Raw genomic sequence first — 143990 nt, 5'->3', positions numbered from 1 at the left:
AAATTAGAGGTAGTACCACAATTGCATTAGATGCTCTTAATCAAATTATACTGCGCACAACAATTGCGCTGGATGTTTCTTGCAACAACCAATTTAAAATAAGAAAACAAAAATAATCAACTTTCTGGTGGCTATTATTAGAAAGAAGGTGGGGCTTAGGAGTAAACACTGCTTTGTCAGCTAATTAGACAAGCAATATCTAAACTTTGACGCTATTTCCTCTCAAGAAATTATAAATTTAAAAAATAAATAAATAAAAACTTCCACATCACATTTAGTTAGGAATTTAGCATTGCATCATTATTCTTTGTAAAATCTTGCAAGTTGTAAATGATCATTTAAAGCCAACACTTCAATCAAAAATATAATCTGAATTCAGAACTACTTAGGTTGTATGCCACTTAGAACTCTTCATGCTACACAAATTGTGGTAGCTAAATGGATATATTCTCTCCGTCTTAAAATATTTACGTAATACTTAAAAATAAATTACGACATACATATGGCTATAATGTTATGCACAAGTATATGACTATGAGTTCTAAATACTAAGAATATCGTGGTACAACAAATTTAAACGAATCACATTCAACGTACCACCACATCAGCAATGTTACAACGGCAATGAAAACCATAATAGCCACACAAAAGAAGGGTAGATGTACGTTACACACATTAACACCTGCATAACTCAAAAAAATATATATATATCCACGTGTTGAATGTTCGAAATGAACTGCATCACACTCCACATACTTTCCCTGATATCAAGTCTCATACCCCACATTTCTCTAACTCAAAATATATAGGAAAGAAATAAAGAATCCAAAGGCAATTCTTCAATAATTATAATTTCTTATTAAACTTTAGAACAAATTAAATCAAAATAAAATAAAATAAGATAAAATTAGTGAATATCCTTAGAATACCACCAACTTGCACACCCTTCATTCTTAACTCAATATATATATACTCCTCATAACACCAACAACAAACTCTTAAACTTACCATATCAATATATATTATACATATACTCTTATATTCTCTGATACACATATATTTTCCGATATCTTATGGAAAATAGTAAATCTAGTTGCGAGCTATGCAGTTCGCCGGCAACAACGTACTGCGAGTCGGACCGAGCAAGATTATGCTGGCACTGCGACGGCAAGGTACACAAGGCCAACTTCTTGGTTAGTAAACATTGTAGAACATTATTATGTCATCTTTGTAACAAACCAACTCCGTGGACCGCTTCCGGTCCTATGCTCCCTCCTTCGCTATCCTTCTGCGTTGCGTGTGCTTCCACAACTTCTTCTAGACACGCCGCGGCTGTGATGACGCCGGTGCAATCGGCGCATCTGCCGCTGGCTCACGACGAAAACGATGGGGAGTATGAGAGTTACGACGATGATGAGGATGAGGACGAGGATGAGGATGAGGATACTGATGAGGATGAGGATGAGGATGAGGAAGGTTATTCGAGGTACACGGGTGGTGATGACTTGGATGGGGATGAAGAGGATGATGATAACCAAGTGGTACCATTGACAACGTCGTCGTCTTCTTCTTCGTCCATTGTTACATCTAATAATGTTATAACTCGAGGATTAAACAATGTTTCTTGCTCGAGTAGCAATGAAGCAGAGGACGAGGATGAGAATGAGGAGGATAATGAAGGTGATGATGGTCGCATTTCATCAATGATGTTACCATCATCTTTGAAGCGTAAGCGGCAGTTTTATATGCTTTCATGATTAATTAATTAATTACATGGGAAAAATAATAATAATAATTCTCGATCTAGTACTGATTATTAATTTATTTGAATTAATATTATTGTACTTGTGATATTAATTAACTTTAGCTCTTACACAAATAACATAGATATATAGTACGAGTATGTAGTTAGTTTAATTATAGTATATAGTATAAGTAGATTTATTGTTCTAATTTGTACTAACGGTTTGAATTCCTAGCTTAGGTCTTTTTACAATATAATAATCTTCGTTTGTTTTGTTGTGAGATACATATTTATATAGTTATTGAATGATAAAATGTGTATGTAATAATTAAATTTTTTAAATATGTAGCTAGCAAGTACTACTATGATTTTTAAAGGTTGTATTATAGTAGTAGCCTATATTCAAATAAGATTATAAATCCATTAGCCTCTTTTTTATTGCATATTGCACATGAAATTCAATCCCATTTTAAGTACCATTGCTTAAAACTTTAATTAATTTATTCTTTTTAGAAATATTTATTAATTAATTGCAATCGACTCCTTCCAAAAACAAAAGGTCTATTTGAATGTAAATGTTTAAGAATATTCTCGTTGATTAAGTACTGATGAAAACAAAAATACATTTGTTTATATTAATTAGTTCTAAAATTATATCACAAGAAAAGGGATAATCGCGTTGATCTAAAACTTTATACAGGCGCACGTCTCTCAAAAAGGAGGATGAATAAGAAAATCTTCACCTTAAATTAAATCAAAGTATTTTTAGTGCATGGATTTTGATTTTATTAGTCCAAGTATTACTTCATATAAAAATGATTTGTATACATATTTGCTACATACGTAACATAACTACTCTAAAGTATTATTTTACACAAATATTTTAAAAATAATTTTTGGGTCTTTTTTTTATTTTTATTTTTATTTTTTATTTTTTTTTTGCCTCCCATTATTATTGTGCATTTGTGCCTCTAGGTTCAAGTAATGGGAGTACGGGAGTCCTTGACAGACGTGGATTGCAGGATTGATTGTTTTCAAAGCTAGGTGGTACGTCAACTACCAACTATTAAGTCTTATTTTTTGGGCCCTAAATAATATGACTAATATTTATGGTCTCTTTTGGCTATAATTTACTCCATTACCAATAGTCTCAATCAATTCATGTCAACAAGAATTCGATTGGTAACACTACTTGAAGAACTAACTCGATTTGTTAGACTGTCACAATTAACAAGTCATGTTAGAAATTGATGATATAAAAGATCACTATACCACATATATGTCCAAATTTGTGTCCATTCAATCGAAGTAAGCAATACTTGGTAATAATAGAGCACATGTGAGTATGTGACTTATATTGTTTATCTATTTGGCTTAAAGAAACTTAAATGACCCACCATTGAATACCAATGGTGGTGGTAAGAGTAGGGATAGAGCTCAAATATTAATGGGCAACATTTCATGTTAAAAAAAGGGCTCGCTTTTGGCATCTTTAGTGGTTGACAGGGATAAAACTTCTCAAAGACGACAAGAAGAAGTGTGAGAGATTTGAGATGATAGTGAAAGACAGATTCCATAAAACACGATAATTTATAGTTGGGTATACTTTTATTTCCCTCAAATATTATTTTATAAAGATATTTTCCTTAAAATTTAAATAGAATATTAGTTAGCTTGTCTTTTTAAAAAAAAAAAAAAAAACAAAACAAAAAAAAAAAAAAAAAAAAAAAAAACCAACCTAGCTAGCTAGACAACTATGGGAGATAAGGTTAATTATTGTTTTATCTTCGCTCTTCAATTCCAATTATATCAAATCCCGTGTATGGAAATTTTACTTATTATATTTATATAGAGGTAACATTTGATTGATTCATCACAATCGAATTGAGATAATCTATGTAAAGAAAACTAGGTTGAGAATCCTTTCATTGGCATTTCACAAAGAAATAGCAAAATAAACACTTAAAACAATGCACACTATGTTTTTCTTATAATATGTTTCCATGATATCCTTAAGGAGTTTTATTGAGTCTTTCATAATTCTAAAATCACATAGTCACATTTGTCATATACGGATCGGATTCACCATTAGAAAGTTCCTTTTTTGTTGGAACATAGAGCTTTTTCATAACATATAAGAAATAAGAAAAAAAAAATGCTCAAGGCTTAACTATTAACTTAATCTTAAATCCTTAATACTCCATTTTCTTAAATTAAGTTTCCTACATACCAATATGTCAAATCATAAATTCACAAAGACGGTTGACATTCGAATCTTACAAATGGTGTCATCTTAGAACTGTTCTCACTGTCAAAAGCTAAACGATACACCTTTTGTTTATACTGGACCAAAAGTTGCATCCACTACTTATCCAACTCAATCCACGTAAATTGTGTGATGACAAACATTTTCAAACCAAACAATTTTTAAAAAAAAATTAAAATCTTTCAAAATTTGGGGGAATAATTTCTTAAAAATTGTAATTAGAAAACCTAATCTATTTATTGGTATCCATTTTGACACAAAAGGGTTTATCCCCACATGATATGGATCACTAGAATGGCAATAATGTATTTCTATTTTAGGTACAAAAAATTGGAGAAAGATAAAAGATTTCAAGTACAATAAGGGCACATTCAAATATTCTAAGTGGGCCCCCAATTGAATGTGATATTTCATTATGTGGCCCACTGCCAACTTGGTAAACTTGACAATGAAGCTTCTACTCCATAAAACACATTCCACGAATACACAATTTTTTTCACGCAAATCCATAAAAACAACTTCATTTGCTTTGATATTTTGCTTTGCCCATCCCATGCACCGATACATCCAAGCTAAAGTCTGGTGGAGCAGAGCTTTAATTTATCTACATTCAATTTCGTATTTTTAATTGATGAAAATATTTATACCAAGTATTATACTTGTATATTTAATTATTTATGTTGGTTTGCACCAAAAAAAATATTTTTATTGGTTGATTCGTTTTACTTTTTTATTGATTTTGAGTGGGTTGAAACTTTAGGTTACATTGAATTTTATTTCATTTTGTTTCAATAAATTTATCCATTTATTGAAAATATCTTTGAAGAGTAATATTTTTAGGAAGGGCTGAAAGAACCGGAGCTTAGCTCCAAGGCCTCCAACTACATATGGATCCATTCTGTGTCACATACCTGATTAAATTCAAAATATCTTATAATACTATATTGTCTATATTTAATACGAAGTATATAGAGAAATTATTGTTAGAATTCATTTCTAGCAATGTTTAATGTATAAGATCTCACTCATGAAACTCTTAAAGAAATATATTCTTTTACTAATACTTTACAATGAATAGTGTATGGTTGGTTGTTTTTTGGTTTTCCTTTGACTTGGGGCATGTTCTCATTTACTGAATTGAATTTGAACTGAACTAAACTGAGTTGAACTGAATGGTTTATAAGAGAAAAAAATTCTAAACTGAACTAAACTAAACTGAATTGAGCTGAACTAAATTAAAATGAAGTTGAAGAGAACATGCTCTTATTGTATTTTGCCTTTCATTTAACTAACTTCTTTTTTTTATTTTATTATTATTATTATTATTATTATTATTATTATTATTATTATTATTATTATTATTATTATTATTATTATTATTATTTTAAAAAGGTTTACCATGAATAACTATATAAGCTAATGGTGTTATTATATCAAGTTAGATCAAGTTGTTGAAACTCAACCACTATGATGTTTTTTTTTTTTTTTTGACAAGAACCACTATGATGTTTAAATGCAACTCATTTACATTAATATCTACTCCGTACCTCATAGTAGTCATATATAAGTTCTCATTTAAATTAAAAAGAAAATAAAATGGATGGACATGAGTTTAGCTGAGATTTCTAGGTTGCATTTTTCTTTGTTTGGATATCCACAAACCATAAAACGAAAATAAATTTAAATTATACTTCGTAGATCTTTTAAATAAAAGTTTCCCAACTTGACAAGTTATAAACATGCGGTAGACATGTCACATGTATATTATTAGTAAATGATTTAAATGAGTGAACAAATTAGCTAAAACAAGACCATAAATGGTTCATTTGGTGGTAATTGGAGGGACAACTAGACAAAAGAAGGAAGGAAGGAAATTGAAAAGAATAATAAGGTCAAACAATTAGAGTGAAATTTAATTAGATAGTTGATGGGAGCACCTAACAAGCAACATTAAAGAGGCCAATTTTTAATTCTTTGGTAGGGTTGGATGGTACCTACATTGTCAATGTTATATTGTTTTCCTAAGTGGGGTTGTGTGGTTCTTGTGAAATACCAATTTTTTGAATCTAGTTTTGGCCACTAGATATTTTAACAGAGATTGTCAATATTTCAGGAGATTTGAAGTCATTGATTTTGGCTTATAGTCTTCATTTGTGTGGTCATTAATTGATAACACATATTTGTGTACTTCATGAATCTTCACAAACAAACTCTTGAAAGAGTTATTGGTGAATTTAAAATTAGAAAAAAGTACTGTTCCTATACAATTTTGTTTAGTGTTTTATGTCCTTTCACTTTCTTTCAATTCATTAATTTAAGAAGATTCTTACACGATGTAATTTGTTTATTTAGCGAGGAAGAAATTTTCACATCCACATTTTATTTTTGAACTTTTAAGAAAAATTAGAAGAAATTGATTGGGCTGAACAAATAGTAAAATTTGGCAAGCTAGATTTTAAGATTTTGAACACTATCCAAACATTTTTATATTTAGAGTCTCAAAGAACAAATGATATATATGAGCCTGTTCCGATTGACTGAATTGAGCTGAACTAAACTTATTAGAGTTGAACTGAACTGAATATTTTATAAGAGAAAGAAATTAGGAACTGAAATGAATTGAACTTATTAGAGCTGAACTGAACTGAAAACAATCGTATGAGAACGGGCCCATAATATCCCTCAAAACTTTAACCAATCGTAACCAAACTCTAAAAAAGCAATAACCACCTCTAATTTCAATTAGTGTGAACTCTTATACACGCAAGTTGACGTGTGTTGTGGTTATTGCTCCGTTATAATGGTTGTCTTCAAAATATAACCATCATAAAATCTTTTCTTTGCTGCATTGCTAAGAAATGTCCCATTATACATTTATACTAACAGAATTCCAAGACGATCCTCCCATCACTACTCTTATAATCAATGCTCAAAGAAACAAAGTTATGAACTCTGATTTGCTCTACTTACAACAAAATTTTAATTTTCATTTTCAAAATTAGATCATCATCCAATCTTTACTGTCATCTTAGTCTTAATTGTCGCTCAGATTAAAGAGATACAGTAGCTTAGTAGAGCTTATCATAACCCCTTTGATCAGACAAATGCATCAACTAATTAGTCAGTCAATAAGGATCACCCCATTTAAACACAGACCCAGGTACCCGAAATAAAAGATGGACAACGCAGCAGATATAGTCATACATCCTTTCCGTAATGTTCCTATGTCATGGCCAAGAATCCATGGTCACCTGCAGTTGAGAATGCTAATGAATCCCGCACTGCAATCAATCTGGTGTACTCTGTGAACGCAAATTGATGGTCTGCTGGTTAGGACTTACCGAAACTAGCAACTAGAACAAGCCTTCGCCAATGGTCGGCAAGCCTAGTCATGTATCTCTGGCTAGTATACTCTCTTAGTAATGAGTACACAGAAAAGTCTTGACATATAAGATATACACCATAGCCCACCAGTTACAGATTTATAGTACCTACCCGTCTGTTGTTGAGGCAAACAAGAGGTACCTTAAGAAATGTACTGAGCTAAAAATTGGAGTATATTTAAATTTGTAATCAGAATGTTTTGCAACACTCGTTACTTTAAGCATCAATCTAGTGACACAATCGAAAAGCATGACAGTTAAACAATCTTATGGAATATTAATCCTTAAGCTCATTAGTCATTACTACTATTACTGGATTCCAGTATTTCACTACACCAGTAGTACCAAGTCAAAAACAGTTAAAAGATGACCATACCCAACAAAAACAGCAACCAAGTATCATTGCACGGTTATCTTGTATCAGCTCTCTGCACGCTTAACACGCATGGCCTTCACATTTTTCGTGGTCTACACTTAACAGATATCGCCTTCACATTATTCGTGGTCTCAGAGCTTGGTTTGTAGCAGTCCTAAGGAATTTGTTCGAAATGTCAGAGATGTAATCTTAATTATCTTATTATAACCTTTCTAAAGAGAATGGGTTCCAATAAGAGACAAGTCCTCTCCCCAATCTATCCAACCAATTGGCCCTCTATCTGTCTTACGAGTCAGAATCAAGCAACCACAAGGGTCCACAACCTCAATCTCTAATACTTACCAACAGTCCCATAATACACCCTTTCCTGCCTACACTCCTCTTCCCCCACCCCTCTGAAGCCCTTGACATGTAAAAGCACAGCTGTATAGCCTGTAATGAGGCAATCTTTTACAAAAATTGTAACAGGCACAAACTATTTGGGTGATAAGAATCTAACATTAAAACTTGGGATGTGAAATTTATTCTTAAACATTTACTACTGCATACTGTATAACATTGGAGTTTATAAAACAGAATATAAAGGAATTAATCCAACAAATGGTGCCATATAAAAGCATAAAAGGAATGAAAAGTATCCACAATGCCAAAGCAATTTCAGATCTCAAAGATAGCCTATTCTTTTATCAGCATTAAGGCAGCAGCAAAATGTTATACAAGGAGCAAGGCAGGTTCTAAAACAGCTAAACCAGAAATTCACAGCTAATAAATACACATTTAAAAAAAAAAAAAAAAAAAGGAAATGAAGAAAACAATTCAGAAGGTTGTAAAATCCAGGAAAGTAAAAAAAGATGGCACCAAGACTCCACACAAAAGCCAACATGCTTCAGCTCATGTTGATAAATCCCGATACCAGCAAAGCAATTTCTACACAGCAAAATACACAAGTGAAGAGTGAATTTCCTTGTTCTTGGGATAAGAATCCGACACATTAGTAGCAATAGCAGTATGTCAGAAACATAAAGCCTAAAGGCAGAAGATAATGCAATAAGCAAACACTAATAAAGAACACGTTTTCTTCTTCTTCTTTAGTTGAGACTCGCGAGTATAGCAACAAGCAACGATCATAAAGACGTCAGGTCAGATTTTTGTACCTGCTACTGAATAATCACACCATATCCCAGTATCAGGGTCTTCAGGCTGTTGCTGCACAATAAACAACATTAGCACACAAGAGTGAATGGTTATACTACAGAATAATGGAACACTGAATTATCATTGAACTTCAACATTTTTCCAAGGGAAAGACAGGAAACATAAACATACCCAGATGATTGATTGGGTGGGAGATAAGCTCATTGGTCTTACTATATAATATCGCCAAAAAAATAAGGGCAGGTTGAAATGATTCCTAATTTCCATGATGAAAACTTAGGTAACCTTAATTAGAAGAAGAAAAAAGGAAGGGAAAAAAAAAACTAGCAAAATTTCTATCAATTTTTATGTCCAAACCCTGACGGGATAGCTTGGAGGGGTTTGGAAAATCAGCCCCATAACTTCTGCTTCATGTGCAAATCAGCCCCCAACTTTTAATTACTGAAATTCAGCTCCACAACTCTATTTACAGTGTAATCAACTCCAATCACTAATTTGCAGGCAAACTTTCATTAAAACAAGAGCATTATACAATCCCAAATATAAAGACAATATAAAATCTAATATACGTGTCAAAATCCGCCCAAATGAATCACTTTAAATCCTTTTCCTTTTGCTGCAGGCCTGTAGCCTGCAAGATCTATTCTCCAGGATAGGATTATACATTTTGTCTTCTAGCAACTGTACAGCATTTGGGAGATGGAGCTTTGGTTTTAGCAGAAAGTAAAAGTTTATACAGTGGGAATCATATAGTTTGTTTTCTGCAACTTTACTTCTAAAACCAAATAAAAGAGGAAGAGGGAAGGGGAAATGAAAGAAATTTCATTTACAAGAAATTGGAGGTAAATAGAAGATGGTGAATTGAGAGAATCCACTGAGGTTACCAGACTGTTGTGTGAAAGAAGACCTAAAGCTAAATGCAAACGAATAACAAAAAAAGATATGCGTGAATTTACTGGGGTAATATAATCATGTCTGTTTTTGGCAATGATTATGCTTACGGTGGAATTTAGCCAGAAATTGACAAACTGAAGTTAATTGCACATTGTGCAATAGTTGCAGGGGCTCATTAGCCCCTTTTCCTACTACTAGGGAAAACCCTACCTTAACAAGGATCCACAAAACTAATAAGAAATTGGATACGCTACAACTTCAAGCAATTTTAAACTGTGGTACAGCAATACACAAAATAAGAACAAGCATTTCATTTTCATTGTGGAGCTTAAATATTGTAAGAGGTGATATTTATCAGAGATCAAGGCTACATTAATTATCACAGTTTAACGGGCAATCTATATCCAAGTAGTTGTACATCTTCAACCTCTTTAAATACTATGCCAAGGGAAATCAAATAAATTTCAACCCCTAGTCAAAGTGATGCTTTTGTTTTTCTGTAAGAATCCAAAGCATACAATTTTACAATCCTCATTTAAGGCTACAGTGTAAAAACCAACAATGAAGCATCTTAAAACAAAGCTTCTCGATTGCAAAGGAAATTCCAGCTGCAGTCCTTAAATTGACAGCTCTAGCCTCTAAATATAAAGAGAAAGTCCAGCCCACTTAAAGCCCTCCAATGACTCATTTATGACACTGTGAAACATACTCTTGGTTTTGAAGGGCGCACCAAGGAGCAAAAGTCTTTAAAGCCTAAGCGCAAGGCAAAGAAGCGCGCCTTTTGTAGGTGAGGAGCACTTCATATACATAGGAAAACATATTGATTTCTATCAAATACATCTAAAAAGGGAATTCTGAGAAAAAGGTGAAAGGTCTCTGTGACCAATAGCTAGGCCTCTTCTTATAGCATTGTGGATATGAGGTTTCTATTTCCTCTAGAAAAAAAGTAGATCTGACCGTCACAAAGCCCCCTGAATATTTTCCAAATTATCTTATACATTACCGATTGATGCCTTACAACATAGGGTGCAAAGGCACAAGAAGCAGCCTAGAAAAAAACGCACAGGCACGTGCTTTCTGTAGGTCTTTGAGCCTTAGGTCTTGTGCTTTGCGCCTAGACGCGCTTTTTATAACTAAAAACATACTAAACATATACATTACACAGAGTTGGAAAGGTCTACTGTAGGCATAATTCCAAGGGACAGACATGGCTGCTGAAGTGTTTGTCACCTTATTTTGGAGTGTTGTACCGCACACTCCAATCTCCACAAGGTAACACAATTCTTGGATAAAAATCGGTCACAAAGAAATCAATATAATATTCACATTCGCCCAAGGATCTTGAAAAAACAATGACCTAGTGACACTTTTTAAGATTAAAATTATGAAACCCTAGTAGAGCACAACTACAAAAGATGATTGGGCACAGCTAGAATTGAGTAGGGTATCCCAATGATGATAGGATCAGGGTCAAGCTTAAAGGGCTTTTAATGGATAGGGCTTTTAATGGACAGAGCCTTTAACGGACGGGGCCCTTATTAGGTAGGGTCAATATAGGGCCAAAATGTTTTTCCAATTTAATAGACAAACAAAATAGATAATGTAAAAAAAAAATTACATAGATAAATTTGTATTCATATATACTTAATAATGGCTTTGTTCAATATTATTTTAAATGATATTTTGTTGGTTCACTCATTATCGACCCGATGTTGACTCGCGACCTGCATTGGCCCGGCCCGCTATTGGCTTTATTAAATGTGACCCTCTTTGACCCAATCCACAATTGAGTCGCACCGACCCTAACCCGACCCACCCAATAACCAGTTCTAGGCCCAACCAACCATTTAAGACAATTTTAAAATATAAAATGAGGGAAATTGCAACTTATCAAATACCCAAGCATATAACATACTTCCTTCATTCTTAATTAATTTGAAACAATGCAACTTTGGGAAGTTTCACAATTGCTGCAATAATTCTATTTTAAAATGAGTTCACACTAGGAGGGTTTTTCTAGTTCCCTCTAGGGTTTTTCTAGCCTCCATTACTAGATTTTTTCTGTTTTTTAAAAGTTTTCCTTCACTCTTTTCCTTTTTTTCTCTTTCTCTTTTCTTCTAGTCTCTTTTGTGAATCTTTGTAGGGGCTTCCATTGGTATTTTTACTGGTGGTAAGCCCCCAAAAAACTTTAATTGCTTTCAATAAATGGATCCCATCTTTGAGATGGTTTTATTCTATTAGAGTTAATTTCTTTTTTGATTTGTCTACAGAAAATTGAAGATTTAGGCTTTCATAATCTCCGAGAAAACCTAGAAGACCATATGAGTATTTTCACTTAAACAACTATTCATGAGTGGATCTCAAGACGAATTAGTGCCAACTCACATATTGCATTGCTTTGGATGAAGTTTTTTATTAAGGCGATCGTTGATCGAATCTGGGATGTATCTTATTTTAAGGTGATTTGAACTTGTGTTAGAATTCTAAATTTCCTAGGAATTGTTAGTAACTTGTAGCTTATGAAATCCTTTTTCTTGTTGGAAGAAGAAGAAGAAAAAGAAAAGAACGAGTTCACACTATAAGCTACAAGTTTACACTTGCTTCCCTATATATAACTCTCTTCTTTATATAATCATATAGGGGTCAATTGGTCGAAATTTCCCCCTTTTACTTTTTCTTCAAACTCGGGCTAATTCATCCACTTGCTATTGTAGCAAGAATAGAAGAAGGAAAAAAGTAGAAGATCACAATGCCATACTAAATAGTTGAATTAATCTACAAAGAGAAGTGATTTATTTCAGCACAGCTGAAATGCAAATAGCATATTCGTTAGCAAATGCTCCTTGTCCAGACTAGATGCCATCTTGGCAATACTTTAGAACCTTCATTCCTTCAAGATCTTCCTACATAGTTAAAGAAGATTATTCATGAAGATTTTGTGGGAGTGACTTTGCCACACCTAATTCATATATTTTTGATAAAATAATGTTCCCCGTGTTTACGAACATAAAGAACTTCAAATTTTAACTTCTGAAAAAGAGCACCATTATAGTGTTGCATGCATTCAACTTTTAAAGGCTTTTCTTTACAGATTACTCTTTTTTTTTTTTACATGAAAAGGTTATGGGATGTATATAAAACCACACATCAGCCTTGGAAATATAATTCATGCTACATAATACAAGCAAGCGCATTCAAATGACCTTCATAGAGAATCAAGATTTTCGATAGAGTAAACAAAAAAGATATCAATTCTACTTAATCCCCACCCATGCTAATAAAAATTAAACAGTGTCAGAAAACATGAACCCTAAGTACCAGATGAAAAACAATACGCAGTACACATAATCAACATTCAACCACACAACACCACATAATTGACATGTAGATGATATGATAATCAATAAAACACCTAAATCAATCATTTCAGTCAATAAGGTAAATCACTTACCCTTGCGTTCATCTGATGCATCATGGTACTCTTCATCCTCCTCGATTGCCCTCACTTCATCTGCCTCAGCCACAGGAACCATTTCATCATCTCCATCATTTCCCTCCTTTTCATCAGGATAACGCACAACCACTACAGGGCAGACACAGTGGCGCACACAATAATCACTGACACTCCCAAGCCTACCATTGCTTCCTCTCTTAGATGCACCAAAACCACGACTTCCCATGATTACAGCATTGAAACCCAACCTCTCTACCTCCAAACATAGTCTTTCCTTCATGTCATGGTCTTTAACAATATGAATTTTGTATGGCACCTAAAACAGTAATGGAAATTAATCAACATCAGCACTACTGTCAATGCTTAACAAAATCTTAAACTAGAAATACTAATACCAATAAAGTAAATTTGAACCAATATTGGGCAGAAAACAAAGTACTCTAATTTTGGAATTTGAATTACCCTGAGAAATCACGAAAGTCAGTGGAAGGAATTATGTATTACTCAACAACCCCCTGATTATGAAAATTCATCTTCTCTCGGTCAGAAACCCAAAGTGATTGATCATTTCATACAGCATAAACTACTACCAAGCAGAAAAAAAGACAAAGATTCAATCATTTTCTAGGCGAACTCACTAGGAAATAGGCAAATGCAAGACCTTAGTGACCCTGTCACCATGAGTTGCATGAATGACTTTTAAATTAGAAATGAAAAAAACACTTAACCAATTACTACAAGGGTAAAGTCAATACTTCTACAAGGTCAACAGACTCAATACACAACACCACCATAACATTTTAATGAGAAGATAGAAAAATCAAAAAGTCCAACCCAACAAAGTAAACATGACATCCCCAGAATTGACAACTTCATCACCTTTCAACAATTGGTTTTTATTAAAGTTAATTGCACCCACCACCCAGGCACCCACCACAAAATATAATCTGCACTCATCCATAATTCATTAAATGCATAATCAGTATGTTATGACCTTGTTATATTTCCCAAGCCTTCAAAAATCCCACCAAACCCATCACTTAGGTTCAAATTTTGCAAATGTACAATCAAAATAATTACCAGTGTCTGATAAATTTCAACAAAAACACGACAAAGATTACAGCTTAATCATCACAATTCAACAAGAGTCAAACTAATGCTGATCATCAAAATGACAGTAATCAGCAAATCTCTACAAATCCCAAGTAAAAAAAAAAAAACCTCTAAATTCACCTAGAAACAATCAAAAACCGTGAAAATAACAGGGTTAGAGGATCGAATTGGACATCACTGTACATTTCTACAAAACCCCAGATTACTAAACCCCTAAAATTTCAACATGCCAAGTTAGGGATTAGATTTTGCAGAACCCAAATATTTCACAAGTACAAAAATAGAAACATTGGAAAAAAAAAAACAGGTCTTTTAAAATCAAACAAATAACAAAACCCCAGATGACAAAAGCCCCCCAAACATCCAAGATTAGGTCATTTACGCAAAATTAGAATTGGGTATTCACATAATCAAAAACCCCAACAAAACCCTAATAAAAACAATTACCAATTCTTCAACAAAATCAAAAATCAAACCTGAGCTTGAATAAGGGGTTGAGCAAGATCAGCAGCCTTAGAACTAGTAAAAGCGTCGAAATCATCTTCAAGCTTCTGATGGGACTCTTCATTATCATTACCCTCAGCATTATCAGAAGCAGAAAAATCGACGCAACCCCAATCAGCGCCATAAAGTACAGAAGTAGGACGAACATGAAGAAGAACAACAGCATCACCAGGACGAAGGTAATGGTCAACAGCCCATTTAACAGCAAAAGCACTTTCGTCGCTCAGATCCACAGCAATCGCAATCTTCCTCGCCGCACCAGCCGTCGGAGTCTCGGCGGCGGCGCCAGTTGCGGTGGCTGTTGGGGTTGAAACAGTCACTCTTGGCGAAGATGATGTTGTTGATGCTGGTGGTTTTACACGAATTGGTGGCATTTCTGGGTATGATTGATTTTGTTGATCTGAAAATGGGTTTTGTTGATTACTTGCCATTTTTGATTTTTTTGGGTTTTTTTCGATTGATTTCTAGGGATTAATTTGGGTTGAATTTTGGGGGTTTTGGTTTTCTATGTTGTTGTTTGTCAAATGAAATGAATTATGTTATGTTATGGTCTTATTATGAGGAAATTATTTACTAATTTAATTTATTTTTTATGTACCTAATTTGAAGGGGTGATGGTTTTTGGGCTAATTAATGTGAAGGAGTGTTGATTGGGTTAAGGTGAGTTGTAACTTGGAAGGGATAAAAGTTTGGTTGGGCTAAACCTAACTTTGTCTACATTTTGTCTTATAGTTTCAAGTTTGATTTTGTTGTTAAGAGTTGACTTAGGGCTTGTTCTCTTCCGTTGAAATTCAGTTCAGTTTAGTTCAGTTCAGTTCATTTCAGTTCAGTTCATTTCAGTTCAGTTCAGCTCTTAATTTACGTCTAATGATATTGCTAATGATATAAAGCCAAATTTCATTCTTTTAAGCTCTTATTACAACGACAACAACAACAACAACAATAATAACAACAACAACAACAACAACAACAACAACAACAACAACAACAACAACAACAACAACAACAACAACAACAACAACAACAACAACAACAACAACAACAACAACAACAACAACAACAACAACAACAACAACAATAATAATAATAATAATAATAATAATAATAATAATATTAACAATAATATTAACAATAATAATAATAATAATAATAATAATAATAATCAATAAGTAATAAATAATAATAATAATCATCAATAAATAATAATAATAATAATAATAATAATAACAATAATAATTGAAATAATAATACTAATAATAATAATCAATAAATAATAATAATAATCATCAATAAATAATAATAATAATAATAATAATAATAATCAATAAATAATAATAATAATAACAATAATAATTGAAATAATAATACTAATAATAATAATCAATAAATAACAATAATAATAACAACAACAACAACAACAACAACAACAACAACAACAACAACAACAACAACAACAACAACAACAACAACAACAACAACAACAATAATAATAATAATAATCAATAAATAATAATAATTATAATTATCAATAATTAATAATAATAATAATAATAATAATAATATTAATATGTACATTTGTATATACACATATGTATAGTAATAAATAGTCAATAAATAATCAAAGATCACTAATCCGTAGTTAAAAATCACTAATTAATAAGTTCAGTTCAGTTCAGTTCAGTTCAGTTCAGTCAATCGGAACAAGCCCTCAGTAGTTGATTCCATTACTCAAAAAAATCAAATACAAGTACTCCGTACAAAAGAAGAGATAAATAAAAAGGTATTATTAGGCAAAGTTTCGCTTACTTAATAAGACTCTTATCTTAAATTCTAAAGATATGAGTTTCGAATTCTAACTTGAAAGTGGCGTGGGGATCCATTTACTTCACCTCATACTATCAAGTAAAACCCACATATTGGACCAAAAATACCGTTACAATTTGAGATTAGAATGAAAGAATAAGGTTAGAGTGAGCTTGCTACATTGTTTGATCAATTTCTTTGGTTAGCAAGTTGGATAAAGTAAAACCCAGCCAACTCGACCAGTTCATCTACTTAGGGCATGTTCTCATACGTTTATTTTTCAGTTCAATTCATCTCCTAATTTCCTTCTCTTATAAAATATTCATTTCAGTTCAGTTCAATTCAGTCTATGAGAGTGAGAGTGAGGGATCCCCACCCTCAAAGTGTATGTAGTGGGTATTGAACCCCCAACCTCAAGGTTGGAAGGTGACAATCTTACTATTAGACCAAGCTTAGCTTGGTACTCAGACTAGTAAATTGAGTATACTTAATTACAACTTATACAACTAATACAATACAAGTATATGTTGTGCAAAGGAATATCCTTGAATAAACTTAAATAAAATGATGGGCTCAACTATTCTGAGAGTGAACTGAGTTTGTAATAGACCTAATAAGGCCCAAGTCAGAAAGGTTGTACATGTGTATATATACCACTCAACCAAGTTTCTTTCTTAAAGTTATGTTTTTTCCTTTTTTTTTTTTTTTTTTTCCTATGGATAAAAACTCTAAAGTCACACAAAAATGTCCTAAAAAATTGAATATAAAAGTACATTGCAATTCAAATCAAAGTATAATTTCCTCTCCACAAAGCTATGATAATCTTTGCATATTAAACATACATTTTTAATAGGAAAAATTGCCCGCAATAATCCGACCTTTTGGCCGTCCGCTGAAATTAATCCCACCTATGGATTATTTTTAAATAATCCCACCTTTATACCCACTCCGCTATAAATGGTCTCAACCGGTCATGTAACCTGTTATAACAAGTTACTTGACACGTGTCGCCATGCTATTTGTCAAAAAAATAAAATTAAAATAAAATAAATTTTAAAAAAAGTTAATGTTTTTTTAAGAAAAACTAAATAAAATTAATAAATAATTAATAACTACCACCAGCCCCAACCACCCCTGACACCTCATCCCGGTGGCTCCGGTCAACCAGACCCCCAACGCCCTGAACCCCCTCCCCTGAACACCGCGCTTCCCTCCATCACATAACCACCGTCTCCTTCCCTCACGACAGCCCCAACCTCCGTCACGAAAGCACCAGCCCCAACCCCATCTCCAGCGTCAGCGCCGTCGGCCACCAACAACTCTGACCACCCTCTCCCTCCACCTAAACCGCCGACTCGGGGTCCCCTCACCCTGAAACCACCAACCACTCAACCACCCTCGAAAACCCCTTCCCCCGTCTCGATCCCAGTCCCCCTTCCCTGCCCCGTCCAAATTCCGGTCGTTCCCCCCCGTCCCGATTCCAGCCCCCCTTTCCCGATTTCGGCACTCTCTCCTTCAGGCGATTCCGGCCTCTCTCTTTCCTTCCTCCGTCGCGATTTCAGCCTCTCTCTCCTTCCCCTTCCCCGATCAGCGCGGTGGTGGGTGGGATGGCGGTTCTAGGGTTTAGGTTAGGTGGTGGTGGGTAGGGTGGTGGCTGAATTGGTGTGGCTTAGGGGGTGGTAGTGATTTTTTACTATTTTTTTATTTTTATTTTTTAGACTAATCAAGAAGTGACACGTGTAAATTCTACATTAAAAAAAAAAAAAAATTACCTGCTCAACCGGTTCCAAGTAAAATGGGACCATTTATAGCGGAGTGGGTATAAAGGTGGGATTATTTAAAAATAATCCATAGGTGGGATTATTTTCGGCGGACGGCCAAAAGGTCGGATTATTGCGGGCAATTTTTCCTTTTTAATATTGTTATAATTTGTAACTCTTTCTAATGAGGAGGTTTTTAAATCTGTTATATTCGTAAAGATGATTTTAATCTGATTTTACATTGTTTTTTATTCTAAAAAAAATCTTTATCAAAGAAAATGTTAAAACCGTCATTGAAGAAAATGTTTGGACTATAATAAACTCAAACAACTTTTTAAATTTTGGTAATAATATGAAATAGGCTTGGGCAACCCAAAAAAATGAGGAGAAAAGTTTGGTCCACAAATAAGGCTTATGAGATTCCATACTAAAACCTATTTGCAATAGTAGGAGTAACTCTTCTACCTTATATAATGAAACCATCTCTCTTCTTTGTCCAACGTGAGACACTTAAACGTGGGCTACAATGGGTTTCAACACAACTCAACCAGGATCAATCTCACCACAAGGGTCAATGGGAACCATACTTAACCACTCACAAATTTAATTCCAACATTGTGCTATTTTAAAAGTCAATAGGGAAGAGGTTAATCAAGCTCACCTTCACTCACCTTCTTGATAACCAGTGTTGGCTCCTTCGCTCCTTGTTTTTATCTTCTTTTACCTTCTAGCGCATGTTCATATTTACTGAACTGATCTGAGTTGAACTGAACTAATTGGAGCTGATCTGATCTAAACTAAAGTGAACTAAAATGAATATTTTATGAGAGAAGAAAATTAAGAGATGAACTAAACTGAATGAATTGATTGGAGCTGAACTGAATTGAAATTAAGCTGAAGTGATCAACATGCCCTTAGTATTTTTTATTTTATTTTATTCTTGTGTTCTTCTACTGTAGTAAAAATAAATAAATAAATAAATAATTCCATGTTAAGTACAAAGACATAACCCATGAAAATCCTATAAACTTGATATGTTGTTTTACGTCCATATTAGCATGTGTATTCTTAACGTATGTGTCAATTTTAAATCCAAGTTCTTTGCTAGTTGACGACTTGATGGTGGTTTGGGCTTTTCTAAAAGTAGTGCACAATACATAGTAAATTCATGAATGTTATAACAACACTAGATCAAAGATTTTCCTCAAAAGTAGTGCACAATATATACTCCGTAGTAAATTCATGAATGGTATGTATAACAACACTAGATCAAAGATTTTCCTCAACTTAACCTTTATGACTCTAAATTATACTTCATACTTGGTTATAACATGGTTACATTTGTGTTACATTTTTCATATACTTGATACTTGAATTACGGCTTGGATGACTTTGCGTGCATATCTTATATTTTGTTACTTCAAAACAATAGATCTGCTCTTTTGAAGTTTTCAGCAGCTGGATTGCTCCTGCTCACTTGTTGGTTATGAAAAGCTCGACATAACCTCTTTTTTTTTTTTTATATATTATTATTATTATTATTATTATTATTATTATTATTATTATTATTATTATTATTATTATTATTATTATTATTATTATTATTATTATTATTATTATTATTATTATTATTATTATTATTTTGTATTGTGTATTTTGTGTTTATTTGTTAGAGCTTCTTGTAAAATAAATAAATAACTCCATATAAAGATATTAAAATTGATAGAAAGTGGTTTGAAGTTTACTTGTTTTGTTTTATTATGTTAAAAGAGCATGTAATACCATTGCTCATCTTGTAATGAGGTAGAATACGAATATACGAGTGTGAACTTGGAATATGTACGTTTGCATTCCTTCCTCCAAAGCATTATGAGTACTTTGTATATGCTCTGCTTTCCTGCAGTTATATTTTTAGTTTACTCATTTTTTTCTTACAAAAGTTTACATTCTGACATAATTTGTTGATATACAATGTATATTTGTCGTCCTGCACACTAGTGAGAAGATAAGTATATAAAGTAAACAAAATTATCAACAAAAGTGGACGTGCCGGAGTGGTTATCGGGCATGACTAGAAATCATGTGGGCTTTGCCCGCGCAGGTTCGAATCCTGCCGTCCACGCTTTTTGTTATTTTTCCTTACAATTTTTTTATTTTATTTTTCTTTGCTACAGTATGTTGACAAAAAAAAAAAAAAAAACCTATAATTGAGTAAAACAAATTAAAATATGAATTTAGGTATGATTTAATATTGTTTAGTATACATAAGTCTTGTTTGATTATGCCGTCCACGCTTTTTGTTATTTTTCCTTACAATTTTTTTATTTTATTTTTCTTTGCTACAGTATGTTGACAAAAAAAAAAAAAAAAACCTATAATTGAGTAAAACAAATTAAAATATGAATTTAGGTATGATTTAATATTGTTTAGTATACATAAGTCTTGTTTGATTATACTCCATTCTCTCAACGTGCATATTCACCTAATCAAAATTTGATCGTGTTTTTACTCTTATGTATAACAAATTAAAAACATTATATTCCTTTAATCCGATCTCTAAGTAAAATTCGATTTACTTCAAAAAAGTTCATTAATTGTGAAACTCCGAAATAAACAAATATAATGCATTTAATTAGGGCTTGTTCACATTTATCGAACCGAGCTAAACTGATTGGAGCTAAAATGAGCGGAACTGAATATTTTACGAGAGAGAGAAATTAGGAGGTAAACTGAAATGAACTGAACTGATTGGAGCTGAAATGAACTGAAATTAAGTAAATGTGAACTGACTTTTATTTTTGAAAGCTTTACCTAATAGCTTATGTAGATTACATGTTAGTCGTACACTTTTAATTCCTTAGCACATTAAACATTTGAACTACACTTGTACAGAAATTGATTACACAATACATTCCGATTACCGAGTATGTACAAATAACAATCTAAGGTTTTAAGTCTCTATTTTGAAGGAAATTAGACCACCTTATATGGAATTTTGAACACTACTAGTATGATTTTTGGTAAAATGTTGTACTTAAAGTATGTACTACAACAACGGTAATGTCAGATCAGTGATCAAGTACATAAAAACAATGTACTCGGTAGTGTAGTAGCCAACAAACAACATTTATATCTAAATCTAAACTTAGTATTTAAAAACTATAACCAAGATATTAAGAAATTAAAGACACATGCCCCCATCCATTCTATTACACTTCTCTAACCATAGTGCCACGTGTCATCTTACACTATTAATTTTTTATTACACCATTTTTTTAAAATTCTTTCATTAGACTTATACTTTATCTTTCATACACGCTTCATCTCTCCCCTTTAATTTTAGCTCTTCCACCTTCTATTTAAGCCTCTTTTTCGATTAAAGTTCGGCTAGTTTTTTAATGAAATAAGATACAAAAAGACTAGCTAGTCGTAAATTTTGAGTTTTTCAGCCAATCAAAAAAGAAGAAAATTCAATGAATTGGTAAAAATAGATAATCACTACTAGAAAACAGCTGAATTCCGACGGAACATTTCCGTCGGAAACACCCCGTTTTCCGTCGGAAAACCCGTTTCCGACGGAATTCCGTCGGAAGCGGTTGTCGGAATATGGTTTGTCGGAAAAATGACCTATTCCGACGGAATTTCCGTCGTAAAAGGGTTTTCCGACGGAATTTCCGACGGAATTATTTCTGTCGGACGGCATATTCTGACCCGGGCAAGTCCGTCGGAAATTCTCGACGGATATGATTCCGCCGGAAAATTACGACGGAAATTCCGTCGGAATATTCTATTAAAAAAACAAAAAAAAAAAACTGCACCCCCACCAGCCTCCACCCAGAACTACCACCCCCACCCGAGAACCACCGCACACCGACCCCAACCACAAACCCACCCTTATCCCACCACCACCGACACAAACCTAGTAAATTAAACACCACCACCACAAACTCAGAAAATTAAACACCACACACCACCACCACAAACCCATTAAATTAAACACCAAAAAACGAAAATTAAACCCATAAACGCGAAAATCAAACCCCAACAAAACGAAAATCACCCAAAATCGAAAATTAACACCAAAAAACAAAAATTAGCCCATAAATCTAAAAATTAACAACAAAATCGAAAAATTCCACACAAAATAAATCAAAACCTGTAGATCTACATATTTAAACAGAATTTCGTTTAAAAAAAACATTAATTTTATTAATGGAAATATATAAATATACAATTATCTAATAAAATTCATAAATTTACATAACAATTACAAAAAAGTAACTAGATCTACAATCTAACCTAAATTAAAACTAGATCGATCTACAAAACAAAAACCTTGAGAGTGGGTGGCTCGAGACGGTGGTTGTCTTGTTGCGTCGTTGTTGAGGGTTGATGTTGTGGCGGTCGTCGTTGTTGTTGAGGGTTGATGTTGTGGCGGTCGTCGGTGGTTGATGTTGCGGATATACACAAGAGGAAGATAAGAGGAAAGGAAAGGGAAGAGGAGAGAAGAGGAAATGGAAGAGGAGAGGCGAAAGAGATTGAAAGAGGGGAGGGGCAGAGCCACAGAGGGAAAAGAGAAATGAGAAGAGGAGAGGAGAGAGAAAGAGAATGAGAAGGAAAAGAGGAAAGTGAAAAAAGAGGCGGAGAGATGAAAAGGGGAAAAGGGGCGTCTCTAGCTTTAGGGTTTTATTTTTGAAATGTTAAATTTTTTTTTTTAAAATAGGACTTCCGACGGAAATTCCGTCGTAAATTTCCGACGGATACAAATTCCGTCGGAAAATTAAATTTCCGACGAAATAATCCGTCGGAAAAATTTTCCGTCGGAAAATTCTGACGGATTTCCGACGGAATTTTTTAATTCGTCGGAAATATACGACGGAATATAATTCCGTCGTAATTTTTGGTTTTTCCGACGGAATTTTAGGTCCGTCGGAACCTTTCCGTCGGAATTCGACCTGATTCTTGTAGTGAATTTTGCTATTTGTAAGAGTAAGTAAGGGTCTGTTCTGATTTACAAGAACTGAACTAAACTGATTGGAGCTGAACTGAACTGGATTATTTATGAAATATTAGGGAAGGAAATCAAGAATTGAAATGAACTGATTGGAGCTGAACTGCAATGAACTGAACTGAGATTAAGTTGAAGAGAACAGATCCTAAAGTCGGCAGATTAACCGATTAGCTTAGACATACTATCAGTCTGCTCTCTGCTGCCCCTCTTACATTTACCATTCTTATGCTTCATAATTCTAACTTTGCTTTTATGTTTGTTTGTCCTCTTTTTTTTTGGGGTATTTTCATGTATTATTCACATTATAATAATGTAAATATGATACTCGTATTTGATATGTTCTTCACGGGTTTTTATGCATTACCTAAAATAAGATACAGTGAATTCTGTAAGTAGAACTAAAAAAAAAAACAGAAGCCTATTATACTATTCCTCTATTTGTTTGAACTTTCAAGAATCTGCTGTTAAAGAGACACATACAGAGAGATTTGGTAGCTAGTCTAAGGGTGTTGTTTCTAGATATGTAGATATGTAGCCAGTGCTATATTTAAGGCTTCAACTTTGGTACTAGAATTCACCATTTTGGGATTTGAGAATATTTGAAATTATCCTTAGAAAAAATCACTTGCTACATAAGCGTAATAAATAAAGTACATTATCTTAAATAAAATGAAATTATCTAAGTAATAAAAGTTGGAAAAGGGTGTCAATAATTAACATTTTTTTTACAAGAAATAATCAATGGAGTATTCGTATTTATTAAAGACACTATTAGTACGGGATAAAGTGATGATGGAAAAGAGACAAATATATCAGCAAATTCGTAGAATATCTTTGATTACCATGTACGACTGTACAAGTATTTAGGACGTGTTATAAAGGTTGAGACGACATGACTAGCAAATAGGAGTTTTGTACATCTATACAGTAATACGAAGTAGACATTTGATTACGATGTTGTCGTAGCTAGCCTGTTCAACCCGACCCTTAAATTAAAAACATTATTACCCCATATCTCATGAAGATTTCATATAGCTCATACATTAATAGAGTGCATGCCCTAGATCAAGCCAAAGCTATTTGTGACATATAACCACTAGCATAGATATAGCTAGCTAGCTAAAGACTCCAAATTAATGAGGACATTAACACTTAAATGAAAAGGCACCCTCCTCAACCCTAACCCTTATCCCTATAATAATATTCCTTGGGATCTGAAAAACTCCTTGATCTGCTGCTTCATTCATAGGGGCATATGGAATTTTAGATCCCTAGAGAAATATTGTTGATAATATTATCTGCTGGCATGATAGTAACCTAACCTTTAAACTTCTCTCCTTACTCCGGAGTCCTGATATATACTCCCTTCGCTTCAAAATATAAAAGAATTCGTGCTTTTACCGATTAATTTTACCAATATATTATTGGTTTAAAATCCATTGGAACAAATATGTGCAAAACAAAGTTAACTCATGCCTTGAGATCACAAAGCTAGATAGGGAGAAGTTTTAGCTTATTTGCAACTACCAATCTGGCAATATCAAGAACTTTTGTGTACTAGCTCCTGTCTACTATACTTGTGCAAAAAGGCACAATTTAACTGAAGTTTATACTCAGAGAACTCATCGAGTACCATTGATTTGACATTTTTCATCATTTGGTCAATCTCACTTTACAAATAATGTTGTTCATCATCAACATATAATTGGCTGACAAGCTACCAATTTTAATGTGGAAATGTAATGATAATTGGATAAAGTCTTGTATGAATGTATGATCGAGTCATATTAAATAGGGCCTAAAGGATGAATGGTCGAGACTATTTCACACTAATTCATTCATTAATAACCTCAATATTGTTAGTTACCTTGATCACAATAAATTATACTCGTAGTTTGATCATATCATACGAGTATATACATTAACCCGCCCTAGTGGTATAATTAATCCTTGGTCAAAAATGTGGGATTGCTTTATTTTTTAACTTTAATTTATGAAGTTTAACATATATGGACAATTAAAGTTCAGCCCTTGTCCCATACACTTTATTAACGTAAAAAAACATAATTTAGAGACGGGCGGAGTAGAAACATACTACAAGTACTAACGATCATGTCATAACTTTAAAGCAATGCTTAATTTGTGTGTTAGATTAACAAAACAGCAAATAAGTGCTGAACATCAAAAACTTTGTCAAAGTACAATCACACTAACTGCATTGGCCATCTAAAAACTGAATCATAGATCCTGACCACTTTAATTAATGTTGCATTGCTAAAACAAAATACAAGTAAATTAAAATTAAAATCATGCATATTTATTTATGAATCTTAAATTATAGAAGTATATACTGTACATACCCAATCAATAAATGTCTAGGCTTTATATTTATCATTATTATCATAAATAACATAAGATTCACTCATTTAATAATCACACCCAAGAAAGATACTACAATACCCAATATAAAAACATACTTGTACTATATTATAAATTGATAATTAATGTCATACTACAGTTTTGGTAGCAGAACAAGAACAGACTTACTGCAAGAAAAGGAGTAAGCAAAAGAAGCAAAATTTAATCAGTACTTTTTAGGTTTAGGTCTGATCATTTCACTAAATTATGTAAAATAACAGAAAGTTAATTTCTCATCCCCACCAAAAAAAAAAAACAAAAAAAAAAAACCATTAATTGATTAATAATTACAACTTCAAATTAAGATCAGATTTTAGTAAGAAAAAAAAAAAAAGTAGTAATTAATTTTTAGTAATTAGAAAGCTTTAAGGACAAGTCAACAGAAGAGTTGGAAGTAGTTGTAGTTGATGTTGTGAGAGAAGATAAGGATGATGATGAAGAGGGAGATGGAGAAGGTGATGAAGAATCTGAAATAAATCCCATTTTTAGGTTTAAATCTTCCATTTTGTTGTAGTAATTGTCGATGTTGTTATCATTGTCGTCGCGGTCGAGTTTGATCATGTTTTCTTCTGATTTTCCTGGGAAAAATCCATACTCCATCATTACATTTCCTGATCCACTCCATTTTCTGTGAATTGCTACCACCTGAAATATATTTTGTTCATCATTTTCTCATTATTATTTGACCAATTTATATTAGAAAATAGAGTTAAAAACATACCCAACAATTTTCATCAACAAATTTATAAAACTAAAATTTGAAATTATAAAATATCTGTTATCCTTTATATTTTAACATACTTAGAATTTACAAAATATTATAAACTTTGAGAATTTAATTATAAATTTTATGCTAGCATTTCCTTTACCAAAAAAAAAAAAAAAAAAAAAAAAAAGGTGGTGATTAAAAATCAACAAATATACTCAGCTCCATAACATTCTTTGAATAATTCTATAAATTACATAAATTAAAAAATGAAAAATTAAATATTGAAATTTCTGTAAATTGGTACTCTTGATCATATTGTATAAACTTTGAGAAATTAGTAATTTATGTTAATGTTTTTTATTTTTTTTAAAAAAAAGGTGATGAAAAACAAACAAATTCAATATGAATACCTCACTGCCACTGGTAGTAGTAGGAAGAACAGAAAATCCTCCATTGTTAAATGCCAAGAATTGATTATAATTGTCTCCATTTTTCAGATCAAAGCCACCAAAATGACCATTATACCCTTTTGAAAACCCTATTGTTTCCTCACCAATTACCCTCTTCTTCTGCAACATCAAATCCAAACCAAATTTCAGTTATTAACTATTATTTTAAATACAGATATATAATCATTTATCCACTTATAATAATAATAATCACCCAACAACCCCTAAAAAAATGGGTTTAAATTATTTTAAATTAAAAAAATCAATGGAACAGTAAAAATAATTAACAGTAAAAAAAAATAAGCAAACCTTGAAAGAAGTAAGAATTGAGTGATCAAGTGAAGAAGGGTTTGGCATTGAAGGAAGCTCTGGATAGTAAGGAGCTGAAGCTGACTCAGGAATGCTGACCCGGTGAGTCAACCTCGGGTCAGAAACGGGTTGACCCGGTAAACAGTAACGAATCAACGGTACACCGGAAATCGGGTTATTCGAATGATGAAAAGACGGGCTAACCCGATGATCAGAACAAGGCGAAGGCAAAGGGGAGGAGTGTTGTTCATCAAGAAGGCGAAGGCGTTCGAGCTCAGCCATTCCAACACCCCTTTGAGGAGTCTTGTTTTTAGGACCATTTTGGGACTTGTTGCCGCTCTTTCGGCCTCGAGGTTTGGGGTTCGATACCGGCTTAAGGATGGGGTAGTGATGGTTTGTGGGTTGTGGTGGGTTGATGATGGACCATTGGTTGGTGTTGGTGTTTGAGGAGGTTGTGTTTGGGTCATTATTGTTTGAGGTGATGAAATGAAGAGGAGTTGCCATTTTTTAGGGTAGAGAGAGAAAGTTAGAGAGAGAAAGTGAAGGAGTGGAGTGAAGGTAGAAAAGAAGAAGAAGATGAAGTGTGGTGTGGTGTGGTATAAAAAGGGTGAACTAAATAACATGAATTTCAGTCAGAAAGAAATTTGGTCTTTTGGATGTTGTCCTTTTCATTGCTACTCTCTCTTTTTGTTTTCGTTTTTGTTTTTTTGATGTGAGTAAGGAAATGCTCAAATGCTAATAACATGAAATATAATGTGGCTAGTGTATAATAATGACCAATGATATACAAAGTATAGAATTTATTATTTTAAAAAAATGATAATTGATAACTATTAAGATGATTCTAATAAATTAAATATTCGCATGGGATACGACTACTCCGTGAATCTGTGTATTGAATCGTATGTACTCCGTATGAGTTATAGTACAAACGAAGGTCAATGTAGTGTATGTTGGTAGTGCAAAAGTCAAATTTTGAAATGGATTATAAGTATGAAGTATGTGATTATTATTTTCGGACATATGTATGAATGAAGTATGTTTGATTTGTATTCGGCTTGTAACACTAAGATAGGAGAACGTATTTCTCATTATTATTTCTTTAATTAATTTCTCCATCTATCCCTTTTTGTATTTTGTGTAAGTTAAAGTTGTAATCATGATTTTCAGTGGATGATAAATTTGTTCTAAGCAATAATTCTCTAAAATAGATATCCTAGTAGATTTTCCCAAATTAATGTACTTCGGAGTATATAAATAAATTAAACATGAATGAATTCAAAATGTCCACCCTTGACCTAAGTCTTCGGTCTACCAATTGAATAAATCTTCATTTTAATAGCCGTTTCAAATGGCAAGGGATATGTAAAAGAAATTATCCAAGAAATAAAATTTTCTCAAATTTGGAGAAATTTATTCTATGTAGCAAGCTAAGCAGATAAGGGTATGATTAGGGGTGACAATTCGAATTAGCAGGTCGGTTCGGGTAAGATTCTGGGTCGGTTTCAGGTTATGCTAATTAGAAACTATCAAAAATAGTGTAAAACTTAATATTATTATGAAATATGAAATTTGGGTGAAATCGGGTTGAATTCGGTTTGTTTGGATTCGGGTCGGGTCGGGTCGTGTTTCTCTCAGTAACTTCAGGTCGGGTTAGGGATTGCCGGCCCTAGGGTATGATATATCTTTGTTTCAACAAGGATATAATATCTTTGTTGTTTATTAAGTTGGTACAATGTATTAGGACATGATAATTTTGTTTCAAGCATTTTTTACCCTAACTTGTCTAAAATGAGTAATGTGAATAAAACCATTATATCAAACCAACAATCCCTATCAACTTGCACATCATCATCATCAAAATAAAAGTAGAAAACTCAAAACATGCTAATTAGTATGAAACGATGATAATACTTCTATTTGACAAAGGAAGTCATCTTTGGGAAATGACTTTGATACAAATAAGATACACTTCATAACATATACGTAACAAGATATTCTAAATATACAGATTATAAATTATATTGGCCTAAATTTCACGGTAATTGACTACTACGTATGTATGTATCCATAAAGTTGTAAAGATTATCTGTTTATGGATATATTTGTGTAAAAATAATTCCATTCGCATTAGAGTTAGTTGAATAAACATATATCTCGATCAATAGAAATGCTCAACTCAAGCGAAATTACACAAAAACACAATTCTACATATTAACACCCTTGAACTTATTCATGGATCATAATGTAGACGTTCCTTAGAATCAATTTGGAACTAAGTGGTACTACTAACAAAATTTTGAGATATATAGTTTCATTTGGTGGATCATAGATGAGCTGAGATAGTTTGCAATAAAATAAAAAGAACTATTAATAAAATAAAAAAATAAAAAAATTCTTGATCAAGGTAATCAGTGAATAATGACTTTAACATTGTGGAACGGATGGAGTATAGAGCATGTTAATTCTAGATTAACACTAAGGTCTGTTGATATTTACTGAATTGAGCTAAACTGAACTGATTGGAGCTGAACTGAACTGGACTAAGCTAAAATGAATAATTTATGAGAGAGTGAAATTAGGAGCTGAACTGAACTGATTGGAACTAAATTGAACTGATTGAAGCTGAACTGAACTGAACTTAAGTAAATGTGAACAGGCCCTGGGGAGAAAACTCGGGTTAATTGTAATGATTAATCGTAAGACATTGTGAAGAGCAATGCAAGTTGATTGGTCATAATTAATACTATTAACTAAAGGGATCAATCGATATGCTAAGTATAGTTATGGTATAAGTTTAGAGCTCAAGCAAAGGAAGCTATTTATATTATTGCAACTTTCTTAGCATTAAATAATGTGGTACAACGTGCATGTATAATCAAGTGAGTTAGAAGAATAAAAAAGATTATACACAATCAAGAAATTAAATGAATCGACCCTCAAAGTTCAATTTCTTCTACGCTTCCCATTGTTTGATTTCAAGGAGGTAAATAAGGATATGATGCTAATTTATCACAAACAAATCACACAATATGGATATGGTAAAATTAACATGATTAATGCTAAATTATAGTGGAATTGGTTTTTGTCACATTACAATTTCATTTCATGTTGTTATATAATAAGTAAGTTAATTAGTGAAGATGGAGATTTTTCAGGCCTTTTTAAACATAAAATTATTAAACAAAAAAAAATGAGAAATTGTATAGGACAAGTAGAAAAAAATAAAGGTGAGAATACTAATAAATAAAAATAAAATAATTAAAAAAAAAATGTGATGATGAAAATGAATTTTATGGTGATCTTACTACTAGAAGCAGTTAAAAGTGGTCCCTAAAAAAAGGGAGAAAGGGGGAGGCGGAAAATGCAGGAGTGGTCGGGACCAAAAGAGGGGTTGGGTGATGGTCGAGTACCAAAACAAGCAGGTGGCTCATGGTTAACGCACCTTCTGTCACCCTTCCTTCTTTTGGTAACTTCATCATTACCCTTTCCCTTTTTTTTTTCTTCATTTTCACCTTCTTTTTTTCAAATAAATAAATTAATAAAAAATAATTTGTATTTATCCCACAACACTTCATAGATTAGCTATTATTTTTAATACAGAAATTAACTCTACGATAATTTGGGTTCGACCTTGTAACCTCAACTCTAGGTTACAACGTAAATCATCAAACAACTACATTAAGTGTGATATTCGGATTATAACCTGCCAACATGGAAATTGATAATGAAAACATCAATGTGGAACTTAAAACACCAACGCCACCAAGCCAACCCCTAGGTGGCACGTGCTTCTTGTTATATTATAAACGGACTTTACTATTAGATCGAGCGGAAATTCTTAAACAAATTAAACCATGAAGGTAATTGACATGTATGTATTGATTGTATTGTACACAGGTATCAGATGACTAGAGAGATATACCAACCCTAATCACAAGTTCCCTAATCTATACCCGTAGTAGTAGTTATATAAATCATTGTCCATAATAGTAGTAAATCATTGTGGGTTGTACGTACTTAGGTAACATATGCTTGATTTATGGATTCTATGGGGTATTTATTGAGTACTTAATTCACAAAAGACAAAATTGTATGATAGTCAAGTTTTCATTTTATACCATGTAGCTACACATATATAGCACGACTGTATGTTCATAATACTTGGAACACTTAACTAATAAATGTAATGCGAAGCTTTTGTTATTACCTGTTTTCGAACATTTCAAAATAATACGGAGTAACACATTATCATTGTCACTTTAACTCATACGGAGTACTCGTAACATTTTACACAATATCGAACTACCTTGATTTATCTTAAATACGTAGTACAATCGATCATTTTCAAGGTTTTCGGGTATGCTATGTCGCATTCCCACGGTCATTAAATGGATGCAAGCTACGGAGTACAATATTTGAAAAAAAATTCCAAATCACTGAATTTGCAAGCAATAATGTGTATGTATAGAAAGATTGAGTAATGAATAAATTGATACGGGTGTGATGAAGGGCAGTACGAGTAGATAATAGGCGTATAGGGTTTGGGAGCAGCAGCATGTAATTCAATTGTGGAAATGGTATCAAAAAGCTGCCCCATGTGCTTCCTTTTTCTTTTTAACTGGGGTTATGTTAGACCTTGTCCACCCTTCTATTTTACAGTATACCTCTTTTTTTTTAGACCACTATATGAAAATGATGTCCAATTATCTCACCCATCATTATTTTATTTAATTGACCATACAAAAAAAAAATGATTTTTTAAAAAATTGGTAATCGAGTTGATATTAATTTTATAATGTAAGACAAAAAACATGCATTGATCGATAATGTACTAGTGTTTGATTTAAGTCAGTATTTTCACTTAATTCTAATGTACTCCCTCTTTTCACAAATAATCTTTCTATGTTCTTATTTAAATGTTTCATAAAAATCTCCTGCTCACTTAATTTGAAAATTCTCATTTAACCTATGTATGTAAATTAAAGTGGACCCTATCATGACTCTGCTAACATCTTCTTCTTTCACACGGTCATACCCTCACTCCACCCTAATAAACGCCTTAGTACATTATACATATCTAATAAGTCTGATAGGATGAGGACGGAGGGAGTATATCAAATTCATATTAAATAGCTTAATTCTTCAAATAATTTAATATTATTCCTCTCATGACTCTCATCACCAATGTAAATATAAGTGTAGGAGTAGATCGATCTTTTCCCAAGTAATGGTGATTTTCTTATCCACCGTTGCTTCCCATACATAAGGCAATGTTTCCATATATAATTTGAAAATAAGAGGTTTCAGTTCCCACCTTAGCTAGAAGCTAGAATTTGCTAGGTTATGATTATTATTATCAACCATCAATGATGTTTGTACCAAAAATAGAAAAGAAAATAAAGCTGAAAAAAGAGTTGCTTTGTACTAGAATTTCATAAACAATATTTATATATTTCATGAATAATATTATTGCTTAATAGTAAAATACGGAGTACTACCATGACTTGCTTCATCCGAAATTAATAGTCACGTACTCACGTTAATTTATTGCGCATTTTTATAGAAGTTGTAGTAAACTAAAAAGTGTCTTTGGAAGGCTTTTCTTATAATCAAAAGGGGGAACGAAGTGTTTCTTTTTTGTTATAATAAGGAGAATAATTTATATAGTCTCTTTTTGTATCTTTATTTTTGATCTAAAAGAGGTGTCTTCAATTTAGAAGTTTTATGTGCAACAGTTTAAGGAAACAAAAGATTTACCCTATTGCTTCTAAAAACTTTGTATTTGTTGATTAGAACTTGTTCTCATTGACTGAATAGAGCTAAACTGAACTTATTAGAGCTAAACTGAACTTATTAGAGCTAAACTGAACTTATTAAAGCTGAACTAAAGTGAAAATAATATAATAAGAACAGGGCCTAGCTCTTTGTCAATGCATGAGTGTCACATTACACGTATTATATTAAGAGTACTCATGCACAAATGCTTTTTTTTTTTTTTTTTTTTTTTTGGTAAAGCTTATCTTTAAAACAGGATTCTAAGAGATAAGTTAAAGTGATATCTTACGAGTTATGGAACTTATGATACGTACTACACATCATAATACTTGCATACAAGTAAGGTTGTATTTTATTCACCAATATTTCACTTATCTCCATGATTAACACTCGATTATAAATGACAATAATATGGTAAATCAACAATTTCATTACTATGTCAAACTTTACAGATAATTACTTAAATTTTTTTTATACAAAAATTAAGAGAGAGATGCTTTTTAATTGTCAAAAAAAAAAATATCCTCTTTGTTTTTCTGAATTCTAAGGCCTTGTACGGCCACCTATATATCTTACATCTTACACATGTCTAGAATCATCCCTTAAACATCTAAACATCTATTCATCTAAATATTATAAGAAGTCTAAGAACATACAATTGAAATTTAAATTATGAATTTAAATTAATTGTGCAGTACTCTATTCACATAAATTATGAATTTACTTATCCGAACTTATCCAAACATCTTATTAAAAACTCCATGATCATTGAAGATCACTTGATTTTATGCCACACTGTTAGGTCAAAGAATTCTGTGGTCCCCACATACAGATGGTGGGTCCAAGAATTGGGATACTATGCCAAATTGAAGTACTAGGTTGGATGAGCTACTCCCTACCTAAGAACTGGAGTCATTCGAATAACGGCTGTAAGGGACTTGTGAAAGAGACTATGTGACACGTGTGATGCTACCATTTGGCACGTGTAAACTATTTAGGAGCTGTTTCCTTAAGTTATAAAATTAATAACTTTTAATAATGCAAAGTTTTTTTTTTTTTTTTTTTTTTTTTTTTTTTTTTTTTTTTTGTTTTTTTTTATCCTATCATTTTATGTGCAAACATAGGTGGATTCTCTATTCTGTAAAAGTGGATATTTGCTTATTAGAATTAATGATTGATTGCGATTCCAAACAGAGTCTTAAACTCATAAAATGGGGACCGTTTCTCACGTGTGAAACCAATAGGACATGGATTATGAATGTTGCAATTTAGGTTATTAATGTGAGTGCACTTCTCTTCATGTATGTTCAATCTAATTTTCTACTCAAGGGAGAAATACTACGTATATTTTTTATTTTATTTTAGTTATATGAAGAATCTAACAATCTTTGTGATACAAGCAAATCCAAAGAGATTCAAGGATATGTATATCATTAAAGGGACATGAATAATGTTGCTCGAGATTGAAAATGAATTTTTTTTTTTTTTTTTTTCCCGTAGTTTCATTGGTCATCCATGTTCATTTCTCATTCCTCAATTAATATAAAAAACATACAATGATACAGTTGAAGAAAATGATCGTTAATTCATTTGCAGAATTTATATGGATATCGACAAATTGAAGGGAGGCGAATCTATGTCACGTGTTTCTCTATAATTTAGCAAGATCAGTATAAAATTTTGTCAAGTATGAAGTATTGCAATAAGATAACACAACATTTGGTTATAGGGCTTTTTTGTGACATTTGAGTGTTCAAAATCATAGCAACTTCAACTTCCATTTAACCTTGTTTCAAATTCTTTTTCCATTGCTTAGTTGGCATATCAACACGAGTTATGCATGACAAAAAACGTGTAACACAAAAACGCATCACCAGAACAAATCTCGAATGCATCATTTTATATAGAGTGTCTCCGAATTATCAGTTTAAATTGCTACAAAACCCTAGCATCTATTTAGCCATATATAAAGTCTTCATAGAATTAAATTAATACAATATATTGTTGTACTAATAAGAGTAGTTAATAAGGGATGCATGAAGATGAGTAGGTGAGATAGAAATAATGTATGTATGTGTTCCCTATTGGATTGTCACAAAATAAGGTAACTGTTAGTTCCAACTTTACACAATATGTGTCAAAGCACATCTCATTTTTTTAGCAAAAAAAAGCAACAAAATCCCCCTTTACTCCTTCCTTATTAATTTGTCTTCAAACACTTTATATTTATTTGGCAACATAACCAACAGATCCAACCTTCTCCTGCACTTTGTCTTCTTCCTAAATTGTCTAAAGATTTCAGATCTGAACTGAGATATGCTATGCTCCTCATTTCAAAATTACCATTTTACCCTTCTGCAGTAAAACTCTGATTGCAGTCTTTTCTTTTTTTTTTTTAATAAAATTTAATTTTTTTTACAAAAAATTGATTTGATAATAAAAGACAGAAAATGGAAATGGGGTCCACAGAAGGGGTTTTTTGTACTGTAGAATTTATGGGGTGGCAGGATCAAAGGGTCAGTAAAAAAGGATGAATCCTGGCCGTTCAAATGCAGTGACAAATCTGTATGCTAAATATTCGATGTCTAAAATAAAATTCTGTAATTTTCTAAGGATTGGAATTTTGAAGTTATTTTTTTATGAAGTACCCCTTTCCATTGGGTCCACTATACTTGAAGCAGTAAAAAACAGTCACTTTCAGAACTCACAAGGGATGTGATCATATGTTGGTTGCATTTTACCTGTAGTTTGATAAATTCTTGTATTGGGTTTTGTAAGTGGGGTGTAGGATTTTGCTGATTTAGACCTCACAATTGTTGGTCCGAAATCTCTCCTAAGTCAACCTAGCCCGGATTATCCGACAAGACACTTTGAGAGTAGGGGAAAAAGTTAAAGGAATCCTCATCTTCAAAGTTCTCCTAGTGGAAATTAACCTCTAACCTTAATGCTCCGTTTGGTTTGATGTAAAACATTTTCAATGAAAATTTAATTTTCACGGAAAACATATTTTCAAGGAAGAGCACAATTACAAATTAGTTTTCTTTTGTTTGGTTGCATACAAGAAAAGTTCAAGAAATATCAAAAATATGAGTGGGAATGTGAGGGAAGTAATGAGGTAAGGAGGATGGAGTAAAATGTGATTTCCCTTGTTTTGTAAAGGAGAATGTTTTCCATCATTAAAAATGCAATTTACCACTATGGGAAAACTATTTTCCACACCTTCACAAACCAAACAAAGGAAAATGGGAAAATCATTTTACATGAAAACAATTTACATCAAACCAAATAAGGCCTAAGGTTGGAAGGATTTTTCCTTACCATTAAGCCAACAATTGGTTTTTCACTCAAACATTTAGGTTGTATAATATAGAGTATGAACTCGTTACAAAAGTAAAAGTCATACCACAATCTTACAATAGGTTACTATAAGTTCGCCTCATATAAGAATTCACTCAAGCAATCCTAGAAGAGGGAGAAACAGGGATTGATTTGGGAGCTTAACATGTTCTTAAGAAGACACATTTCTATTGATGTTCATGCTCATAGAAATAGCTCGAGCTGATTAGGTGCACCAAAAAATGTGGGCTCTTAGATATCATACTGACAATTAATGGTTAAGTATTGTTTTCTTTTAAGGCAATGCCATAATGTGGGAAATTAATATGCTCAAAATAGCCATAGAAAAAACAAAAGACCATTTATGTTGTACTAGCACTTAATAAATTGGTCGGTCTGGTTTGTTTTGGATTTGATTAAAAAAGGTAAAAGAGTAAGTATGATTTTGAAGAAAAATAACCAAAGAGAAAGGCTAATAGAAGCATACAACTAAATGCAACTAATTAAGGGTTATATAGCATGGAGCAAAATTGACCTATAATAACCTATAATCAGCTTTGGATAAATATTATTTACAATCTACATTGGACTTACTAAAAGCTACCTTCTCAGGAAGTACAAAAGAGGCACACAGCATCCATTTTCCTGGTGCAACAGCACGAACACGACGCATTTCAACAGCGACAGCAGCCTCTTCTAGCGCGACTCTTATCCGCTGCATTGTCATGTTAAGAGGCATTTTCTTTTAAGAAATAACTATGAATAATAAAAGGGTTAAGGATGAAAGCCACTCAACCAGTGAAGCTGAAAACAATGGCAACATATATATATAAGGTGCATTTATAGATACTGGAGACAAGAAATTACAGTAACAATTACAAGTGATAGAGACAAACCTCATGGAAATCAAATTCCGGATCTTCAGCCTTTGAGAATCCGTAAACATGGATCATCGGCAAAGTCAGTTTTCTCTCTCTGGTTCTGTTACTAAAAATTCCACGAAAGGCATCTGTAAAATGAAAAGGACGAGAATAACATTATTGCAGAAGCTACATTACATACGATAAAGTGTAAAGTGCAGGTGCATGTGTGTGTGCCATGATGAAATAAAAAAAATTGAGCAGGAAAGGGGGAAAAAAAACCTACACCCTACAGAACAGCATCGTGCTTTCAAGTTAACCAGCTTGAGTAATTTAAGTGGATTCCGTCCTTAAAAATTTCACAAAACAGAAGTTCCACTTCCAAACATAACAATCTGAACTTCACCAATGCCAGATTTTACAGGGCCAAATTTTACAAGTAACTTGTCCATTAAGTTGTATGACATTCATAAGCACAACACTAATTGAATTGATTCCTCATTTACAACTTCCATATCACTTAGATCATTGCAACAATCTTTTCCTGTATGTATGCATGTTTATCACTCCCGTAAGTCTCGTTCATAAAGATTGGATCACATGATAGCCCCATCCCAAGTATCTGCACGTTTATCACTTCTCTTCATACTTTCCCTATTCTTTGTGCCCTTGATTCCTTATTTTTCTTCACCTTTTCAGGGGTGAGGGATGGGGGGTTTCCAGCACTACACAAAGAACTCAGAACCTACGTAACTTTGATACCCTGCTGTACATCGAGTGTCGCGTGTTGGATCCTCCAACGCTCTTGACACGAAACGACATGCCACCCAAATATATAGTGGCCTTATAAAAAAAAATTATAAAATCTCGAGCATAAGAGGATCAAACACCGTGTCAGACACGACACCCAAAATCCAAGTCTGAGTGTGCTCAGAACTATGAGCTAATAAGTGCACCAAGTCTCAGCCCTATGAGCTATGATAAGATGCTGTAGTGGCCAGTTTTCTTGGGATATTTTATCATTACCAGCACATAATTTTGAAAAACTAAGATACTGCAGCGAAATACATACCTAGAAACTCCACTGCATTATTTGGCAAATTCATGACAACTTGTGTGACGGGATGGGTCTCACTCGAGAATATAGCCTCAATAAATCTTCTCCCGTCCATGTTAAATACCTAAGCACAGAAATAAAAGTGAGAAAAGGTTTCCTCCAAGTGTACCTTTGAAGTATAGACCTGAAGCACCATGCTCTTCAGGTAAAAGAAAATAATACATACTACAGAAGAATGGCATAATTAAAGAAAATTATATATACGGCTAAAGACCACAGTGGATATAAAATATGAACAAGGATAAGAAACAATCATCACATCAGAATATTAGGGCCCTGTTTGGGAGAAAGCTGAAAGCTGAAGCTGATTGAGTTAGCTGATTTTGACTAGCTGATTTTATTAACTGATTTGACTAACTTATTGTATTAACTGGTTATATAAAAGTGTTTGGTAAATAGCTGATAGCTTAAAGGTGATTGAGTATGTGAAATGACCAATAAGCTAATTGTGGGGTAGGTAGTTTAGATAGGATTTTAAATTAAATGAGGTTATAAGTGTCATTTCACAATAATTAATGAATAAGCTAATTGAAAAAGCTCCTAAAATGAGCTTTTTCAAAAAGAGCTTATTTAGTGGAATAAGCTCTTTCAATAAGCTTTCTACCAAACACTTATATTAGCTTGTTTGACTAGTCAATCAGCTAAAGTTAGTCAAATAAGCTAATATACCCCCAATAAGCTTACTACCAAACAAGGCCTAGATAGAAGAATAGCCAACTGTTGAGAATTTCAGAAGGCAAATTTCAATATCATATACTAATACTATGAGCCGCAATAAATTTGAACAACTTCAAAACCAAAGCCAGTCACCGACTATAACAGCAAACATTAAGGTTTAAATTCTTTAAGCCATTTATATGACTTTGAAGCTCTGCAATTTAACATTAAACTCTTGCTCTGATTGGTGAGTTACGTTACTTCGACACTTCATTCTCTTACATACTTGTACCAGACACTCAAAACTCTGACAAGGGTATAAAGTCCTCATTACCTAACACTCAATTCTCATCCAAACATCTCAAACAAAGAAAAAGTTACGTGAGAAATGCTCACAAATGGGCTACAGATCATAATTATGACAAGAACTACCAAACAAGTCAACCCATAATACGTGCAAATGTATTTGTAAGTTGTAACGAAGCAAATGCAAAATTTTTTAATCAGGACTATGTTAGATAATTGCTGTTCCCCCGGCCTCCCTGCACTTGTGTCCAATTTTGGAAGTGCCCCCACGTCTGAAATTCAGAGACTTGACATGTGACACTTCCAAATACCCGAACCATAGCTGGTGAGTTGCTTGTCATGTACTAGCATTCACCAATACGGGGAAGCTGTGGAGCTCTAGATGCAAGTGCCCATAGGGTGACAGGTTTGCATGTCCAATTAGTAAGCCATGCTTTTCCCAAATGGTCGACATACTCGACAAGACAGGCTCATCCCAGAGAAAATGACAATCAAACTTACAAGTTATTTTATTTATAGAGGTGTGAATTAATATCCCGAATCCTGGGTCAATTCTAAAACAGACTTTTGTGAATAATCATGAAAAGTGGCAAAGGGGAGAGTAAAAAGGGGAAAAGAAGGGAAGAATATGCCTAGAGTTTCAGTGCTTTACCTTAATTTTCCTCTCAAGCTTATTGAGGACAGTGTTTCTTTCAAGATAATCAACTGCATAAGGATTCAGATCATTTGCATATACACGTTTTACTTTCTTTGCTGCAGATATAGCTATCGGACCAACCCCAGAGAAAACATCGCCTGTAAATCGGAAAGTAAAATATGATTCTTCAGTGTAAACAGATTTTTAAAAAAACTATGTACGACAGTATTAGCTGCAATGAAAAAGTAAGAGTATTAATGAACAGCTACTGAAATGGAAATCATGAAAAGCTTATATTTACCCTAAGCATCTAATGCATTCATTTTCCTTTACACTTGTGAAACTTCATTTCATGATGATGCGAAACACAGCAAAATACTTCAAATGAAAAACTAAGATTGGATGAAAGAGCTTCATTGATCAGACTTAGCCTATAAATGCACTTAACATACATTAAGGTACTCATAACAGATAAATTTTTGAAACATAATGGGTACAATCAATGATGAAAAAGATGACGCTTTGCAGAGAATATGTGATATTTTGCCCATTAGACAGTAAACAATTATAAAGAATACAAATATAATAATAACAATAATTGATTGCAATAAAAACTCATAAAATTCATACAACTACCACTGTGAAGTGAACATACATAAGACATCATCACTCGTAAAGCAACTTATGAGCCTCTGTCTTTCAGTTGATAGCCTGGAATTCCAGTAGCTGCATTGTATCAAACAAGGTATCACTTCTATGAACATGTCAACCCACCTCTCTGAATAGGAATATGTCAATTCTAGTTAGCCTCAATATTAAAAAATAAATAAACAAGAAAGAATAAGCAAGCTGCATAAATTTTGACGGTAAATTCGAGTTAGCATAACAGGACTCCATGAGTGACTAAAAAGTACAGTTCAGTTCACAATAGCAGAATGATTAATTTGACCACACATTTATACAGGCCACACCACATTGACTTGATTTTGTATCATTTATTTTACAGCAAGATCTCCATGAGTGACTAAAAAGTACAGTTCAGTTCACAATAGCAGAATGATTAATTTGACCACACATTTATACAGGCCACACCACATTGACTTGATTTTGTATCATTTATTTTACAGCAAGATCTACTTCCAACTAGCTTGTTCCACTTCTGGTCTCCTGCTATAAAACATGGCAATCTAATCCCATTGATTTTACAGTAGTGATTCTATGCCTGCCTGAGAACTGCCTCAAAATCAATAATAATACTTCATTCCAAGGTGATAAATCTCTTTGGGATGGGAATGAAAGAATACTTTGAAAGAGAAAGACAGACAATCTAATACCACACATTGTATCAATATAGAGGCCAAGTGTTAGAATCCAACCTCTTTATTATGTATTCTTCTTTATTTTCCTTGTAATTTCCCCTTTGTAATGTCTCTTTAGTCCTTCTTTTTATTTTCTAGGCTCTAGGGAGAATTATTGTGTTACTGTCATTTCATTGTTCACTTGTAATTCTCTACTAATGCAATATAAAGCTCTTTAGGGAGCGCATGGTTATTCAATCTACGCTCTCTACCCCTTTGCTATTGCTTTAAGACTTGTGTGTTGTTTAAGCCTTTATAGATATTGTGCTTACCTTGTTTTAAAGCATCCCCTCCAAACCAAGAGACCCTCAAAAGACGCCCTCATCTAGTCGGTTTCGCTTGTGCCCGCTTCGAAGTATCGGCCGTCACAAGCCCCGACCTAGCACCCGTTGTTGACGAGTGCTTTCTTAAGATACCTTGGTCCGTGTTGCTGAGTGCTTACGAAACTCCCTCACTTTAGGCTTGCGTCCTTGTCGCTAATAGACAAGCGCGCGCCGCACGATCCGGTGTCAAAACTCTCGGACCGTGACAGTTGGTATCAGAGCCAAGTTGCTCGAAAATGTTGCTCGACGAGACGCCAGAATACTCATGGGAAGAACGACTTGCATGGCTTGAAGGCAAGTCGGAAGAGTGGGCTGTATTGGGAGAAAGGTTGCCCAAGCTCGAAGATATTGTGATAAAACAAGCCGAGCAAATAGAGAGGCTTACTTCGGCAATCGATGGGTTGACGGAGCAGCTTAACTTTGTGCAAGGCGTAGCTGACGAGGCACAAGATAAATGTGCAACCTTGATGCATGCTCAAAGAGGGCTCGGGGGAACCGGAGGTGCTAGAATAAAACCTCCCAAACCTCGAACCTTCAATGGCACGAGAGATTCGAAGGAAGTGGATAACTTCATCTTTGACATGGAGCAGTACTTCCGTATCTGTCAGTTGGAGGACGGACTAAAAGTAGATACTGCCACGATGTATTTAGTGGACGACGCCAAACTCTGGTGGCGCACAAAGTACGCCGACATCCAAGCTAAGAGGACGTCGGTAGACACGTGGGAAGATCTAAAGAAAGAATTGATGGCTCAATTCTACCCGGAAAACACTGAGTTCATTGCTCGCACCAAGCTTGCGACTCTGCAACACAAAACCTCCATTCGTGAATATGTAAAAGAATATTCGGCTTGCATGTTGGAGATCCATGACATGTCGAAGAAAGACCGTCTATTCAACTTTGTGCGAGGTCTAAAAGATTAGGCCCAAAGAGAGATATGGCGCCAGAAAATTGATACCTTGTCAGGTGCTATAGCTGCAGCTGAAAGGTTGATGGATTATTCATCAGAGAGGGTGCCTAACCAAAAGAAGGGGAACATGGGGTCAACTTCAAGTACTCCGAAGAGCACTAGTGGTAACTCTCAAACCAGCTCGAACAGTGTTGGGAACAGATATAGGAGTGGGGGAGAGGACTCACGGAAGGGCGGAGTCGCGGCATCCACAAACAGAGGTGGGCCCGCCGGCTCATCATCATCATGGAACAAACCCCTCACTTGCATACTCTGTCGCGGACCGCATAAATGGTTCGAGTGCCAGCACAAGGCGGAAATAGACAACCTCCAGAAGAAGTTGTCCTCGATGTCCTCAGAACCCACTAAGGGAGATGACAAAGAGGAGGACGTTGTCAGCGAAGAAGAACCCTCTAAGTTAGGGGCAGTGTATTATATGTGTGCAATGGAAAAAGAGACATCCGGGAACAAGAGCCGAGCCACCAGCTTGATGTACGTTGATGTCGTGATAAATGGGAAGAAAGCCCGGGCAATGGTTGATACGGGAGCTACCCACAACTTTGTCACCAAGCGGGAGGCAAGCAGATTAGGCCTGAAGGCCGTGCATAGTGGAGGTCGAATGAAGACCGTTAACTCTGAAGCTCAGCCAACTTGTGGGGTGGCAAGGAACGTGCACACGAAGATTGGGGAGTGGAATGGGACTCTGGATTTCACTGTGGCCACAATGGATGATTTTGAGCTGGTTCTCGGGATGGACTTCCTACACTCCAGTAAGGCTGTCCCGATGCCCCACCTAGGGTCCTTACTTGTGACCAGCCGCCAACCATGCCTCTTGCGGACACACACCCAAGCAGAAGAAGGGAAAGAATTGAAAGGCCCCCTCCTCTCGACAATGCAACTCAAGAAGGGGATTAGGAGGAATGAGCCTACGTTCCTTGCTACTCTCTCAATGAAGGAGGAAGAGGAGGAGGGGGACATTCCCGAGGTCATTAGTGAGTTACTGGGGGAATATTCTGACATCCTCCCCAAGGAGCTCCCGAAATCTCTTCCCCCTCGAAGGGCCATAGATCACAGCATTGAGCTGGTGCCCGGTGCCAGACCACCCGCGAGAAGTCCCTATCGGATGGCCCCTCCGGAGCTCGCAGAGTTACGAAAACAATTAGATGGGCTGTTGGAAGCCAGATTTATCCGTCCTTCTAGAGCTCCCTATGGTGCGCCGGTCCTTTTCCAGAAGAAGCAGGATGGGAATTTGAGATTGTGCATCGACTACAGAGCCTTAAACAAGCTTACGGTGAGGAACCACTATCCAATTCCTTTGGTGGCTGATTTGTTCGACCAGCTAGGAGATGCAGCACCAAGCTCGACCTAAGGTCTGGATACCATCGGGTTCGAATTGCACAAGGAGATGAACCAAAGACGGCCTGTGTCACCAGGTACGGGGCGTTCGAGTGGTTGGTCATGCCATTCGGGTTAACAAATGCTCCTGCAACATTCTGTACGTTGATGAATCAAGTTTTCCACGAATATCTGGACAAGTTTGTGGTGGTCTACTTGGACGACATCGTAATCTTCAGCAACACCCTTGAAGATCACTTAGAACACTTGAAGAAAGTGTTTGAGAAATTGAGACAACATCACCTGTTCGTGAAGCGAGAGAAATGTGCCTTTGCGAAAAAGGAAGTAAGCTTTCTGGGTCATTTCGTAGGAGGTGGCCGCATAAGGATGGATCCGAAGAAAATCCAAGCCATTAGTGATTGGCAAGCACCAAGGAACGTCTCGGAGCTAAGGTCGTTCTTGGGGTTAGCTAATTACTACCGACGCTTCATTCAAGGATACTCTGAGATAGCGAGCCCTTTGACGGAGTTACTAAAGAAAGACAACAAGTGGGATTGGTCAGAGAAACAACAGGGGGCTTTCCTCAAGCTCAAAGAAGCAGTAATGAAGGAGCCGGTCCTAGCGCTCCCCAACATCAACAAGCCGTTTGAGGTTGAGACAGATGCATCTGATTATGCTTTGGGCGGGGTCTTACTCCAAGAAGGACACCCAATCGCTTACGAGAGCCGGAAGTTCAGTGATGCAGAAAGGAGATATGCAGCACAAGAAAAAGAGCTCTTAGCGATTGTTCACTGCTTGAAGGGGTGGAGACACTACTTGTTGGGCTCGAAATTCATTGTCCGCACCGATAACACGGCGGCTAGCTACTTCCTCACCCAACCAAAATTAACGGGAAAGCAGGCTCGTTGGCAGGAGGCCCTTGCCGATTTTAATGTGGAGTTCACTTACAGGCCGGGAGCAAGCAACAGAGTCGCCGACGCCCTGAGTAGGCGTGCGGATCTTGCCGCAACATACAAGCTTGCCCCCATGACTTCAAGCAGCATTGCCACGACAGTTAGGGATCAAGTTCGAGCTTATCTACCAGATGACCCGATGACAACTACCTTAACGAAGATGATTGAAGAAGGGAAGACCAGACGTTTTTGGATGGAAGATGGTCTCATCTTCACCAAAGGTACAAAACTTTTCATCCCTAAAGCAGGAGGATTAAGGAAGATGTTGTTGAAAGAATGCCACGATACTCTGTGGGCGGGACATCCAGGTTGGCAAAGGACGTTAAGCTTACTCTCCATGGGGTATTATTGGCCCGGGATGAAGGAAGACGTTATGCACTACACCCGAACTTGCTTGGTTTGTCAACAAGACAAGGTAGATCGTCAGAAACCTGGAGGCCTCCTAGATCCCCTCCCTGTTCCGTCACGTCCGTGGGAAAGCATCTCGATGGACTTTATCAGTGGTCTCCCCAAAGTAGAGCAGTATTCAGCTGTGATGGTGGTGATCGACAGATTCTTAAAATATGCCACCTTTGTTCCCTTGCAGAAGGCCTGCGGTGCTGAGGAGACGACGTCATTATTCTTCAAACACATTGTGAAGTATTGGGGGTTGCCGCAAAGCATCGTCAGCGACCGAGACACGAGATTCACGAGCATATTCTGAACGGAATTGTTTAAGTTAATGGGGTCCGACTTGAATATGTCTTCGAGCCACCACCCTCAATCTGATGGGCAAACTGAGAGATTCAACGGTCTCTTAGAGGAATACTTGAGACATTTTGTCAGCGCCAATCAGAAGGATTGGGTGAAACTCCTCGATGTTGCTCAACTGTGTTTTAACGCCCAGAAGAGCATAACATCCAACAGAAGCCCTTTTGAACTGGTGATGGGCCAGCAACCCCTCCTGCCTCACACAATAGCAACCTCCGAAGAGGGGAGAAGCCGTGAAGCACGAGAGTTCAAGCGAGAATGGCAGCAAAACATGGAAGTTGCCCGTGCTTACCTAGAGCGAGCATCGAAGAGAATGAAGAAGTGGGCAGACCAGAACAGAAGGCCGTTGGAATTTAGTGTGGGGGACATGGTGATGGTGAAAGTCCTGCCAGAGCAACTCAAGTTTCTTCGAGGAAGAGATCGTCGACTGCTCAGAAAATATGAAGGCCCCATACGCATCACCAAACGGATTGGGAAGAGTGCGTACAAAGTTGAACCGCCAACGTGGATGAGACCCAGTCTTCCACGTTAGTCGCCTCAAACCATATCATCCAGATGCAGAAGACGATAGCCGCAACAACAGCTCCCGCGCCAACATCAGAACCAGGACGAGAACCTCCCCAACAATCGAAGGATGAAGCTGCTATTTCTTTTTCTTTTGTGTGTAAGTTTGTTTGTGAGTCGACGAGGTCGTCGACGGCTTAAGTAGGGGAGGATGTTAGAATCCAACCTCTTTATTATGTATTCTTCTTTATTTTCCTTGTAATTTCCCCTTTGTAATGTCTCTTTAGTCCTTCTTTTTATTTTCTAGGCTCTAGGGAGAATTATTGTGTTACTGTCATTTCAATGTTCACTTGTAATTCTCTACTAATGCAATATAAAGCTCTTTAGGGAGCGCATGGTTATTCAATCTACGCTCTCTACCCCTTTGCTATTGCTTTAAGACTTGTGTGTTGTTTAAGCCTTTATAGATATTGTGCTTACCTTGTTTTAAAGCATCCCCTTCAAACCAAGAGACCCTCAAAAGACGCCCTCATCTAGTCGGTTCCGCTTGTGCCCGCTTCGAAGTATCGGCCGTCACAAGCCCCGACCTAGCACCCGTTGTTGACGAGTGCTTTCTTAAGATACCTTGGTCCGTGTTGCTGAGTGCTTACGAACCTCCCTCACTTTAGGCTTGCGTCCTTGTCGCTAATAGACAAGCGCGCGCCGCACGATCCGGTGTCAAAACTCTCGGACCGTGACACCAAGGGAGTATAATATCTAATACTAATCAACAGCCAATCTGGACAGAATAACATCCAACCAATAGTCTTTAACTAGCAATAGATTGTACTTCACCCTCAACCAATAAGCTAAATTTATGATCTTGCATTACTGTAGCTGATTATCATGACTGCAAGACTATCTGTCATAATTCAATAGATATATTAGTGAACACCCGTCGGAAAGCTCATCAAAATAATTCTTTAATCATGTGCAACAGATCCAAACTAAACTTTCTCTATCGATAAATATTTTAAATTGGTAGCAAATAAAAGCTATCAGCTAGAGGCTGTTGCTGAGGGTAAAGAATATCATGGAACAAAATTAGCTGCTTATCAGAATTAGAACTGGTATATGCAAAAATTCCATTGAAGTAGGTTGTGTGACAATTATATATGAAACAGAAAAATGCTACAGAAACATATAGTCGTAAAAACTTAAGCTAAGCTGGGATGGATACAAAAAAAACATGATACAGAAAGCTGTATTAATTATAACAAGATGATTTCTGAAATTGCACATTAGGGAACGATGCATCTAAAATTGACCATGTTGATATGAAGGGCATGAGAAGAATGCATACACTTTCGCTAAGTCGATTTGGAAACGCAACCCATTCTCACTTAGAATCGTAACAAGGGAATGATTACCAGCTAGTACCTCCAGCTCCATCGTTCTGAAGTCATTACTGATGGCTTCAATTTTATTTACAACTGTTTGAATCTTTGGTTTATTTTTGTCCAGAACTACCTGAAGCCAAAAACTATCTATTACACAGCAGAAAGCAAACACGCAAAAAACCAAAATAAGTTTACATCTCCAGTAATCACCTTTGCAATAACCTTCTTGTATGGTAAATGTTCTTCTTTTAAGTTCAGGTGTGCAATATGCCCAACAGTTTCAAAAGCAGAGGGAATAATCATATCCTTTGGCAACAAAGCCTCTAACACCTGCAGTAGAGAATCTTATTACTTACATGCCATAACTAACAGACATCAAACATATAAGCCCAGCTAAAATCTAATTGACATTGTCAGAGAAAGGACAGGCTTCTCACGATGTAACATGAAAAACAGCTTTGAAGCCATGTTAAATGTCATTCACAGAGGCACATATATACATAATTATAGGAAAATTTGTGAACAACTACCTATTATGACACAATATTTTGTAAATAACTAACTTATGTTATACAATTTTTGGCAGCACTACCGAAAAGGTGAAAATAACGAATTCTGTCAAAGTTATTTTGTAAAAAACTAACTTATGTTGTAAACTCAACATATCAATATCAACCTATTAATTGGCTACCTTTAATAGGTTAAGGATACACCTACTCGCAATTTATCCAACAGCTGTTCTTTATCTTACTTGCACATCTTACGATCTCATTTTATCAGGAGTTGTTGAAGGTTCTATTGATTGATATTACATCTTCCATAATATTTTATTGATTCAAAGCAGTGATATTGAGATTCAAGAAGATGCAAGCTGATTTGAAAAAGTGATTCATGGAAAGAGAACGAAAGAAGATGATGCATAGGAGAGAATAATGGAAAATTGTTGAAGAAAGGTTGTGTTTGGTCCTACGGACGGGTTGGATATCGGCAGTATAATTATTTCAGGCAGAGAAAGGAAGAAAAAAGGTTGGATATGAGCCCTACAGACAGCAACTTGGACGGAAAACGTGTTTTGATAGTGCTACTAAAAAATGTAATTTATTAGGTAGTTATTTGTTATTTACAAAACACAGATATTTAAGTAGTTGAATAACACACATGCGCGCGCGCGCGCACACACACACATATATTAAGTAGTTGAACACAAAAACCATGTCATAGTAGGTAAGTTGTTAACAAATGTTCCTGAATTAATAAAAACTTACCAAAAGTAAATATTACGATGCTGAAAAACAAGAGTTAAAAAAATTTCTTCTATCAAAAGGCTAACACTTCAGAACTAAACAAGCTTAACAAGTTCAGTTCACCAGGACACCAGGAATAGGATACTTCCAGTCTTCCAGACAATATAAAGGAAAGAAAATAAAGAAAGAAAGAGCAAGAGCAGATAATGCCAATCCAACTTGATTGGTTAGCAAAGAGCAGTATAGTACGAATACAACTATTCTAACCACAAAAATTTAGACAGATACAAAAGAAAAACTTAGAAAGATCAAACTTAATATTTTTTGGAGAATTTAGATATTATAGCATGCTTGAAACAGCCAATCAGGCCAAGTACATTTGCCACAGCCCACAGTCAAAGTTGCAATCCTAAATTGTTATATGAAGAAATATCAGAAAGAAGCAAGTCAAGTGTCTATCAGCTAGTATCGCCCAAAACTTACCATGTAGAGAGCACTAAAGAAACATAATCTTCTACTATAGAGAAACCATAGAGCTTAGGAACTGAATAGGCCTAAGTCACAGTTGGTTATCTCAACATTATTGTTGTCTCCACACTCCTCTTTTGCACGCGGCAACAAGTTATAGTGGTCGCTCATGGTGGATTTTTCTAGATTAATTTTTACAATGCCTGCTAAATTATACTGTTAAGGGAATCCAAGAGAGATTATCTTAGGAGAATAATTATTAATTCTCAAAATCCCCCCTCAATAATTATCCTTGAACTTTTGTTATAACCCGAAGTTCTCTTTACACCATATGCAATATAATCCAACTTATTTTTTTATTTTTGTTCCTCCATATCTCCCAAAGGTACACAATTTCCGTCTCCTATAATCTCTTTGAAGATGGAGACCGAATCGCAGATCCTTCTTCATGTTTATCACCTTCATGGCTTCACCATCAACCTTAATTATTTCTTCCACTTGGCTCTACATCAGTACATCTCTACTACTTTTGCAGTAGGTATGGTCTCCTCATCACCAATAATTTTCCAAATAGCTTCTCCTTTTAATAGGAACTATACACACATCCTCAACCTTGTATAGTAATCTCCATTCAACTAATCCATCTAGCTAGGAAAAAGGCCCAAAACTTTCAACATCCATCACCTTGATTACAAGAGTAATCATTGTGTTAGTAGCACACTCCTCCTAACAAACACTAAGACTAGTGACACATGCCAATATGGTACTCAATTCTGTATCTTAGTCCAAAAACAATACCCTTAACAAAGTAAATCTCCAGGTAGCCAAGGTTATCTCAGCACCATGACACTAAGCCACACATTGCACGCTCTAATGGTGGGCACAATTCAAACCTCACTTAGTTAACATCACCTTAGTACCTATCCCAACTCGTTTCTTACGATCAAAGTATCAAACTCACTTTAATAACAAATGCTAAGTGTTGAGAATAGAAAATTATTCTCCTGCGAATAATTCTCTAGTAATCTTTGACATTATAATTTGGCAGCATGGTAAAAATAATCTTGAAACTTCCACCATTTATAAGCATTTTACCATGTGCAATAGAGAAATGTGAACAGCTCCTTGAAAAGGAAACGATAGACTTTTATTGATTGAGAAAAGCATATGATGCTTGTGTAGTTGTGTAGGATATATCTAGCGACAAGATAATTCTAAACTATAAGTAGCAGCGTTTTATATTAACATGTAGGATTGTTGTAAAGACCCACCGTAATGTAGTCCGCATAGTAACCTTATTCATAATACCAAAGTCTTAATCTCAACAGTCAAATGGATATTTCAACTAAATGAACCGAGAATCTATCCCCTATCAACAAAGATCTTTTTTTCCACTTCTATCCAACATTATACATTTAAAGCCCAATTTCCTCATATCATTATTAACCCCTCACCCCCACACACACACCAATCCAAGTCATTTTACCATCAAGACTTCTAATATCCCCAGAATTCAAACTTTCCACTTCCTTACTGATGCATCTACATGACACATGCTGGAGTTGGTTTTCCTTACCTTATCCTCAATAACTACAACTCTTACCTTACTTTGTATTATTGTATATTCTCATTTCGAGTTCTATCCCTTAAAGTTTTCCCAAGAACCCATCCCAAGCATAAAAATCTTTGCTACGCTTGCCTCCTCCACCGGCAAATATAAGTCAAGTTGTCTTTATTTTTTGATCCGTTGTGATCACTCCAGGAGCACAAACACTCATAACATAATTCCCTATTGAAATTTTCCCAACCATGAATAATCACTTTTATAAGCATGGAGATTGCATCACGGTCTTTGTCTTAATGTTTATCTCTTTCACAGTAAACCTTAAGTAAGTTTTCTAATTCTAGTTGTTTTAGCCTTTTAGATCGCAAGTGAGTTGTTACCTATGCCATTGTTATTAGTATAGGAAAGTATGTTAGTTTCCTAATATATATGTTGTATTCTAAACCTAAGAAGAGTCTAGAATTATTTCCTCCTCGGGGTGAAGGTAGAATTACAACCTCTATCTAAGGGGGCTTGGGATCATTGTTTCGTAGGCTTAATTTGCGTGAGAGAACACTCTTAGTAAGAATTGTTACTGTTCTTGAGAGAAAATAAAGTGTATTTACGGTGTGTAGGAAAGTTAATTACTACGTATATTTGTTGAATTGATTAGTAATACTGGTTGGTTATCCCAATATCTCCTGCTTGTTGCTTTGTTAGTGAGGAGTATATTCCAACTACATTGTTCGTAATTGTCTTCATCTTTGCATCCTTGCTTGTTGGTTTTGATCCCACTATAGCTTACACATATAAGCTTTCAGTTTCATTAACATTAACGGAATGCACCCTTTTAAAAGGAACTACAATGCACAATTTCCCACAATTTAAGATAAAAGCTTTAACCCTTGAGTCCCAACAAGCATCTAATTTCCAGGTTCTCATTCTCTGCAGAACCACCAATTAATGCTATTATTTGAATCTTCCCAAGGAGTCACATGACTAGTTGAAATCCCATTATAAAGCAAGTGACAAATACAATGCATACCTCAAACAAAAGATATAGGCATAAAAAATATATATTATGATGACATAGTGTAAAACTTTGAATACTTATGTACCTCATCATTTGACCAGTAATCATACGACAAGGTCAAATTGCACCTCACTAGCTCACAACTTGACTTTGTAGCCTCGCTTGAACCTTCCATAAAAGCTGCCTGATAAACAGATTAGAAATGTTAACAAAACTGAATGTCAGATAGTTTGATACTTGAGATGCATATAATATTATGTAAGAATGATAAGTAAATATAACAAGGATCAATGGTTCACTTAAGCTCATTATGAAGCACTACGATTCAAGAATTGCAATGACAACCAAAAGGGTGCATAATTATCACCTTAACAGCTTCAGGAAGCTCATCAAATTTCTTCCCAGCATATGTTTCATCCAAAAGCAACAACCTAGTAGACCCCCTCCACTTCCTCCCCTTAAACTCTTCCCCTAACAACCCACTCAAATCACCACCAACATTTTCGCCCTCGCCCTCACTCTCCTCGACAACCTCCACCATTACACTCCTCCTCCTCCCCTTCCACTTCTCCCCCTCCTCGCCGCAACTCTCCTTATCACTTTGCCCCTCCTTTCGCCTCTTCTTCTTCCTATTAGGCCTTGAAATCTTAGCCAAATTCCGAAACTTCACAAACCCCCTTGCATTAAACTCCTTAGCAAGCTTATCCCTATACAAAACCCCACTCAATTCCTCCCCATCCCCTTCAGCTTTCCCATAAATCCTCCGACTCACCGCCTTTTCAACCTCATTTTCCTCCCCTACCCCTAACCCCTTATCCTCCATTAACAACCCTTGAACTTCCTCATCAATCTCATCCCCAGGAACCCTAGCAATGTTCGAAACACGAGGCCAATTAAGCAAATGCCCTCGAATCCTACCCTCTAACTCAAAACACCGCTCCGAGGGAACCCGAATTGCAGCAATCTCAAACACCCGGGTAAAATGGTCTTCCTCAAATGGGATTTCATCGCCATTTTCGGGAGTTTGAGCTTGTTGGGGTGGATTAATGGCGGAATTCAAAATGGGGTTTTGATGGGGTTTTAAGGGAAGAGTACCCTTTTGAAGAGAAGGGCCATAGGAGGTGGAGGAGAGAGAATGAGATGAGATTACAGCGGCGGAACATGCGGTGGTGATGCGGCGAAAGGAGAGAGGAGAGGTGGAGGAGAGAAGAAGTTTGGGAAAGAAGTTGGGAGGAGTCAGAAAATGGGAGTGAAATCGCAGAAGCATCAGTTTCTTGGTGAACATTACTACACTCTACTTCACAGTGGTAGAGTTGCCTGGAAAACCAATATTTGATCGTTTAACTCAACGGATAAGAGGTTGGGCGCCCGACCGCCCGTCACTATTACTCGACATTTAGCTACTCTCTCCGAGTCAGAATAATTTTGTCACAATTATGACTTGTGTGTATAGGATTATAGATGATTTTCAAGATTAAGTTGTAAAACAATTAAGATTATGCAATTGTATAGTATAGAGTATTTATGAACTATGTCGTATGAGGTTTAGAATTACATTAGCAATTGTGTTAAAAAAATAAAAATAAAAATAAAAACTCTGATATAAATTAATATGTTTGTCTCTATGTATTTTAAAAAAATATATAAAATAAATAAACATATCTTAATAAGAAAAAGAACAAGAAGTTGTCTCCCTCCTAATGTATATGAAAGAATTTAAAGGCAAAATTGGTCTCGAACACTCTGAACTATAGTTTGGGTGCACCCAACACCCTATACTTTACTTAGTGGCCAAAATATCACAAACTAATGAATTGGGTGCAAATCGCACCTTTAGTAAGTTTTCCAGCCACCATTCTCACCGGAGCCCGTGAATTTTTTCGATTTACGTGCCAAAAAATCTCCCGTAAAGGTTTTAGGGGTTATTTTAATCCTTAAAATCCAAATTGAGCTCAAAACAAGCAAAAAAAAAATAACGTACATGATTCTTTAGCATGTTATAAAATATCTCGATTGGCGTGTCATTGTTTTTTTAAGCTAAATTGAGTCATTTACGCTATATTTTTTGCTTGTTTTGAGCTCAATATGACCCCTGAAATCTTTACTGGACATTTTTCAGCACGTAAATCGAAAAAATTCACCGACTCCGGTGAAAATGGTGGCCGGAATACTCATTAAAGGTGCGCTTTGCACCCAAGCCATTAATCTGCGGTGTCTTGGCCACTGAGTAAAGTATAGGGTGCGCCCAGGCCATAGTTCAGAATATCAAGGCCAATTTTGACCTTAAACGTGAAACGAACATAAATTTGTTTAAAGATAAAGTACAAAGTAATTTAAATTCATTCACGAGATTACTTTTTATTTCAAATTCAAGGTTAGTAATGTTTAATTTGTTGATAAAGTTAAATAATATCTCTAATTTTGTTTAATTGTTACTCAAATATTTGGTGAAAATTGTGGGTTCAATTTATGGTTGAAAATTACATAAATAATACTCTGTTTCTATAATAATCAGAGAGAGAATACAAATGAGAGAAACAACGAGTTTTTTTTTTTTTTTTTGTGTGTGTGTGTGTGTGTGTGTGTGTGTGTGTGGTGAAAGAGAGGGGCAAGCCCCGAGACATAACAAAAAGAAAACAAACAACAAAGCAAAACAAAAAATAAAAGCAAATAAACAACTAGGCCTAAGGCTTGCTCGAAGGAACCAACCGCCCACACAAGTCCTCCAATAAAATGGCCCGAAGATCCAATGGGGCCGCCTCAAAGATGGCCATCTTCCGATCAGCATGAACACCATAGTTGGCTAACCAATCAGTTGTTCGATTAGCCTCCCTATAGCAGTGACTAATAGTCAATTTCCACTTTGGTCGAGAGATGAGAGCCTTGCACTTCTTTTTTTAAATTTTTTTTTAATTATTTTTTTATTTTTTAAAACATATATAAAGTGAGGTACATTTCTAAGGTTATTGGTTTCATTGTTTCTATTTAGGGGTGAATTGTTTCATTATATTCAAGTTCTTTAGTTTTAAGTCTTTTACCTTTGTTTTATTGGAGCAAGCCCAGGTTAATATCGGTGATAAACATGGGTCGTTTATCACAGGGCGTAATGGTCTTTTCGCGTCTTTAGTCAGGGGTGCCAAGGTCATTTGCTTCTTACAGGGAATATTGTCCTTTCAAACGTCGTCAGCCTCATTTGTTAACCATAGTTAAATAGATTCATTGTTGCAACTAGCAACCAACATCCGCGAATTCCTGGGTCGACTGCAATACTCCATGGCTCCATGCTTGAATGCTTGACATTACACGGTAACTCGTTGTCCCCTATCTTCTTCACCCTCTTTCACCTTTCCGGCGGCGAATATTCAGCGGCTTCGCCGCCGAATCAAACGAAAAACCCTAGGAAAATTAGAGAAATTAGGGCATGGTTAACCCTTAAGGGAAAGGTTTGTCTTCCTTCTCCATTGAAGTTGTTGTGCTTTTCGATTTCTGGATTAAAGGTTTTAATTTGTGTTTCCTCTTCGGCGCGCCTGGAAAAGGTAAAGTAAGCCTTTTAATTCTTGATTGTTCGAGCTACAGTTTTAATTCTTGATTGTTCGAGCTACGGTAAGCCTTTTAATCATATACATGCAGCCTGGGTTGGGGAATATTTTATCATCATTGATTTGGGATTGGAAAGGTAAGGTAAAATCTGATAGCAATTGGGGAAGACGAAGACTATTGACAAGGCTGCATGTATTATAAAATGTGTTAGCAATTGACTAAATTCCTTGAAATTGAAGTCAATTTGAGCAATTAGTCGTAAATGTTGTTAATTTGGGATGAAATATTAATGCGATTGGGGAAGACGTCTCAATCCTCTTTACATTTTTTTTCCTTTTTTTTATACTGTTTAATTTAACTCCACCTGAATTTTATTATTTTTTTTTTTAATTTTGTACTGATTAGTTAACTCAGACCTTGAGTTAACTTGCGTGGAGTAGCAGTTCACGTTAGAATTTTCCGTCTTACGCCTTTTCACGTAAGGGGGACCACATTAGTTGAAAAGCAGGTAAAAAATAATTGTTTATTGTCTTTTCACAGAATCCAAGGCAAGTTTATTACACTTTTGCCATGTGATAAACAATCCAAGTTTATCACCGATATTAACTTGTATTTCCTCGTTTTATTGGGGTTCACATTTGTTTTTATCCCTTAGTTTTTTTTTTTTTTTTTTTTTTTTTTTTTTTTTTTTTCTCTAGGATATGGAGACACTCTTTAATGATTTGGAATATCTTTTAGAATCGGGTGCACATGCCTACTTAATTTGCGAGTTTAGTCTATCATTAGGATAAAACCCCGTGCAATAGATGCACAGTTGTTCAATTATCATTTAAAATGATTTTTTTTCTAAGGTCACATGTAAAATAATACGAAGTATTAAATATATATATATTTTTTTGATAGCCTCATATAGAATGAATTTTAAAAAGTTTGGTTTGCATTTTATGTAAAGCAAATGTAATTATTGAGATAAAATCTTTTCTTAAAGTAATAATTTTCTTAAAGCAACGATTATTGGAGGGAAAATTTTTAACACAATGTTGCCAAGTGTCTTTATTGATTTCACCTTTAGTAATATGTAATAGATAGATAGATATGTAATAGATAAATAGATAGATATATAGATATAGATTTTCTTGAAAATTGAGCCTATTTCAAAAAGTTCCAAAATTAGACTAGATCATACTTATGGCTATTAAATAATTAGGTGGAAGATTAGTGACTAGGGGTGTACATTCTCCTGTCCTTAAGTTTCATGATTTAAATGTGTTGTTAGGGTTGATGAAGTCCACATAGGTGTAAACACAAGGTGAAATCATGGCTAATCAATATTCGTTTAAGGTAGATTACGAGTAGTTAAGTTTAGGTGAAAGTACGCATCCTAATTATAGTGTTTGTTTATATAAGAAACGTGTCATTTTAAAGGATTTTTATGTCGTTTTATTGGAGGATTTAAGTGAAGTGACTCGACAAGTTGACTGAGATAGCCCCAGAGATTAAGGAGCAGTAATCCTTAATTTTGGTAGGGTAGTCCTTTAGTCTAGGTTCGTTTCCTTTTGTTATTTTTCCCCAAGGCTAGTAATCACAAATAAAACTACAGACTATGGAGTATTTGTTAAAAAAGACATGAATTAAGTAGAAATGTGAACGATCCAAAACGTTTATCTAGACACATGACTCTACTTCATGACTTACTTTCTCTATCCGAAATTAACAATCACGATAATAAGGTAATTTGATTTGTTACGACTACGGATTACGGAATGAGATATAAAGTAATGGGAAGAGCAATATCCTTTCCTAGTTCTAACATCATATCGCCCCTAACTGAAATTGAAACGTGTATGCGTGTGTGTATATATGAATGAACAACACTTTTTCTGTTCTTCATTTCATTTCTTTCGGCGCAAATTCACTTGCTCTTAGCTTAGGGCAAACTCACTGATTCTTTCCTCCATTTTTACTCTCTCTCTCTAACTCTCTTTCTCTCTCCTCTCTTCCATTGATAATCAATCAAGCTTCAACAATGGTGGAAGCCATGGATATACTCAGAGCGAACCTCTCTCGCGTTCGGATTCCTGAACCTACCAATCGCATCTTCAAGCATGAATGTTGCGTTTCTTTCGATACTCCTGTGAGTTCTTTTTTCTCAGTTTCGGTGATTTTTGCTGGAATTCATTCAATTGGAATTCATGCAAATGTTTAATTGATTTTGTTATCGATTGTTTTTTGACCTAGTGATTGATTTTGATGATTGTTTGCGTATTGAATTTTACTCGGAAAACGTTAGAAATGGCGGAATTGCGGTTTTAGATGATTAAACCTAGGTTTTTGGTGATGTGATGAAGAATGATTGAAATCTTGAATTTGAAATGTGTGCTGAAAATTCATGCAAGAGAATAAAAAATCACTGGAGTTAATCTTTTGCTTGTTTATTTATAATTACGATTACGCTGCATTTCGTTTTTTAGAACTATTCAGGTTGCTATTAGTAGTGTCAGTGATATAATTTCTTGAAATTTGTCATGCTGAATGCGTTTATGGTGGTGTTGTAGAAATCGGAAGGTGGATTGTATGTCGATATGTCTTCATTCCTTGCCTTTGGGAAAGATTTCGTGCAATGGAACTATGAAAAGACTCGGAATCCGGTTTATCTACACATTAAGCAGACAAAGAAGGTGGTTGCAGAAGATAGGCCTTCAAAGAAGCCAACTATTTTGGCTATTGGTATGCTGTTTCAATTCTTACTGTTTGCCTTCTTCATTTTGCCAACTATTTTGGCAATTGAACTGCAATACTGCTATGGTAACATTCTATATATATTGTGTTTTGTATTATCATTGCTTTAAGAATTGGAGCAGACTTGAAATTAATAAACATTATGTACTCTGTAAGTGATTTAAGTGGCAAAACAAAGAAAGGAATAGGGATAAACATGTCTAGAATGCCTATAAGGTGCCATTTTTTTTTTCTTTTTCGTTTTCTTTAAGATTCATAAAACGTGTATAGCTTGTAAATTATAGCAGTGGTTATATACGACATATAATATGTAAATGCAATTTAAAACGTGCATGGCAGTGATCTTGACTCGGGTTTGAACTTCTTTCAGCATTACATGTGTTGCCATGATCCTTTTAACCTCAATTTTGGAAGCTCCTTCAATTTTTCCTTCTTTTAGCCCTCAAACTATAGTTATTTTAAGGAGAATGAACTTGCTACTTTATTTTTGGAAATTAACTTCAGGGAGTTACAATTTTGTGGAATTATGATGTAACTTTCATGATTTAGAATTCTAATATAACTCTTACATCCCAAATCTATGGAATTCAAGACATATGTATAATTTTCTAAACAGATCATTGATATTGTGAATTTGTGATCTCTGGTCGGAACTTCTGTATCTTGAGTGTATTATCAGAATGACAATTCTTTGATTGGTTCAAAATCTACTGCATTACTGGAATCCCTATTGATATGCTTTTGTCTTGAAAGCTCATGTCATGAATCTCATTATAGTGGGATGATTCTGATATCCTTGGTGTAATTGTAGGTGTAGAAGGGGGTTTTGGTAGTGGTGAACCTGATTATGAAGAATCATATAGCATCGTGATATTGCCAGACTATGCTAGTCTTCCATTCCCCTCAGTGGAGTTGCCAGAAAAGGTACTCTCTGCTCCTTATTTTTCTCCTTTCTTAAGATCCTTGGCTCCATTCCAGCTTGTTGGGAATAGCTGGCACTCTTGGTCTTTGTGTGTAGTGGAAATCTGGTTCATAGAGCAATGTAGGTGTGCAATATGAGTGTTCTATTTATGAAGCAAATAGGATAGTAAGCTGTTGAAACAATATGATACATTACATATTGGTAAGTACCCTAAGTAGTTTGTGTCAAACACACTCAATCGATAGAGTTTGCATACGGGTTTGCTGAATGTTTCAAATAATCAGATAGAAAAGTGTCTTGATCTTTGTGTGATGTGTGTATGTTATAGGTAAGGTTGGCAGTTGATGCAATTTTGTTGGCCGAGGATGCTGAGCGAAAAGAGCAAGTTGCAGCCTGGGTAGCTGAGAAGCAAGTCAGTGCATATGCCTTGGGTTTGCCACAGAGTGACAATGGCATTGTTGTTCCTCCATTTGGGTGGAAATGTGCAAAGTGTGATAAAACAGATAATCTCTGGTTAAATCTAACAGATGGAACAATCCTTTGTGGTAGAAAAAATTGGGATGGTACTGGTGGCAACAACCATGCTGTTGAACATTACAATGAGACAAAATACCCTCTTGCTGTGAAGCTTGGCACAATAACTGCTGATCTGGAAGCAGCAGGTAGTGTTACTATTAGTCCTTACTCGTTAGTGTGTCATACAACAATTTTCTATTTTAAAAAATTTTCATTTAAATATTTTGTTATCTGCTCACATGTTTCAAATTCTGTCATCCAATTACTTCTTTTTGCCTGTCCTGTTATTTGAGTAGTATTGTTTTCTGTGAATATGCCTTTTGTTTTAATTTTATTACAATTTATGTTGCTTTTATCATTTTTTTTTTCATGTGTATGATGCTTTCTAAACTTATTTCTGTCAGAAAATTTGGAATACTGAGTTCTAACCTGAAAGTCTTAGTTTGGACTTTGGATGCTTATAATATTATACTTAGGAATACTGGTGTTGAATCTTCTAAACCATGATCAACCTCACAAAGAGATCCCAAATTTGATTCTTAATCTTGCAAATTGCTGTAATAAGTAATCATCATTTCATCTTCATCGTTATATGACGCCGTGGAAATTTATTTTTCCTTCAGAATTCTTAATCTTCAGGTTTGCCTTTCGTTAATGTCATACACCTGTCTTTAGAAAACATGTAAAGTGGATGAAACTGGTTAATTTGGCTGATAGTAGTTGACAAAGGTACTAGTCATGATGGAATACATTAAACCCAAAACCTTTAAGCTGACATCTTGCTTACTATTCGCTTAATTCAACTCTTAGTGAGCCCCCTTAGTATACACACTATGTTTAATTTCATCTTTTGTTAAAGCGTTTTGTTAGAAGCTTTTTATTTTTTTATTTTTTATTATTAAAAGAAGATGAAAGTTAGTTGGAGTTTTAGCAATGTTAGAAAAGCTCAAGAAGCACCGAAGCAATTTGGAGTTTCTTTCGGCTAAGTGCGTCTCAGTTAGCTTCGTTGAAGTGAGGTGTACCCAATAAACAAAAGATAAATTTGTGAAGCTATTTGAATTGAGACTAACTCTCCACTAAATCATTGTGTATTCGTTTGCATTAAACCATGCTCTAGATCTCCCATCTGCGACCTAGTGGGCTTGGTGTTCTTGGAATGTTTGCAGGAAGTTGCTTACTTCTTTCTTTCCTCTTTCACTCTCCTTCCTCTCTCTTCTTTATTTTCGTTCTATTAGTTAGCTTGTAGCTTATTATGATGGGAACATTTTCCGAAACAAAAGTGAGAAGCTTTAGTTTGTCCTATTGATGATTGCCACTTATTATTATTTGATGACCCACATCCAGTATTGCCATTAGCTTTAGTTGAACAGCTCCATAAAGCTCATTTCCTGCCAAAAGTAATATCTTTTTTTTTTTTTTTTTTTTTTTTTTAAATTTTTTTTTTTAATAATTTTTTTTTTAATTTTTATTTTTTATGAAAGTCCACTCCTTTATTGAGGCCATATATAATTATGGACTATACATTTTGTCATCTCAGATGTTTTCTCTTATGCGGAGGATGAAAGTGTCATTGACCCGCTTCTTTCACAGCATTTGGCACATTTTGGGATTGATTTTTCTTCATTGCAAAAGGTTAGTAGCCTAATTGTCTTTGTTGGTCCTGTACTTTTTGTTTCTTTTTGTGATTTCTTGAACTTTTAGGTGTATTTGTGAAAACTGGAAAGGGACTTAGTGAATTTTGATTTGACTTTCCACCTAGCTACAAAGGAGAAATGATCAAGCTATGGCCTGTACACTTATTCATTGCTTAGAAGTAGGCTAGAGTAATACTTGGGATGTTGCATTGGCTGAGGATAAATAAAAAGGTCATTTAGTAATTAGTATCCTGTTTGTTTCTATGAATTGCAATTCTCTTAGTGACCTTCACATGATTAGTGTTACCCCCTACAAAGTCTTTCATGCTATTCATATTTTGCATGCTAAAAGCAAGAAAGTGTGTTATGGCTGTAGCATTGTTAATTTGTCTATTGTCTTATGCCTAAGATGAGATACCATGGTATAGTAGCTTATAACTACCTCTTTCACAAATCCTTTACAACCCATACCATGTCATGGGGTTTATATGAAATTATTCTTTTCTTTCTTTGTGGGAGAAGGGTGAATCCTTTCTGACTTGTTCTCTCTCATGCTTTGCTCCCTATAATCTGACATTTTTTTACTTGTAATTTATGTTAGACTGAAATGACCACTGCCGAAAGGGAGCTTGACCAGAATACAAACTTTGATTGGAACCGGATTCAAGAAAGTGCTGAAGCACTTCAGCCAATATTTGGCCCAGGCTATACTGGACTTGTCAATCTTGGCAACAGGTGATTTAATTGAATAAAATGATTTTATTGGGTTATTGCTTGCATTTCTTCTGCTAATGATTCCTTGTGTTTCCACACAGCTGTTATCTGGCAGCAACTATGCAAGTAGCATATACAACACATGCTTTTATATCTAGGTTGGTTTCTATAAAGTTTGTTTTCTTCAATTTTTTTGTTGTGCTAGAAAGCCTAGAATTTGAGTATAGTTCTCTGAAGAATGTTTTTATTGTGTAATTAACCAATCAGATATTATGCAAATCAAAGCTTGAAAAGTGCTTTTGATGCTGCTCCTGCTGATCCAACGGTGGACCTGAACATGCAGTTGTAAGTGAGCTATTAGTTTCTTATCTTTAGTTCTGCCACTGTAACTAATCTTGCGGGTTAGTTGATATTGATACCTCTCATCTCTCAAAGGTATGGGTAAAAAAGACTGAAAATATAATATGTTATGAATTGAATTTATGTAGGATGTTTTGTGAGTGAGCTAGCAGTCCCTTTTATTGAGGTCTGTCACTGAAACTACGTCTTGCGGATTAGTTGATATTGATACCTCTCATATCTCAAATGAATGGGTAGAATATGTTAGGAGTAGATCTCTGTTTGGGATGTTTGATGGTTGTTTTATTACAAAATGGTTGATTATAATGGCATACACTGTGTGTGTGTGGGGGGCTATGCTGCCTGACAGGATTTCAGTTTTCTATCTCACCAAAGCTCCTCTGTAGTGAACCACTTAGCGGTTAATGTAGTGAATGAACTTAAGATGCATTTTTTATGCACTCATGTCAGAGTTTATTGCTGTTGAACTATTCATTACTGAATTCATTTTCATGCTTTTGTTTATGTTTTTTTTGGACCTGTAATAGTCAGACCGGGCTTAAATACTATTTCTTTGATTGACTTTTGGAGTAGCTCAAGCTTAGTGATATCATGATAGTGTAAATTCCTATTAGTACTTGCAGTCTTCTCCTTTTGTATTTAATCATTAAGATTGGTCTTACCCCATTTTCTGTTACATTTACTTGTTTGATTATTGTATTGCGAAAAGTTTTTATGATTTTGCCTCTAGAAAGAAGAAGAGTTCTACTTTTGTGATAATCCTTTTTCTATGGAGTAATTCCTTGGAGCAACAGTGAACTGAATAAATCAGCACTTTGAGTATATCATGTCAATGATGAGGTCAAGGAGAGTAGGAAGGCTAAAACATATAAATCAGCACTTTGAGTACATGGCCTATTCCTTATGGATTCTTGAAGTTACTTTTAAAACATATAAAATTTCCTTCCCTTTTCTTTTAAAGTAATTATCTTTATAAGTTGTAAGATTCTCATTTTAGATTTTGCCTTGTGATTGACATCTGTTGTGTGGCAGGGCCAAACTAGGTCACGGATTGCTATCTGGGAGATACTCAATTCCATCATCAGAGGTGTGTTTCTGGAGTTAAATCTACAAACAATTAGTTCCTTATCATCCATAGCCCTTTGAGCATGCTCTGCTATGTCGAGTTTAGTTCTTATTTTTATTTTAAATTTTATTAGATATATCGATATCTTTACCATGAATTATTTGCAGATAACTTTAGTATCTGTCTGTCTGTTTTAAATTTTATTAGATATATCGACATCTTTACCATGAATTACTTGCAGATAATTTTGAATTTTATTAGATAACTTTATTTTAAATCTGGCCTAAAAAGACAAAAGGAAAGCTCTTTGATTTTATTGTTAGTATAAGGATGCTGTCTCTTCTTGGATGTTAAGTACATTAATTGCTGCGAGTAATTCTGTGGAGGTGTTATTTGTGATGAGTTTTGTACACTGGGTCTCCCTATACCTGAAGGAGTGGGTTATAACTCGAGTTTGAGGTCGGGGAAAGGAAAGTGGGTTTTTAAAGCTCCCTTTAATCCCTTCATCATTGTGTGATATTTAAAGTATTACTTTTCTTGATGATCAGTTGACATGTGGTTTCTTATATAAATACCCTATCGTCATATTGTTGGGGGTCAGTCATAGCGATAGCTATTCCCTTCGTTGAAGATCAATTGTGACATTGTCCAATCCCTACGTATATAAGAATTCACCGTGCACTTTAAAACAGATCTACAGAATCAATATAAATCAGGCTAGATTGTAGGAAGAAAGTTATGCTAAGATCATTTTCATTTCATTGAGAGCCATAATGTTGGCTTAGTAATTTAGCATTTATTATAATTTTGTACCTTTTATGTTTTAAAATATTAATGTTTTATGTCCATGCCCATATTATTTATTTGCAGTTTTGCACACATTTTTCTGGATGTATCTTGTGAGTTGTGACAAACAAACCATGAGGAGAAGCTAGTCACTAAATTTAAACTGTGATAAGAATTTAGAGTAAATTTAAAGCACCTTTTGGTAGACATTTATGGTTCTAGCTTCGAATAAAAATAATTTCATTTCCCTAATTTACTTTAGTTCTGACAAAATTTAATATGTGCAACATAGGTCATAACATGATAAGATTCTCGTTTTAATATGGTGGGAGGGAAAGAGAAAGAGGGTTGGGGGGGGGGGGGGGGGGAGGGGAGTGTGGTTAGAATTAAAAACAAGATATTGCGTGTTTAGCTCTCTCCTCTCTGAACACTTCTCCAAAGCAGAAGAAAATTCCTTTTTCTTGAACTCTAGTTTGGTGAGGGGATGAATATAGAGAACCTAATTTTTAACATTGGGTGGGCCTGAAACATTCGGTGCTTCATTCTGAGCATTGCTGTTACCCGAAGAAAGGTAACAATATGTTACATAGCTGCACCTCTTGGTGCTAGAGGCTTTATTGGAGCTTTCATCTAGGCACTCAAATGTTTAGGGTTGCCCATTTGATATATTGGTGATAGTTTTTTTCCCCTTAATCTCCATCTTGAGTTGAGGAAATACAGTTACAAACTGGGACTATCTTGAGTTAAGGAAACACAGTTGCAAGCTGGGACTGTTTCATGTAGTGTATGTTTTGATGGCTTCATTTGAATAATGCTACTGCTGAGAACTTTTTTACCTTTCCTCCTCTTCACCTCTCATTTAAGAAACAAAAGAATAATTTTGGCCTTGTTTGTATTTGAACCTTCAGAAACAGGAAGGCATTCCTCCTCGGATGTTCAAGACAGTTATTGCTGCCAGTCATCCAGAATTTTCTGCCACGAGACAGCAGGTTTGTCCAAACACTAACTGTACACATAAAACTATTGCTTTTTGGTTGACATTTTTTGTTAATGTTCTGCTGCCTCCTTGAATGTCATGTAGCTGCATAGAACTGCATTTCGTTAAGAATTTCTGCTTGAAAGCATGCAGTCACTGCCTACATCAAATTTGTGCTCTGTGCAGACTTATCAATATTAAATCTGATTGAAAATATTGGGTATGAGCATATTTGGACCTGACTTGAAAGAGTCAGCCTATGGCACCTCCCAAGTCTGCATGCTTTAAGTGGTTTAGTTACTAAATTACTCTATTGAAGATACCTGTTGAGCGACCTAAATATTTAATGATAATATCGGTTAGCACGATTGGTATCTTCTGTTCCAATTTTTTGGCCTAGCTTTTGGATGGTTCATTGTTCTGTAAATTCTTTGTTTACTACGCACTTGAGATAGTTTTCTTTGCATGACACGTTATTTGGTAAGATACTTGAAAATGTTAATGACTTGAATGTTTGACTTGACTAGGACGCATTAGAGTTTTTCCTGCATCTTCTAGAACAAGTTGAGCGGGTTAATGCAGGGAATCCAAAATTGGATCCCTCGAGAAACTTTAAATTCGGTATTGAAGATAGAATTCAGTGCCCATCTGGAAAAGTTACCTATAATAGGCGATCTGACTACATTCTTTCTCTCAATATCCCATTGCACGAAGCTACAAATAAAGGTATGTGTTGTGGTTATATTGAGTGCTCTATGGAAGACCTTGATCGACTCTTTTTAATCTAGGCGGAGAATTTTGTTCAATTTTTTTCCTTGACCTTGACATTTGTGTTTTGGATTCTAGATCAATTAGAAGCATTCCAGAAATTAAAATCTCAAGCAGAATCTGAAGGAAAAGAAATGTGAGTTGTCTTGGTTTTCATGCATTTCCTGCTCTGCTGAAAATATTTTACTCAAGTTGTATAATACCACAGGGCTGCCGGTGAAGTAGTTCGTCCAAGGGTGCCATTAGAAGCTTGCCTAGCTAGCTACTCAGCTCCTGAGGAGGTGATGGACTTTTTCAGCACTGCATTGAAGGCTAAGACTACTGCAACGAAGTAAGTATATCCATGTGGTACTCAATAACCATTATTAAGGTAGACAAATGTCTGTCATCTAAGCATGCTATTCTTGTTTCTATTAGTTATTAGCAGTAGGGTAGTCCGGAGATTTGTGATTTTCAGCCTAGCATCATTTCCTCAAGTACTTATAGTTTCTAGCCTCAGTTTTTTTTTTTTAAAAAAAGGCTCCCTAAGACACGCAAAGGTCTTTTTAAAAAAAAAAAAAAACAATGCACATCTTTCTCTTTTTATTTTAAATCTTTCTTAATGTTAAATAATTTTTTTGTTCAATAAATACTTACATAAAACTAGTTAAAATATTCTGAAAAGAGGGGGGGGGGGGATAAAACTAGTTAAAATATTCTGAAAAGAAGAGGGGGGGGGGGAAAGGGGTCATGTGACTTGGTTTAATAAAAAAAAACTGAAAAAGAAAAGAAACAAGGTAAATTTCAAAATATACATTTGTATCATTAACTGTATAGATTGAAGAGAGAAAGCATACTCCGTAACCTGCAGACCAGGAATTGGATGAAGAAGAAGAGCAAAAAAATGATATTAACAAATGATGAGATGTTTTAAAATAATCAATAAATACTTTCTCCATTTCACAATAATCGTGTCGTTTTGACCATATGCATTTGCCAATGCTTTACTTTGCCTTTAAATATCTTTAATTATTTCTATTAAAATCTTAGAAATATATATTATAATATATATTAACTACCCAACAACAATTAAGATAATGATACTTATTATTAGATATTACTCCCTCCGTTCCTTATTGAAAAATACAATTTTGAGCATGTGGGGGGAAGAAATTAGAGGAGAGAGGAGAGAGAAAGTAAAAATAAGTGTTGAAAAACTATTAAAATAGTACAAAAAGTACAATATCACATGAAAAAGTAAGAACTTTTGAGTATAAAAATTGTAAAACAAGGGTAATTTTGTCAAAAATTTATGACCAAAATAGGAAAAATACTAAATGTAAAGAATAAAAAGGAACACCCTAAATGGAAACTTAAAAAACATTTAGGAACGGAGGGAGTAGTAATTAAACATGGTCAAAGTTCATATGGGAATAGTGAAGAGTCTATATGATGAAACTATTGTGAAGCAAAAGAAGTAAATCTCTGCATCATTAACTGTTTTTTGTCTTTTATGATGATTTGGGTTACAGAATGCAGAAATATCATGTTCATTACTAATATCTTAGAAGTATATTGTATCTTGGCCCACACCTTCACTCGCTTGGCGCCAAGGCGCACCATAGCCAAATTTGTAGTATAATTTAGTATTTATTTCTCCTTTTATCCCACAAATATGTTCCTAGTTGCTTTGGCATTAAGAAAGTGAGAATAAGAACAGTTAAAGTTAAATACAAATTTAAAAGTGGATAGAGTGAAGATATTGGGTATGAGAGAAATAGTAAGAGAGATTCATAGTAGGAGCATTTGGATAGACTTATTTTTTTAAGGCATTTTTTTTTAAATTTTTTAGTTATTTTTTTATTTTTAATTTTTCATTTTTTTTTGAGGCAAGGATAGACTTAGAATACCATAAAAGGAACTTGCAAAATGTTTCGAGCATTCTTATAAGGAAACCATGAAAATTTTTGTGGGCCAGATGGAATATTTTGTAGGTCTCTTTTGTCAATGTTCTACTTTGTATATGATAGCTTCATGTGGTCAAGCTTGGTGATATATTCTTGGTTGGTTTCCATGATTTAACATTTATTCTTGTCATTTGCAGAGTTGTGTTAAATTGTTAACGCATGTATTGATTAATGCTTACATATACTTTTAGTGTCCTTGATTCATCATTTTTCACCATGGTAAAGCCTTGGTTTAATTATTGATAACTGAGTATGAATATTACCCTGTCATGAGATGTTCAATATCATCTGGCCAAAATTTGGTTCCTTGTATCTGAACCATCCAATGGCTCAGCAACATAAATAATAGGACGTGCTACGATGTAGTTCCCTTTTTTTGGAAGATATATTTGGGCCCAAGGCTCTTTATGGTTAAATTAAAGGAAACATTGTTGTTTGTTGCATCCTTTTCATATGCTGTAACATGTAATTATACTATAATCTGTCAAATATTTTCCATGCAGAACTACCGGTCTAACATCCTTTCCTGATTATCTGGTCTTGCACATGAGAAAATTTGTTATGGAAGATGGATGGGTGCCGAAAAAGCTTGGTATACATTTTTGTGTTTGTGAATATCCTGATAATTTTTAATGAGTGGTTGATTTTTGTGACTAACAAATTTTCTCTGTTTTGCATCATAGATGTCTACATTGATGTACCTGATATTATAGACATAAGTCACATGCGGAGCAATGGCCTTCGACCTGGAGAAGAGCTTTTACCTGAAAGTGGTGGGGATATTCTTGTTCTTTCCTGTGCACATGTGCATGCTCTTTTTAATCACTGGGGATGCCCAATGATTTTCTAATTTATATTTTGTTTGATATCAATCTGCAGCAGGTGATGCTGAAGCAGAATCTACTAGACTAGTAGCCGATGAGCTAATTGTTTCTCAGCTTCTCTCCATGGGCTTTGGCCGATTACCTTGTGAAAAAGCTGCCATATTTACTAACAATGCTGGAGTTGAAGAGGCAATGAACTGGCTGCTTACTCACATGGATGATTCTGGTAAGTGTTATTATATACTTATATATTTTTATATGATATGGCATATGCTTGACCTATATCATTGAAGTATATCAACTATTAGTCTGCAATTTCTGACAGCTATAAGTAGTATTTCTGACTTTAATTCTTTTACTCTCTTGTCAGATATCAATGATCCTATATCACATACATCTCAAAATGCTGCTGTTTATGTTGATCCATCAAGTGTTGAAGTATTGATTTCATTTGGTTTCCAAGAAGAACTTGCTCGGAAGGCTCTTACGGCTATGGTATGTCGGTGTTGCATGTGGCTTTGTGCATCTCTGTTCTGTGCTGCTAAAACTATTGTGACCTTAAACTTGCTTTATTTGATAATTGTTCAGGGTGGAGATATTGAAAAAGCAACTGACTGGATATTTAACAATCCTGATGCTTCATCTACCTCAGACATGGATACATCGAGCAGTGGTGCTGCAGCTGCTGATGCCGAGCTACCAGATGGGTCAGGAAGTAAGTTATCTTTACTCATCCTCTTGTATCCACGTAATTGTCAGCATGAATTTTCCTGCCTGCCTGGTTATTTTTACTGAATCCTAATATCTTGAATATTATCTCGTCTAAAAAAAGGTATATTAACCTGTTTTTTTTTCTTCTTCATATCTTTTTTTCAAGCGAGCACAGTGATTAAGAAATTGAAAAAAACCGGTTAAGGCTGGGAACCCACATGCTCCTGATCAAAATATATACCGTCTGTCATGCAGAGTGAAATATCTGAAGCAATTTTCTATCTGATAAGTTAATCAAAATCTTCCCTGTGCAACCAGTAGTAGTCGGTTGTACCTTGCAACAGGGGTAAGGTACAACCGAGCTTCCAAATGAGCTATAAAAATTAGCCTTGGTTGTTCCTTGAACCAGTAAATTGCCTATATAAAAATTAGCTATAAAAATTAGACTGCTAATATGAATATTCCCAATAGTTAGACTTCAATTCTTATACATTCAATTACAAGAGAGCTTACTGATTGAAATACAGGATACCGGCTTCTTGGATTTGTGAGTCACATGGGAACTTCAACTCATTGTGGTCATTATGTTGCTCACATCTACAAAGATGGTAAATGGGTACTGTACAATGACGAGAAAGTTGGAGCTTCTGTCAATCCTCCAAAGGATATGGGATACTTGTACTTCTTTGAGAGACTGGCTGATTGATGATGTTTGCAAGTCCATATTCAACAGATCATCTGGTCTTTGATAGATCTAGCTGTTAGCTTCGTGATTGCTGAAGGACTATCATCTTCCAAATTTAATTGGCTCCGTGATGCAGTCTGCTTGAAATCTCATTCATTTCCGAGTTCGTGTCAACGTTCTAGGAATGCAAATTTCTATTACACATCGCGGGCAGAAAAAAAAAAGGTTATGCTGACAAATTTTGCTATATTCTCTGCTTATATGAGACAGGAAGTAGCTTCCTTGGGAAGGATAGTTGACAAACTGCTACCTTAGATTTTAGCGAACATTTATAGTGAAATTGTATTCAGAGTGTCAATTGTAGTGAATTTTTGAGTTTATAGCAAACCTTGCAATTGGACTTGTTATCAATTGCGACATAACACACAAGTAAAAGGCTGAAAGCTAGCTCAAGGCTGATTCTTTGTTTAGATTGAATTGCTATGTTTAGTTTACAAATTTGAATTGGTTATGTTAAACGATTTTGCTGTGGCATCTCAAGAACAATTTGTTTGGCAGGAACTTTACGTTGTAAATACTCCCTAACTTGTTCTATTCAAGATCACTCTATATAATTTTGGATGCGAAAGAGATGCAACGGAATGTATGTGTAATTTACATCGAAACAATAAATAACCCTACAGATATATTCGCTAATATTGGTCCTAAATCCTAATTGTCTGAATTGTTTGTTTATTGCCCATGAAAAAAGGTTTCAATCAACATGTAGAGTTTCTTAAGTTTCCCAATTAACTACTTATAGTCTTTAACCATTGATATATTTAATTATTTCTTAGTAAAAATTTCTAAATTGTTTACAAAACAAATTTAGATACATACAAATAAATACAATTCGATAAGAATTTTTTGTACTCAGCGTACAATTCTTGGGAGAGTACAAATATAGAAGTGTTTGTGGAACTTCTCAGGTAGGAACTGCCTCTTGTAAAAAGTGACTGATTACCAATACATTAGTCATTCCATAAATTTCATTTCTCTAAAATTACTTCCACATTATTGCAACATATCAAGGAGGGTGCAAAACATTTTAGGGCTCGCGAGAGAGATGAAGCCTTAAACACATGCAATGAGCCAATGAGGAGAGAAAAATTACATGTAAATAAATAGATGTTGCAACAAATTTAATAATCATGGATTGTAGTTGTGTTCTTAAAAACTTACAACACTTCAGTTTGCATATAATTAGGAAGATAGTAAATAATACATTAAACTTATTAAATTATTGTGCAAGTGGGGCTGATTAGGGTGTTTTTAATTGTTTGTTAGAGAAAAAAAACAATAAAATTGGTGCAAGAGAAACATTAAAATAATAAGTGGTTCCGTGCTAAAAAGAAAGTGTTGCAAATATGCATGAATAGATGTTATAGGATATCCACTTGTCCGTTGTCCCTATCCTCCCATGAAAAGTATAGGCAACTGCAGAACAAGTGAGATATCAGGCATGGCTTTAGGTTTGTATCCTTCACTTACATGTCTACTCTTTAGATACTTGTCAAGATTTAAAGATCAAAGATTTAATGACCCCCCACCACCTCTTCCTAAAAAAAAAACATACTATATCAAAGAAGTGTTGTCATTTTCAAAACTTTCCCTTTTAATTTGGTAAACTTGAATTATCTTATGAAACACAGAAACAGTCACTTGAGTTCAGAATCAAACGGTTGCAAAATGAAAAAATGTTACAAGCAAGAGATTATATATAAAAAAAAAGCCGAATTTTTTTTTTTTTAGTTTGCAAGTATTATCCTGAAGCAAAGGTATTTCTCATTATTCCAAAAGTTCAAATATACAAGATCCAAGGACCGTGCATCCTCACTTATTTGTTCAAATTTGAGATCAAATACATGAATGAAGTTTCCGTGTTTCTATGAGATCAATGATATTGTACACTATGGAACAAAAATGAAAAATTGCAGGCAACTTGTAAAGATGCCATCATCTCTGCCAACCTATTCTAAAAGAGAGATTCTATAGTTATAGTCACAATATGTATGAATCAAAAATTTTGTTTTCCTTATTTTCTTTAAATGTCATGAAAGTATAGTTGACATCAGCTCAGGGGGCAACCAAACCTTCAATTGTGTAGCTCAGAGACTCTGCCCAGTCAACTTTGAACATCATTGCCTTCAGAGTATCCAATACATTGTAATCCGGATCCAATTTACGCTGCCAACCCTGGAGAGTAAATAATAATAATACCAGAAAATTGTGAGTACATGATTGTGTTGATTACTTTATAGCAGATACATCTCATTGCAGAAGATTCACTCATTATACATGACAAAAACCTAATGTACACCACAATGTTGATTTCTTAGGGTACATTCAGTTATTTATTTAATTTATTTTTTATTCATAGTCAGCCACAATATAAATGATTCATGAAATGGTAAGCTTCACTAGTCACTACAGTATCCCCTCCTATTTACTCTGTTTACAAAAGTATTTTATGGTACAGAAGAAATGAATTGCAAAACTGTCAGTTTGTAAAGAAGCAGACTACACAAGAGCAACATGCACCAGTTTATAGAAGAACCTGCCATAATTTTAAGAGGCCTTTAAATAAAACCTATACTGAAATAATGAAGTCTGAATAGGGAAAATTTGAAGCTTCTAAGATGGGGCCAAAGAATACCTCAAGAACCATGGTTGTGACAATCACAGTACAAACATTTCCATCAATGTTAACTTTGTGGTGCCGAACTAGTTCCAGAAGTTGCTGCATGCAATCAGCAGCATGTAAAGTGGAGCTCTCAGGTGAACCCCAGGAATTGAACTGTTTTTCTACTTCCTGTAACCAATGTATTAAAATTACTGCAGTGTCAAACAGCATCATGCCTTTAAAATATTCATGCAAAATTTGAAGGCTCTGCAGTTAGATAGTATACATTCCAAATTTTAACAGAACAAAGCCTAATGGTCACCACAAAACTTAGTGGAAACATACAGAGTGTTCAAAACGTACAGTCACTATTGTGCCTGTGTGAAATCCAAACCTTCTAACAGAATTTTCCAAGAAAGTAGGTGTATATCTAGAACCTGATGATCCCTTTGCAACTGATTGTAATTTAAGAGTGACTTATTGGCCTTATGTACTTTCAACGGTTACTTATATGACTGAACTGACCATATGGCTTTGGTTTAACTGGGTTGAACTTTTGTGTCTAACAAAAATGACAACATCAATCTGTCTACCCAATGTGTGTTCCAAACATCTCTTGAACTATGAGATGGCAGGGATGGTAGCGGCTTCAAATATCAGGTTGAGGTGGTTGCCTCATCAAGCAAGAGCCAAAGAAATACTGCATGAAAAATTGATCTCTTTGGTGCAGATATGAAGGACTAGAACATTGTCAAAGGAAACTATTGTCAAAGGAAACTATGTAAAAGCAATTCCTCCACATAGAGATGTGGCTTGGATGAGTTGGAATATAGGCAACAATGAAGATAAGTTATACAGAACATTAGGTACTAGAAAATTGAATGAGGGATCTTGACCGAACACTTGTACTCAATAGCAGGAGCTAACTAGGAACAATCAACTTGACTCACTAATTTTGACTGTTGACATCTATTACCAAAAGTTAAATTACCTTAACAAAAGCCCCAGGATTTGGGCAATTTTGGTTTTCTGATAATTGTAGAGTACACTGAGCAGCAGTGCGACCATCTCGAAGAGCAACGGCCTTGAAAAACTCCAGTATATTAACCCTATCTCTTTTAGAAAGTTCAGCAGTCATGCCTACATCGAGGAATACAACATGCGGCCTTGATTCAAAGAGCTGTTTCCCAGGAATTCTCTTATTTATCCGGACAAGTATATTTCCTGGGTGCATGTCAGCATGGACAAAATTGTCAACCTGCAAAGGCATCCTGTTTCTCATTAATATATCAGTCTATGGAATAGTACTGGAAATCAAACGAAATACAGTAACTATTGATTGCAATCAGAATCAACCAAATTTCTGATCTTATCAACTCAAAATACCATCAATGTTCAGAAATTTGGTTGACTGAGACCCAAGAATCAACCAAATTTCTGAACATTGATGGTATTTTGAGTTGATAAGATCAATAAAAATTTAGATTTTAATCAGCACTCAAGCATATGGTGTAAGACAGTTGCCAGCACCTCAAATCAGCCATTACAGATCGGGTCAAATTCTACTATTTTTAAAGCAACAATTTAGGTGACTTAGAGAGCTTATTTCCTTAGTCTGGACTACTAGTGTTTACGACAATCATTTTCTGCCCTAAAACACTCAGATCTTTTGTCCCAAAAATATTGATCTGTATCTTTCCCTAAACACTCATTTTCTTGTCCTAAATTTTTTTTCTTGATTCCCGCCTCAGCTAGCACAGGGAAGACCAAGAGAGAACAGAAAGCCCTCCTCTTCTACTGCTTCCACTTCCTTACATTCAACATTCTTCAGTCATGTAATGTTAGCTGTGCTATAAATCCATTCATATAAGTACTGCTGAATACAAAGGCAACAAATACTCGTCTGATAGCAACAATTATTACATTTTTTAAAAATGCATTAAAACTATTAAATTTGAATCACAGCTTACAATATCAAGGCATTTGAATGATTATAATAACTCTTTTTGTGTCATATAAACCTATATACCAGACACAGATGTCAGGTCAACATGGTTCAGTTACTCTGAAGTGTGATCCAAGATTTAACTCATATCGGAAAATATATATAATCTGAAGGCAAAGAACCAAAGGCCAACGATGACGCAATAAGCATTAACAAGCACTGTACAGCAAGCATGTTAGGAAGCTGAAACCTCTTGATGGATTTAGAGGAGCTTACTGGTAGCAGAACCATCAAGAAATATAACATATCTTTACTATGTACAATATATTTTTACTTCTTTACCAATTCCCAGGCTGTGTCAGAATGAGCAGTTGAACCCACTACTTTAAGGTTTAATGGTGGGCTTACAACTTTACAGCCAAAACAACCTCATCCAGAAATCAAGGGAGAGGAAAATGGGAGTAATGATTTTAGGTCATTGATGTTTTGCAAACTTTGATCTGCATCCAAAGAGTATTTCTTCTTCAATTTTGGCAAAAAGTTTCTCAATAAAATTTCTGTTGTTTTTGCAAAATAAATAAGGAAAAGTAAAAAGAGATATATTCTCAAACGAAAACTAGTTGATTTATGAGTATAAAATCATACCAAAAGCATTTTTAGAAGGGCATGACTCCCAATGTGAGCAAGTGATGTTTTGATACTATCATGTCCTTCAAGTTTATCAACGTAATGCAAGATACTTTGGCCATGCTCATAAGTTTCCACCAGAACCGCTGGGTGCACTAAAGGATAGAGAGGCTTTGGGAATGAAACATCCTTCCATCTGCGGAAATTGTAGATAAATCGACTCAAATGTGCAGCTTCTCTTGCTAGATCAACTTGAGACATCATAAACACAGCAAACTGTTGCAAGCTTTCATCCAGTCTCAACCACTTCAGCGTTGGTATCAAGTTTGAAATTTTAGCAAAGACATTTATTATCATGAAGTCTCTACGAATTGCTTCACCAACACCAGGATGCCTAACTTTCACAGCAACTAACTTAGGCTTCATTGGGTGACCAGGATAACGGAATTTCAGAGTAGCTCGATGAACCTGAGCAACACTCCCAGATGCAACAGGCTCCTCTTCAAACTTTTCAAATATTTCACCTAGCTTGCGGCCAAATGCCTTCTCAACTGTTTGCTTTGTGAAGGCAAAGCTATGTGCTGGTGCTTGGGAATGCAGCTGTGCGAGTTCTGTGCAAATATCCTGAGGGAAAAGGTCGGGCCTTGTAGCAGCCCATTGTCCCCATTTTATAAATGCTGGACCAGCCATTTCAAGGGTGCGGCGAAGAATACTAAGCCAGGATTTTCTAAACTCTACACCAAGAGAATTGGCGAAAGGAGCCATAACTACACAAGGTGAAAATATGATTGCTAGATAGATTGCCCTAAGAAATATAATAATAGCCTCTACCAGAGAAAATGCAAAGGATGCCAAGTAAACATGTCCATTTTGCGCATGATCATACAGAGTGCTGGTTGCTGCTAAGCTGTCTGCATGAGTCCACTTAGATTGTCCACCTGAAAACTTCCCAGCTATTAAAGCAAGCATACTAGGAGCAAGTAGTTGATAACGGCTCAAAGCTAAACATACAGCAGCAGCAGCTTTGTTAATATGAGAAAGAGCTTGTCCCCCATTAGTCTCCATAGATAAAAGCTTTCTCCAAGCAACTTTTGCTTCATTTGACAATATATAGCTTGCTGAGAAACTATGCATTTTCCGTTTTCCATTGTTGGTAAAAAGATATTTTGCTTCAGATAAATTATGTGAAGCATAGCTTTTTCTCACAAAATTGTACTGGGTATAGGGGTCCAACTTGCTACTGCTACATTTCTGCTCTTGCAGAAAAGTGCGAATGATACTTCTAACTCTCCCAGCAGCCAAACATCTGCAATCAAAGAGTCCACCAGAAAAATTCATGCCATAACTAGGTGACGCTTGTACAAATAATAAGAAAAAGATCCACCATCTGATGGATCATTGGGTCTATTTAAAATAAAAAAAAAAGCCATGAATTTTATGCCTTATCACTAGATTGCAAGGTATACAACGGTTACATTCTGGAGGCTGGTGCCACAAAAGCAAAGAAGTGTAACTGGTGTTCATGTAATTTGCAAACTTCTTTGTTTCCAGGAGGCATTTTTTATAGGGTTTATACTCCACATACCATAGAAGTCTAGATCCAAAATCTTTGGTCATGAATGGCAAACCTGAGAATGATTTTTTCCTTTATTTTTTTTTTAAAAAAAAAAATATTAATTTTTATAACAGTTTTGGGACTAAGGTTTTGTTGCTGTATTAATTTTTAATATAGGCGTAGAAGCATTATGAATTAGCATTAATCTAATTATGACAAGATTTGTATTTGTTAAATGTCATGACAAGATTTGTAGGAAGTTTGCAACATCTATCACATTTTATGTTTTCTATGTGTTAAATGTTATGACAAGATTTATAGGAAGTTTGCAACATCTGTCACATTTTTTTATGTTACTCAACCCAACCCAACATTTTTTTCCCAATGGAAATCTAACTTCTAAGAGTGTGCCTGGAATTAAGGGTATCAAATTAGGGGCATTATCAGTTATTGGAAACTGTTATGGGGGTAGATAATAAGTAAAATAAATAGGGTAATAGATAACCCTCAAATGGAAGTTACTTAATCTCCCTACCCTCTTCTAGAATAATAGGGTAATTTATTTTGACTTCATCACCACATTTCTCTCATACGTCATACTATGGAATATTAGTAATTTAGTACTTAATAATTGAATCAACATAGTTGTACATACTTATCATCTTCCAAAATTATCCTAACTAATACGAAGTACAATATTTCGGTAGTAAGTAAAAAGCTCTTATAAATCTATTATAATCAAGGAGGGCTTAAGAAGTTTACATAATCTTTGACAGCTACTTTCAGAATTGAACAATATCTCACAGAAAACCAAAATAGCCAGAGGGACAAAATATGAAGACGGAAAGAGTAGATTATTAGGTGTACTTAATGCTACCGACTCAAGTCATGATATGGAAACAACCTAAAGAGGGCAGAAGGAGTAGACAATACAGCATTTAAAATTTTTCCCCTTCTGACTGCTTCCAAAGCCATACAATATGTGAAACTATCAACTCAAATTTCTTTCAATAGGTGACAATTTCCATCCAAAGAACTAAAGAAGGCATATATCCTTCTTCTCCCCCCTAGTATTCTACAATGAACCAGCCTTATGATGAGTACAGTTGAAGCTTGAGGAAAAAGGCAAAAAGTTAGTTAGAAATGACAGTGGTGATCTAGAAAATATGCCTATTGGGGTTAAGATAAATATTAAAAATTTAGTGGGTTCAAATAGCTAAATTAATAACAAATCTTGTAAAAAAAATTACAAATCCTTTAAGAAAATTTCCACAATTATCAAAATAAAGTGGGGTCAATTGTGTCTTCAACCAGGAAACAAGAATAAGAAACCCTGTAAAGGAGAGTAGGGAGAGAGAAAGGCATCCAGAATACTGGATTGTTGTTTTAATTTAAGTTAGCCATTAGGAGTGAAACAAGCCACTCGAAAGCTTGTGTTTATCATCTTCATTTATGTGAATTTCAGTTCATTTATACTTCGTATTAGTTAGCAATTTTCTACTCTAATTCAACATCACTAAATCTGTCCAAGCTACCTCAGTTCACAACATATTCCTGCAACCCTAAACCACCTGTTGCCACTCATCGCTCCTCTAGGTGGGCAAGAGATTATCTCCCTTAAACATCACAATGATTTACATCTTCAACAGAGTTGAAAGAGACATCATTAGACAGCTTTTATAACTGTTACATTTGACAGCATAAGATAGTCAGAGAAAATGAGCCACTGAATTGTCCCTCAAAGGTCAACATCTTCCCCTAGTATTCCTTGCGTTATAGATCCAACCTTAAACCCACATAGTCTCCACTCATGAGCAAGAGTTTATATCTCCATAAATATAGGATACATTGCAATTGTTTTCACGATATATTTCAACAGAGTTGCAAAAGTCATAATTAGACAACTTTCATTATTGTTTGCTAATGGACAAATAGTCGAATATCCAACCTTAAACCCACATAGTCTCCACTCATGAGCAAGAGTTTATATCTCCATAAATATAGGATACATTGCAATTGTTTTCACGATATATTTCAACAGAGTTGCAAAAGTCATAATTAGACAACTTTCATTATTGTTTGCTAATGGACAAATAGTCGAATATCCAACCTTAAACCCACATAGTCTCCACTCATGAGCAAGAGTTTATATCTCCATAAATATAGGATACATTGCAATTGTTTTCACGATATATTTCAACAGAGTTACAAAAGTCATAATTAGACAACTTTCATTATTGTTTGCTAATGGACAAATAGTCGAATATCAATCATCTCAGATGCTTGTCACTTGTACCAAAGAGTCAAGGGTCCAACGAAATCAGCTTCTTTACAGTCATAGAGGAAATCCATATAGATTTACCCTTCCGACCCTCACCCTAACAGCCGGGATAAAGTAACACATTACGGGGCACCTAAACTTGAGACATTCATCCAATTTATACCCTACAGGCAACATCCTAAAAAGAGGCATTCTTTTGAAACAAATCATATTCAAAATAATTCTCGTAGCTGAAACAAATCATATTCGTAGTATTCCAAATTCAAAATAATCTCCCGTTCAATAACCATAATATCTTGGAAAAACATATTTTCCAACAAAAATAGAAGATCACTACATTGTTACACCTCACAATCCCAAAATTCCCAATAACCTCAATTTCGCATGTATAATCTAAATAGCAACAGTGAATCAATTAATCGAGCTCAAAGTACGATAAACAACTCCGAATTTAGTTATCACATTACTTCAAGCAGTTCAAATTACACTATCAACGCGACAATCAATCCTAGTCCAGTGAGTAACAAAAATACAATTAAACAGATCGCTTTTTTCAAATTCTATCACTAACATCTCCAGTTAATACATTGCAAAATCAAATCAATTCAATTCAATGCTTTCTTCAAAAATTAATCAAATTCAGCCCAATTGCAGAAAAAAAAAAAAAATCGAATTAAAATTTGAAAATTAAAAGTGAAAGAAAGAGATTTTACCTGGACATGATTAATTGAAAAGGAGTTGAAAATTTGCGACGGCGATACGGCGGTGCAAAAGAATCGTCGGCATTCTCTGATTCGCCGGAGATTCAAATAAATTTCCGACCACAATTAATTTGGGGAAGAAAAATACTGAGTAATAGCCTTGAATTTTTATTTTTAGTTTCCTTTTTCTTTTACACTATTTTATATTTAAAAATATTAAATGTCCAAAATACCCTCATTGTTTTTTCCTATTCAAGGCTGAAAACCTAAAACCCCCAAAAAATTCTGAAAACCCTAGTTAATCCCTAAAATCGCCAATTGCAACCAAAATTGAAGCTCCAACGATATCTGAAACCCTAAATCATCGAATAATCGAAAATGAAGAAATTGTTCGACGATGTTGATGACGATGATGTTGAGAAGATATCGAAGATTGAGGTAGACAAGGAATTCGCGAAGCGATATGAGCATAACAAGAAGAGAGAGGAATTGCAGAAATTGGAAGAGATGGAGAAGAAGGGACTTGTTCCTGATTCTGGGTCTGATTCTGAGTCTGATACTGATTCTGAATCGGAAGTTGTTGATGTTGTGAAAGCAGCGAAAGAGGAGAGGAAGTTACTGGAAGCATTGATGAAGGTTAGGAATAAAGATCCGATTTTGAAGCAGCAGGATTCGAAGTTGTTTGAGAGTAGCAGTGATGAAGAAGATGAAGATGAAGGTGAAGGGAGGAGAGAGAAGAAGAAGAAGAAGCCGAAGTATTTGAAGGATGTGATTGCTGAGCAATTGATTGAGCGAGGTCCTGAGTATGAGGAGGAGGAGGAGAGAGAAGTTGGGAGGGTGAAGAGTTATAATGAGGAGCAGAAGGATTTGAGGAAGGAGGTGTTGAAAGCAATGGCGGAGGCAGAAGGCGAAGGCGGGGGCGAAGACGAAGGCGAGTTGTTGTGGGAGAAAAAGAGGGATGAGGAGGAGGAGGAAGGGGAGGATGATGAGGAGTTGAATAAGAAATTGGATGAGTATTTTGGAGAGGATGATACATTGGGTGAGAATGATGTGTTTTTGAAGAATTATTTGAAGGAGAAGTTGTGGATTGATAGTGATAAAGGGAAGAGTAAGGTGAATTTGGATGAATTAGCCGAGTTATCAGATGATGAGGAGGCAATTGAGAAGCAGGAGGAGTATGAGAAGGGGTTTAATTTTCGGTTTGAGGAGAATGCCAGTGATCGAGTTTTGGGACATTCACGGATTGTGGATGGTTCGGTGAGGAAGGAGACGAATGCGAGGAAGAATCAGAGGGAGAGGAAGAAGGAGAGGCTGGCACAGGCTGAGATTGAGAGGCAGGAGGAGGTTAAGAGGTTGAAGAATTTGAAGAGGAAGGAGATTCAGGAGAAGCTTAGTAAGATTAAGGAGATTGCGGGTATTGATAATGATATTCCTTTAGATGAGGATGATTTGGAGGAAGATTTCGATCCTGAGAAGTTCGATAAGAAGATGAATGCTGCATTTGGGGATAGGTATTATGAGGAAGAGGATGTTGATCCTGAGTTTGGGAGTGAGAGTGAGAGTGATTTGGAGAAGCCGGATTTTAAGAAGGAAGATGAGTTGCTTGGATTGCCTGAGGATTGGGATGTGACTAAATCGAATGACGGGTTTTTTGCTGAAAGGGAAAGGTTGAAGAGTATAGCCGAGGATGGAAGTGATGTCGATGGAGGAGAAGATGATGATGAACAAGTAGATGAGGGTAAGAAGAAGAGGAAGAGGAAGAAGTCTGCTATTAAGGAAGCTCTTGATAAAAAGCTTGAAGAGGAACTTTATAAGCTTGATTATGAGGATAGTATCGGAGATTTGAAAACCCGGTTTAAGTACAGGGAAGTTAAACCCTCGAAATATGGATTGAGTGCAGCCGATATTTTGATGTTGGATGAGCAGGAGTTGAATCAGTACGTTTCGTTGAAGAAGCTTGCGACTTATAGGGAGAAGGAGTGGAAGGTGCCTCAAATTCAGAAGAAGATGTTCTTCGAGAAAGTTGTGAATGATAAGATGAACCAGAAGAAGAGAAAGAGAAGGGATAAGGGTGATGTTCGTGAAACGAATAATGAGAAGGAATCTGTAGATGCTGGGAAAGCACAAAGTGAGGAGCCGAGTGTTGATGAGAGCCAGTTGTCTCGAGCAGCCAGGAGGAGGCGCCGGATGAAGGAGAAAAAGCTGCCTGAATCAAGGCTTGTTGCTTATGGAAAAGTGCCATCCAGTTCTAAGAACAAGTCAAAGAGTTAAACCTGTGAGATGAGTCAGAGGAGGTAATTCCTGACTATTAATTTTAAGTTCGATTAGCTAGCCTACAAATTTCAAGCTTGTGACATTGTGATTTTAATATAAGATGGAGTATGCTGTAAAGTATACATATTTACAAACTCACAAAGTTTGTGTAGTTGTTTTAGAGTGTAGATGTTAGCATTGTTTTGGCACCACCCAAATGTTGCTTGGTTTAATGGTTAATGCTTTGATAAATTTACTTATTTACTTTAGGTCACATGATCAAATCTTCGCATAAACTTTTTTAAGAATGCTTTTTAATACGGAGTAGTATTTGTCTCTTCAAATCATTTGGGTGATGATGGTTCTGAAAATCTCCTTTTGTTCCTGCCTGTTTCTGTATGATTCTGCTGTCAATGTTTACTGGTATATGTCATATGTGCCTTGATGTTACTGTTCATTTGGGTGGCAATAATTATGAAAATCTGGAAACCCTTGATATCTTTTTGATGCTTAAGAATTCATTTTATGTTGGTTTGGCTTTCTTTTCTTTTTTGAGGAATAGTTTGGCTTTCAATAGATCTTCAATAGGTGGTTTTAAGGCTCACAGTTTGGCTTGCCTAAATGATTTGTTTCTGAGCAGTTTATTTAACCAATGTTTGAATACTTTGCAGCAATCTTTGAAACAAATTTGAATTCATTGCCGCAATCTCTGAAACAAATTTGAATACTTTGCAGCGATCCTTGAAACAAGTTTTGGATTACTGTGATCAAAGTAAGCAGATAACTGTGGATTTATGAAAGTTCCTCTCTTTGGCTATATCTGCTAAACTGCAGTTCTTGGAGCTAATGTTTGACAATGAAATTTTGTCCCCCACCCTTCAAAATATATAGGCCTTGTCTAACTTCATTGTTCAAAGTCTGTACTTTGCCTGATCAAATTTTGTATGGTATGTTGAGTTATAATTTGTAATAAACATTTTTTTTTTTTAATTATATACAAATTATTATCTTGTGATGGTTATCTTTTTTTTGTATATGCTGCTTGAATGAGTTGTTAAAGATTGTGCAGAAATATTCAATCCAAACATAAACCAACAAAGAAATCATTTTTTTTGAGTTTGTTCATACTTAACATCTCTTTGTTAGTTTTCTTGAAGACAGTTTATACTTGAACAAAAAGTCCATCAAAATGTTACAGTTGAAAGCAGGTCTGCTATGTATTAGTAGTATAATCGGTCCATCTTATGTGAATACTTGCTTAAAGCCTTCACGTATATCTGTTATAGAAATCTGCTGAAGATGTCTCTAGTCTAGATGCCCATCTCTAGCTACTTGTTTTTTTCAGGTAAAGTCTAGGTGATGTCTTTCTTAGAATTCTTACCCTATACGCACATCTTTCAGAAGCCTCAACAGGTGAAACACGTAATTCTGTGTTAGCTGGCTCAACTCTGCCTTACATCTTTTACAGCTTCTCCCTTGATCTCGCGCTCTGTTTTCCTTCACAGTTGCCAAAGTTTGGCTTTCATTTGATTCAGGACCTTCACTTTGTATGCTTGTATGTTAAATTGTTCTGTTTTCTGTGCATAATTGCACATTAGATTCCTCTCATCAAGAAATGCCAGGAAACAGAGAATTTTGTTCCAAGCAAATCATTGATACAGGTAGCTCATTTGTCAAATAAATTCAGCAGTCGTAGGAGGCATTAGGGTGGGTAATCTTGTTTATTGATGGCTCTTTTAGCTCCGCGATAAACACATTGAACAGTCAGATTTATAGCCTACGCTTATTAGCTGTCATAGCTCCTTAAGATTCAGGATTCTATGTTGGTAAATTTAATTTGACTTGATTAGGTTTGTAACTTAATATAATTCACTCTAATCTCTTACTACATAAATATTCAACCAATTCCAAACAAACCATCAACCATTATGTAGAACTCGTACAAAGTAAACAACTCTTAAAACGATTATCACCTTAAACATGTGTACAGTAGCAAAACAAAAATAAAAAATAATCGCCGTTGCCGGGGATCGAACCCGGGTCACCCGCGTGACAGGCGGGAATACTTACCACTATACTACAACGACATTTGTTGCTCCTTATTTCCGAGAAAATATACTAATTGAATACATTACTTGAATTTATTTTGTGTTGTTACTTGTTAGTTTAATTGATGATGGGAAGAATACAGATTATTTCACCAAGGATTTTCTGCTGTATTGCCAAAAATCACATCACCAAAGGTAAAACCGATGCTTTTGTTCTTTCAAAAAAAAAAAAAAAAAAAAAAAACCGATGCTTTTGCTTAAGGTAATAAATTTGATCCCTTTTCTGTATGATTATTTAGGTTCTACTATAATACTATGTACTTGAATTTTCTGTGCAAATATTAGCCGGTTTGTAATTGCTTCGTCAAAATCTAGGGTTTAACATTGATTAATTGAATCAATATATTTAATCTTCTCTCTCTTAAATGCGTAGTAGATTATCCTTTAAACCCTATTGTACTCTAAAATTGATTGAATTTGATCAATTAGTTTGTGAATTTCGCATTTTATTTAGACCTTGATTTCACTAATTATGTCACAATTTCACGGTATTTTTAGCAATTGTTCTCGTTTAATCGAGTGGTTGTATCTAAATATAATGTTAGATCAGTAAATTAATCATACAAGTATATAGAATATAATCATACAAATTGTCGGTTCATTTTCGCATTATTTCTTTGATTTGTTTATTACTCTGTAGTTACTTGCAATGATGATTGTGATCTGCTGAAATGTAATGCTGGATTCCCAATTGTTTTATCAGTCTAATTTTGTGAAACAATTCTTGTGAAAATCAGATTTACCAACCTCAAGAAGAAGAAGTTAAGGTGGAGAAAGAAAGTAATCAGGATATGACGAAAGAGTACATTGCTGCTGCAAAACGGCTGGATAATGGAACAGTGGTTAGTATTCTTTGTTCTGTATATGTATTTTTATCAAAGGTCCATATTCTCCACATTTCACTATGTCGTGTTTTGCTGAGCTTGAGTGATGGCATTTTTTTTTTTTTCCCACCTAACAGTTTTTTTCTTCTTAAATAATCTGAAGAAAATGCATGCATGAAACAAAAACACTGAATTTGTCTGCATAATTTACTTTAACAAAAACAATGATGAGTATAACACTACAAAATTTGGTTGGAGGGAATTGTTATTGTTTAGCTCCTGACTTCTATTTTGCCTTCAGCACCTTATGAAAATAGATTAAGGAAGCAATATCTTGTGCTTAACCCTAATCAACCGAGTTCTGAAATCACACCAGGTGTCGTTTATCATTTAAATTGTGCTTGCACATTATAATTTGATCTAAAATCAAGTTTTCTTCCATGTGGGACTTGGTCCTCCTTATTTCTTCCATGTGGGACTTGGGATGCATATTCCCAACAAAGTACATATTCGTAGCATCTAGGATATGAAAAGAGGAACGTGTATAATTGAATTCAGGCTGGTGAGCAGGTGAGGACACCTATCTGGGAGACTTTGCTTTGGAAAGGGGTCCTGACTCATGGTCCGGTAGAATGTGTTCATGGCATTGAGACTTGAGAGTAGTATGAAACCTAATTTTTGTTGAGTTAACGCATGCATCACCGGGTTAAATGGGCCTGCAAATGAGCATCACTATTCTCTGATTTTGGCACACGTCTTACTTTGGCTGGATTAGGTAGGGCTGGGGTAGCAGCCCTTGGTTGCATATTATGACAACCATCATTTCTTGGACCCTAACAGGCTTAGGGCAGGGAAATCACAATAGAAAACAGTCGAACACCATAACCTGACTGCATCAATAGAAGAAGTAAAGTGTACCATCTAGGTAGGGAAACTCAGCCATCCTTGTGCAATGCTGAAATGGAAGAGAGAGTTTGGGGAAATAAAGGAAAAAGGGGAGATACTTTTTGGAGTTTAATTGAGTAAGGAGATGAGAATACTTTTTATAAGATTTCTAAAATGCTCGAAATCATAAAAGACGAGTAAGAGAAAGGAAAAGCTAAAGGGAAGGAGAAACAGAGTGAGCAAATAGGGATGAGCGCAACTCAATAATAGATTTCGACAAGTTTCTTTCAATAAATAAGTACTCAATCAACGTGGTTCTATGACAATTATGAGAAAGTCGGGCTAATTAATAGCACCTTTAGAATAAAAATTTAAACCTTATAGTTATGCTAAATTTATAATTAAGTACTATTTTTTAATGTTTGTATAACGAGAGAGAGAGAGAGAGAGAGAGAGAGAGAGAGAGAGAGAGTACAACCTATAATAAGATTGAGATAAATAGGTTTTCTTATAAACGTGTAACCAAATAAAGGATGTATATATGTAAGTAAGACTTAACTATAAACTTTGCAAATTTGTAAGGAAAAAAAAAAAAAAAGAGAAAATGAATTATATACCACTCAAAAAGAGATTACTAAAAGACATTACTAAAGAAAGTAAATGGGAACACGACCCCACGGATAAACAATTAGGATAAAGAGAAGATTTTCACAAATGCGAGAGAGAGAGAGAGAGAGGGAGAGGGAGAGGGAGAGAGTAAATACAACCTATAATTTTTAAAGTCATTCAAAGGAAGAAATAAGGATAGGAAGGAAAGAAAGAGAGTTAGAGATAACGACTTCACGCACCTTATTTAAGATAGCAAGTATGACCTATAAGACGTATTTAAGAGAGAGAGAGAGTAAAGAGGCAAGGCAAAGGGGAGGGAAAGGGAAAGGGAAAAAAAAGAGGTATATTTAGGGGATAGTGTAATGGAAATGTGGGACTTTCTCCCCTCTCACATGCTTCCCACCACCTTTTTTTTTTTAATTATTATTTTTAATTTGATCCCTTTCTTAACTCACATCCATTTCACTCTACTATTCGAAACTAATGGAGCACTTTGTATAAAACGAGTGAGTAGTCGTTAGTACTTTTAGAACTTGTTCTCTTCATGTGAAATAAAGAGATCTGATATGATTTTAATAAGGTCGGATATGAATCTTAATTATATAGTCTGGTCTAATCAGATTTATTAATGTGATAAAACCTTTACCACATTTTAATACTAATCTATAAAGAAAAATATTATCAAATTAGATCTTATTAGATTCGACTCATCATGTACTTTGAATATATATAATTTTCATAATTTTTTTAAATACATAATTTACAATATTTAGCAACAAGTAAATAATAATAAACAGTTTTGATCTGATATGAATGTATTAAGATTAAGTAATAAGTATCTGAAATAAGTTGAATAGAACAAGTCCTTAAAGATAACTATATAATCAACCAACTCGATTAAAATTCAAGTAACTAGACAACCTATTAATTAATGTTACTTAGAAAACAATCTTGAAGATAATGATCAAGTGTATATAACTTATACTTGTAATTATTGTAAAAAAAAAAAAAAATTTAATTATCATAAATTTGTACTCCGTAATAAACATGTATCGAAAGCGTTTTTGACTTTTTTTTTTTATTATTATTTTTATTTACTCCTACAACTAGTAAACTTTATACGTTCTTAAGAGATTCAGACATGAAGGCTAACAATTACAGTAAATTCCAGATTCCCAGCTATCCATGATGACATGTACAATTCCCTGCAGTGCAATGTTATAGTTGTAGATTTTTGAACTTAAAATTGTGGCAACAAGCAACTCAATCGTGATATATATAGAATTATAGACTAATAATGTCAACTCAATCCTGACATAAGGCTTTTCTTGCTTTTTTTTTTTTTTTTTTTTTTGAATAATTTCTAGCTCTTATTTCTATCAAGAGACATTTCTATCAAGAGACATCATTGAACTACTACCTCCGTTAATTTTCATGTGCAACTTTGGAATATTTTATATCTCACAAATAATACCCCAAAGTTGCACATAAAAATTAACAGAGGTAGTATTTTCTCTGTGTTTTTTTTCCATGCATCATTTTGATTGCACGGACTTTAACCCAATTTTTAAAGTACAGAGAGATAGAGAGAGAAAATAAAGAAGGCTCGTGATATTTGAGAGAAATAGTGTGAATTTATTAATTAAAAAGGAAAGTGATGCACCTAAATTGAAATTTTCATTACTTAGAAATTTAAAAAGTGATACTCCATCTAAAAAATGGTGGAATTAATTTATCTAAAGACTTTGACTTCTCAACAACCACATTGAATAAATCAAGATGACCTATATTCTGCAATCATGTATGGCGTAAAGACTTTTGACTTCTTCTCAATTTAAGGACTAAGGTAGCAACCACGCATTCACACGGGGCTGCCTAAAGTAAACTAAATTAATTTAATGATTGGAAAATGGAAGTGTTCTTTAGATACTCCACAACTGGTTGCATAATAAATGTTAATGTGAAAGATTAAATAGAGTTTGGTGTACAATTTGCAATATTGTAACTTTGTAAGCTGTTGATCTTTTCTTCCAATTATGTCTATTTATTGGCATTGGTTTAGCAGAGCTGAATCACAGAAAATATACCAAACATTGTTTTTTTTTCTTGGTGCATATACAATACAAATTAAAACATATAAATACGCCTGTTTTCTTCCTTCAACCCCTAGAAAAAAAAAAAAAAAAGAAAAAGAGAGAGAGAGATGGATCTTGCAATAGTTCTCAAATCAATAGACACTTGTGTAAAATTGGCAGAATCTCCCATCGTGAAAAAAATAATATCTTCTTGGAGCTATAATTCAGAGCTTAAAAAAATAGAAAAAGCCCTGAAAATCATAACCAAGATTCTCCTTGATGCAGAAGAGCAAGAGAGGCATTCGATGCTACACATGGACCGAGAATGGTTTGAGAATCTGAGGGATGCTGTGAAAGAAGCAAATATCCTGTTCGATGAGGCTGCTACCATAGCTTACCGCAAACAACTTAAGCCTGGTGGTAAACGGAGCAAGCAGGTATTCCTTTTCTTTTCTTCCTTCAACCAACTGGATTTTGCTTTTACTATGAAGCATGAGGCTACGAAACTTATTGAGAGGTTAAGTGAGATTGCTAGCAATCGTCGTGACTTTGCCTCTCCATCACAGGGTTCTTTAGGGAATATAACAACAATTTCTAAGAGAAGGGAGGATAGTCACTCTTTGTTACTTGAAACGAAGGTTATTGGAAGAGACAAGGACAAGAAAGCAGTGTCTGACTTGTTACTTGTTTCTAGTGTTAGTGAGGATTTTTATTTTGTTTCAATTGCTGGGATAGGGGGATTAGGGAAAACCACTCTTGCTCAATACGTTTACAATGATACGGAGATCAGCAGCAAAATTTCATTGACATTGTGGGTTTGTGTTTCTGATCATTTTGATTTTGAAACGATTCTCCGGAAATTGTTGCAGTCAGTAAAGCCTGAGAACTATGACCACCTTGGGATGCACCCACTATGTTGTCTAGTTCAAGAGCACATTTTGAGTAAAAAGTTCTTGCTTGTTTTAGATGATGTGTGGAATGAGAATCGTAAGCAATTGTTGAAACTGAAGAACTTGTTGATGAAAGGGGGAAAGGGAAGTCGAATAATAGTCACTACGCGCTCTATGAAAGTTGCTAAAAATATAGGAGACGTAACGTATGAACTTAAGAGTCTATCTGATAGTTGTTCATGGAAATTGTTTGAGAAATGGGCATTTACTACTGAGGATAGAAAGAACAGGAAGCTGGTTGAAATTGGGAGAGAGATTCTAAAAAAGTGTGCCAAACTTCCCCTAGTTATAACGACTGTTGGAGGCCTTCTTTATGGTGAAGGTGAAGAGAAATGGAAGTCTTTTAGAGACACAGACCTAGATAAAATCACGCAGGGTGACGATAAGGAAAGCATATTGAAAGTGCTGAAGTATAGCTATGACAAACTTACAGCACCGTTGAAGCGCTGTTTCAGTTATTGTGCTATATTTCCTAAGGATTATAGAATAGACAAGAATACTTTGATTAGTATGTGGATGGTGCATGATTTCATAGAGCCAGATGCTGGTTGTGTTGAAGATGCTGGAAAGAACTATTTTATGACTTTGTTGCAAAGGTGCTTCTTTTATGATATTGAAGTAGATGAATTGGGTGAGATTACTTCATGCAAGATCCACGATCTAATGCATGATGTAGCTCAAGGAGTAGCTGAAGAAGACATACTAGAAGTAAATTCTAATATTGTAAGCCAATTGAAGATAAACGCTAGGCACTTATCTTTAGGCAATATTGACATCCAAAGCTTTTCAGCCTCTGTGGATCAGATGAGACACTTGCATACAATATTTTTATCAGGGAAGATGAAAGGTGCTTTTAACCTTTCATTGGACACTGTAAAAGTATTACTATCCAAGGCAAGTTACTTACGGTCTTTGAGCTTATGTCACATGAGTATTACAGCCTTGCCTAGGACAATAAATAAACTGTATCATTTGCGACATCTTGACCTATCAAATGATGAATTGTTAGAGTGTCTCCCTGAAGCTGTTTGCTCGCTACTGAACTTGCAGACGTTGCTGCTAAAGAATTGTACGATGTTAACAGAGTTGCCAAAGGACCTGAGTAAACTCGCACTTCTTAGGGAATTGGATATATTGGGTTGCAGCAAATTGACTCATATGCCTACGAGGTTGAATAATTTAACTTGTCTTCATAGGCTATCAATGTTTGTTGCAAAATTCGATCCTTCAGGATCACCTTTTGGAGGCAAGCTACAAGACTTAGAAGCTCTCACAAATGTCAGGGGAAGTCTTGAAATTCGTGTTGATGGAGATCTTCGTGATGTCGCCCCAGGCACCAAATATGTTAAAGGTATGGAACATCTCAAAGAACTTTCTGTATTCAGGTGTACAAAATTATTGCTGGAAGACCTTCAGCCCCATCGTGATATTGAGAGCTTCCAATTGTATGATTATTGTGACGATACATTTCCTATTTGGGAATCATCATCGGACTTGGAGAAATCCCTTCCGAACCTCATCAAGTTCTCCCTTCATAATTGTAGGTTGCAGCAAGTCCCTTTGTTGGGTCGATTGCGTTGTCTTAAAGTCCTTAAACTCAATAGCTTAGATAATTTGAAGTACTTAGAAGAGGGTACAGATGAACAATCTGAATACTTTCCTCTCCTTGAGACACTTCATTTAAAATATTTACGTAATATGAACTGGTATAGAGACTCCTCCACTCCACAAATGTTAAACCCAGTATCACATCCTTTTAATCATCTCTCCTCGATGTTCATATACAATACCAGAATAACCTCCGTTCCTCTGAGTGCTAAGTTGAAAGTACTGAAATTGACTGGTAATGGCAATTATAGGCCATTTAGACTTCAGTGTGACCAGTGGAGACCTGATAGCCTACTTATAACACTACACTTCAAAGATGTAGTGACAAGTTTGTCAGAGGTGATTGATGGGGATTTATTTTGGCGCCGCCTCTCCACCCTTGATAGGTTGGAAATTCGAGATTGGAGGTATCTAGAGAGGCTAACTGGAGCGGGATTCCAGCATCTTACTTCTCTCCGGAATCTTAAACTCTGGGATTTATACAAATTGGAACATTTAGAGGACGACATGCCTTGGGAATCCCTTACCAATCTCTGTACCCTGCATTTGCTCAACCTCCCTGAACTGCGGAACCTTCCACAGGGAATCCAGCATTTAACATCTCTTCAATCCCTTCACATCGTTGAATGCCACAAATTAACTGTATTACCACAAGCCATCCTTGATCTCACTTCCCTAACTACACTTACTATAAAGAATTGTCAAGGCTTGAAGGAGAGGTACCAACCGACGAACGAAGAAGATTGGTCCAAGATACAACACATCCCTCATTTTTCCATTGAATGTAAGCATATATTATAATACTTTTTCTCCTATTTATACAACTCTTCATTCATATTTGTAACCGTAAATATTTAACTCATCAATTTCCTTGCATCTTCCAGAACCAGAGTGCCATTTCAGCCAACTTTGGTGATACAGATCAAAGTATGTTCAAGTCTGCTACAATAAAGCATGAAATCTGTAGATGATTGACAGCAAGCTAAGAAGGCTAGCTTGGACTGCGTTGAAGACAACAAGTTCTAGAAGAACTTGTTCTGCGAGTTCCAGCAAGATGCTAGAGAGAAGAAAACAACATGAATTCAATCCAGGTCTGCAAACTTAAAAGTCTTTTATTAAGGTTTTGTTAAGTCTATTTTTGCTAGGATTGTTGTAAATATGTGTTGGTTAATTATGCATGAGATCTATTAGAAACGTGATAAAGCTTGGCAAGCTAAGTATAATCGGAAGTTTTATAAAAGTTAAGTTTTAATTTATGGAAAAGATCTTTGGGAGAATTTATCTTATAAAATTTTATTTAAAAGATATTAATTTTTTTCTAAATTATATCTTTGTTCGATTTTCTTATAGATTTTCATAAAAACATTCATTTCATATTGGGTTTTATTAAACGGCGGCTTTAATGTTTATCTTTTGGAAACCTTACTTGGCTTATGAATACTTCTTATAAATAGAGTTGTTCATATGCCGAGAAAAATTGTGAGTTTATGCGTGAAAATCTCAAGAGTTCTTAAGAGTAAGTTTGCCAAAGTTAAAGCTTTATCATATTAGTTACGGGTTTCATGTGTTGCTTTTCAATCTCATATTAGAGTCAAGTGTTTGTATTGTAGGCTTCTATTTTGAAGCCGAGTTTTGAGTTTTGAGTGCTCTGGGAGTCGAGTGAACTTGAGTTTGGGAATTAAGTTGGGTATAGAATAGGGTTCTCTCGTGTAGCAAGCTCAGTTTGGAACTTGTGAGTAATAGGTTGCAATTTGGTGTGTTGCCCTATTATAGTGGATTGATTTGGTTTGAAATCCCTTGAGAGGGTCGAGATTTTACTTCCAGTTGGGCCCTGAAAGGTTTCCTCGTAAATATCGTTGTCTGCTTTGCAAGTTCCTATTTAGTTTGTTTTAATTTTCGAAAAAAAAAAAGGTCACTTAGGAACTCACTACAATCCTCCTCCCCACTTGTAGTAGTTCATCTCTATTAAACAATTGGTATCATAGTAGGTTCTCACATATAACAAGTAATTTTGTTGAGTAAGGGTCTGTTCTCAAACGTTGAAATTCAGTTCATTTCAATTCAGGTCAGGTCAGTTCAGTTCAATTCAGCTCCTAATTTTCTTCTCTTATAAAATATTCATTTCAGCTCAGCTCAACTCAGTTCAGTTCAGAGTTCAGTCAATGAGAACATGCCCTAAGTTCATGAGGAAAGATGAATTATAAAGAGAAGCTTGAAGAAGGGTATTCCATCTAATGTCCACTGATGTTCCACGGGAAGTTTTACACTTATTGGAAGAATGGGATGAAGGAATGAAGATCTTCATCAAGGCTGAAAATTACTAGGTTCAAACTGTTAATGTTTTAAATTAATATACGTGCAAAAATATGGGGTCATGGCCGGGATTACTCGTTTAGTCAAGGGTTATTTGTGTATTAGCTGGCCACACCACACACAAAAGTTGCTGAATATATATAAAAATATTTTTAAGAGATATACATGTCTATATATTATTCATAGGAATTTTATTAAACTTGGTATAAAGTAGGAAAGTATTATTTTTCTAATACTTTTTGTTAAATAAATTTAATTTTCGACTTTACCCTCCCACACGTTAATATATTCACTTGTTTTGGAGTAGTAATTTATCTATAGTAATATATAAAGAGAAAGAACTTTTTGATTGATAAATTTTGTTTTTCCTAAAATAACCTTTCACATTTTAAATATAAATTTTTTACCAAAACAAGTGCAATTTAAAAGCCAAAACAAAAAAACAAATCTATCATAAAATTTATAACCGCCCCTCTTATTTTTGTCTTTGAAAAAAAAAAAAACTACCATCTGTAAAATAAATAAATAAATAACCATCCACACTTCTTTATGAGTTATGACCATGTTTTGTGATTTATATATAATGAAAAATATAGTCATATGGAGTCTTGTTAGATCACGGTATATTATTTTCAAAATATCAACTTTATATAATTTTTTCATATTGATAATTAAAGATATTAACGGTTGAATTTTTGCATTGACAAACGTGACTAAAGAAACGTGTCAACTAAAAAGAAACGGAAAAGTATTTTACTAGAAATAAAGATAATGCTCAAAAATATTAAAATAGTACTTGTATAACATGTTTTGAGCTGATTAGTAGATAAAAATAATGAGGTTAGATACACAACAAGAGAATTACCTAATTTACCTTTACCTTTACCTTTGCCTTTACCTTAATGCGGTATTGACAATTTGACATACTCTTTTGTCTCTTACAAAAATGGAGGGATTCTAGTGATCTAGTCACATTCGAGGAGTAAAGGTAAAATACAGTCTTTCAACTTTTGTATTTGTGCACTTTTAGTCCCTTTAAACTATTTTGTGCACTTTTAGTCCCTTATTCCCCACACTTGGTGTTTTACACCAAAAAGTTAAGGGACTAAGCCTAGTCAGCAAAAGTTGATGGACTATGACTCATTAATTTTTTTTATCCTTTTTTTCATAATTTTATTTAAAAACACCCCCATATTTTACACTTAAGTCATCCCAATTTCCTATTTTACCCTCATATGTTGCCAAATAATTCTTGCCCCCCCCCCTTTTTTTTTTTGCTAAACACCCTCTGTCATCCGTTTGCTCAGAGCTCTTTCTTTCTCTTGTTTTCCAAAGAAAAACCTCATTCTCTATCCTCAATTTCTTCAACAATTAATCAATTTTTTGTTAAAAAAAAAAGTGAAGATCAGCCTTCTCCACACTAATACGAGTAGAAGGAGTATAATTTTTACACAGTTTTCGACAAATTTCCCCAAAAATATTGACTGTTTTCCCCAAATTTTATCAAATTTAGACTACTCCAAAATTCAAATTATTTTGTAAAAAAAAAAGTCGACCATTTTCCCCAACATTTTCATCTCCTGAAATCCGACTACATTGCTCCCAAAAATTCAACATTGGCTGCTTTAAAAAAAAAAAAAATCGTCTTTGGTGTTACTAATGTAGAGCAACGAATTTTCAGGAAAGTGAATTTTTTAGGGCTTTAATTCATCTATGTTTCTTGATATTTAATCTGATTTTTTGTTGTAAAAAAATTAATTTTGGCTAAAGATTTGAAGAGAAAAGAAGAAGAAATTACGAGGCGTTTGGCATGTGGGAATGAGAATTGGGGGAATAAAGAGTGGGAATGGGATTGGGAATTTATGGTTGGGAATTAGTAAAATATGTCAATTACCTTGTTTGGTAGCAAAGTGAGAATATGTAGGGAACAAATAACAAATTTACTAAAATAGTCTTACTAATATATCGTTCACACCCCTTTTCATTAATGGCAATGTTGTCATTTTATCCATTTTTCAATTCTCATCCCTTAATACCAACCCCTGCCAAGTATTATTTTGATGGTAATTCAAGCCTTTTTATTCCCAATCTCATTCCCTCATCACAATCTCATTCCCATCAAACAAACATGGGATTTTATGATAAATGGGATTAAATTCTCATTCCCATATTCTATTCCCACTAACCAAACACCCCCTTAGGGTTCAAAAAGGGAAAGCAAAGAGAGAAGAGGGGAAAAAACCAGATCTAAAAATTGAGGAGAGAGAAAGATGGGAGTAGCTCGGTCCCTAAACTAATAAAAAGTTTTTTAATAAATTGTGATGAAAAAAAAAAAAGAGTCATGATCCCTAAACTAATGCTGACTAGGCTAGGTCCCTCAACTTTTGACCGGAAAACACCAACCTTGGTGGCAAAGGGACTAAAAATGCACAAAATAGTTCAGATGGACTAAAAGTGAACAAAAACAAAAATTGAGGGACTGTATTTTACCTTTGCTCCACATTCGAGTAATAAACTTGAATAAATAATACTCAGTAAATCATACACATTAAAAAAAAAAAAAAAAATCTAAAGAGGGCTCTAAAGTAGAGTAACATTATGAACCATCCACCATATCATGGGTTGGTTACGTGTGTTCAGCCTTGCTCGTCACTTCAGAATCTGTACTTTTATTGCTCGTTAATTAAAACGCCACCATTGAATTTAAATGCTTAAGGTTGAAATCTTACTAACGAGACTGTCTGATTGAATTTGAACTTAATTGAACTAAACTTATCTAAGCTTGTTCGATATGATTGATTTTCAATCGAGTTGATAAAAATTTATTAGACATTATTAAAATTTATTAGATCCAATTGAAATTATTAAAACTTAGTGAAAATATAGATTCCTTTGCCTTTGTCTTCATAAGGCCAGGTTTACTAAACTAATGGAAAGATTCTGATTTACTAAAACAAAGTTTCACATAAAAAATACAAATTATATTATTTCTCAAAATTTGAGTAACACGTATCAAACATGAGTTCGTTACGTGGGTTCAACATTGATCGTTAATCCTTTACTAAATGCCACTACCGTTGGGAGAAAGACACGTTGATCAACTGTATCACTCCAAAATTTCATTAACATGACTCATCTCCATTTCCATGTGCACCCAATTATATAGGAGATCATAAAATCCCCAAATCTATAAATACACAAACAAAGTGTAACATATTTTTTCATCAATCAATATTATCATTCAACCAAGCATACAAAATACTAGCCCCATTAAAACCTTGAAATTTTACATATTTATCCTTCACCTTCAAGTTATTGATCATAATATACTATACATTAGTATTTTTTGAGAAACAAAGGACCAATTTCGTTTTTTCGACTTGCTCGTGTCGTTTTATCTTTAGGATCGAATTTTATAGAAGATGAACAACACAAGAACATGGGTAGTAGCATCAAGCATTGCTACATTTGAGGCCGTAAAGGATCAAAATTGTTCGAGGTGGAATTACCCTATTATGAAATCAATTCAACAACATGCCACGAAAAGCATCCGATCATTTACAAGTGATCATGCTAAGAGAGCTTCAACCTCAAGTGTTAAATCCCATAACATTGTTATGAATAGCAAGGATGAGAAGTTGAAGCATTCGGATGAATCCCTTAGAAATGTTATGTACTTAAATTGTTGGGGTCCTAATTGATCGATTAGACGAAAGGCTACCTCTTTTTTTTTTTACACGTACATAGAATTAATATAAGGATGTGTTCGATGCTTCACAAAAGAAAATGTCCGATTGTAAATAGAGTTTGCAAAAAAAAAATTACTTTTTATTTATTTATTTATTATTTTTTTTTTTTTTACGTCACGTCTATTTGAATTGCAAGGAAGAAACTCTTTCTCCATATAGTATTTTCCTATATATTCAAAATTTGTTATATACTCCCAGGTGGCCGGATCCGGGTGTACAAGCTAGTAAAGTAGTTCCACACAAGGGCAGAATAATTAAGAATCATTATTAATAATACGTATCATACGTAAAGTACTTCATCAAAAATTTGAAGTTTACATTAATCCTAAAATTATACTATTCAATTTTAACTCAAGTGCCTAAAAATAAATATGAAATGAATAACATTAAATGAAAATACAAGTTAACCTTCCAGATAAACGAATTTTTGTTAATCTGATGACATTTTTATAAATATATTGAAAAAACAGGGTTATTTATTCAGTACTTTTGGTAAGTTGTCCAATTACTGTTTGCTTTTTACTTTTACTGTTTGGTGAGGAAATTACGCATGTACCCCTCAAGCAGTACATGAAAAGACGCATATACCCCTACACTGGTACTTGAAAAGACAACTATACCCCTAGATAAACAAATTTTGTTTATCTGGGGAATTGACTGTGTATTGCTCTAACATTAAAAAAAAAATTAATTATACAAATACTTTATGTATAACTTAATTATCCGTATATGACTTGAACTAAACTGACATAATTCAAATTGATTCAATATGACAATGTTAGTTGAGACGAAACCTATAAGAGGGGGGTGAATTGTATGTGAGTTCCTAGTGACTACTTTGCGGAATATAAAACGAGATGTAAAGGAACTTGCAATGCACACATAATTTTACGAGGAAACCTTCCAAGGCCTAAGTGGAAGTAAAATCTCGACCCTCTAAGGAATTTCCAAAATCAAACCAATCCACTATAATAGGGCAAACACACGAGTTACAACCTATTATACTCAGACCTTTACTCACAAGTTACAGATTGAACTTGCTACACAACAGAACCTATTCTACCCTACCTAAGTCCCTGACTTAGATTCACTCGTACTCCCTGAGTAATCTCACACTCAACTTCAACCTTGAAGCTTACAAAACTGTATGAAAATATATAACTCACACACCTAGGAACCCAACCGGTACAAACAATTGACCTCTAGTATATGAAAGGAAAGCTGCACATGAAATCCGAAACTAATATGACAAAGTATGAACTTGAATTGGCAAACTTACACAATTAAGCATACATCGAATTCTTCACGCATTAACTCACAAGAAAATGTGAAATGAGATTTCTACAATTTATACAAGACTAGCTCTTATAAAAAGTAGGGTTTTTAAAAGGTAATTTTGTTATTTTACCAAAATCTCAAAACATGGTTTTATGTAAATCTTTTAGAAGAAAATCTTTTTAGAAAAACTTATCAATGATAATCTTATCAAAAGAATAATATATTTTGATACAATCAGTTTTTATGAAATAAAATCTTTTAAAAAAATATTTTCATAAAAATTTATCTTTTTGAACTTTCCTATTTTAAGCTTGTCAAGCTTTTGTCATGTTTCTAATAAATCTCATGTGTAAACCTGCCAAACATATTTACAGCAAGTCAGCAACTCTTAAAGAGTAAAAACTTAACAAAACTAAATTGCCTCGTCAATATATTGTATTCTAGGATTCTTGGGATTCACGCAGTCCAGGATTAAGTTCCTGATGTCACTTGATTTCCAGGTCTCAACTGGAACTTCGCAGGCCAAGTTGTTGTGAAACTAGATGTCTTCAAGGCAGACCAAGTTGAAGTTCTCAACTTGTTACCTCCATGTTCCTGTTAGGAAACTCGATTAGTTCTTGTAAGAGAATTCTTCTTCTATCTTCTTTGACTTTCCTTGAAATTTCCTGGAGTCTTCATCGTTAGGTTACTGTTAGAGATATGTGTTATCGGAAAATATATGTGTGATATTACCCTTGAACAAGAGCTAGCACTATTATGGGAGAAGATGAGGCGTCGTAATATTTCCAAAGAAGAGAGATCAAAGTTCGTTTCTGAGGCATTGCAGAAAATGAAGGGTAAAATACCAGAAATTGTTGGCTCTCATATCTCATCACGTGTATTGCAGACATGCGTTAAACATTGCTCAGATGCCGAGAGAGATGTAGTGTATGAGGAGTTTGTTAGTGGACCAACTCAACCAAAAGCTTAAGCTTATGGTTGAGGCCCAGAAATATGTTTTATACTCTATCACTCCCCCACACATGAAAGGCCCTTTGGACTTGAAATGTGGATGCAACACAGGCCCAACCATACCTGGTGCGAATCAATTCCACTTTGAAGGAGGGGCGGATGAGATTCGAACCCGTGACCTTTGTGTCACGCTGGCTCCGATACCATGTTAGTGGACCAACTCAACCAAAAGCTTAAGCTTATGGTTGAGGCCCAGAAATATGTTTTATACTCTATCATGATAGATATTATATTTAGGATAATATTTGTCACAAGTATAGGATATATTTAATGTATATTTTGTATGTTTATCGTATCTAGGAGTCCTTATCCTAGCGTTGTAAACTCTATATATTTGATCAAAGGTACACACTCCAGATTGAGGAGTTTTCCCGATATCCAACATGGTATCACAGCTTTAGGTTTTAGATCCAATTTTTTAATTTTTCTGCTTCCGCTTTTTCCCTAATTCGATCACCGCCTCACATCAATGGCTAAAGATGACGACAATTCGTCACCACCGCCACCTTCATCCCTTGAGTTTCATCCTGCCCTCACAGTAACGAACATCAAGAATTCAATCCCACTGACCCTAGACTATGAGAAGGTTCAATATTCAAGATGGGTAGAATTGTTTGAAAATCATGTTTGTGCATATGACGTTCTAGATCACATTGACCCCAAAACATCTCGTCCTTCCAATATTTCTAAAACTTTATGGAATCGACTTGACGCGATCGTCAAACAATGGATCTACGGCACCATATCGAAGGACCTTCTTGAGACTATTCTTGGTCGTAAGTCTACTGCTCAACAGACTTGGGACCGTATCAAGGACATATTTCAGGATAACAAGAGTACGCGGGCGGTGTACCTTGAAACTCAACTGAACGCAATTCATCTAGACGCCTACCCTAACGTCACCGCGTTCTGCCGGCAGATTAAGAGCATTTCTGACCAATTAGCGAACGTCGACTAGCCCATCTCTGATCAGAAATTGGTGCTCCGTCTCGTCGCCGGTCTTAACAAAACGGATTATGACACCGTTGCAACTATGATTGCCCAAACTGACCCACTGCCCTCTTTTAATACGGCCCGTTCTCGTCTTCTTCTCGAAGAATCGCGGCGAAACACCAATCACAGCAACCCCCCTTCATCCTTTGTCGCACAGCAACAAAGCTCCGCATCATCCGAATCCTCCCAACAACAACCAGCTGCACCCGGCGGAGGACGTGGTGGCGGAGGTCGTGGGCGCGGCGGGGGTAAGGCCGGTCGCGGCAGGGGGCGCAGCCAGGGGCGTGGTGGCCAAGGAGGCCAAGCTCAGGGTGGACAGCAGCAACAATCCCAACCCTCGCAAGCCCCTACTTCTCAGCAACCTTCTGGACCGATTGGTCAAGGTTGGGCCCAACAGGGCACTTGGCCCAATCAACGGTATCCGTGGCCTCAATGGGCAACTCCACCAGCCCCCTTTCCAACTATGGGCCATGTTCAGCATAGGCCCAGTGCACAAACTCAACATCAGCAGGCTTATTACAGTGGTTCTCCTGTGTACGATCAGCCCATGACCCCAACGGAGCTCGGTAGTGCTTACTCAACACCTGGATTGTCCCCACCGGATAATGGATGGTATATGGATTCGGGAGCTACTTCTCACATGACCCATACTTTCGGTAATCTTCTTCCCTTGTTTCAATTAAGCACTAATAATCATATTTTAGTAGGAAATGGTCATCGCATTTCAATTACTGGTTATGGTCATTATAAATTCCCAAATAAATCTCTTGCCCTTAAAGATGTCCTCCTTGCCCCTCAAATTATTAAAAACCTTATTTCAGTCCGTAAATTTACCTCTGACAATTCGGTTTCTATTGAATTTGATCCTAATGGTTTTTCTGTGAAGGACCTTCGAACGGGGAGGGTAATCACCAGATGCAATAGTTCGGGGGATCTCTATCCTATCACTAATACTGATCCAAGCACATGCCTTGCCACGTCCCTCACCACTGTCGCTCCTACCACTTGGCACGAGCGCCTAGGACACCCGGGAACAGCTTCTATAAGCTACCTTAAAAATAATAATTTTATTAGTTATAATGAGGAGCTAGACTCCAATGTTTGCATTTCTTGTCAATTAGGGAAACATGTTAGACTTCCTTTTTCTCTTTCGAATAGTAATACTTATTGTGCTTTTGATATTATACATGCCGATTTGTGGACATCTCCTATTCGTAGTAGTAATGGTCACAAATATTACCTAGTGCTTCTTGATGATTTTACTCATTATGTTTGGGCTATTCCTTTAGCATCTAAATCTCAAGCCTACCAAAGCTTTCTCATATTTAGACAATATGTTTTAACTCAGTTTGAACGGCCTATAAAATCCTTTCAAAGTGACCATGGTCGAGAATTCGACAATGACCCTTTTAAAAAAATTTGTCTAGAAAATGGTATGGTTTTCAGATTCTCATGCCCTCACACTTCTTCCCAAAATGGTAAAGCTGAAAGAATGATCCGCACTATTAACAATGTCAATCGCACTTTACTATTCCATGCATCCCTACCCCCCTCTTATTGGGTTCATGCCTTAGAGTCCGCTACATATCTCTTAAATATTTTGCCAACCAAGTCCTTAAATAACTTGACCCCGACACAGGCTCTCTTCCACACTAACCCATCTTATGATCATCTTCGGGTTTTTGGACGTCTATGTTTCCCAAACTTGGCCGCCACGGCTCCTCACAAGCTTGCTCCTAAATCTACCCCTTGTGTATTTTTAGGATACCCCTCTAATCATCGTGGTTACAAGTGTCTTGATCTTTCAACTAATAAAATTATTATTTCCCGTCATGTGGTGTTCGACGAGTCTACCTTTCCATTTAAAAATTTAGCTCCTTTCAAATTAAAGGATTATGAGTTCCTTGGGTTTGATGACCAATCCCGTCTTCTTTCTCATCCCTACCTCCGAAATAAACTACAACCAGCAGGCCCAGCTCCTCATCAACCCAACCCTCTCACTCCTCTGGTCTAACCTTGTCAGCCCTCACCTGGCCCAACTTCCCCATCTCCCTCCCCTGGCCCAAACCCGCCAGCTCACCCCTCTCTCTTGCCTACTGGGCCAGCGCGCGCTGGATCCTCAGCGGCCCAATAAGTGAGCCCCCCTTCCCCACTTTTGGGCCAGCTCAGTCCGCCCCACCTCAGCCCCCCCCTTATCTCCAAACACAACCAGCCCATCCTCGCCACCTACATATTCCCCACCATCTATGCGTGGCATTCCTCCCCTACAACCTACTCGACCACCACCTCCGTCCCCACCTATAACCCGCAGTCAGCGGGGCATATTTAAGCCAAACCCGAAATATTGCAACCTCCCCGTTCAAAAATCGGGACCCCCTTACATTAAATCACCTCTTCCAAAATCATATAAACAAGCTTTAAATGACCAAAATTGGAATGCGGCGATGAATGATGAGTATGGTGCTTTAATTAAAACAGGGACATGGGATTTGGTGCCTAGACTTGCGGGGGTGAATGTTGTTAATTGTATGTGGCTATTTAAACATAAATACAAGTCTAATGGTGATCTTGAAAGGCACAAAGCTCGTTTTGTATGTGATGGCAGGTCGCAGGAAATTGGTGTGGACTGTGATAAGACGTTCAGCCCGGTAGTTAAACCGGCCACTATTCAAACTGTTCTGAGTTTAGCATTGGCTAAAAAGTGGTCGATTCATCAATTAGATGTCAAAAATGCCTTTTTACATGGTGATTTGCAGGAAACTGTTTACATGCATCAACCTCCAGGTTTTGTTGATCGGAGGGCACCCTCTCATGTTTGTCGGCTCCGCAAGGATCTTTATGGTTTGAAACAAGCTCCCAGAGCTTGGTACCAACGCTTTGTCAGTTTTCTTATCAAATTGGGCTTTGTCATTACTAAAAGTGACACTTCTCTATTTACTTTCCAGCAGGGTGATGATATGGCATATTTGCTCTTATATGTTGATGATATTCTTTTAGCTACCTCATCTGACAGGTTGCGCACATGGATCATCTCTTAGTTACAAACTGAGTTTCCCATGTCTGATTTGGGGCCTCTGAGTTATTTTTTGGGTATTGCTGTAACCCGAAAACCTTCTTATATGCTACTTTCGCAGGAAAAGTATGCACAGGAGATTTTAGAGCGTGCAGGGATGGCCTCTTGTAAGCCTGCCGCCACTCCAGTTGACACTAAGTCCAAACTTAGTGCAGATACAGGGCCACCTTTTCGGGATCCTACTTTGTATCGCAGTTTAACAGGTGCTCTTCAGTACCTCACTTTTACCAGGCTAGATATTTTCTATGCGGTGCAACAGGTGTGTCTTTTTATGCATGATCCCCGGGAACCTCATTATGAGGCATTGAAATGCATTCAACGTTATGTTCAGGGTACCATTGATCACGGTCTACATTTATATCCTACTGTTTCACATCGATTGATTACTTACACTGACGCTGACTGGGGAGGTTGTCCCGACACCCAACGTTCCACATCGGGCTACTGTTGTTACCTTGGGGACAACCTCGTATCCTGGTCATCTAAGCGTCAACATACTTTATCCAAGTCGAGTGCAGAAGCAGAATATCGAGGCGTCGCAAATGTTGTCTCTGAGGCGTGTTGGCTCCGTAATCTTCTCCTGGAGTTACATTGTCCTCTACGGCAGGCTACTATTGTTTATTGTGATAATGTCAGTGCTATCTACCTTTCAGGCAACCCCGTACAGCACCAACGCACCAAACATGTGGAGATGGATATTCATTTTGTTCGAGAAAAGGTTGCGTTGGGACAAGTTCGGGTTCTTTATGTTCCTACTAGATATCAGTTCGCAGACATTTTCACTAAAGGCCTACCGCGGGAATTATTTCTGGAATTTCGATCTAGTCTTAGCGTACGACCTCCTCCCGCTAAGACTGCGGGGGTGTGATAGATATTGGCCAATTGACCAATTTGGTAAAAAAAACACCTTATGCGACAAATTGGTAAAAAAAAAAAACATCAGGCGACAATTTGGTAAATAAAAAGCACCCCGACGACAATTAAGCCAATAATTTGATCGGAGTATCATTTAGTCAACGCGTGTTACACACACTTGTTTTAAGCGTCTCATACCCTTCTTATCATATATTTTTTTCTCTTTTTTCCCTCTTAATTAATTTCCTTTACTTAATTCCCCAACTACTCGGTTTCCTGTACCACTCCTCTTTTGGCTTCTTTTATTTTAGCTTTTGAGAATCTAAGATGCTTTTGAGAATCTAAGATATTATTAGTTAAATATTTATGTGATGCCTACAATTAAATTTCTGTAATAGAGGTACAATAATTAATTCACACACAAACATATATATACAAATTATGAAAGACAAATGGGAAAAAAAATTAAAATATAAATTTGAGTGGTTCAAAAAAGGTCTGTCATTGAATTAAAAAGCAAGAATCTTGTTCTTCAAAATGTGACCACATGCAATAAGTACTACAACAAAATAAGGACAACACAGCCAATTACAATAATTCCATCCCAAAAAATTGACTTCCAGTACTTCAAAACAACAAAACACCAACACCATCTGCACTATTGGCCGAAATTAAACACTTAAACATCAAGTTTGCAATCCAGACAACTTGTTATTGAGTTGGTTGAGATGGAATTTGGCCTTGACTTAGGACAATTGGTGGTGTATATATAGAGCCACTGAAGGAAACTTGGCCCCCATCTCCATACAAAATACCAACCCCAAGTGGTGCTCCTCTTCCCTTCTTTCCTCTCCCTCTGGTTGTTGTTGCTCTTGCTTCCATCCATGGCGTCGAGGTAGACCCACGACCAGTGCAAGAAGAGTGTTGTGATCTTCCTTGCCCTTTTCTAGTTTGGTTAGCATAGTCTAATGGGGTTGGAACATTGGTTTGAATCAGATGTGGTATACTTCTTCCTACTCTGTTATTTCCTCCTTTTTTCCTTCCTCTTGCCCATGTTTTAGCACCTGCACTTGAACCATTTTCCTACGAAGAAACATAACATATTACTTGTGTAAGTAAGCATATTATGAATATATTAAGGTAAAAAAAATACAATATATGTACATATATATTACTTATCCTTACCCTCTCAGGTTGGGCAGGTTGTGGACATTTGTTTTTGTAATGTCCAGGTTCTCTACAATTTGAGCACTTGTTTGGCATCCCCTTTCTGTTGTATTTATTCTTCTCCTTAATAGGCTCATCAACATCTTTTATTCTGGCAGTTTTCCTTTTTCCAGGACCTTTGTTGATGATGTGAGGTGGCAACACTAAACCTTCTCCTTCTTGATTCCAAAATGTACTCCCTGGAACTGGTTGCAACAGATTATGATATGTTTTCTCATAAGTTGCAGCATTATACCAATGTGCTAAGTAGTCTTCAGGTTTGTGTTTCATGTATAATATTGCACTCATAGCATGAGCACATGGTATGCCCGTTAATCCCAAGATCTACAACTGCAAGTTCTTTTTTGAAGGTCAACAGCATGCCCAACTCCTCTGTGGATTACTTCAAACCCTGTTTGACAATCTTCACCATTCCATCTACAGTCACATTTATTCTGCTCTTCATAAGACTCTTGTAACTTTTGACTAATCCTAGGTGCAATTCCAGCAACAAATGTGTTCACGAGTCTTTTTTTTGCCCTCATTCTCTCCATTAATGCAAGCCTAATATCCTCTAGCATAGTTACTATGGGTTTATACCTAGCTAGAAGAATAAAACTGTTAAAGGTTTCTGCCATGTTATTGTCAACTACATCACAAGAAGAGTGAATTTTGAATTTAGACTTGCAAAATGTTTCGGTGTTTCTTGCTTCAAAATCCAAATGTGCTTGTTTTGACATTACCTTCAGTTTTGCCAAATGAGTTTCGTACTCACCAGGGCTAGTTGATTTAACACATTTCCAAAATTGTTTCTCCAATTGCTTACCCTTGTGTTTCTTCCTCCAATTGGTGTATATGTGTCTTGCACATTGTCTATGTTCTATATTCGGCCAAATGTTGTGTATTGCATTCACCAACCCCTACAAATGAGTTTGAGTTTAAGTTATAGATCATACATTATCACAAAAAAAAGGTCATATTTACATACCTTTTGTTGGTCAGAAATTATTGTCCAACCATCACCTTCTTCCATTTTCAAATCCTCAGATATTAGCTTCAAGAACCATTCCCAAGTACTAGTAGTTTCCCTCTCAACCACAGCCCACCCAACAGGGAACATATGGTTATTTCCATCTCTCCCAACTGCACATAGTAATTGGCCACCACAAGCATGCTTTAAAAAACATCCATCGACTCCAATTATAGGTCTACAAGTCTCTATAAAGCTCTTCTTCAATGCTGCAAAACATATATAGAACCTGAGAAACTGTTTTGGCTGTCCGGGCTCACCTTCAACAGTTTTCAAAACACATGTGGTTCCGGGATTTGATTTCACCAATTCATTCAGGTATGGATTTAAAATACCATACTGTTTATTCATCAAACATTGGACAACATTTAGAGCTCTTCCTTTTGCTCGTTGACATTGTCTCAAGCCTACAACAATGTCATATCTTGCTCTCATATCAGCCTTGATCTCAACAGCCTTAATAAGTGAATTTCTCAGAATTTTGTCTAAATATTCTTTAACTAACCAATTCACAGTTATAAGTCTATTTTCAAAGGTCCTGGTGCACCACTCATGAACTGGTTGCATGGACTTGATTTGCCATCTGGTATGGTCTTCGAGGTCAGGCCCAGAGGTGATTTCCCACCTGCAATGTGCACAACCTACACTAATGAACTTTTTGTCATTTTTAAGGTAGACCAAGTCTTTGTGTTGTTGAATTGAATATGCAAGAATGGCTTCTTTAAAAAACTTCTCGTGAAGTGAATCTCAATCCAACAAACAATTCCACACTTTTCATGTCTATCTTCTCATTGAATGTAGGATAAGCAACCTTCGTTCTTCTCTTTCGAACATGAGTATCATTCCTATCTTCGTCTTCAGATGATGGTAGTGGATCCTCATTATCTGAATCTCTTTGATCAGATTCATACCCGCCTTCAAAGGTTGTCCAATAGGCTGGCCATTTCCCACTCCCCCCTGCTAAATGTCCACTATCACTTTCAGGTTGTATCTCCTCATCATCGACATTTGTTTCATTGACCCCTTCGGCTTGTGGAATATTATCATCAAAATTATTATGAATCCTTTCAGTATCATTATCAGGCCATTTAGATGCTAATTGAACCCTTCTCGTTTCAAGCACCTCTTCTCTAATTGCAATCATCTCATCATCATCATATTCTAACTCCTCGGCTAGAATTTCATCCCACTGAACTGAGTTCTCAGAATCATAATGATATTCCTCATTAACATCATTTTCACCCTCCTCATTAACCTGCCCCAAGTGTTCGATCGGTTGTGTTCCACCAAGCTCGTTCACCTTACGGTTTTTGTTACATTGTCCTTCTTCATCTAGATATGCCTCTTTCAATTCTCTTGGATCCATCTTATAATTTTCATCTTCAGCTGAGTCATCATCAAAAGAGGATGAAGATATAGCATCATCTTCAAATATAGGTGAAACAGTATGTGGAACAACTTGTGGCTCTACATCATGACGTACAGGAGAAATATCATTTGGGCTAATCTCAATAGGGTGTTGACTTGTGGACCTACTTGATTGCTTCTTACCACCTCTTGGACTTAGTTTTGCCAAATTTTTTGTCGACAACAATCCATTCATACTAGCAACCTCATGTCTATCATCATACATCTACATACAAAAATACGAGTATCAAAACCAAATTCATTCATCTTGTCAACAAAGTTAATTAACATTTTTGGTAATTAAATGTTTACAATACCTTAACCTTAGCAACATCAAAAAAATTAAACAATTAACAAAAGCCCTAAAAACAAAGTCAAATATCATATATTTCTAATTGCACAACCTAAATTCCAAATTACACTCTAATTATTTAATTAATTATACCTATCAATTAAATTACTCAAGTAATTTATGTCAATTACAAGGACTCACCTTTCTTCACTGTAAGTAAAAGTTTATGGGTCTTCAATTTGTTGACTTGGTGTTCTTTCTTTAAGAAATTGAATTGCTTTTCCTTGTCATCACTTCAATTTAGATGGGTAAAGGACATATGGAAAGGTATCAAAACAAGCTGTAGTCTACGGGATGGAAGGGAAAGGGACAACCATTAAAGAAATGTGAGTGTTTTTTTTTTTTTTTTAAATATTTTGGAAGATGAACTGGGAAGTTGAGGGTTCAAGTTGAGAGCATTAATGAGATGGAAAATCGAGAAGAATATAAGAAAATTGGTAGTAGTATAAATTCAAGTATGTAGTGTGTGTAACATGCGTTGACTAAATGATACTCCGATCAAATTATTGGCTTAATTGTCGTCGGGGTGCTTTTTATTTACCAAATTGTCGCCTGATGTTTTTTTTTTTACCAATTTGTCGCATAAGGTGTTTTTTTTTTTTACCAAATTAGTCAATTGACCGATAGATATTATATTTAGGATAATATTTGTCACAAGTATAGGATATATTTAATGTATATTTTGTATGTTTATCGTATCTAGAAGTCCTTATCCTAGTGTTGTAAACTCTATATATTTGATCAATGGTACACACTCCAGATTGAGGAGTTTTCCCGATATCCAACAGAGTTGAAACCACATTTACTCACTCTCGCCTCAAGTACTTATGCAGTTCATCTGGTGACCAAAATGTTTGACAATGCTACCAAATCTCAGCTGTCACGCTTGATCTCACTACTTCATGGGCATGTTGCTTCACTTTTGAGACATAGTGTTGGTTCTATTGTTGTTGAACATGCATATGAAATGGGAAATGCGGCACAAAAACGTGAACTCTTGATGAAATTATATGAAATGGGAAATGCGGCACAAAAACGTGAACTCTTGATGGAATTATACTCTACCGAGCTCCAGTTGTTCAAAGATCTGTCAAATATTAAAGAGAACAAGATTGTTGATATAATATCTAAAATAGGCCTTAAAAAGTTATCCGTTTTGCGCCATATGACTTGTGTGATTCAACCTATTTTGGAGAAAGGAATAGTTGATCACTCAATCATTCACAAAGCTTTGATCGAGTACCTCAGCATTGCTGATAAGCTCTCAGCAGAAGACGTTATAAAACAATTGTCTGGATCTCTCCTTGTTCGGATGATTCACACAAAGGATGGTTCGAGAATAAGGATGCTCTGTGTCAAGCATGGTAGTGCCAAGGAAAGAAAGAAGCTTGTTAAGGGAATGAAGGGACACGTTGGGAAGATCGCCCATGATCAATGTGGAAGCTTGGTGCTAGCCTCTGTTCTATCTATCAGCTGTTGATGATACAAAACTTGTTACTAAGGTTATCATTCGGGAGCTACAACCAATCCTGAGTGAAATTGTTTTGGATAAGAGAGGGAGGCGTCCTGTTTTGCAACTGTTGCATCCAGACTGTCAGCGTTATCTTAGTCTTGAATATTTGGCTTCTTTAAATGCTTCAATTCCTTCACTTTCTCCAAAGGCTGAAAATGAAGCAAGTCACTGTGAGGACAAGCTAGTCGAATCTTCAGATAACGATGAAGAAAATAAGGAAGTTGAACATGTCAACAAATTACTTGCTAGTGAAGCCGATGAAAGCATGGAACCTGAGGAAGACACCCACTTGGCTGAGGGAGGTAAAAAGGATCCTTTTGTCAGGAGGAAGGAGTTGTTGACTTGTTGGTGAAAATCGGGCTTGCTGAGAGTCTCGTTGATATCTGCATTGAGACTGCAGAGGAATTACTCAAGTCTAATTTGGAAAAGATGTTCTATATGAGGTTGCCACTGGGGGTTTTTATGGAATTCTTCATCCAACGTTGGACGAAAAGTTGACAAGCCTTTATGAAAAAGTGGCAACTCTTGCACCTCAGCCTAAATCAGATGAATCAGAACATGTTCTTGAGAACTTCCACTCTAGCAGAACCATTAGAAGACTTGTGTTGGAATGCCCAGCTTTTGCCTCAATTCTATGGAAAACAACACTAGCAGGAAATTCTAAGCTATGGGCAGTTGGTCATAGTGCAAAGGTAGTTGCAGCGTTTGTCGAGTCGTCAGATCTGGAGGTCCAGAAGATGGCAAGCAAGAGGAGTTGCAGCCTCTAATCAATAGTGGTGCTCTTAAAATCTCTGAGACTAAATCAGTGGAGAAATAAATTATCCCTCAAATGAGAAAAATATATTTTCCAATAACACATATCTCTAACAGTTACTCTTCCACTTTCAAAGTCTATTTCACCTATTCTAATTATAACACTTAGAGAATTCTCATTAATTGAAGTTTGCTCGTTAGTATTCATCATCATCAAAACTTTTAAGGTTCAACATATATGATTTAAACTGACATATTCTAAACCGATCGAGTTTATTAGTGTTAATATAAAGGACATGAAAAATGGGTTATACCCAAAGGTGGACCTTAAAAGATGCATCACCATCATCCCTCCTCACAGGGAAAGTGGCGTTGCTCCTCGTGATATAGAGATGGGGGGATGCACGTCCATATATATACGTTGGATGTCTATTTCAACAATGGTGCCAATCACACGCTCTTTTTAACCAAAACCCACGTGATGTCCCTCTCACCTTATCTCTTAAATTATCCAATAACATAATTTTCCATCCAAATCATTTTTATTGATGTTTAAGCTTAACCTAATACAAGTATAAATTATTACTCCATCATTCATTCAATAAATTGGAAAATTGGAAACCATATAGTCGTATAAGGTTTAGTTTGATTGGACTTAAGGTCTGTTCACATTTACTTAATTTCAGTTTAGTTTAGCTCCAATCAGTTCAGTTCAGTTTAGTTCAGCTCCTATCAGTTCAATTCAGTTTAGTTCAGCTCCTATCAGTTCAATTCAGTTCAGCTCCTAATTTCCCTCTCTGATCATAAAATACATTTCAGTCCAGTTCAGTTCAGCCCCAATCAGTTCAGTTCAATTCATCTCTAACTAGTTCAGTTCAGTTCAGTTCAGTTCTAATCAGTTCAATAAAAGTGAACAGGCCCTTAGGCCTTGTTCACTTCACCACAATTTTGCTGAACTGAAATAAGGGTTTGTTCTAATTGACTGAACTAAGCTGAATTGAACTGAACTTATTGGAGCTAAACTGAACTGACTGAATATTTTATGAGAGAATGAAATTAAGATAAGAACTGAACTGAACTGAACTGAACTGAACTTATGGGAGCTAAATTGAACTAAATGAACTGAAAATAAGCTGAAGAGAACAAGCCTTTAATTTTAATTGAACTAAAATTATTTTGTTGAACTTAATTTATTTTTACTAAATTGAAATAACATTTACTGAATTAAAATTATTTTTACTGAACTGAAATAATTTTACTTAATATTATTTTTTTAAGGTAAAGTGACCGAATAAGGTCACATTATTATCATGTACTCCCTCCGTCCTATAATACTTGACATAGTTACCATTTTTGTTCGTCCCAAAATATTTGACACATTACTAAGTATAAAATGGGATTACTAATAAAAAAAATACTACCTCTATTTTTTATTAGTTCACACGTTTTGACTTTTACACTATTCACACATTCTCCTTTGAGGCTTTGACTGTGTTTTGTGCTTTATAAGTAATGAAAAATATAGTCATGTGAGACCTTATTAGATTCGTCACAATATACATTTTCAAAATATCAACTTTTTATATTTTTGCTTGTCGACAATTAAAGATATTAATAGTTTAATTTGTGCATTGGCAAACGTGACTACAGAAACGTGTCAACTAAAAAGAAATGGGGGAAGTATTATTCTATATTCTCTTTGAGACCACAAAGGCACAAACCCTAAAATCCAATTAAATTCTATATTTTCTCTCTCTTCACTACCCCATCTCCTCCACTTTTTGTTTTCTTATAATATAAAAATAAAAAAGAGAATGATTTTTATACTTCTTCCGTTTTTAAATACTTGCTCCATTTCTCCATGTGCGGAGTTTTAGGAGAAATTGGAGAAAGTGAAAAATATGGAGATAGTGAAGTAGGTGAAAGAATAAAAAAATTGTAAAAAGTAAAAGTAGTGGGGAGAATTGAAGGGGAGAGAATATGAAAGTAATAAAATATGATCATGATGGGTCCACTAGGTGAGAGAAATTAATTTAATATTGTAAAAGATTTTCAAATAAGAAAATGAAGCAAATATTTAAAAATGGTCGAAAAAGGAAAGTGGAGGAAATATTTAAATTTAAAAATGGAGGGAGTAATAAATAATGTTTTAAATGGACTCACTTATAGTTTTTTAAGATTACGTATTTACCCCAATATCCCAATTATTATGAGACGGAGGGAGTAACTTTTATAATTTTTGCTAGTGTTAGCTTTAAGATATTTGCGTTTAAAGATTTACTCCCTAGCTTTGTGTTTAAATAAATGAAACGTTTTGACTTTTTTGCACTATTTATCTAATTTACTTTGACTAATGTTTGTTATTTATACATAAAAATAAATACAATCTTGTAGGTTCTCGTTGGAATCGTCTCTAAAAACAATTTATAATATTCAATTACTATAATTTTACTTATTAATAATTATAGGGAAAATTTTTAAATTAACACCCAAAAATGTAACCATTTTCGACCTAACCACCCGTTTAATTTTTTATTTTAAATTACCACCCCTTAAATTAAATAAATGCTCATATTACCACCCATTTAAAAAAATCCGGTGGATTTTCCGTCTGTGGGCTCCACCTAACGCTTATTTTGACCCTTTTAATGATTTTTTCCCCGAGTTTTCTCTTTAAAAACGCTCTCCTAACTTCAATTCACATTTCCTTCACCAAATTCTACCAAGGTAGAATTTGGTGAAGGAAATGTGAATTGAAGTTGTAGAATTTGGTGAAGGAAATGTGAATTGAAGTTACGAGAGTTTTTTTTTAAAGAGAATAATCGGGGGAAATTCAGTCAAAAAGGTCAAAATAAGCGTTAATAGGAACCCACAGACGGAAAATCCAACTGATTTTTGAAATGGGTGGCAATCTGAGCATTTATTTAATTTAAGGGGTGGTAATTTAAAATTTAAAATTAAACGTGTGGTTAGTTCGAAAATGGTTACATTTTCGGGTGGTAATTTAAAAGTTAACCTAATTATAGATATTATCAGATAAAGTATTACATTGACATATATATGTGCACAAGGAAAAATTTTCATTTATTTAAACACGGAGGGGTTACCAAAATTTGCATCAATTTATGTAAACATGAAGATCATTATGAATTGGAGGGAGTTTTTTTTTTTAATTATTAGAAAACAAATGTTATAGCCCATAATTAGTATTCTCCAAACCAAAATTTAACTTTGAACCCAAATAACTTGTAAACATTTTATGGGGGGTTTGATCAGAGTTGAGCAAGGTGAAGCACAAAAAATTTATAGAAATTTTCAAAGGACCAAGCCTAAACCATAGAAATTTTCTTTTTCTTTTTTTTTTTTCTTTTTTTATTTAATTTTTTTACCAACTTGGAACTTGGCCAGTTAGTCAATTTGATTATTGACTTTTTTTTTTTGCCAATTTGATATTAAAAAAAATGGAAATTATACTGACATTAAAAAATACAATTGACAATATTTTAGTGGGAAAAAACGCAAACGGTAACATTATTTTAGCCTATTTTTTGCTAGTATATCGAAATTGAGCGTAATACTCACTTTTTTTTTTAATATCTTATTTATTCAACTTTTCTCATGTTCGCTCTTTATCGTTATATGATCCATTTATATATGGACATGTATTAAATAGTTAAAAAAAACCAAAATTACAATAAATATGTCAAATTGATGTTACTCCTCTGTTTCATAATGTTAATCTCATATAAAATCAATTACATAAAATAAGAAAACAAATATATTTGGAATCTAACATTAAGGTACAACACAATTCATAATTAATTTACCTTATTTAACTTGTTTTCATTTTTTTTTTAAGGAAAACACAAGTCATAATTGCATAATTTAAGATAAAAATTTTCTTACTTAGAGTCATGTTATTAATGCACAATCAATTAATTAAAAAAAAATCAAGTTATAAATGAAATATATTCAATATGGATAGATCTTTTTAAAACGCCCAAAATAGCATATAGGACTAACATTATGAAACGGAGGGAGTATTAATTATAGAATGGGTAGATTGTGTTTTCTTTTACTCCCTTTGTTTTTAAAGTATGGTATGAATTTTGAAATATTCACAAACATTACTTTAATCAATGTCACAACTCATAAAGCCATATAGGAACTGTTAGAATAACCTCAATTAAAAAAATAGAATAACCTCTTATAGTTCCGAATTTCTACCTTTAAGCATACGTATTGATTTAATTAAATCCACTGAATTCTCCATATAGAAGAAGACAAATGTGTTGTTTTGTAACTCAACTTGACAACTTCCTAGTGTATTTCAAAAAAAAAAAAAAAAAAAAAAAAAAAAAAACCTAGTGTATTAATACTTCCAAAATTACAAAAGATTCTCAAACGTAGACCTACCGTATCCATATTATAATATGAGTAAATAACAAAAATTATGCTATTTTTGAAATTCTCATAATTGAAAGAACTTTTTTTTGGCTGCATTGAAGTGTACACTTTTATAGGACTCATTCACTTTACCTTATTTATACTAAACTGAAATTATTTATATTGAACTAAAAAATATTTTTACTCAACTTAAATACTCCCTCGTTTTTTTTTCTCCTTTCAAGGATGTTTTTTTTTTATTTGCATAACTTCTATTTATAGTAACTTTATACTACTTCCTCCGTTACAGGTTATATGCAACGATTATACATTTTCTCTCTCTACTTTATGTCAAATCGTTGCACATAACCTGTAACGGAGGTAGTATAATTTATCAATTCCTCTCTCATGGTCCCCACTATGGCACTACTCTCTCTTACATACTTTCCCTTTCATGGTTCCCACATTACTTTTACCATAATAAATTATTCATCCACTACCAAATTCATTCTCCTCAAACTCTGCGCAAACACAAGTGATGCCAATAAAAAAAAAACAGAGGGAATAATTTTCACTAAACTGAAATTAATATTGCTGAACTGAAATTATTTTTGCTGAAGTAAAATTATTTTTACTAAATTGAAATTAATTTTACTGATCGAACTAAAATTATTTTTACTGAATTAAAATTACTTTTACTTAATATTATTTTTATTTAATGTGAAGTGAACGGAGTCTAACTACCAAGAGGAGGCACCCTTCCTTTACTATTTGCCAATCAGACCAATAAATCACCATCTTTTTCCTCCTTTATAAATTTAATCCAAACCCCATTAATCAGCCATTTCTGAAGCCTTAAACTTTCAATCAAATTAATCAACCATTTTCCAAAAATATTCCCAACTTTAAGAAATTTACATTTTAAGTGTCTAATTTAGAAAGAATGAGTTTAGTAAAAAGCAAAACATGGATAGTTGTAGCAGCAATAGAAGGAATGAAAGATCAAGGTTATGCAAGATACATGCTAAGAATAATGTTAGATTTTCTTCTGTCATTTCCCAAAAAATTAGAGATGATAAATTGAATCAATCTGAAGAGTCTCTTAGGAAAGTCATGTACTTAAGCTATTGGGGTCCTAAGCTAATTAGTCTTTAGAGTTTAGTTAATTAATGATGTGGACGAAACTTGATGTAAAGTGTTATAATTATTTTTAAAACTTTACCAAGTTAATTCGCACGTAGTTATGGGTCGCCCATCTTGGGATTTTGACTATATTATATCAATTGTATATTTCTATAACATAATTTGGGTTTTTAATCAAGTTTTCTCTCTACTCTTACTTTAGAATTTATTCGATTCTGGTGGCAAGTAGTTTGGAAAATAATATATGTTTCATCATTTAATATAATCTAGGGATTAACTCATGCACAAGTAAAGAATATATACATTATTTTGCCTTACATATAACGAAATGTAATTTAACCACCCTTCTTAAGCAAAATCTTTATAACAACTATTAATATGATCATTTCTTAGATTTTGTTGATTCAAGCCAAAAGTCACACACCTATACACCCTTTTTGGTGTTTTTAATCTTAATTTTTTCAAATTTGGTGAAAATATGGGAAATTCAGAATCAACAACAAAAGCTGTGACCGCTGAGTATAGGATCAACCAGCTTGAAGAACGACTTTCATCAACTCAGAATGAGTTATCATCAACTTGGGCTCGTTTGGAAATGTTGAACCAAAAGGTAGGAAAGATCCGCCAGCTTGAAGGACAAATTTCATCAACTCAAAATGAGTTATCATCTAATAGGGCTCGTTTGGAAATGTTGAACCAAAAGGTAGAAAAGCTTAAAATAGACAATTTGGTTCATGATCAATATATGATAAATAAATTGTTAGAGTTAGGGGAACTCCAAGAGAAACTTTCTTATACTAAAGCTGAGGAATTAATAAGTAAGTGCAACTTAGAAGCATTGAGAAAAAAGGAAGAAGAACTAAAAGAACAACTTTTAAATCGACTGAAAATTGTAAAGGATGTAGAATTGAAGTTGCGAAAGGTGATCGAGTTAGAAAAACAAGTTGCATTTGTGGATGAAGAAGTGTTATCTACCAAAGTAAATTTAGAAGCGTCGAAAAAGGAGGAAGATATGCTCAAAGAACAACTTTTAAGTCTAGAAAAGATCTTTGAAGAAATGGAAATGAAATTGAATATGGTAATGAAGCTTGAGAAAGAACTTGAGGATACTAAGAATAAGATATTAACAATAAAGGGTGAATTTGAAGTGTCGAAAAAGGAGGAAATTATGCTTAAAGAACAACTACAAAGTTGTGAAAATTTTCATCAAGATATGAATACAAAGTTGCAAAAGGTTTTAGATCTTGAGAAACAACTTCGATTTATAAAGGCGGAAGGTTTGTTTGTCAAAACTAGCTTAGAAGGATCGAGAAAGCAAGAAGAGAGGCTCAAGAAACAACTTCTTGAATACGAACGGTTTCAACAAGATATGGGAATGAAATAGCAAAAGATATAAGAACTCGAAAATGAAATTTCTTCCTATAAAGCCGAAGCATTATCTGACATGGCTAATTTGGAAATTATTAATAAGGAAGTGGAAGAGCAAATAGAAAAACTTACATTGCTTGAAAAAGTTCAAAAAGCTGTGGTGGAGCTTAACTTATTATAAACTGAATTTAATTGTAATATAAGCTAGCTAGGGCTACTATAAATTGATGAATTTGTGTAATAAATTATATATCATCAATTACAGTTAAAAGAATTGTACATATGTGATGCTAGGGGAGGAGGCAGTTGAGGATGAGAGGTGGTGGTGGTGGTGGTGGTGCGTGGTCGAGGGCTCGAGGCTGAGGGAGGCCGGGGCTGGGAATTTTTTTTTTTTTTTTTTTTTTAATTTTTAACCAATTATATATGTTGCAATACGTGTGCAAATAATCCCAAGTTAGCAAGATTTACCTCTTTAACCGATTCCAAGTCATCATTTGGGAGTGATAAAATTGTAAGGGTATAAAGTTAGTATTAATAAAAAAAATAGTCAAAAACTGAGATTAATGTGGGAGGATAGAGAAAAGTTGAGATTAATGATGATAATTTTCCTATAAATTAATAGAATATTTTGTGAGTTTCATGACTGGTTTTATGATTAACAACAATCAATTTACACTAAAATAGAGTTGTTACATACTTACATCATCTTATATGCTCGATGCCTGGATTTGTGCATGAATTTTAAAATGACAATTTAAATATACAATATTAGATTAACATTGAAAGCATTGTATTATAAATTTATAAGATAATATAAAAGATAAAATATAATTTGATCTTTGTGATAATTAAATAAATGTTAATTTTTTTTACGAAAAAACTATGTTGATTGAAATGTTTTATTGATTTATTAACAAAAATGGAGGCATTCTAGTAGCATACACACATTCGAGTATTCTACGTTTAATAAATTTAAACAAATTATACTCATTAAATTATATTAAATTATACACATAAGAAAATTCAATGTATCTCTAAAGACGACTCTAAAGTAGAGTAACATTATGATCCAAGAGATAGAGAGATAAATCAAGCGGTTAAAGCTTCCTTCCTACTTCTAGGAGATCCTAGGATCAATTATCACCCTGTCCTTGTAGCTCTTTAAAAACCGAAAAACATCATGATCCATCAACGATGAGTTGGTTACGTGTGTTTAGCCTTGCTCGTCAATTCAGAATCTTTACTCTTATTGCTCGTAAGTCAAAACGCCACCATTATATTGAGAAAAGAATACGTTGATTATTTAAGTAATGTTACTCCATATTACCTTGTATTGTAAGATGATTCATGCATTCTCATTCTTTAATTTTGAACATGCACCCAATCAGTGTCAAAAGACAATCAAGTTCAAGCTCATCTTGCAAGGATTTATCCTTGATTTTAAATGCTTAAGGTTGGAATGTAGGGCTCTTCACCTAATTCGACCCAAACTTATTTGAACTGAATTAGTCTGAACTTATTACACTTGATTGGAATTTATTAGAGATGATTAAACATATTAGACCTTATTAACTAATTGGAACTTATATGACCTGATTGAAATATTTTGAAGCTTAGTGAATGTATGGAATCCCTTGCTTGCCTTCATAAGCTAGTTTCAGGAATTATATTTGAGTAATTTTTGATGTTTTGGATACACAACGTGGAATTACCCTTCCTATTAGGCTACTTATCAATCCACTTCAACAACACATTAAGGGATCTTCAACATCAAGCGTTAAATCCATGAGTAAATCCAAGTTACTCAATATGAGTAACAAAATATGTTACTTGTAGACACCCATTTGTGTCTCCCCAAAACCAAACCCAGTAATGAGAACCTTTCACGTCGAATCATAATCGAATGAGGTGAAAGTGTGGAAAGTTTAGTGTTGCGGATAATTTTAATTCTTTTCTCTTCTCTCTGTTTTTGAAAACTTATTTTAAGAAAATAGTCAATCCAGTTTGGTTGGTCCATGATATGGGTCCAATAGTAGTTTAGTTGGATGGGGCTTGCAAAGACCTTTCCAACGATATATTATAAGCCCAATTCCGATGAATATTGAGGAAGTTATGGCCAATTTACTAAACTGGGCCTGGATTGAGCCTTATATACGGCCCAATGATCTTGGGGAGGGCCTAATGTGATTTATCATTCCTAATGCAATTAGGAATGGTTTTAGTCGTCTAGAATCTTCTAGAAGGTTTTTTTCATTCCTAATTCAATTAGCATTGATAAATTGACTTTTTGACTTTTCAGAGTTTTAATTAAAATCAAATAGCATTTTTGAGGAAATTATATGATTTTATCCTCCAGTACGGCAAACTAATCTGATTTTCGAAAACGCGTTAAAATCAGGCTTGGCGCCTGACCCCTGACTTTGGCGCCTAGAACCAGGCCTGGCGCCTGGCGCTAGCCACTGGCGCTTGGCGCTAGTGTTGGTGCCTGGCGCCAGTTAGCCAGGGTTTGCGCCAACTCTGTTTTTTATGCGTCAGACTCTGTTTTGTTTATTTTATCTTTTTGGCTGATTTTCTCTATAAATATCGTATTAAAAACTCCGTTTTCAATCACCGATTCTCACCTACAATCAGTTTTCATTCGCAATCATTAATTCTCTAATTCTCTCTTAATCATTCACCAACTCTCATCAAGATTTTCTTGATTATTCTCTCTCTCTTTTTCTAAACTAGTCTTTTCTCAAATACAAAATTCCGCATTCGCAAGACTTAGATACACCTAGCCATATTCGAAGTTGCCTTCGCCCTAGACGTGAAAGGTTTAATTTCCGAGGGTTTGGTCCCAAATCTCTATTTCAATTATTTAATTTAATTGTTTTGATTATTATTTTCCTTGAAGTTACTAACGTGTGTATTTTGTTATTAGAAAGAAGTACGAGACATCAAAGTAAGTGCTTTAATGGTTTTAATTGATATTATGATGTAGAAATCATGTTTAAATCGTTATGATATTCCTAGTATCATGTCTAGGGTATTTTTAATATTAAATATGATTCATGTGATGCCTTCTATATTCTTCCTAATATTTATGATTTTTAGTATCATGTTAGGGTTAAAGATTTGATTTTTAATGCTTAGTGACATGCTAGGGTTTGTTATTAATCTTGTTAGTATCATGCCTAGGATCTTGCTATTATTATTATGCTTTAATATTAATATGAACATGATTATGATTATAATTGTTATAATTTATGATGATTATGATTATTATAATTATTATTCATGATTATTATTATGACTATTATAATAATAATTTATTTATTATTATGTTGCTTGATACAATATTTATTGTTATTGCTTGACCACACCTTTTATGCATGTTTAAAGGGAATTGGTACTTGTAATCAAGCTTAATAAGATATTTAATAATCTTGTTTAGGGTTAATTGTGATTATTATTCAAGTGATCGCCAATAATAGTTTGTTTGTGCATTAAAATCAACCAACATAGATAAATAGGTTTAGGGTTAATTCTAATGATTGCATGTTAATTAAAAAGCGCACATGAATACGATAAGAATAAAGTAGAGGCCTATTATTAGGGCAGGTTCAATCTCTTTAAGGTTGGATTTGTACCTTCATCCCCGAACCCTTATTTGGTTCTAGACCTTATGGAGTTGACGATCTCTTGGATCGTTAAGGGGTGTAACCTTCATCCTATGAACGGTTTACAAGTTCCTAAAAAACTTGTTGGCGACTCTTTTGCTCTATCTTCTTCCCTTTTGGACGCCATCGTACTTTAGTGTATGATCACAGTGGGGTTCAAGCTAGGGGTTAACGCTTGAAAATATTCCCTACAATTTTTGGCGACTCCACTGGGGAGGATTTCTATTTTAATTCCTGAATTTGTTTCGGCAATGATTTAGAATGAGTGGATGAGACTCGAAACGTTCTAAGTATTTCATGTGCGTAATTTTGATTAACATTATTGTCATATGCATAAAAAAGATCTTATTGGAAAGACCATCCGTAATGAGTTAAAAACATAGGATTTTACACGTAGGAAATTTGAGGAATATCTTTCACAACTAGGATTGAAATAACACCGCGCGAAACTGGAAAATTTTATCGAGCACAGAAAGCTGCTGAGGCATGTTGGAAGTAGCGTCAGGGGCCAGAGCTTGGCGCCAGCATTTTAGTCGTAGCGCCAGACGCCAGCATTGGCGCTAGGCGCTACAGTTAAAAGCTGGCGCCAGTCTCTGTTTGCTGGCGCCAACCTCCCCCAATACCGAGCCAGAAATATGCGTTCTAATTTCGACCAGTTTTTCGTATTGTTTGCTCGATCCTACTTCCTGATTGAATTTTTTCTCACTTTTCTGAAACCCATATGTGTTCTACATATGGACATAACCCTCTGGGAATTCATGCTTCATCTACCCGATTGAACGCTCCGTGCAACAAAGGGTACATCCGAGATTGTTGAATTCACCAAACCATGGAAGCGAGTTTTTTCTAAACCTCGCGGTGTCCCATCCACTCGCGCCAACCCTTCACGGTTAGGCTTCCGCGCGGTGCATCTGGACAATTAACCATGGACCCTCTATTGACTAAACCATATCCCGAACTTTAGAGAACTAGAGCCATGGTTAGGTTGCAAACTCATTGCATCATGTTGTGACTACTTGACTACTTGTGCATCTCCTACTTGTGCATACTTATTATGTGACTAAATTAATCGTTTGGTTTGACTTGTGTTTGTAAGTAAATCTTAATAAACTAATTAATGACTAAAGGACTTTGTTTAATTAATTAATTAATTAATTAATTTGAGCCAAAAAAAATAAACTTAAAATCGAGTCATAGTCCCTTTAAGTCAACCCGGATTTTTATTCCCGTATACTGCATAAACGTCAACTTGTTTTGGTAATAGCCAGAGTTCTAGGAAGAACTACGAGTCGAACAACCTATGGATCTGTAGCCCCGAGTTTTATCTTTGATTTGGCGTTGGTTTCATCCCAATCAGAGTCGCAGATCAAAAGTTATGACTAAAATACCACAGTCTATCCAGTTTAATGCATATACGCGAGGTCTTAATTTAGTCTTTGCTTGAGTCTAGTCACGTAGTCTAGCCACATGGTCATGACGCAAGTCTTAACATGTCACATACACTCACTAGTCATAGCTCACACTTTTTATATGTCACCGTGACCATGTCCTAGGTTCATGCATGAGTCGGTCTTTTCCGTCATTTGAGTTGGGGGGTACATTCTATTCCTAATTCTTCATATCCCTCCATCTAAATCTTCTTTCACATTCTATTCCAATTTTTCTTCACTTCCTCCATCCATTGCATGTTGAATAAAGTTTGAGTCATATAATTAACAATAAATATCCCCAATTTCCTTTTCCACAGTACTTGGTCGAGGAGAGAAGGACGATTAATCAAGGACAACCTCTTTATTCAGGTCTCGCTTTTTGATAAACCGATTCGTCAAAAGAGGAAGGCTAAAAAGATAATGGCAAATCAAGAAGAATTCAATGAGCTTAGGAACCAATTGGTTACCATGAAGGAAACACTGAAGCTCCTCACACTTAAGGTCGATGATCCCGTGAAGCAACAACAGATGGATCTCATGCAAGAGAGTCTAAGCAAGCTATCTAGTGACTATAAATTTCAGGGCATGAGTTCACAAGGGGTCTCGCTGGACAAGGAACTTCTTCCGCATAAGTTCAACGCCACTGACATCCCTAAATTCAAGGCAACATATAACCCTTACTTCCATCTAAGAGCTTTTGAAACTATAATGAGCATTAAGGGTATCGATAAGAAGGTTTTCCCCTCTCTGTTCCCACTATCTCTTGAAACCGTTTGCCAACAATGGTTCTTCTCCCTTGACAAGGAGAAAACCTCTACCTGGGAATCGATAGTGAACGCTTTCGTTGATAGGTACAAGTGCAATATCCAAGTTGAAACCGACCATAGATAACTTGAGATGCTAAGACAAAAAGAGAATGAAGGCTTTACTTCTATCTTTAATAAATGGAGGGAAACTTCCGCTAAGATGATTGAGGTCCCCACCGAAAAGGAGTCTGTGAGGATGTTTATCAAGAATCTCCAAGAAAAGTATTCAAAGCACTTAAAATATCAACACAACTTGAATACTTTCAAGGCCGTTTATGGCATCGGAATTGAAATTGAAGACGACCTCGCAAAGCAAAAAGCTACTAACAATAGTAACCACGGTAGCTGGAAAGGAAAGAAGAGCGACAATCCTTCTTCTTCCGAAAACGCCCACTCTAGTAATAATGTTAGTACCTTTGACCATAATGGTGTCTTAGCCATGGACAATCAAGGATCTAAAAGGAAACCCAGGCGAGAGTTCACACCCATTGGAATGACCTACGATGCTGCTTTCGATCGTCTCTATGATCGAGGATTAATCAAACCTATTGGCCCTACCGAGGATCCAACACCAGAAAATCGATCTTCGAGATGGAATCCAAACTCCTATCGCAAGTACCATCGAGGGCGCGGACATACTACTGATGAATGCTACAGGTTTCAAAACCTCATTCAAGATCTCATAGAGGCTAATAAGATCCCATTGCCTCTAGCTAGCGAGAAGGCTGGATGATGTCGGAGCAAACAACACAAGACAGAGGCGAGCTTCAATGACAAGATTTCATGACCTCTTTTTTTTCTAGTTCTTTTTCATTTTTTCCTTTCCCCAATAAGTCTAGCATAGGCACCTTTCTTTTCCCTTAAGATTACTTTTGTATAATCTCTATTTATTTTTCCCTTTTAATAAAATGAGCATTTATTTCCTTGCATATGATCATCGCATTGCATTTCATTAAAAAAAAAAAAATTCCATGTCGAATTAAGCACAAGGTATACCAATGATTTAAGGCAACCCTTGTAGCCACATCATATCTCCTTTCACCTTTCAAATTTACAATCCTTTCTTCATAAACCACTTTGAGCCTCGTCTAACGATAGACCCTTCTTTTTTCAACCTACATCTACCTAATCTTGGGATGGGACGGTGTGCAACTTATGCAATTCTAAAAGAGACTTGAGTGATTCAAAAAATTAAAATAGAAAAAATAAGCAAAAGCAAAAAAATAAATAAAAGTGTACAAAAGGGCAAGTGTTCCAATGTCTTTGATATGAAAATATCTTCGATAAGAACACGTCTCAGATTGCGTCTCTTATCGAGTGCTCGGTACCGTGCCTGAGAAACATGAATTCCAAGTGAGTGATAGACCGCATGATCGAGATTGCTCACACTTATAAAAATGAAATAAATGCTAAAGCAAAAGAAAGAGCTAAAAAAAGAGTAGAAAACCTCAAGCATGAAAATACAAATATTCAAAAGCAAGGTTGCACACCTTGGGGGCTTATCTAGGGTCTTGAGCCTTTATCCCTTTTTTCTATAACCTTTATCCTAACCACGTTACAACCCTTAAAAGACCTTTTTGAGGTATACACACACTTGTGCGAGGTTTGGCTAGAGCTACGTTCAGCCTGATTCCTAACGGATACGTATGCAACCTCACATCGAGGTGCGGCCGTAATAAACATACATTCATATTCACATTCACACACTCACACCATGATCATATCAAGGGATTCCCTGTGCTCATCCCTTAGAGCTAGACTTGGGGGCTTGATCCCTACATCATTAGCTTACCTAGCCTAAGAGTCACCACCATTTGACTCTTTTAAATAATATTTTCTCCACACACTTAGCTCTTGCGGCCTAGCTTTAGTGTCAATTTCACACACCGCACAGATACATGACCAAACATACTCCCCTTAGGAACCCTTTGTCATGAAACCTTAACATTGAAGCATGCCTTGTCGCATCACTAATCACTCATAATCATCATTGCATCACGAAGTATGAAGTGCTTAGCCTCCGTGCCTAAGTTACTCAAATACTTTCATCATTGAGTCAACAGTTGAGATAGCCTAGGATGTGTTAATCCTTGCACAACATTTGACTAAGCTCATTCGACATGCACCTTCAAAACTTCAATTCTTTTTCACGTCTTTCTTTTTCGGGAGAAAGTCGGTACCCTCCAAAAAAATGACGGAAAATTTTTGCTTTTTTTGCATTATCGGTTCGCATAATCAACACTATGCACACACGGGTCATGAGTCACACGTGTCGTTTCACTTCGAGTCGAGTCAACCTCGAGTCAGTCGATCACATCGAGTCAAGTTTATACCTTGAGTCGTGTCAAGTTATTAAGTCAAGCAACATTAAACCTTAGGTCAACCCTAAGATAATTAAGCCTTAGGTCACCCCTAAGATGGTTAAAGAAATTGGCAAAGTTCTATAGTAAAAAATAAATACAGGTGCAGCAGAATAGGGAAGACCCTACTCCAGCGCCTGGCGCCAGAGATATTTCAGCAACGACAGAGCTCGAAGCCTCTCAGAAGGTGATTTCGACTTCATACAACAATTCCAGGTTCCTTGGTACGCCAGTTAGCCCCTATAAGAAATTTGACATGATTAAGTAGTCAGTTTGATTACAATTGCAATAAGTGATCGACCTGACGAAAGATCGTCTCACTTAGCTTAAGCGCCTAAAACACTGGCTTATTACAATCGGTTCAAAAGCAAGCACTTAAACGAAAATATTTCCAAATATGGATTGTCGTGCATTCTTATTAAACGACAAAGTTTTCCAAATATTGGATTGTCATCCCCAACTGACAATATTTCCAAAAATGGATTGTCGTGCATCTTCTTCAACGACAATTTTCCAAGATTGGATTGTCATCTCTGGCAAATTTTCCAAGCGTGGATTGTCGTGCTCCTTCTTTGTTTGGCAAGTTTTTCCAAGTTCGGATTGTCATACATTCATAGATCGCTGGCAAGTTTTCCGAGATTGGATTGTCATACACTCAGTTCCCTATGGCAAAATTTCCCAAAGGATTGTTGTAGGTCTCTACTTATCATAAATTTCGACAAAGGTTCCTCAACGTGGATTGTCATTCATTTCAGTAAGTGGCAAATTTCCCGAAGTGGATTTTCGGTCGACTCTTTTTTTTTCAAATGTTCCAAGACGCGGATTGTCAATAGTGGCAATATTTCCCCAAAAGGATTGTCGCATAGCGTTGGCAAATTTCCAAGGTAGATTGCTTTCAAGAGTTATATTCCAAGATGTGGATTGTCGATCGTAGCAAAGTTCTTATGAAAGATTGTTACGAAGCGTTGGCAATTTTTCCAAAAATTAGATTTTGGCAAATTTTCTGAGATACGGATTGTCGCTTCATCGTGGCAACATTTCCAAGGATGGATTGTTACGTGGCATTGACAACTTTCCCTAAATCGGATTGTCATACATCATACAAGAGTTGTGTTGGCAACTATTCCCAAATAAAAGAGGATTGCCGACATACTGGTTCACAAGCAGCAAAGCGCCGACGTACTGGCATAGCAACATTAAGGATTAAAAAGCAGTGATCTTTTCGAAGACTATCACAGCGGAAATTGGAACATATAAAAAAGAAGCTCTTTGTTCAGAGACGAGTGAACATCGAAACAACAAGGTGGCGTTCCCTGGATTCTGGAGAGTTGTCGCAAACAACCGAGGATTGTTTCAAGAGAAACAATCTTCGATAATATTCCCTTGGACGTGGAATATTATCAATGCGGATGAGGATTGTTTCAAGAGAAGCAATCTTCGATGATATTCCCTTGGACGTGGAATATTATCATAGCAGAGGAGGATCGTTTCAAGCGAAGAAATCTTCTATATTGAAAGCAGTTACGGGCGTAGCAGTTTTCAAGCGGGATGGCATTCTCTAGCTTGCAAAAGGTCATCAAAACAGTAAAGCGACAACAAATCGGTTACTTTTCAGAGACGTGTGCTCGACGGTGCAAGATACGCGTTTCTTAACTCTTTTATCTGTTTAACTAACGCTAGTTTGCAGGTATCGGCGTTACAAGAGTGATTTAGGATCGCAGAACGTTCTGAATCATTCTCCGTCCCTATCGATACTTTGACTTTTGTTTTCGAAACTTACGTTTCTCCAAACTCAGTCAAAGTGGGGGCTTCTGTAGACACCCATTTGTGTCTCCCCAAAACCAAACCCAGTGATGAGAACCTTTCACGGCGAATCATAATCGAATGAAGTGAAAGTGTGGAAAGTTTAGTGTTGCGGATAGTTTTAATTCTTTTCTCTTCTCTCTGTTTTTGAAAACTTATTTTAAGAAAATAGTCAATCCAGTTTGGTTGGTCCATGATATGGGTCCAATAGTAGTTTAGTTGGATGGGGCTTGCAAAGACCTTTCCAACGATATATTATAAGCCCAATTCCGATGAATATTGAGGAAGTTATGGCCAATTTACTAAACTGGGCCTGGATTGAGCCTTATATACGGCCCAATGATCTTGGGGAGGGCCTAATGTGATTTATCATTCCTAATGCAATTAGGAATGGTTTTAGTCGTCTAGAATCTTCTAGAAGGTTTTTTTCATTCCTAATTCAATTAGCATTGATAAATTGACTTTTTGACTTTTCAGAGTTTTAATTAAAATCAAATAGCATTTTTGAGGAAATTATATGATTTTATCCTCCAGTACGACAAACTAATCTGATTTTCGAAAACGCGTTAAAATCAGGCTTGGCGCCTGACCCCTGACTTTGGCGCCTAGAACCAGGCCTGGCGCCTGGCGCTAGCCACTGGCGCTTGGCGCTAGTGTTGGTGCCTGGCGCCAGTTAGCCAGGGTTTGCGCCAACTCTGTTTTTTATGCGTCAGACTCTGTTTTGTTTATTTTATCTTTTTGGCTGATTTTCTCTATAAATATCGTATTAAAAACTCCGTTTTCAATCACCGATTCTCACCTACAATCAGTTTTCATTCGCAATCATTAATTCTCTAATTCTCTCTTAATCATTCACCAACTCTCATCAAGATTTTCTTGATTATTCTCTCTCTCTTTTTCTAAACTAGTCTTTTCTCAAATACAAAATTCCGCATTCGCAAGACTTAGATACACCTAGCCATATTCGAAGTTGCCTTCGCCCTAGACGTGAAAGGTTTAATTTCCGAGGGTTTGGTCCCAAATCTCTATTTCAATTATTTAATTTAATTGTTTTGATTATTATTTTCCTTGAAGTTACTAACGTGTGTATTTTGTTATTAGAAAGAAGTACGAGACATCAAAGTAAGTGCTTTAATGGTTTTAATTGATATTATGATGTAGAAATCATGTTTAAATCGTTATGATATTCCTAGTATCATGTCTAGGGTATTTTTAATATTAAATATGATTCATGTGATGCCTTCTATATTCTTCCTAATATTTATGATTTTTAGTATCATGTTAGGGTTAAAGATTTGATTTTTAATGCTTAGTGACATGCTAGGGTTTGTTATTAATCTTGTTAGTATCATGCCTAGGATCTTGCTATTATTATTATGCTTTAATATTAATATGAACATGATTATGATTATAATTGTTATAATTTATGATGATTATGATTATTATAATTATTATTCATGATTATTATTATGACTATTATAATAATAATTTATTTATTATTATGTTGCTTGATACAATATTTATTGTTATTGCTTGACCACACCTTTTATGCATGTTTAAAGGGAATTGGTACTTGTAATCAAGCTTAATAAGATATTTAATAATCTTGTTTAGGGTTAATTGTGATTATTATTCAAGTGATCGCCAATAATAGTTTGTTTGTGCATTAAAATCAACCAACATAGATAAATAGGTTTAGGGTTAATTCTAATGATTGCATGTTAATTAAAAAGCGCACATGAATACGATAAGAATAAATTAGAGGCCTATTATTAGGGCAGGTTCAATCTCTTTAAGGTTGGATTTGTACCTTCATCCCCGAACCCTTATTTGGTTATAGACCTTATGGATTTGACGATCTCTTGGATCGTTAAGGGGTGTAACCTTCATCCTATGAACGGTTTACAAGTTCCTAAAAAACTTGTTGGCGACTCTTTTGCTCTATCTTCTTCCCTTTTGGACGCCACCGTACTTTAGTGTATGATCACAGTGGGGTTCAAGCTAGGGGTTAACGCTTGAAAATATTCCCTACATTACTCAAGGAGTATTCATGTCTTTTCATATATATATATATATATATCTACCATTCAACTTTCTTTCTCCTTACTCCTCTTCTACCTCAACCATCACAGCCATCACAACCACCACCATCTTCATAACTACCACCATCATCACTTCATCGTTGCTGAACTCGACCCATCTACGAGCTGTCAAACTCAACCCATTCGTCACCGTCAAACTCGACTCATCATCAATTTAAGGAACTTCAATGGAGGACATGGTGAACCTTCCCTTTAGGGTTGACCATGCCCTTAATTTCACCCTTCATTCCTAGGGTTTTTTTTTTCTCAGATGTGGTTGGAGATCGGGGGAGGTAAGTGGAGATCGGGGAAGGTGGAGATAGGGAAGCTTGAGTTTTGTTCCGTCGCGGCATTGTGGGCTTGAGAAAGGAAAAAGATCGGAGGTTATCGGGGGAAAGAAGATCGGAGTGAGAGGGCTGTGATGATGGTGGCGTGATGATGGTGGTGGCTGTGAATGTATGATGTTGGTGGTGATTGTAAAAAGGAGGAAGGAAGGAGGAAGATGCACTTGTGCCATTTGAGTAACAACATTTGTTACTCAAATTGAGTAACTGGGGCTAGCTCTAAATCCATAATTGTTATAATATCAAGTAGGGATGGAAAGTTAGCACGCAAAAAATAATTCTAACCTTTACTTCATTAAGTAGTGTTCAAGAAATTCCAGAATGAAATGTAGGACTTTATAGGTACTTGTAGACACCCATTTGTGTCTTCCCAAAACCAAACCCAGTGATGACTACCTTTCACGTCGAATCATAATCGAATGAAGCGAAAGTGTGGAAAGTCTAGTGTTGCGGAAAGTTTTATTTTCTTTTCTCATATCTCTGTTTTTGAAAACTTATTTTAAGAAAACAGCCAATACAGTTTGGTTGGTCCATACTATGGGTCCGATAGTAGTGTAGTTGGATGGGGCTTGCAAAGACCTTTCCAACGATATATTATAAGCCCAATTCCGATGAATATTGAGGAAGTTATGGCCAATTTACTAAACTGGGCCCGGTTTGAGCTTTATATACGACCCAATGATCTAGGGGAGGGCCTAATATGATTTATCATTCCTAATGTAATTAGGAATTGTTTTAGTCTTCTAGAATCTTCTAGAAGGTTTTTGTCATTCCTAATTCAATTAGCATTGATAAATTGACTTTTGACTTCTTAGAGTTTTAATTAAAATCAAATAGCATTTTCGAGGAAATTATATGATTTTATCCTCCAATACGGTAAATTTATCTGATTTTCGAAAACGCGTTGGAAATAAGCTTGGCGCCTAACCCCAGGCCTTGGTGCCTGGAACCAGGCCTGGCGCTAGTGTTGGTACCTGGCGCCAGCTAGCCAGGGTTGGCGCCAGCTCTGTTTTTTATGCGTCAGACTCTGTTTTGTTTAATTTATCTTTTTGGCTGATTTTCTCTATAAATAACGTATTAAAAACTCCGTTTTCATTCACCTACAATCAGTTTTCATTCGCAATCATTAATTCTCTAATTCTCTCTTAATCATTCACCAATTTTCATGATCTACAATCAGTTTTAATTAGCATTCATTCATCGTTCTTCTTTAAACTTTGTTTTTAAATACAAAATTCCGAATTCACAAAATCTAGACACACCTAGCCAAGTTCGAAGTTGCCTTTGCCCTAAACGTGAAAGGTTTTAATTTCTGAGGGTTTGGTCCCAAATCACTATTTCAATTATTTAATTTAATTGTTTGTTTATTATTTTCCTTGAAGTTACTAACGTGTGTATTTTGTTATTAGAAAGAGGTACGAAGCATCAAAGTAAGTGCTTTAATGGTTTTAATTGATATTATGATGTAGAAATCATGTTTATATTGTTATTATGATATTCCTAGTATCATGTCTAGGTTAATTTTAATATTAAATATGATTCTTACGATTCTTCCTATGTTCTTCCTAGTATTTATTCATGTTAGTATCATGTTAGGGTTAAAGATTTGATTTTTATTGCTTAGTGACATGCTAGGGTTTGTTATTAATCTTGTTAGTATCATGCCTAGGATCTTGCTATTTTTATTATGCTTTAATATTAACATGAACATGATTATGATTATAATTGTTATAATTTATGATTATTATTATTATTATTATTATTATTATTATTATTATTATTATTATTATTATTATTATTATTATTATTATAATAATAATAATAATAATAATAATAATAATAATAATAATAATAATAATAATAATAATTGCTTTATTATTATTATTTTGATGATGATTATTTTATTTATGATTATTATTATTATTATTATGATTATTATTATGTTGCTTGATTATTTTATTTTTTATTGCTTGATCACGCCTTTATTGCATGTTTAAAGGGAATTGGTACTTGTAATCACGCTTAATAAGATATTTAATAATCTTGTTTAGGTTTAATTTGATTATAATTTAAGTGATCGCCAATAATAGATTTATTTGTGCATTAAAATTCAACCAACATAGATAAACAAGTTTAGGTTAATCCTATTGATTGCATGTTTGTCAGAAAGCGCACATGAATATGATCAGAATAAAGTAGAGGCCTATTATTAGGGCAGGTTCAATCTCTTTTAGGTTGGATTTGTACCTTCATCCCCAAACCCTTATTTGGTTCTAGACCTTGTGGAGTTGACGATCTCTTGGATCGTTAAGGGGTGTAACCTTCATCCTATGAACGGTTTACAAGTTCCTAAAAAACTTGTTGGCGACTCTTTTGCTCTATCTTCTTCCCTTTTGGACGCCACCGTACTTTAGTGTATGATCACAGCGGGGTTGAAGCTAATGGGATTAAAGCTTGAAATTATTCCCTACAGTTTTTGGCGACTCCGCTGGGGAGGATTTCTATTTTAATTCCTGAATTTTTTTCGGCAATGATTTAGAATGAGTGGATGAGACTCGAAAAGTTCTAAGTATTTCATGTGCGTAATTTTGATTAACATTATTGTCATATGCATAAAAAAGATCTCATGGGAAAGACCATCCATAATGAGTTAAAAACATAGGATTTTACACGTAGGAAATTTGAGAAATATCTTTCACAACTAGGACTGAAATAACACCGCGCGAAACTGGAAAATTTTATCGAGCACAGAAAGCTACTGAGGCATGTGGGAAGTAGCGTCAGGGGCCAAAGCTTGGCGCCAGTGTTTTAGTTGTAGCGCCAGACGCCACTATTGGCGCCAGGCGCTACAGTTAAAATTTGGCGCCAATCTCTGTTTGCTGGCGCCACTTTCCCCCAATACTGAGCCAAAAATATGCGTTCTAATTTCGACCGGTTTTTCGTATTGTTTGCTCGATCCTACTTCCTGATTGAATTTTTTCTCACTTTTCTGAAACCCATATGTGTTCTACATATGGACATAACCCTCTGGGAATTCATGCTCCATCAACCCGATTGAACGCTCTGTGCAACAAAGGGTACATCCGAGATGTTGAATTCACCAAACCATGGAAGCGAGTTTTTTCTAAAGCTCGCGGTGTCCCATCCACTCGCGCCAACCCTTCACGGTTAGGCTTCCGCGCGGTGCATCTGGAAAATTAACCATGGACCCTCTATTGACTAAACCATATCCCGAACTTTAGAGAACTGGAGCCATGTTTAGGTTGCAAACTCATTGCATCATATTGTGTCTACTTGACTAATTGTGCATTATTTGTTGCGCATACTCTATGTGATTTTTCTTAACCGTTTGTTTGACTTGTGTTAAGACTAAATAAACTGATTAATGACTAAAGGACTTTGTTTAATTAATTAATTAATTAATTTGATTCATTAAAGTCTAATATTTTAATCGGAATTAACCTAGTACGACTTTAGGCATACCCCAATTGACTGATAACACCGAAAACAAACCCAGATAGAAGCTCCAATATTGGCGCCAAGGTCTGAGATGTAGCGCCACATTATGGAGTGTAGCGTCTGACGACAGCTCTGTCGACTGGCGCCAAGCTCTACGATGTGACGTCAGTCCTGTCGTTTGGCCGACAGTTCGGATTATTGGTCGAGTCATCACCTAGTGTCTAATTAACCAGTTTGCTAATTAATTCGGTTAGTTTTCGCTGTCAATAACACCTTGTCGATCCATTAATCGAGTCTTAGTCACATAGTCTAGCCACACGGTCATGACACGAGTCTCAACATGTCACCTACACTCACTAGTCTTAGCACACACTTTGAGTATATGTCACCTTGACCATGTCTTAGGTCCATGCATGAGTCGGTCTTTCCGTCATTTGAGTTGGGGGTTGTGGGGAATAGTTTCAAGCCTTTAAAATCCCACTAGCTTGAACCCCACTGTGATCATACACTAAAGTACGGTGGCGTCCAAAAGGGAAGAAGATAGAGCAAAAGAGTCGCCAACAAGTTTTTTAGGAACTTGTAAACCGTTCACGAGGTGAAGGTTACACCCCTTAACGATTCAAGAGATCGTCAACTCCATAAGGTCATGAACCAAAATAGGGTTCGGGGATGATGGTACAAATCCAACCTAAAAGAGATTGAACCTGCCCTAATAATAGGCCTCTACTTTATTCTGATCGTATTCATGTGCGCTTTCTGACTAACATACAATCAATAGGATTAACCCTAAACCTGTTTAATCTATGTTGGTTGAATTTAATGCACAAATAAACTATTATTGGCGATCACTTGAAATTATAATCACAATTAACCTAACAAGATTATTAATTATCTTATTAAGCGTGATTGCAAATACCAATTCCCTTTAAGCATGCATAAAAGGTGATCAAGCAATAAATATAAAATAATACATATCAAGCAACATAAATAAATAATCATCATCATGAATAATAATTATAATAATGATAATATCATCATAAAAATAAATTATAATTGAAATAATCATAATCATGTTAAAGCATAGCAAGATCCTAGGCATGATACTAACAAGATTAATAACAAACCCTATCATGTCACTAAGCAATAAAATCAAATCTTTAGCCCTAACATGATACTAACAATCATAAATATTAGGAAGAGAATAATAGGCATCATAGCAATCATATTTGATATTAAAAATACCCTAGACATGATACTAGGAATCATAATAACAATACAAACATGATTTCTACATCATAAAATTAATCAAATAAATTAAAGTACTTACGTGGATGCCTCGTACCTCTTTATAATTACAAAATACACACGTTAGTAACTTCAAGGAAAATAATAATCAAAGCAATTAAATTAAATAATTGAAATAGAGATTTGGGACCAAACCCTCAGAAATTAAAACCTTTCACGTCTAGGGCGAAGGCAACTTCGAATATGGCTAGGTGTTTCTAGATCTTGTGAATGCGGAATTTTGTATTAAAAAGCAAAGAATAAAGAATGCATGAATGAATGTTATTGAAAAGAATTGAAGAGAGTTGATGATCGATGATGAAGATAGTTGATCTAAACTTAAGAATAAAGAGAATTGGTGACCCTTGATGATTGAAAACGGAGTTTTTGATACGATATTTATAGAGAAAATCATCCAAAAAAGATAATTTATCAAAACAAAGTCTGAAGACCACAAAACTAACTTGGCGCCAGCCCTGGCTCATTGGCGCCAGGACCAGTGGCTAGCGCTAGGCGCCAATGCTGGCGTCTGGCGCCAATCCTGATTCCAGGCGCCAAGGCCTGGGGTTGGACGCCAAACCGGCTTTCAACGCGTTTTCGAAAATCTGATAAATTTCCCGTACTGGAAGATAAAATAATATAATTTCAGTCGAAAATGCTATTTGATCTAATTAAAACTCTGAAGAATCCTAATTGAATTAAGAATGATAAGACCTTCTAGAATGTTCTAAAAGACCAAAACCATTCCTTATTACATTAGGAATGATAAATCATATTAGGCCCTCCCCTAGATCATTGGGCCGTACATAAAGCTCAAACCGGGCCCAGTTTAGTAAATTGGCCATAAATTCCTCAATATTCATCGGAATCGGGCTTATAATATATCGTTAGAAAGGTCTTTGCAAACCCCATCCAACTACACCACTATTGGACCCATATCATGGACCAACCAAACTGGATTGGCTGTTTTCTTAAAATAAAGTTTTCAAAAACAGAGAGGAGAGAAAAGAAAAGACTTTAAACTTTCCGCAACACTAGACCTTTCCACACTTTCGTTTCATTCGATTATGATTCGACGTGAAAGGTACTCATCACTGGGTTTGGTTTTGGGGAGACACATTTGGGTGTCTACAGGGGTACATTCTACTCCTAATTCTTCATATCCCTCCGTCTAAATCTTCTTCACATTCTATTCCAATCTTTCTTCACTTCCTCCATCCATTGCATGTTGAATAAAGTTTGAGTCAAATAATTAACAATAAGTATCCCCAAATTCCTTTTCCACAGTACTTGGTCAAGGAGAGAAGGGCGATTAATCAAGGACAACCTCTTTATTCAAGTCTCACTTTTTGATAAACCGATTCATCAAAAGAGGAAGGCTAAGAAGATAATGGCAACTCAAGAAGAAGTCAATGATCTTAAGAACCAACTTGCTACCGTGACTGAGACACTGAAGCTTCTCGCACTCAAGATCGATGACCCCGTGAAGCAACAACATATGGACCTCATGCAAGAGAGCCTAAGCAAGTTGTCTAGCGATTACAAGTTTCAAGAGCTTACATCACAAGGGGTCTCGGTGGACAAAGATCTTCTTCCGCAGAAGTTCAATGCCAACGACATCCCAAAATTCAAGGCAACAGATAATCCTTACTTTCATCTAAGAGCTTTTGAAACTATAATGAGCATTAAGGGTATCGATAAGAAGGTTTTCCCCTCTCTGTTCCCACTATCTCTTGAAACCGTTTGCCAACAATGGTTCTTCTCCCTTGACAAGGAGAAAACCTCTATCTGAGAATCGATAGTGAACGCTTTCATTGATAGATACAAGTGCAATATTCAAGTTGAAACCGATCATAGATAACTTGAGATGCTAAGACAAAAAGAGAATGAAGGATTTACTTCTTTCTTTAATAAATGGAGGGAAACTTCCGCCAAGATGATTGAGGTCCCCACCGAAAAGGAGTCTGTGAGGATGTTTATCAAGAATCTCCAAGAAAAGTATTCAAAGCACTTAAAATATCAACACAACTTGAATACTTTCAAGGCCGTTTATGACATCGGAATTGAAATCGAAGACGACCTCGCAAAGCAAAAAAGCTACTAACAATAGTAACCATGGTAGCTGGAAAGGAAAGAAGAGCGACAATCCTTCTTCTTCCGAAAACGCCCACTCTAGTAATAATGTTAGTACCTTTGACCATAATGGTATCTTAGCCATGGACAATCAAGGATCTAAAAGGAAACCCAGGCGAGAGTTCACACCCATTGGAATAACCTACGATGCTGCTTTCGATCGTCTCTATGATCGAGGATTAATCAAACCTATTGGCCCTACCGAGGATCCAACACCAGAAAATCGATCTTCGAGATGGAATCCAAACTCCTATTGCAAGTACCATCGAGGGCGCGGTCATACTACTGATGAATGCTACAGGTTTCAAAACCTCATTCAAGATCTCATAGAGGCAAATAAGATCTCATTGCCTCTAGCTAGCGAGAAGACTGGATGATGTCGGAGCGAACGACACAAGACAAGAGGCGAGCTTCAACGACAGGATTTCATGACCTCTTTTTCTATTTATTTTTCACTTTTTCCTTTCCCCAATAAGTCTAGCATAGGCACCTTTCTTTTCCCTTATATTATTTTTGTAGATTCTTTATTCCTGTTAATAAAATGAGCATTTATTTTCTTGCATATGATCATTTCATCATATTGCATTTAATAAAAAAAATAAAAATAAAAATATTAAAATCCATGTCGAATTAAGCACAAGGTATACCAATGATTTAAGGCACCCCTTGTAGCCACATTATATTACCTTTCACCCTCCAATTATACAATCCTTTCTTCATAAACCACTTTGAGCCTCGTCTAACGATAGACCCTTCTTTTTTCAACCAACATCTACCTAATCTTGGGATGGGATGGTGTGCAACTTATGCAATTCTAAAAAATAGCTTGAGTAAATCCAAAAAATTAAATAGCAAAAAATAAATAAAAGTGTACAAAAGGGAAAATGTTCCAATGTCTTTGATATGAAAATATCTTCGATAAGAACACGTCTCAGATTGCGTCTCTTATCGAGTGCTCGGTACCGTGCCTGAGAAACATGAATGCCAAGTGAGTGATAGACCGCATGATCGATATTGCTCACACTTATAAAAATGAAATAAATGCTAGAGCAAAAGAAAGAGCTAAAAAAAAGAGTAGAAAACCTCAAGCATGAAAATACAAATATTCAAAAGCAAGGTTGCACACCTTGGGGGCTTATCTAGGGTCTTGAGCCTTTATCCCTTTTTTCTATAACCTTTAGCCTAACCACGTTACAACCCTTAAAAGACCTTTTTGAGGTATACACACTTCTGCGAGGTTCGGCTAGAGCTACGTTCGGCCTGATTCCTAACGGATACGTAGGCAACCTCACATCGAGGTGCGGCCGTAATAAAAATGCATTCATATTCACATTCACACACTTACACCATGATCATATCAAGGGATTTCCAATGCTCATCCCTTTTCATTTAGAGCTAGACTTGGGGGCTTGATCCCTACATCATTAGCTTACCTGGCCTAAGAGTCACCATCATTTGACTCTTCTTGAAATAATATTCTTTCCACACACTTAGCTCTTGCGGCCTAGCTTTAGTGTCACTATCACACACATCACACATACATGACCAAATATACTTCCCTTAGGAACCCTTTGTCATGAAATCTTAACATACCGTTGAAGCATGCCTTGTCATATCAACATCACTCATAATTGTCATTTGCATCACAAAGTACGAAGTGCTTAGCCTCCGTGTCTAAGTTACCCAAATACTTTCATCGTGGAGTCAACAATTGAGAAAGCCTAGGATGAATTAATCCTTGCACAACATTTGACTAAGCTCATTCAACATGCACCTTCAAAACTTCGATTCTTTTTTCGCGTCTTTCTTTTTCGGGAGAAAGTCGATACCCTCCACAAAAATGACGGAAAATTTTTGCTTTTTTGCATTTTTGAGTCGCACGATCACATTACAATGCACACACGAGTCATGTACACATTGAGTCATGTCGTGTCATATCACCTTGATTTGAGTCTAACACATGTGTCAAACACTTTGAGTCGAGTCAACCTCGAGTCAATCACAGCGAGTCAAGTTTATGCCTTGAGTCGTGTCAAGTTGTAAGTCAAGCAACATTAAGCCTTTGGTCAACCCTAAGATAATTAAGATAATTAAAGAGATTGGCAAAGTTCTATAGTCAAAAATAAATACAGGTGCAACAGAATAGGGAGGACCCTACTCTAATTCCTAGCGACAGAGATATTTCAGCAGCGACAGAGTTCGAAGCCTCTCAGAAAGGTGATTTCGACTTCATACAGCAATTTCGGGTTCCTTGGTACGCCAGTTAGCCCCTATAAGCAAATTGACATGATTAGTAGTCGGCTCGATTACAATTGTAGTAAGTGATTGACCTGACAAAAAATCGTCTCACTTAGCTTAAGCGCCTAAAACACTGGCTCATTACAATCGGTTCAAAAGCAAGCACTTAAACGACAATTTTTCCAAAAATTGGATTGTCATCCCCAACTGACAATATTTCCAAAAATGGATTGTCGTGCATCTTCTTCAACGACAATTTTCCAAAATTGGATTGTCATCTCTGGAAAAGTTTCCAAGCGTGGATTGTCATGCTCCTTCTTTGTTTGGCAAGTTTTTCCAAGTTCAGATTGTCATACATTCATAGATCGCTGGCAAGTTTTCCGAGATTGGATTGTCATACACCTAGTTCCCTATGGCAAAATTTCCAAAAGGATTGTTGTAGGTTTCTATTCATCATAAATATCGGCAAAAGTTCCTCAACGTGGATTGTCTTCAGCAAGTGGCAAATTTCCCGAAGTGGATTGTCGGTCGACTCTTTTTTGCAAATGTTCCAAGACGCGGATTGTCAATTGTGGCAATATTTTCCTAAAAGGATTGTCGCATAGCGTTGGCAAATTTCCAAGGTGGATTGCTTTCAAGAGTTATATTCCAAGATGTGGATTGTCGATCGTAGCAAAGTTCTTATGAAAGATTGTTACGAAGCATTGGCAACTTTTCCAAAGATTGGATTTTGGCAAATTTTCCGAGGTACGGATTGTCGCTTCATCGTGGCAACATTTCCAAGGATAGATTGTTACGAAGCATTGACAACTTTCCCTAAATCGGATTGTCATACATCATACAAGAGTTGTGTTGGCAATTATTCCCAGAGAAAAGAGGATTGTCATCACAGCAACAGCACCGACATACTGGTTCACAAGCAGCAAAGCGCCGACGTACTAGCATAACAGCATTAAGGATTAAAAAGCAGTGATCTTTTCAAAGACTATCACAGCGGAAATTGGAGTCATATCAAAAAGAAGCTCTTTGTTCAGAGACGCGTGAACAAATCAAAAAGAAGCTCTTTGTTCAGAGACGAGTGAACATCGAAACAGCAAGGTGGCGTTCCTTGGATTATGGAGAGTTGTCACAAACAACTGAGGATTGTTTCAAGAGAAGTAATCTTCGATAGTATTCCCTTGGACGTGGAATATTATCAATGCGGATGAGGATTTGTTTCAAGAGAAGCAATCTTCGATGATATTCCCTTGGACGTGGAATATTATCATAGCAGAGGAGGATCGTTTCAAGCGAAGAAATCTTCTATATTGGAAGCAGTTACAGGCGTAGCAGTTTTCAAGCGGGATGACATTCTCTAGCTTGCATGAGGTCATCAAAACAACAGTAAAACAGCAGCAAATCGGTTACTTTCAGAGACGTGTGCTCGACGGTGCAAGATACGCGTTTCTTAACTCTCTTATCTGTTTGAGTAATGCTAGTTTTGCACGTATCGGCGTTACAAGAGTGATTTAGGATCTCAGAACGTTCTAAATCATTCTCCGTCCCTATCGCTACTTTGACTTTTGTTTTCGAAACTCGCGTTTCTCCAAACTCAGTCAAAGTGGGGGCTTCTGTAGACACCCATTTGTGTCTCCCCAAAACCAAACCCAGTGATGAGTACCTTTCACGTCGAATCATAATCGAATGAAGCGAAAGTGTGGAAAGTCTAGTGTTGCGGAAAGTTTTATTTTCTTTTCTCTTCTCTCTGTTTTTTAAAATTTATTTTAAATCCAGTTTGGTTGGTCCATGATATGGGTCCAATAATAGTGTAGTTGGATGGGGCTTGCAAAGACCTTTCCAACGATATATTATAAGCCCAATTCCGATGAATATTGAGGAAGTTATGGCCAATTTACTAAACTGGGCCCGGTTTGAGCTTTATATACGACCCAATGATCTAGGGGAGGGCCTAATATGATTTATCATTCCTAATGTAATTAGGAATGGTTTTGGTCTTCTAGAATCTTCTAGAAGGTTTTTGTCATTCCTAATTCAATTAGCATTGATAAATTGACTTTTGACTTTTTAGAGTTTTAATTAAAATCAAATAGCATTTTCGAGGAAATTATATGATTTTATGCTCCAATACGGTAAATTTATCTGATTTTCGAAAACGCGTTGGAAATAAGCTTGGCGCCTAACCCCAGGCCTTGGCGCCTGGAACCAGGCCTGGCGCTTGGCGCTAGTGTTGGTACTTGGCGCCAGCTAGCCAGGGTTGGCGCCAGCTCTGTTTTTTATGCGTCAGAATCTGTTTTGTTTAATTTATCTTTTTGGCTGATTTTCTCTATAAATAACGTATTAAAAACTCCGTTTTCATTCACCTACAATCAGTTTTCATTCGCAATCATTAATTCTCTAATTCTCTCTTAATCATTCACCAATTCTCATGATCTACAATCAGTTTTAATTAGCATTCATTCATCGTTCTTCTTTAAACTTTGTTTTTAAATACAAAATTCCGAATTCACAAGATCTAGACACACCTAGCCAAGTTCGAAGTTGCCTTTGCCCTAAACGTGAAAAGTTTTAATTTCTGAGGGTTTGGTCCCAAATCTCTATATCAATTATTTAATTTAATTGTTTGTTTATTATTTTCCTTGAAATTACTAACGTGTGTATTTTGTTATTAGAAAGAGGTACGAAGCATCAAAGTAAGTGCTTTAATGGTTTTAATTGATATTATGATGTAGAAATCATGTTTATATTGTTATTATGATATTCCTAGTATCATGTCTAGGTTAATTTTAATATTAAATATGATTCTTACGATGCTTCCTATGCTCTTCCTAATATTTATTCATGTTAGTATCATGTTAGGGTTAAAGATTTTATTTTTATTGCTTAGTGACATGTTAGGGTTTGTTATTAATCTTGTTAGTATCATGCCTAGGATCTTGCTATTTTTATTATGCTTTAATATTAACATGAACATGATTATGATTATAATTGTTATAATTTATGATTATTATTATTATTATTATTATTATTATTATTATTATTATTATTATTATTATTATTATTATTATTATTATTATTATTATTATTATTATTATTATTATTATTATTATTATTATAATTGCTTTATTATTATTATTATTTTGATGATGATTATTTTATTTATTATTATTATTATTATTATGATTATTATCATGTTGCTTGATTATTTTATTTTTTATTGCTTGATCACGCCTTTATTGCATGTTTAAAGGGAATTGGTACTTGTAATCACGCTTAATAAGATAATTAATAATCTTGTTTAGGTTTAATTTGATTATAATTCAAGTGATCGCCAATAATAGATTTATTTGTGCATTAAAATTCAACCAACATAGATAAATAGGTTTAGGTTAATCCTATTGATTGCATGTTAGTCAGAAAGCGCACATGAATACAATCAGAATAAAGTAGAGGCCTATTATTAGGTCAGGTTCAATCTCTTTTAGGTTGGATTTGTACCTTCATCCCCGAACCCTTATTTGGTTCTAGACCTTATGGAGTTGACGATCTCTTGGATCGTTAAGGGGTGTAACCTTCATCCTATGAACGGTTTACAAGTTCCTAAACAACTTGTTGGCGACTCTTTTGCTCTATCTTCTTCCCTTTTGGACGCCACCGTACTTTACTGTATGATCACAGTGGGGTTCAAGCTAGTGGAATTAAAGCTTGAAATTATTCCCTACAGTACTATAAGAGAAAATTTATGAATCATATTTATAAGCACGCACCTAAACCAAGATCGCATTCATAACATACAAGACACATAATCATACCTTTGAAGCGTGATCTCCACGTAGCTATTCGATCGGCTAATCAGGGAGAGAATAGATCCCCAAGTGTTGATCCTCTACTTAGTCCAAGGGATTCGAACAAGTTGTCCACCAATACTAGATTGGTCGAGTGAGGAGGAAAACCACAATCACCACCTTTGCGAACAACTGACCACCGCACAAACCAACACTACCATAAGCACACCACCGGTGCCGAGGGAGGAGGAGAGAGCCGTGAGATAGAGAGAGTTTGAGAGGCTTGGTTTCGTGTTTGCTAATTCGGGTTTCAACTTAACAATAAACTATTCTGTAGAATTACCAAGACACTTAGTCTATTTATAATCATATTATAATTAGACTAGGTTACAAAGTTCAAAACCCTCTAAACTCCTCATCGAGGCCTGGCCAATCTAGTCCCTTTGTTTGACCTTATTGGATCCGTCCAATTGTTTATCCCAATGATCGTTAGTATCTCTAGCTATGATATAACGACGACCCAAAAGTACAAACTTAATTATCTCCATGATTTGGTCCATTTATATATCTAGTAATTGCACTTGACAAAGAAATAAATCCTTCAATCTCCCACTTATTTGAGATAAGTGTGCAACATTCAAATTCCTTTAAGTCAATATGTGTCGATTTGATAATATGATTGCATCTCATGTCGAGATCATTTTAATCTACAAATCGTTTCTTTCCCATCTGGCTATGATCGAATACTTGCAGGCGGTCAATGCTGAAGCTGGGACACTTGAAGAATTTCATCTAAGTCAAGGGCCCAGGTCTAAAAACAACCAGGCGGACACGTTGTCAATATTGGCGTCATCCGCCTCTTGTGATACACCTCGGTCAGTCTTTTAGAAAGTTATGGAAAAAAGGAGTATATCTGATGAAGAGCCCATTGGAGCTCTACCTGGATGGACGGCTTCGGGCGTATCTGACAGACGACACGCTCCCTAATTCACCCCAGGAGGCGGTCGTACTAAAGAAGCGTGCTGCAAAC

The 143990-nt window shown here is 35.3% G+C and overlaps 7 protein-coding genes, 1 long non-coding RNA gene, 2 other non-coding genes and 1 pseudogene across 18 annotated transcripts; 6 read left to right on the top strand and 5 right to left on the bottom strand.

The window, feature by feature from the left end:
* Nucleotides 1–8361: 8361 nt before the first annotated feature.
* Nucleotides 8362–15509, bottom strand: LOC145629322 (universal stress protein PHOS34-like). 2 transcript variants are annotated; one of them, XM_081681890.1, is made up of 4 exons: nt 14862–15509; nt 13270–13588; nt 8924–8975; nt 8362–8696 (listed from the first exon to the last, which is right to left on the bottom strand). In XM_081681890.1, exons 1-3 carry the CDS (start codon nt 15318–15320, stop codon nt 8965–8967), a joined length of 789 nt encoding a protein of 262 aa, XP_081538016.1. In that variant the 5' UTR covers nt 15321–15509; the 3' UTR covers nt 8362–8696; nt 8924–8964. The 2 variants fall into 2 exon arrangements, with proteins under 2 accessions (XP_081538016.1, XP_081538017.1); XM_081681891.1 differs by having other exon boundaries at nt 8924–8969.
* A 4983-nt stretch (nt 15510–20492) lies between these two features.
* TRNAS-AGA (transfer RNA serine (anticodon AGA)) lies at nt 20493–20574 on the top strand. The gene has a single exon. It is a non-coding gene; the product is annotated as a tRNA-Ser (tRNA).
* A 16382-nt stretch (nt 20575–36956) lies between these two features.
* On the bottom strand, nt 36957–53665 carry LOC145627266 (tRNA (guanine(37)-N(1))-methyltransferase 1-like). 2 transcript variants are annotated; one of them, XM_081679665.1, is made up of 9 exons: nt 52246–53665; nt 51964–52062; nt 47801–47920; nt 47554–47720; nt 40695–40765; nt 40055–40197; nt 38395–38503; nt 37359–37471; nt 36957–37177 (listed from the first exon to the last, which is right to left on the bottom strand). In XM_081679665.1, the coding sequence occupies exons 1-9, from the start codon at nt 53161–53163 to the stop codon at nt 37031–37033; spliced, it is 1887 nt and encodes a 628-aa protein (XP_081535791.1). In that variant the 5' UTR covers nt 53164–53665; the 3' UTR covers nt 36957–37030. The 2 variants fall into 2 exon arrangements, with proteins under 2 accessions (XP_081535791.1, XP_081535792.1); XM_081679666.1 differs by having other exon boundaries at nt 40695–40817; nt 47621–47720.
* Nucleotides 53666–57228: 3563 nt separating this feature from the next.
* Nucleotides 57229–70695, top strand: LOC145629321 (ubiquitin carboxyl-terminal hydrolase 14-like). Of its 2 annotated transcripts, none has more exons than XM_081681889.1 (19): nt 57229–57552; nt 57974–58145; nt 58969–59081; nt 59408–59741; nt 61133–61227; nt 61831–61964; nt 62045–62101; nt 62211–62288; nt 63336–63390; nt 65064–65144; nt 65659–65857; nt 65978–66035; nt 66108–66230; nt 68349–68437; nt 68529–68618; nt 68728–68895; nt 69040–69164; nt 69258–69384; nt 69908–70695. In XM_081681889.1, exons 1-19 carry the CDS (start codon nt 57445–57447, stop codon nt 70084–70086), a joined length of 2385 nt encoding a protein of 794 aa, XP_081538015.1. In that variant the 5' UTR covers nt 57229–57444; the 3' UTR covers nt 70087–70695. The 2 variants fall into 2 exon arrangements, with proteins under 2 accessions (XP_081538015.1, XP_081538014.1); XM_081681888.1 differs by having other exon boundaries at nt 57232–57552; nt 68725–68895.
* Nucleotides 70696–71395: 700 nt separating this feature from the next.
* LOC145627265 (uncharacterized) lies at nt 71396–79991 on the bottom strand. 2 transcript variants are annotated; one of them, XM_081679663.1, is made up of 6 exons: nt 79849–79991; nt 75318–76605; nt 73719–73985; nt 72761–72916; nt 72198–72300; nt 71396–71541 (listed from the first exon to the last, which is right to left on the bottom strand). In XM_081679663.1, exons 1-6 carry the CDS (start codon nt 79854–79856, stop codon nt 71450–71452), a joined length of 1914 nt encoding a protein of 637 aa, XP_081535789.1. In that variant the 5' UTR covers nt 79857–79991; the 3' UTR covers nt 71396–71449. The 2 variants fall into 2 exon arrangements, with proteins under 2 accessions (XP_081535789.1, XP_081535790.1); XM_081679664.1 differs by lacking the exon at nt 71396–71541 and having other exon boundaries at nt 71867–72300.
* A 124-nt stretch (nt 79992–80115) lies between these two features.
* On the top strand, nt 80116–83104 carry LOC145629320 (uncharacterized). Of its 2 annotated transcripts, none has more exons than XM_081681887.1 (2): nt 80116–82130; nt 82825–83104. In XM_081681887.1, exon 1 carries the CDS (start codon nt 80215–80217, stop codon nt 82105–82107), a length of 1893 nt encoding a protein of 630 aa, XP_081538013.1. In that variant the 5' UTR covers nt 80116–80214; the 3' UTR covers nt 82108–82130; nt 82825–83104. The 2 variants fall into 2 exon arrangements, with proteins under 2 accessions (XP_081538013.1, XP_081538012.1); XM_081681886.1 differs by having other exon boundaries at nt 80118–82130; nt 82761–83104.
* A 1000-nt stretch (nt 83105–84104) lies between these two features.
* On the bottom strand, nt 84105–84176 carry TRNAD-GUC (transfer RNA aspartic acid (anticodon GUC)). The gene has a single exon. It is a non-coding gene; the product is annotated as a tRNA-Asp (tRNA).
* A 119-nt stretch (nt 84177–84295) lies between these two features.
* Nucleotides 84296–93670, top strand: LOC145627264 (putative disease resistance protein RGA4). Of its 4 annotated transcripts, XM_081679661.1 has the most exons (5): nt 84296–84399; nt 84935–85039; nt 88876–91932; nt 92033–92239; nt 93276–93670. In XM_081679661.1, coding segments are annotated over exons 3-4 (3039 nt in total). In that variant the 5' UTR covers nt 84296–84399; nt 84935–85039; nt 88876–88895; the 3' UTR covers nt 92035–92239; nt 93276–93670. The 4 variants fall into 4 exon arrangements, with proteins under 4 accessions (XP_081535787.1, XP_081535788.1, XP_081535786.1 ...); XM_081679662.1 differs by lacking the exon at nt 84296–84399 and having other exon boundaries at nt 84504–85039; XM_081679660.1 differs by lacking the exons at nt 84296–84399; nt 84935–85039 and having other exon boundaries at nt 88508–89027; nt 89157–91932.
* A 6298-nt stretch (nt 93671–99968) lies between these two features.
* On the top strand, nt 99969–100457 carry LOC145628129 (uncharacterized). Its single transcript, XM_081680445.1, has one exon. The coding sequence runs from the start codon at nt 99969–99971 to the stop codon at nt 100455–100457; it is 489 nt and encodes a 162-aa protein (XP_081536571.1).
* Nucleotides 100458–104903: 4446 nt separating this feature from the next.
* LOC145629319 (uncharacterized) lies at nt 104904–105835 on the bottom strand. The gene is made up of 2 exons (XR_014111638.1): nt 105606–105835; nt 104904–105503 (listed from the first exon to the last, which is right to left on the bottom strand). It is a non-coding gene; the product is annotated as an uncharacterized LOC145629319 (long non-coding RNA).
* A 3253-nt stretch (nt 105836–109088) lies between these two features.
* Nucleotides 109089–110956, top strand: LOC145628128 (pumilio homolog 24 pseudogene; annotated as a pseudogene).
* Nucleotides 110957–143990: the final 33034 nt, after the last annotated feature.

The sequence above is a fragment of the Chenopodium album genome, chromosome 4, assembly GCF_948465745.1.
Source record: "Chenopodium album chromosome 4, dcCheAlbu1.1, whole genome shotgun sequence".
In the NCBI taxonomy this organism is placed as follows: Eukaryota; Viridiplantae; Streptophyta; class Magnoliopsida; order Caryophyllales; family Amaranthaceae; genus Chenopodium; species Chenopodium album.
The sequence above is the reverse complement of the archived record's forward strand: the minus strand, read 5'-3'. Positions and strand labels throughout refer to the sequence as shown.

Coding starts and splice junctions, on each gene's coding strand:
- LOC145627266 (XM_081679665.1), bottom strand. CDS start 53,163: ATGTTCACCAAGAAACTGATGCTTCTGCGATTTCACTCCCATTTTCTG. Junction 40,766..47,553: donor CAAATCGACTTAGCGAAAGT/GTATGCATTCTT, acceptor GATACAATGCAG/CTACTGGAATTCCAGGCTAT. Junction 37,178..37,358: donor CGGAATTTGATTTCCATGAG/GTTTGTCTCTAT, acceptor ATGACAATGCAG/CGGATAAGAGTCGCGCTAGA.
- LOC145627265 (XM_081679663.1), bottom strand. Junction 73,986..75,317: donor CCCTTCTAAAAATGCTTTTG/GTATGATTTTAT, acceptor ATGCCTTTGCAG/GTTGACAATTTTGTCCATGC. Junction 72,917..73,718: donor ATCCTGGGGCTTTTGTTAAG/GTAATTTAACTT, acceptor CATTGGTTACAG/GAAGTAGAAAAACAGTTCAA.
- LOC145627264 (XM_081679659.1), top strand. CDS start 88,719: ATGGATCTTGCAATAGTTCTCAAATCAATAGACACTTGTGTAAAATTG.
- LOC145629321 (XM_081681888.1), top strand. CDS start 57,445: ATGGTGGAAGCCATGGATATACTCAGAGCGAACCTCTCTCGCGTTCGG. Junction 59,742..61,132: donor TGCTGATCTGGAAGCAGCAG/GTAGTGTTACTA, acceptor TTGTCATCTCAG/ATGTTTTCTCTTATGCGGAG. Junction 66,231..68,348: donor GCTAAGACTACTGCAACGAA/GTAAGTATATCC, acceptor TTTTCCATGCAG/AACTACCGGTCTAACATCCT.
- LOC145628129 (XM_081680445.1), top strand. CDS start 99,969: ATGGCTAAAGATGACGACAATTCGTCACCACCGCCACCTTCATCCCTT.
- LOC145629322 (XM_081681890.1), bottom strand. CDS start 15,320: ATGGCAAGTAATCAACAAAACCCATTTTCAGATCAACAAAATCAATCA. Junction 13,589..14,861: donor AACCCCTTATTCAAGCTCAG/GTTTGATTTTTG, acceptor TTACTGTTTTAG/GTGCCATACAAAATTCATAT.
- LOC145629320 (XM_081681887.1), top strand. CDS start 80,215: ATGAAGAAATTGTTCGACGATGTTGATGACGATGATGTTGAGAAGATA.